The following is a 144,179-nucleotide window of genomic DNA, read 5'->3' on the forward strand; positions in this document are numbered from 1 at the left end:
ATCTTACAAAACACTTGAGTACACATTCTGTTGTTGAATTTACAATGTCTATCAATAGATTATACAACCCTAATAAAAAAAAAAAAAATACACATCCGAAAAGTTAATTAAAGAGTGATAAAAGATAAAAAGGCTAAGAGAGTCCAGATAGGGGTGAAACAGTCACAGAAATATATAGAGAAAAAAATAACTAATAAAAAGGAGCAAAGGAGTGATATTTGTTGGTTGACAATTGTAATTACCTGATGTGCTGCAGTGGCGCAGGCCAGGCGATTCTTCTGTCTTTAACGATGAGGCGGTTCTTCGGTGGAAGTTGTTTGGTGTACACTTTCTGTTTCATCTGTTTGTGTAGATGTTTTCCGAGGTTGGTACCCAAGCAGATTGGGAATGCATTGCAGCACTTTCTTGGACATTTATTCTCATCATATCATATACCAGGAATTGCAGACTGGTGGAAACTACAATGTTCGCTGCAGCCGCCTGCTGCTGTGCTATCCGCATTTCATTCACAGTTGCCCACATTTGATGCTGTGACATTTGGATGTTCCTAAGTGCTGTGGAATGTTTCATTTGATGCATTCCCTGGTTCAAAAGTGTTTGGGCAAAGAGATTCCGATTGGCCAAAATTTGTCTCTGATTGGCCAAAAGCATGTGAATCACCAAGGAACGAGTGGCTTGGTCCTGTGAAGTTGCATAGTCATGCCCTTCTTCCTCACGCTGTGTTGGTTCAGGTGAGATGTTAGGAACTTCAGCATGTGATGCAGGTGTATTCACCCGTTCTGCGGTTTCTTTTGTTGTGTCCGTGACCTCAATTGTAGCGTGGTTCACCTCTTCAGATTCCATGGTGTCCTGAAACTGAACTGTGGCTTGCTCAGATTTAGGTGGCGTGGCATCCTCTACCTCTATTGTTGCTTGATGGGCTTCCATTTCCACTGTACGTAAATCTTCTATTCGATGGACTTCAGTGGACACATTCTCCAAATCGATCACAGTGTCTTCATGACTTCCATGCTCAGGTAGTTCCTCAACAAACAGTTTTCTTCTCTTAGCTGATAACAGAGAGTAAAAATGGTTAACTATTCATTTATATTTTTGTGCAGGACATGTGAGAACATTACAGGTTTAACGGTAGTATGTACTAAATGTAAATACCTCGCACAGAGGAAACTGAGTAAGGTGACGATTCTTCATGGACAGACTTCTCAATTAACTCTGAAGTTTGAGTATCTGAAATTATAACTTATTTTAGTTTGGGGAGTATTTAATTTACACCTTAAAGTTGCATTACAAATAAGCTACAATTACCTGTTGACAGATGAGTGCTTTTTTTCCTCATGGTCCTGCTGAAATACCTTGCCTTGCCTTTTTTAACTGTGATAAATTAAAGAAGAAACAATTTACAAATTTTGGGAAAACTACTGTTAGTTAAAGGTTGGCAAACGTGGTGGGGTGAACAGTATGCCTAAATTAACCAGTCTAAATTATATTGTAAAAACCTTACCATGGAACTTTAATTTCCCTTTCGGAGTTTTCACAGAAGAAACATCCTCATCCATTGTGTTCAGGTCATCACGCAACTTCTCCTGCCATTTCTTCCAAGCGACCTTGTGCCGTGAGGTCTTCGCAATCTTCGCCTTGGTACTTTTCTGGCAATCACGAAACCGCTTCCTATAAGTCTCCTCGTTGCGAGGCATGCCACGGGCCGCTGACACAGGTTTGGCGATGGAACTCCAGATCTTCCTTCTGACATGGTAGCTGGTCTTCATACCCTCTTTGCCAAGGATCTTGTCCTTGAATCGCAAAACCTATAAAAATAAACCATATGAAATGCCATTATTTTTTAAAACTTTATTTGTCAAATGTAGCATTATACATTATTACACAACACTTATCCTCAGTGTTACATTGTGGATGACACTTAAAGTATTTTATGCCAGAGGCTGTGGATTTAAGTACATTTAAAAAGATAGTTGTCTTTACAAATGTACATGCATACAAACAGTCAAGATTAAATAGATAGACATGGGGTGAATTGACACTTGATTGAACAGATTAGATAGAAAATAGCCCTATTGTAAGCAGTGTAAACGCCATAAAATTAGTGTGCACAGCTCTAGTTTAGACAGAAAAAATACAAAAGACATAGGTCATCTCAAGAGCTTTTGTTTGAAGTAATTGTTCTTAATAAAAAATTCTATTAAATGTTAACCCCCACAAAACATATATATATATATATATATATATATATATATATGTGTGTGTGTATTTAAAATGTGTAAGGCCAATATTTAGTAGCAGTCAAATTAGTGATAACATACATTGGGGGAAATATTAGTATTTAAGGCTTATTTGGATGTGGCTCACAAGCCAGCCCTTGCTACATGTCAGCCTCTATTCCTTGGAGTTGAGTGCATCTGATTGTAACATTATTTTAATAGGGTTCTAAGCATATAGAAATATAATTTGCTTTTACAGTGTACATGGATGGAAAACTATAATTAAAGTAAACATTTGTGAGCATTAATACTGAAGTGATTTCAAGTGTTCATTTAGCAAAAAAATGATTACTATTACAGGTGACTGTTTATATAAAATTTACATTGGGGGTGAGGTTTAGCAGAATAAAGGAAAATATCACTTTGTTACCTGAGAGACATGGGACTAGATTTACTAAGCTACAGGTTTGAAAAAGTGGGTATGTTGCCTATAGCCACCAATCAGATTCTAGCTTTCATTTATTTAGTACCTTCTACAAAATGATAGCTAGAATCTGATTGGTTGCTATAGGCAACATCCCCACTTTTTCAAACCCGCAGCTTAGTAAATCTAGCCCCAAGACTTTATTTTCAGCCTCGCTAAAGTGTGGGGCGCGATTTGAAGTGCTGGGCCCAGGCGCGGGCTGACGGACGTCAGCCCGGGGGGCACACGCCGCACAGGCGGTCGCATCACATTGATATTACTTCCGGGGAGCGGGCGGCCCTAACAGCCGTGATTCTGAGCGGCCTGGGGGGCCGATGCCCCCCTGCCCCCCGGCCCAGCCCGCCCCTGGCTGGGCCCCTCATTACCTTCATCATCCTCACTCGATTCCTGGTCACCCATGTCCACGTTTTCTGCCTCTGGAATGGCGGATGTTGATGGAGCTGGAATGGGTTCGGTACTCTGAACCACTGCTTCCTCTTCACTTGAGTCTTGAAGTCGTCGCTCTTCCTCGGCCTTGTCCTGTGAAGAAACACAACTCCTACGATCCCTAGACATGCTGTAAGATTAGAGATGTACAGAATAAAAAATAATTTGTGCTTTTAAAAAAGCAATTTTGTTGTCCGCTATTCGGTGGCGAATTAACGGCTATACAAATTGTGCACCACTTGTTAAGGAATTCTGGAAGCATTAACCGGGTCAGCAAAGCCAAATCCACCACAACAAGTCATCAGAATCGTGGAAATGGCAGCGTGCATATTCGCGACCAACATTTTTATAGTAGGGGGTTCGAGGCGCGACTTGTATCAATTTTTTGCTAATATTTTTCATTTGATAGGATAGTATTAATATATTTATATTTTTGTGACATCATCAGTGTATTAGGAGTTTAATTACCTTTTTTTATTTTTTACAGCCGTGACTTTATTGATAAGACAATTGCATAAGCCTGTTTCTATACCTGTTCTTTTATTTGAACAACTATGACTCTATTAACAAGACAATATTATTGGGTTGTTGTGTTTAATGGACTGTTTCGTTGATAATTGTGCTTTGACACCAATAACTATAAATGAACATCAAATAAAACATATTGATATATGTAAATAATGGGTGCGTTTTTTGTTTTATAACTATCAGCATAGTGTTCAACCATTTACGTAGGTGGATATTTTAAATATTGATATATTATGTGTTTTTTAATTTATTTAATGTTTGGGTTGATTTTTAATGTATTTGTGTCCATATTTATGTATGTCGTTTTCATTAATATTTCTGTATTTATGTAGGAATCGTGATTAGGTAAATCGTGATTTCTATCAGTAGGTGTTATTCTGGATCGTTCATTAATTTGATCGTGTTCATACTGTATATATTTCGATATTTCTGTAGTTATTTGCCTCTAGTCGCGATTATTAGGTCGTAATTTCTTTTATTAGGTGTTTTAATATTATCGTTTTATTTTGTGTAGGTATGTTTGATATAGGTCTTTAGAATGTGTCGTGATTAAATATGTCGTGATTGTCATTTAGTAATTGTTTTAATGTCATTATTTTTGTAATGTCTTAATTTAGTTGGTCGGAAAAGGAGAAGAAGCCCTGTAGATACAGGGGAAAGCGGGGAGGACACAAGTATAAGACGATAACACATTAAAAAAGTGAAGGTATATATAACCTTAGTCAAACTGCACTCACGACTCCACAAATCAATATTTTAAGCAAAGGCCTTAAATTTGCACCAGCCAAAACAGTTAAACAAATTCAAGACCATCATTGATATCCATAAGTTCATAAGAAAGTTGACTAAAGAAGTTCTTTGCTCTTTCACATAACAGTATATCTACCAAAAGAATAATGAATGAGGAAGGCACATATAGAAACCGTTGTAATTCCTACACTGTTCACCTGATTTGGATGTAAATACCCTCAAATCTGAAAGCTGAAAGTCTGCAGTTAAAGTACATCTTGTTAGTTTCATTTCAAATCCATTGTGGTGGTGTATAGAGCCCAAAATATGAGAATTGTGTCGATGTCCCAATATTTATGGACTTGACTATATCTGCTTGGATTCACATCAAATAGTCTAGGTTAAAATTGTACCTAAATTCCCCATTTTTCAAAATTCTGGTTGTTGTGCAAGTTAATGATATTTTAGCGTTTTGGCAGCTGAACAATGTAATATATACTGTACTAGGTGCTATGACGAAATCTGTCTAAAAAGATGTGTTATCACTCTAAATGTCCACATTCTGCTTTACAGCACATGCCTGAAACTGAAAGTTCGGTTTCAGTTTCCAGTTTCACTAATATTACTATACCAAAAAAAATAAATAAAGTTTTTTTATTTCAGAAACAAAAAAACGTTTAGATATAAAACTATATTGGACGATATATTAAAAGTTATATAAACTGCCGGCTCTACGTTCAGTTCGACCTCTGGTGTAAACAATATTTTAGTGTGGCTCCCAAGAAATGTCATCAAGGAAATGTACTGTATTTTTACTCTATTTCCAAAGTCTGTTTCATTAAAAATGGTAAAAAAAAGTTGTAATGTATGTGATTTGCATGTAGTACGTTAGTCACTGTATACAATAATGCTAATCTATGAAGTCCTAAATTCCTGAAGCCTCCACTACAGTTTTGAAAGCACTCATTTTTAATATGTATATTGTCATTTACAAACAATGAATTAAAAATAATACAGATAGTAAAACAAGTTATATAAACTGCCATTTTAGCCAGCAATAGGGCAATGCACGCTTTAATAAATCGTCTCTCAGTAAATTAAGTTTTATAAAATATGAAAAATTAATACTTACCACCACAAACACATTTTGGATATGTTTTTAAAAATATTGTTTTTTTAACATTTCCACTGGTACTATGGATACTAGACCTTACTGAAGCAGTATGAGACCTCTGTTATGACTAAGAACTTGAGTACAGGTTAAGATTGGGGCTTGGAAATTGTTAGATCTACTGTTAAAGCAAGAGATAGATTAGGACTTGGGCTAATTAAATTAAAGGTTAGTATTTTCTCTTTGATTTTTTTCATTGACCAGGAAGCTTAGGCTTATCTTAATTAAGTAAGTGATCTTTTATCTGTGATTAGCTGAGCGGTGTACGAGACCGCTTCTGCTTAGCTGCCTGTCTAATAAGTGAATATTGTCACCGGAGATTATTTCAGATTTTGGAGAGTGGGCTATACTGTGCCATGATTTTTCAGAGTGGACAACCCTGTGCACTGAGGTTTCAGTGATGACTGCCCTGCACTATGAGGTAGATGAGGTTAAACAGAGGACAAACCTGAGATTGCTGAGAGAACTAATCTGTGTCATGATTTTCCAGAGGAATGCGTTGCTCTTTGAGAATCCTGAGAGGACTGATTTGCCTCCTGAGGTTTCAGAAAGAGCAGACCTGAGTCCTGAGCTTCTAGAGCATTTTAGTGGAGTTCCCATCCACTAAAGTAAGCATGCTACATTGACTGTTGTGCAACCTGTCAACGTTGTTAAAGTGAGGACTGCGTTGAGTCCTGAGGTTGAATAGGCAGTTCTCTTAGAGACATAGAAGAGAGCAGTCCTGAGGTTCGGTAGAGGACTGACATGTGTCTTGAGTTTGCAGGGATGACTTCCCTGTGACCTAAGTTTCCAGAGAAGAATGTCTTGTACCCTGAGAATCTAGAGAGAAATTATGTGCTTCCTGTGGTTAAAGAGAGGACTTCACAGCATCATGGCAGTCAAAATGTAGCTCACTCAGAGACCTAGAAAAGAGCAGTCCTGGGGTTCCAGAGAAGACTGCTTTATACCCTGAGGTTCCAATGAGTATTACCCTGTGCCCTGAGTCTCCAAAGTGGAATGTCTGCACCCTGATATTAAAGAGAGGCCCGGAGTGGGTCCCTGAGATTCCAGAGAGGACTAATGTGCATCCAAACTTTAAAGAGAAGACTGCCCTGAGGTTCAGGAGACAGTCCTCTCAGAGATATTGGTCAGATCAGTCCCTATGTTTAAGAGAGGACTGGCCTGTGTTTTTAGGATGCAGAGGGGACTAACGTGTGCCCTGAGTTTCCAGAGAGGAATGCCTTGTACCCTGAGAATCCAGAGAGGACTGATGTGCTTCCCGAGATTAAAGAGAAGAGTACCATACAAAATGAGGTTGAAGAGGCTTCGCTGAGACCGAGTAACAGCAGTTCTGAGCTTTCAGGGAGTACAAACTTATGTCTTGAGGTTCCAGAGGGGACTGTCCTGTGCCCTGAGTTTCCAGAGAGGAAAGGCTTCCACGCTGACAAACCAAAGAGGACTGATGTGCATCCTGAGGTTAAAGAGAGGACTTCCTAGCATCAGGTAAACATGGTAAACTTGCTACACTTTAATTTAAAACTGTTACTCACCGGACTGTGAGTGCCATTTCTCCTGTGTTCAGGAACCGTGGCCGTCCGCCATACTGAGGGTCTGCGCATGTGCAGCCCTTATGAAACCTTCAGTACCTGTTGCTTTTAATTGATTGGATGATCAAGCAACCCTCCCTATTTAAACCACCTGTGATCATTACCTGGTGGCCTGATCTTGGAGTCTCATTCCCCATGAGCCTCTGAAGGTGTTCCTGTGTTTCCTCGTGTATTCAGCTCCAGCTGATTCCTGTTTATTAAGTTTGTGGTTTCCAGACCACTTCAACTCTCCTGTGTTCATCGTGCCTGCACTCAGCTGATTCCTATCTGCTTCTGCTGCCGGATTCCTGTCCGCCTCAACTCTCCTGTGTTCAGCGTGTCTGCTCTCTGCTGCCTCCGTTACTACTGCCGGATTCCAGACCGTCTCTACTCTCCTGGGTTCAGCGTGTCTGCTCTCCGCTGCCTCCGTTACTACTGCCGGATTCCAGACCGCCTCTACTCTCCCGTGTTCAGCGTGCCTTCCCTCCGCTGCCTCCGCTACTACTGCCGGATACCAGACAGCCTCAACTCTCCCGTGTTCATCATGTTTCCAGTCTCACTTACTACTGCTTCCTGAGTATTGCTCCGTGGATTACCGGTTACCTTCCGTGCGCTGCACCAACCTGATTACCGCTTCCATCCTCCAGTGGTCTCTCCTCCTGCCGGCGTTCAGTCGTTCAGGTATCCCTGCACGTCTCCTTGACAGCCTGCTCTCCTGAACCGCGGTATGCATACTTTCCATTGACTTTGCTATTGTATTGCATATCCGTCTGGACTGTGTTGTGTTCATCTCCGGAGTCTTCTATCTACTGAAGCTATTGTTACTATTGACTTTGTTTCCTATTACCTGGATCTCTATAGTGACTTTGTATACTTCAAGCAGCGCTTGTCAGTTATTATTGTATTTTGGATATCATCGTGGGATCAAGTACCGTGTGCCCCGTGTATCCTCTGCATTACATTCATCTCCTCGTGCCCCTCCTCACATATATATAGCAGTGGTACAACTTGCTGATGCAGACCACTGATTCCTGTTTCCCATTGACACCTGTTTCAAGTATCCTCTCACATAAGCAGTGGTACAACTTGCTGTACGCAGACCACTGACTTCCCCGTTACCTACTTGCACCTGGAATCCATTCCTTCACTATAGACAGTGGTACAACTTGCTATACGCAGATCACTGACTTTCACTACCTCCTCTCTACTCCTGGACATTCCTCCTCACTATAGCAGTGGTACAACTTGCTGTACGCAGACCACTGACTCTCCTCACGTTTACTTGTCCATCCGGTTCCTCGTGTACATACATCTAAGTCATTACCAGTTGCTGCTAGTCATAGACTTTCCTTGAGCATTCTCTCACCATCTGCTGATTTTCCTGTTCCGTTGTCACCCTGCTACCAGAGGACCATAGTACCAGCTATATTACTCTGGTAAGAACATCATCTGGTGATATCCTGGGCAAAGACTCCTAGTGCCCGTGACAGTAAGATCAGGCCATGACAGACCCAGGAGTGGAACCTACAGCTAAAGAGATTCTGCAGTATCTGGTTACCCGTATTGAACAACAGGATGTTCGCCAACAACAATTGCTGCAATGTTGCCAGGCGTTAGCCACCCAAAGAACGTCTGCGCAAAATATCACAGCTACTGTTGATGCTCCTGTGCCTTCCTCTGTTTCCCCAGTGCCATCCCAGGTGTCTACTGCTTCCACGCTACACCTGCCTACTCCCTCAAAATATGATGGAGACCCCAAAACATGCAGGGGTTTTCTAAATCAATGCTCAGTTCATTTTGAGCTTCAACCTCACAATTTCTCTACTCATCGTTCCAGAGTGGCCTATCTCAATTCCTTGTTTTCCGGACAAGCTCTCGCATGGGCTTCCCCTCTGTGGGAAACAAATGATCCATTATTACAAGATAGTGCCAAATTTATTTCCACTTTTCGAAGTGTATTTGATGAACCTGGTCGTGTTGTTTCCGCTGCATCCAGCATCCTCCGTCTACGTCAGGGTTCTCGTACTGTAGCCCAGTACGTCATTCAATTTCGGATATTAGCCTCTGAACTTCAGTGGAACACTGAAGCTTTAATTGCCGCCTTCTGGCAGGGGCTTTCTGATAAAATTAAAGATGCACTGACTACTCAAGAATTACCTACTTCTCTAGAAGATTTGATTTCTCTTTGCCATCGTGTAGACTTGAGATTTCGTGAAAGAGAGTCTAAAAAAACAACTTCATTTAAAGCACCTCTTCGCTCAAGTCTTCAAGTTCGCCAAGTTTCATCTCCGGTGATACCTATGGAGATAGGTCGCTCCAAATTAACTTCAGAGGAGAGGGACCGAAGAGTTAAAAATAGACTTTGTATCTATTGTGCTGATTCTACTCATATGCTCAACTCATGCCCTAAAAAATCGGGAAATGCCAGGCCCTAACCAGTTCTGGAGAGGTGAAGTTAGGGTCCCTGGAGTCCTCTCCATGTTCTACGAAATTAAAAGTTTGTGCTTTTGATGTTACTGTTTCCTTTGCTACCAAATCTTTCATGTCCCAAGCACTTATTGACTCTGGAGCTGCAGGAAATTTTATTTCTAAATCCCTCGTAAATCAATGGTCCCTACCTGTGATTACCTTGAAAATACCTATTACTGTGACTGCTATCGATGGATCCCGCATTATTAATGGTCTCATCACCCAGAGTACATCTCCAGTAACCCTTCAAATTGGTGTATTACACCAGGAAGAAATTTCATTTTTAATTCTTCCTGTTACTACCAGTCCGATTGTATTAGGCCTTCCATGGCTTCAACGTCATTCTCCCCAGATTGACTGGCACACTCCTCAAGTTACGTCTTGGGGGCCTGAATGTCATCATCGTTGCCTCTCTCAAGTCGTTCCTCTCAAGATACAGCAATCCTCCATTTCACCTTGTTCATCGGGACTTCCTCCTCAGTATGCTTCTTTTGACGATGTATTTGATAAAATTCAGTCTGAACGTCTTCCTCCTCATCGTTCGTGGGACTGTCCGATTGACCTTCAACCTGGCAAGACTCCTCCCAGGGGTCGTGTGTATCCACTTTCGTTACCTGAAACTCAAGCCACATCTGAGTACATCAAAGAGAATCTCCAGTGAGGATTTATTCGACCTTCTACCTCTCCCGCTGGAGCAGGGTTTTTCTTCGTAAAAAAGAAGGATGGGTCATTACGTCCTTGCATAGATTTCCGTGGCCTTAACGCCATAACTATCAAAAATCAGTATCCCATTCCATTATATACTGAGTTATTTGATCGTATCAAGGGAGCCCGGATCTTTACCAAGTTGGATCTTCGTGGTGCCTATAATTTAATTCGAATCAGGTCCGGTGACGAATGGAAGACAGCTTTCAACACCAGAGACGGGCATTATGAATATTTAGTAATGCCCTTCGGGTTATGTAACGCCCCCCGCTGTTTTCCAGGGTTTCATTAATGAGATCTTCTGGGACTTGTTATATGTTTGTGTCGTCGTCTATCTGGACGACATATTAATATTTTCTCAGGACCTGCCTTCTCATCATCAACATGTGTCAGAGGTCCTTTCCAGACTCCGGAAAAATTTATTATTCTGCAAGTTAGAAAAATGTTCATTTGAGTTGCCCCAGATTCCATTTCTGGGATATATTGTCTCCGGAGTTGGTCTTCAGATGGATCCAGAAAAGGTGAATGCTGTATTACATTGGCCTCAGCCAACTACTTTTCGTGCAATTCAGCGTTTTTTAGGTTTTGCCAATTACTATAGACGCTTCATTCAAGATTTTTCCTCAATTGCATCTCCTATTGTGGCCCTAACTCGTAAAGGGGCCAATACTAAACAATGGTCCTCTGAGGCCCTTCAAGCCTTCCAGTTTTGTCAAAGAGTCCTTCTCCTCCGCTCCTGTTCTTCGACAGCCTGATGTGACGCTTCCCTTCTTCCTAGAGGTAGATGCCTCTAATGTTGGCTTAGGAGCCATTCTCTCCCAAAGATCGGAGCAACAAAAATTCCATCCTTGTGCCTTTTACTCTCGGGGTCTTCTGCCTGCGGAGAAGAATTATACCATCGGGGACAAGGAGTTGCTGGCTATAAAAGTAGCATTAGAGGAATGGAGATATTTGTTGGAAGGAGCTCGTCATCCTGTGACAATTTTTACTGATCATTAAAAAATTTGTCATATTTACAGTCTGCTCAATGTTTAAATCTTTGTCAAGCAAGATGGTCTCTTTTCTTTTCTCGTTTTGAACTAATCATAACCTTCAAACCAGCTGCGAAAAATAAAAAAGCAGATGCCCTATCTCGAGCTTTTGTGACGTCCTCAGACGTTGAAGATGGACCTAACCACTCTATATTAGACCCCAAATGTGTTTCTCTGGCTGCTTCTTCCACTAAGGTGCTACCATTTGGGAGAACCCTCATGCCTCCTGCTCTTAGGAAGAAAATCCTTTCGTGGTTTCACTCTTCTCGTTTTTCTGGACATTCTGGTGAACACAAGACTTTTGAAATTCTTTCCCGAAGTTACTGGTGGCCTTCTATGAGGAGAGATGTCAAAGATTTTGTGGCTGCTTGTGAATTGTGTTCCCAGTTTAAGACTCCCCGCAGAACTCCAGCGGGTTTGCTTCAACCACTACCCATTCCTTCCAAGCCGTGGACCCATATTAGTATGGACTTTGTTACTGATCTTCCTCCTTGTAAAAAGTGCAATACTATTTGGGTAGTGGTGGATAGATTTTCGAAGATGGCACATTTCGTTCCTTTGACCGGTTTACCTTCTTCATCTACTCTGGCTGATTATTTCATCAAAGAAATCTTCCGTATTCATGGATGTCCTTCCGAGATTGTTTCAGATAGAGGAGTGCAATTCGTTTCCAGATTCTGGCGGGCCCTCTGTAAGACCTTGGGTATCCGATTATCACTCTCATCCTCCTACCATCCTCAATCAAACGGACAAACCGAAAGGGTCAATCAAGATCTTGAGACTTTTATAAGGATGTTCTCTTCAGCCAACCAAGACAACTGGGTAGATTTGCTGCCATGGGCTGAATTCGCTCATAACAACATGTATTATGAATCATCTTTTAAAACTCCATTCTTTGTGGTTTACGGTCACCATCCGTCTTTTCCGGAATTTCCTGCCCTCCCTCCCACCCAAGTTCCTGCTGTAGAGACTGTGTGTCAGACCTTCAAAAATATTTGGTCTCAGGTCAGAACCTGTTTAAAGAAGACATCTGCCAGATATAAGTCTTTTGCAGATAAAAAGAGACGGGCTATTCCACCACTTAAAATCGGAGATCGTGTATGGTTATCAACCAAAAATATTCGTTTGAAGGTCCCATTTATGAAGTTCACTCCTCGTTTTATTGGTCCATATAGGATCATTCAAGTGATAAATCCAGTTTGTTTCAAACTTCTACTACCTAAGAACCTTCGTATTTCCAATGCATTCCATGTGTCTTTGCTCAAACCTCTTATCATCAACCGTTTCTCGGTCCCTCCTTCAGCACCGCGGCCAGTTCAAGTTCATCAAGAGGAGGACTTTGAGATTACTCACATATTGGATGCAAAAATTTTGCGAGGAGTGCTTCGCTTCCTCGTTCATTGGAAGGCCTTTGCTCCTGAAGAGCGTTCATGGATTAAAGCAGAAGATCTCAACGCTCCAGCTCTTCTGAGGAAGTTTTATTCCAAGTTTCCGGACAAACCCGGTTCCAGGTGTTCTGTGCCCACCTTTAAAAGGGGGGGTACTGTCACTCACCGGACTGTGAGTGCCATTTCTCCTGTGTTCAGGAACCGTGGCCGTCCGCCATACTGAGGGTCTGCGCATGTGCAGCCCTTATGAAACCTTCAGTACCTGTTGCTTTTAATTGATTGGATGATCAGGCAACCCTCCCTATTTAAACCACCTGTGATCATTACCTGGTGGCCTGATCTTGGAGTCTCATTCCCCATGAGCCACTGAAGGTGTTCCTGTGTTTCCTCGTGTATTCAGCTCCAGCTGATTCCTGTTCACTATGTTTGTGGTTTCCAGACCACTTCAACTCTCCTGTGTTCATCGTGCCTGCACTCAGCTGATTCCTATCTGCTTCTGCTGCCGGATTCCTGTCCGCCTCAACTCTCCTGTGTTCAGCGTGTCTGCTCTCTGCTGCCTCCGTTACTACTGCCGGATTCCAGACCGTCTCTACTCTCCTGGGTTCAGCGTGTCTGCTCTCCGCTGCCTCCGTTACTACTGCCGGATTCCAGACCGCCTCTACTCTCCCGTGTTCAGCGTGCCTTCCCTCCGCTGCCTCCGCTACTACTGCCGGATACCAGACAGCCTCAACTCTCCCGTGTTCATCATGTTTCCAGTCTCACTTACTACTGCTTCCTGAGTATTGCTCCGTGGATTACCGGTTACCTTCCGTGCGCTGCACCAACCTGATTACCGCTTCCATCCTCCAGTGGTCTCTCCTCCTGCCGGCGTTCAGTCGTTCAGGTATCCCTGCACGTCTCCTTGACAGCCTGCTCTCCTGAACCGCGGTATGCATACTTTCCATTGACTTTGCTATAGTATTGCATATCCGTCTGGACTGTGTTGTGTTCATCTCCGGAGTCTTCTATCTACTGAAGCTATTGTTACTATTGACTTTGTTTCCTATTACCTGGATCTCTATAGTGACTTTGTATACTTCAAGCAGCGCTTGTCAGTTATTATTGTATTGTGGATATCATCGTGGGATCAAGTACCTTGTGCCCCGTGTATCCTCTGCATTACATTCATCTCCTCGTGCCCCTCCTCACATATATATAGCAGTGGTACAACTTGCTGATGCAGACCACTGATTCCTGTTTCCCATTGACACCTGTTTCAAGTATCCTCTCACATAAGCAGTGGTACAACTTGCTGTACGCAGACCACTGACTTCCCCGTTACCTACTTGCACCTGGAATCCATTCCTTCACTATAGACAGTGGTACAACTTGCTATACGCAGACCACTGACTTTCACTACCTCCTCTCTACTCCTGGACATTCCTCCTCACTATAGCAGTGGTACAACTTGCTGTACTCAGACCACTGACTCTCCTCACATTTACTTGTCCATCCGGTTCCTCGTGTACATACATCTAAGTCATTACCAGTTGCTGCTAGTCATAGACTTTCCTTGAGCATTCTCTCACCATCTGCTGATTTTCCTGTTCCGTTGTCACCCATAGTACCAGCTATATTACTCTGGTAAGAACATCATCTGGTGATATCCTGGGCAAAGACTCCTAGTGCCCGTGACAAAAACATTGTATAAGCATTTGTTGAAATGTCAATACAACTATTTGCATGTTGATAGTCAACAGTTATATTTAAATGTATGTGTTTTTCATGTTTTAAAGCTTCCCCTGCTCCCATGAAGAGGTACAGAGAGCATTGGGATGGTGGAACCTCTTCTTCGGGGCATGGGTATGCCTATTACCATGGCTCTTCCAGAGAGGACAGTCCTGTACCCTAAGTTTCCAGGGAGGCATCGACTGCGTAATGAGATTCTTGAAAGGACTGTCCTGCATCTTGAATTTCCAGAGACAGTCCTCCCAGGGAGCTCTGGCATGGTAGTGCTTAGGATTCAGAGTGGACTGCACTACAGGCTCCCGAGAGGTCTGCCTTGCCTTCTTTGTTCTAAACAGAACAGGCCAGAGACCTGAGGTTCCAGATTCCATTAGTGCCTTTCTCATACACAAAGATAGGTGTGCAACATTTTAGATTAAAATATTGTATAAGCATGTTTGAATTGTTGATGCAACTATTTGAAGTTCATTATTCAATATTATATTTAATAGTGTTTTTTATTAAAAGCCTCCCTACCCCCCAAGAAGAGGTGCAGAGGGCATTAGCAGGGTGGAACCTCTTCTTGGGGTTATGGACATTCCCGTTACCATGGCCGTTTAGAGAGTCCATGCAGGGCAGCATCTTTAGGTTTCAGAGATAATGGCCCTGCACCCTGAGGTTACAGAAATGACTGCCCTGCATCCTGCGATTCCATGGAGGATTTCACTGCCTCATAAGGTTCAAGAGAGAGGTTGCCTGAGTCACAAAGTTGTATAGGTAGTCCTCTCAGAGACCTTGGGCAGACTAGTCCAGAGGTTCTAGAGAGGACTGCTCTGCACCCTGAGGTTTCAGAAATGACTGCCCTGCATCCAGAGTGTCAAGCCTGAGGATCTGTCTATACTCAGACAGGGTTGTGTCTATGGAGCTGGACTGGTGACTGCATGGACAAAGTTGGGTGGCCTGATAATTAGAGATGCTCACTGACCCCCGTGTTTTGGGCAGCACGGTGGCGAAGTGGTTAGCACTTCTGCCTCACAGCGCTGGGGTCATGAGTTCAATTCCCGCCCATGGCCTTATCTGTGTGTAGTTTGTGTGTTTGTGTGGGTTTCCTCCCACACTCCAAAAACATACTAATTGGCTAATTGGCTGCTATCAAAAAAAAGAAAAAAAATTGACCCTTGTCTCTCTGTCTGTGTGTGTGTATGTTAGGGAATTTAGACTGTAAGCTCCAATGGGGCAGGGACTGATGTGAATGAGTTCTATGTACAGCGTTGCGGAATCAGTGGCGCTATATAAATAAATGATGGTTTTGGATCTGGATTAGCTTTGTGTTTTGGTTTTTGTTTTGGCAAAATTTCACTCGTGTGTTTTGGTTTTGGTTTTGGATCTGTATTTTTTTTTGGGAAAAATTGCTAAAATATGCTAAAATCACATAATTTTGCTCTTTTTTTGATCTTACATTATCAATTTTGACCACCCCACAGGTCACAATATCATTTTCATACACTTTCAAACAAAGATTGCAGCAGTTCTTGACAGTGATAAGAAAAAGGACATTATCATGCTTGGGCATAAGACCAAAAGTCCACCTCTTATGTGTGGAATTATTTTTACACAAATCCTGACAACAGTTGTCTAGCCATTTGTAGTGTTTTTAAAGCCACACTCAGTAGAGGTTGGGACCTTAACCATCTAGGATCCTCATCTATGTTACGTCATTTGAAGCGAGTACATGGAAAGCTCTTGGGATAATCAGAAACTTATGTTAAAAAAATAACAACAAGCAGTCCAGCATCATCTACCTACCTTCTCTCATCTAGGTCCCAGCACCTGCAATCCACACCCCCAACAACTTCATCATCAATATCCCCAGAAGTGATGGGAGTTAGTCCTGCATCCAAGTTCCTAATTCTAGATGACTCCTCCATTAACCATGATTCATCTGAAGAATTATTGAGCGTTAGTCCGCTGCTGCTGCTGCTGCTGCTGTTGATGGGGGTGGAACTTCAACCCAGAAGAAGACTAGTAGTAGTTTACAACAATTGACTGTTAAACAATCCTATGCTAGAGGGAGAAAGTAAGAAAGCTGTCACCCAATCGCAAAGTGGATCACAGACGCCATGGGGACTATGCTAGTATTAGATCTGCATCCAATGTCCACTATTAATGCAGCTGGTTTTAGACAGTTACTTGAGGTCTTTTGTCCCTATTACCAAATTCCATCACAACACCATTTTACTAGAAAAGCTATTCCTCACCTTTAGCAGAAAGTTTGTAAAAATGTAATTATTGGGCTACAAAATGCCATTCTACCCACTGTACACTTAACCAAAGATATGGGGACAAGCGGAACTGGGCAAACTAAAGATTATATGACTGTGACAGTGCACTGGGTTGGTGATTCACCTTCACCAGCAGGAACAGCAGCATGTACCCAAGTATGTCACATTTTTCAGAAGTAGGCTACTCTGTGTATCAGCGGCTTCACTAAGAGGCATACAGCTGACAATCTGTTACAAAAATTAAGGGATGTCATTGCAACATGGCTATTCCTGCTTGGAATTTCCTGAGGATATGTGATTTCTGATAACGACACCAATATTGTTAGAACATTTTACAGCGGGGGGAATTCCGTCACATTTCCTGTTGTGCTCACACAATCAACTTGGTGTTACAGAACTTTTAAAAAATGACAATGAAATGCAGTAGGTGCTGCTTGTGTCCCGAAAACTTTAGGGTCATTATCGGGATTCTGCAACAGCATGTAGGAGAATGCAGCAGCTGCAAGAATACTAGAATTTGAGGGTAATGTACTTTAGTCCAGAAAAGTAGTCACCTGTGAAGAGAGTGCAGACACGGTCAGCTTGAGTCAAGTGATTGCCTTAATTATACTTTTTGAGAAGCAGCTAAAGAAATTGAAGGATGAAATAAAACTAAGCAAATCCGCTATCTATATTGTAATTGTAGATCTAGGACTTAATTCGCTTCACCAGGATCCAAGAGCTATCAACATCTTGTAATGACGTGTCCTCCTTCAGTTTCTGTGGCAACTGCTTCTTGGAAAAAACTTAGCTTTCATAAGACACCCAGTGGAGATGCAGATGAGTTAGCACAACATTTTGACATTTGCTCTGCTCTAAAATAACTGCCCAAAAATCGTGACAACTCTGCCATAAAATGAACTACAAATTCCATGAGGAAGGCCATTATCGGCAATTACATCAAACTACACAGACTTCTGTGATGGTGGATTCCAGCGGGGATGAATTTTTTTATTTTTTGAGGAAGATGTCCACAATGATGAGGGTAAATATGATGACAGTGTAGATTGCAGGGGCTATCTTGGCAATTTTATGTTTTTCTACAGTAAACTTTCAGCTATTTTTAGACAGGTTTTTTTTTTCTTTAAAAAGGTACAAGCTTTTTATTGTTTCCCTGACTTAAAACCACTATGCACTTGAACATAGGCTTTAGCACATGAGGTAGAGGGATTAGTATGATTATGACTGAGATTGCAGAGTGACAACAACAGTGTCACCCCTCCTGTTTCTGTATGAGCTATGGCACAGTAGAATGTCACTGGAGACTTTGAAGAACACTGACAGCCCTAATATTACAATTTCTGTATCAGCACTGAACCCTGCCACCTCTCCTGTTTATGAGTGAGCTATGGTACAATAAAATGTAACTGCAGATTTAGACCAAGCCAGCCAGGCCTATAATTTATCTTTCAGCAATTACAATTAGCAATGGAGCAATGGAGCTCTACTCTTTGTGTGTAACCTATATAACGCAGTAGAATTTGCCTGCAAATTCAGAAGACAAGCCTGCTTGCCTTCCTATTCATCAATGACTCTTAGCAATGGAGCACTCATCTTTGGGTGTATATTAGACCCTACACTTGGTAGTGCAAATTTAGAGAAAAAGCCTGCAAGGACTTGTATAGTAGTATTTCGGCAATGACAAAATTAGCATCGCAGTTCTTCTATTTTAGTGTATATTAGACCCTACACTTAGTAGTGCAAATTAAGAAAAAAAAGCCTGCAAGGACTTGTAGATTATTATTTCAGCAATGGAGCTCTCCTCTTTGCCACTCTATCCTACCTTTTCTGTATCCCTCTCTCAAAATGTGCAAGATCGCCGTGGAGGGCGGTATTTATAGATTAAAAATCGCGAGATCCGAGATCCGACAATGTCACAATGACGTTTTGCCTCATTTTGGAATCCGAATTAGTGCGAAAGTACCGAGCCGACTCGGCTCAGTACTCAGTTCCCCGAAGTTCGGGTGGGTTCGGTTTTCAAGAAACCGAGCCCGCCCATCTCTACTGATAATGTTCCTCTGCATGTAGTGAATGGACTGGTGCAGATAGTAATTACACTAGCAGAGGAGAGCAAACAGGAACTGTATTGCTGGACCAGATTGGAACTGGAATGCTGGACCGGACTGTAACCGGAATGCTGTAACCGAAATGTTGGAAGAGGATTGCTGTGGCCAGAATGGAACCAGAATACTGGAACCGGAATGATGGAAGAGAATTGCTGTAACCGGACTGGAACCGGAACAGTGTAACCGAAATGCTGGAAGAGGATTGCTGTAACTGGAAGCTTATGTGACCATGGGTTCAGCTTCAGAACAGTGGGTGGGAGTGGCTTCTTTCCACCCTATTTTTCACTCTTATCTATTGGAAAGTATGCAGTAGATTCTAAAAAACACATTCAAAAAGTTCTTCATTATGTATCAAAAGGGTAGTGGCTGAGTGGGTTTATAGCTAAACACGGTGTTAGTATTTCGCGGCTGAAACACAGGTTCAAATCCTCTTACAAGAGTATACAACACTGTTGCAACTGGTGTATTGCGAGCTACTTTTGAATACCTGCTGACTCTTTTGATTGGTTGACCTAAAAGGATGAAGAGCTTAAGTGACATGGATTTGGGTTCAGGTTCAGACAGGTAAACGGAAGTGGTTTATTTCCACCCTATTTGGCAAACTAATGTTTTGGGAGGTATGTAATTTGTTGCTGAAAGACATACAAAACTTTTTCTGTCTTGTGTCAAGAGAGCTTGTGGCTGAGTGGGTTATTAGCTGGACATGATGATAGTTGTTTATGACTGCAAGTAAGGTTCAAATCTTCTCGATGGCATCCTTTTTGCAACTGGTGTATAGCTTACTGCTTTTTAACACCTTCTGGCTCTCCTAATTGTTTGAGCTAACAAGGGGAGAAGCTTAAGTGACCATGGGTTCAGTTTATGACAGATGGATGGGAGTGACTTTTCTCCACCTTTTTTGGTCAGCTTATGCATTGGGAAGTACACAGTAGGTTGGCAATAAACATATAAAAAGTTCACAACTTTGAATTAAAAGAATGGATGTCTGAGTGGGCTTATTAGCTAAATCTCTGCACTGTTGCATTGTTTGCTGCTTTTGAAAACCTCCTGACTCTTTTGAATTGTTGACCTAAAAAGGCTAGGAGCCTGTGAAAGTTGAATAATTGGATGAAGTCATTCTAAATTAACAAATATCAATTGTAATAGTTTTTCGTGCGATTGCGATTTGTACGCTATGTTATAACAGGGTTAATAACGCAATCGAACAGGAAAACAACACACACACTTACATTTGTAAATAGTACACATTTAATAAAGTTCCAACTCACATTAGTTGATTAGTTAAACTAAAAGGTCATTTATGCAAAGATAAATTGACATTACAGGTATTTATGGTTCTGGTCCTAAATCTGGTCTTTGGTCTTAAATTATGCCTCATTTCACCAGTAAAAATCCGGTGTCAACAGAGTAGCGATCGCACCTGGAGATCGCTAGTTATGAATAAAATAAGATTGATTCTCTATAATACTGTAGGCAGCACATGTTTAAAGGTTGGTTTAAACTGGATTAGGTTGGTTCCCTCATGCACTACATGTACTCAGCTGTTGGAGTGAGTTGCCCTCATCTTTGAAGAGGAATACTTTGAACTGACCTATGATCTGCATTGTACTGGACTGACTTGACCCCTCGACCAATGAAGAAAGATCTTAGTTTATCTTTGTGTACATTGTGACATCATCACTGTTATTTTGTTAACTCAAACTGTATATAAGCAAGCCCCTGGCCAGTATTAAATCTCTTTTTGACTGCAGACTACCAGACTGAATCTGGATCTGGGTCCAGGGGGCGCTTGCGTAATGTATCCGGTTATATTTTCATGTATTTTGTTCTACCTTGTTATACATCATCATGAATTGCTGTAATTTTGCTATATTTTGCTTTAAATATCTTTGTGTGTTGGAACCACATTAGTCACATCGGACAATATTTATTGGTAGCGATAGCACGGACATAACAAGCTTAAATGACCATGGGTTCAGATTCAGATCAGTGGGTGGGAGTGTCTTACTTCCACCCTGCTTTGCAAGCTTATGTATTAGGAAGCATGCAGTAGGTTGGTGATAGACATAAAAAATGTAAATACACACTAAATGCTATTCCTTTCTTCCAACTGGATGTTGCAGTCGTTACTGTGTGGTCTTTTGTCCAGAGTGTTCAAACCTTTCTGAAGATTGTAAACAGCTGTGATGCAGGAAATAACAGCAAGTTATAGGATATCACAGATAAGTGTAAATGTTGTTAGCTTTGAATTGCATGTAAATCCATGTTTGGATAAACAAATTGCATCCTGATTCTAAAAATAACTCAGACCTCAAGGTGGCTGGCTTACACAGTGATGCTGTGTTCAAATGTGTATCAAAACAGCACTGTTTTGTATTAAAAGTTGTTCTTCTGATTTTATCTGACCTTAGCACTGGTACCTCCAATCAGTGTGACTGCAAATAAACATCACTTGCTTCAAAGAACTGCTTGAAAATATCTTCCATGCTGATAATCTGGTGACCTACAGATTAGACCCAAAATCTAATCCAGTTCGCGACTGTTTCTGAGGTTTGGACCCAGCTTTTCTGGTACCACCGATCTGCCTGCTACCCTGCAGCTCTGGTTAGTGTGATAGGCCAGGGGAGATCCATCCACAGCAATCCTGATTCATAGTAAGAGGTCAGGAGTACCAGCCCAGGTACATTAGTAATGGGGTGCACTCGCAGCGTCAGTTGCCCAGAGGAAGTCCGCTACTGGATGCCGGTAAGAAGTCCAGTGGTGACAGAATTTGTAAGCCCCTCCTACTGCAGCAAGAGGGTGCATTTGGGATAGTGAAAGGGAATGGTGGCAAAGTAAGCCCAGCTGGTTCCCAGCAGCAACAGACAGGGTGGCATAGGCGGTCCATCCTGTCACAGATTTCTGATGTCAAGCAGTGGGATAACCGCAGATGACTTTTCGTGCACCAGTCAGGAGTACCAGCCCAAGTACACCAGTAACGGTGTATATTCACAGCGTCAGTTACCCAGAAGAAACCCGGTACTGGATGCCGGTAAGGAGTCCAGTGGAGGCAGCATTGTAAGCCCCTCCTACTGCGGCAAGAGGACGCATTTGTGAAAATGAAAGGGAACGGTGGTAAGTAAGTAAGCCCAGCTGGTTTCCAGCAGCAACAGACAGGGTGGCATAGGTGGTCCATCCTATCACAGATTTCTGGTGGTAAGCGGTGGGATAACCAGAGGAGGATTTTCGTGCACCAGTCAGGAGAGGAATAACTACAGCCAGGAGAATGCACAAGATGTCGAAGTACAATAAATGTCCAAGTCAGACCATGAGATACTGTACCCAACAAAGAAGTTAGAGATGCCTTATACAGCGACAAGGAGCGAAAAGGAGTGAAAAAGGCGCTGAGAGCCTGAGATGCGCAGTACGGGTCAGCAGATGAGGAAGCTGACAGTGACCTGGAGGAGACGTTAACTTCACACCTAGAGGTACCTAGTAACATCCCAGAACACCGCATCTGTTTCCAACAACAGTCCCTTCCCACAGAGTGAACCAGTGACGCAAGTTCAACAGCGTGATAAGGGTAACTTTTCTGTACTAATGCAGCAGCTGGAGTCCCTAGAAGACAAAACAACTGAGGTGGAGCGGTTCCTTATTATCCAATTGTGGGGCAATCGGTGGGCACGGCCTCCTGCAGCGGCCCGTGAACCGACATATTTGGATCTCTTCACTTTACTAAATTTGTGGGTACTGGACCATAGCCCAGCAACCCTGGAAAAAGCGGCCCAGTTGGCCCTCCGCCAGGGAGACTCCCTGAAATAGGGGTGATCTCCCTCACTCCCTGAAGAATCTTCTCCTTGATGCTGAGCCAGTACAAGACGTGGTTGGCTTCGCCATCTGTGGCATGATGACACAGTTCAGAAATTGTGTCTTATGTCCATGTATTGATGCTTATGGAGGTGGCTTTTACATGGAGACAAAGAATTAATCAAAGACTGACAGGTAAGACAACATGACTTCAGTAATGGAGACAGAAATATAAAAGACACTTCAGTCTCTAGAGAGACATTAGCTGCTTTTCTTTAACGCATAGTTACCTTCTCTCCCGAAATGTCCGGGAGACTCCCGCATTTCGTCATTATTTGCGTCATTAAGCCCTGCCCCCACCACTTATCTATTGCGGGCGAGAACCACAATAGATAAGTGGTAGGGGTGGGCATAATGATGCAAATATTGCATTCTCTTATCCCCGCCCCCTGCTGTAATTGGCCTATTGTATTGTCTGATTGTTGGGATTTATATATTAGGTACTTGTCCCTTTTCCTAACAGGGACCCAACATTCCAGGATCAAGACAAGCAACAACTGAGCTTAGGAGATGAGCAGCAGCAACAAGTAGTAAAAGCAGCAAGAACAGGTAGGAGTGAGCAGGACAGTATGCCAACTGTTTTGACACACTCATTCAGGACTTTGTCCAGACTCTAGGGACAGTTTGGAGGTATGTCCCACTTCACATGGATCTGCTAGAACACGGAGAGCTGCGTGCTACTAACAGTGGTGCATGCAGCATTGCCCATGTATATTATGGGGATAGGAAAAGTTGGAGAGCAGCCAAGCACTGTCTAAAATTATAGCCACACCACTGCGTTTGCCCGTGGTATTAGTGGATGATACTTCTAACTGAGGCTTGTCCTACTAAGTTTTATTTAAGCACTGCTATGTGGCCCTAGAGGTCCCAGTGGCTCGTGGATTCAAATGCATGCTGGTGCTTGTAGTTCTATACGTGCCAGTATGCTCTAGCAGCCATGGATATGCTGAAATTTGTAGATCTACATTAGTGAGCATACCTAAGCAGAGGCTGAGTCCCACTATGATAGGGAGACCTCCTTCTTCAAGTTCCTTTGTTATAGTGGGACCAGCCCAGCCTGTCATAGCATGGTGCTAGTAGTAGTTCTTATGGGGAGGACCCCATGCCATCACTCCTCTCTAATAACTAGGGATGTGCACCGGCCACTTTTGGTGTCTCGTGTTTTGTGTTTTGGATTCGGATTTGCTTGAGGTTTTGGGTTCGGATTTGTTTCGCAAAACACCTGACGAAAGGTTTTGGTTCGGATTTAAGGTTTTGGATTCGGATTTATTTTGAAAAAAACATAAAAAGTGTTAAAAACAAGTTTTATTGGTTTATTTTCACTCCTATGCTATTATTAACCTCAATAACATTCAATCATTTCCACTAATTCCCAGTCTATTCTGAACACCTCACACCTCACAATATTGTTTTTAGTCCAAAACGTTTCACCGAGGAAGCTTTCTGGACTGCATAGTGCAGTGGTTCCGGTACACAATTTGGTACTGGGGCCACAATACCTCCGCCTTCAAATGGTCTGAATTCCACTGCACAGCTGCCTGCAGTAATATAGCAGTACCACTGGACTTATACTGCTGAATCAGTGAACTTTGTAATATAGCAGTACCACTGGAATTATACTGCTGAATCAGCGAACTTTGTAATATAGCAGTAACAATGGACTTATACTGCAGAATCAGTGAACTTTGTAATATAGCAGTACCAATGGACTTATACTGCTGAATCAGCGAACTTTGTAATATAGCAGTACCACTGGACTTATACTGCAGAATCAGTGAACTTTGTAATATAGCAGTACCAATGGACTTATACTTCAGAATCAGTGAACTTTGTAATATTGCAGTACCACTGGACTTATACTGCAGAATCAGTGAACTTTGTAATATTGCAGTACCACTGGACTTATACTGCAGAATCAGTGAACTTTGTAATATAGCAGTACCAATGGACTTATACTGCACAATCTGTGAACTTTGTAATATTGCAGTACCAATGGACTTATACTGCAGGATTGTTTTTGGATATTTTTTTTTAATTTCTTTTTTTTATAATTATTTATTTTTTATTTTTTTTATAACTTTTTTTAAAAAATTTTATAACTTGGGAATGGGGAAATAACAATGCCCTTAGAAGGACAGAGCACAGGACACAGCACCACTGGACTGAACAGGACACAGCACAGGACCCAGCAGCACCACTGAACTCAGAAGGACAGAGCACAGGACACAGCACCACTGGACTGAGCAGAACACAGCACAGCACAGCACAGCACGAGATATAGCAGGACAGAGGACCACCTAACACAACCTCTCTCTACCCTGATCAATGCCCGAGAGAAGATGGCGGCGGCTAGCGGGGAATTTATAGAATACGAGTATCGCGAGATCCGACAGCGGGATTATGACTCAGAGCCTCGGTTTCAGTTTTGCAATTGGCGGGAATACCCGGATCTGTCTTGGATCTGGCTCAGATTGGCAACGTTTGGGTGGGCTCGGATTTCAGATATCCGAGCCCGCTCATCTCTAATAATTACTGGTGAGAAGCCCAAGATATGAAGGCTGGTGCACGTTTCACATTGGGGTGGGGGAAGAGGGCCACAATAGTTTTATTTATTTTTGTATTTTCTTTCACACTTCAAATTTCCATATAGATGCTGATCAGCAGTAGCACATATGTTTGCGCCAGGGGTCTAAATACCCATTAGTGCTTTGGCATCTTTTATGTTAAAAAGCCTGTGAGCATGCTCTGTCCATTTTTCTGTAAGGCATACCTGCCAGAAATGTGGAACATAATACCAACCCAAATTATGCACTTCAGGGAAGCTGTCCCATTACGGCCAGCATAAATTGGGACTGTTGCATTTGGACATGTGCACTTCATTTTGTGAATGGTATTAAACAACTAATAATCAGAAAATAATGCATAAGTAATAATTATTTGTGAGATAATGCACCCCTACTGTAAATTATGTTGAAATTAAAAGTTACTGAAGAGTTCTATGACCATATAAAAGCACAACCCTGTAGCAGTTTACAGCAGGGGTGCAATACTGCTTATAATACACAAGTTTCCTAATGAACAGAATTCGCCAATTAGAGGTGATGACATCAGAACTCCCCATTTATACTGAGAGTATGTAATGGAGCTTATAGACTGATAAACAAAACTTGTTTATTATTTATCTTCTTATAATTACTATTATTTTAAAATACCAGCTAGTGTAAATAATAGTATATACAGAAATATAGCTTTTGTTGATTATTATAAGTGATAAGGTTCAATGTGCCATTTATAAAGCTATTGTTTACAGGATGTTTATATAACATTTAATATAACCTTTGAATTATGTCATTATGTCATATGACTTCAGATTGTTTGTTATCAGTTATAATAGGGGATAATTTCTTTAGCACTCATTATTAATACTAATAGATTTGTGGATCCCATCGAATAGTAAACCTTGCAATACATAGCTTTATTTTAAAAAGACAAAAATACCTGAATTCTTACATATTTTTTATAATTCTTACAAACATGGTAATATCCATTTATAAGCATATAATAGCTGTATATTGCTGCAGGAAATAGTTATTGTACATAAATTCATTTGACATTATAAGCTTTATTAAGTTCCCTAATTGCAGGGGAACCCACACTTCTAAAGGTTTGTCCCCGAAGCTTTTTTTTTATTAGCATTTGTTCCTATTCTTAAGTATGTACCAATCAAGTTGTTAGATTTAAAAGAAAATGGAACAATATTTATGATAAAATGCACCTGGCATGATTTGCATCTTCCCAGCAGCATGTGATATTATAATGGAAAAACTGGGAGACAGTTGACAGGAATAAAAACAATCTAATTTAATTAGTTATATTAATCTATGTGTGTTGTAACATGATAGTTTTTGTGTGGTACACGGTTTTTGTGTTACTTGCTTAATCTCAGAGCAGCCAAACTTTGTATATTGTTCCACTTCTGCCTACACAAACATTTTATAAGAGACCTAATCCGGGTTAGCCAAGTTTAAGGAGACAAGTGTTACCAACCATGTAACCCTGGAGTTTCTCAAACATTTTTTTCACTAACTACTCTTACTCATTATGCAAACAGCTTGAGTCAGACATTCTAACTGTAACAGCCAAAAAATAGGGTTTGGTTGGTTTTAGATAAGCTTTAAATCTTGTAATGGAGATTTTGTCAGCTCACACAGTTACATTAATCACAAAAAGAATGCAAATTAAGTCAACCTAAATGCTCCATGTTGAGGCTGTTTGTGTGTCAGTCACAGCACAATATGTGCCGGACTAGGTCCCTCCTTCTTGCCTGTGATAGGTTGCTAAGAATAGTTGCAGCTTGTGTCACTGAAGGGCAAAGTATTTTGAAATAGAAACAAAGTTGTTCGCACCAGCACTTTAAAAAACCCGCAGCCCCTATGAATTCATGCTGTGCAAGGTAAACTCACTGTCTGCTGCTGGCAAGGGGAGAGCATCATTCCCATAGAGATACATGTGTGTCCTGGGGAAAAAAAACACTCCAGAAAAATGCTTCCAGAGAGCACCACAGAGGACCTTATACTGCAGCAGCAGAGCCTCGGTGTTGGCAGCCACCTTCCAATCCCTAGACAAACAGGTAACAACATCCTGAGTGACAATGGAAAGTCAGAACGTTCTCATTTTTCATGTTCCTATCCTACTAGGTGTCTCTGGAGACGTTTTTTCAAAGTGGCAAACAGTAATATTGTCATGGGATTTTTACTAGAGGGAGTCAGAATATTATTTTACTTAGATATATATATATATATATATACAGTAATATTCCATGTATATGCCTAAACTATAAACTGTAAACATAGTGTATGTATAGCAAACATTATATGTGTGTGTGTGTGTGTGTGTGTGTGTGTATATATATATATAGCACACGAGCACAGCAGGTTTCATTCATATTTTATACAGTTTGTATGGCTTAGATAGGGGATTCTGGGCACATGTAATTTCCCTATGTGCTTACCTATGATATCCCTTGTAATAGCACAGTTTGAATATACTGATTAGCAGTAATGGAAAAAACCACGTACACAGTTCTTGTAAGACAATATTTTCACGTACGGAAAGGAAATTTTGACCTGTATAAATGTCAGATTTTTGGCAGGATTCAGTCTATATTTCTGGAGTTCATGTATCTCAATGTTCTACAAATCGGTTAACTACTAGTATGATAGTTGCGGTACATTCACGTAAGCAGTTTTGCCCACTGTACATTGTGTCTTAGTACTGCTCATGATACGGTGAAATGAGCATGGACAGGAAACATCAGGATCACTGATCACTATGGAGGCCCACAATATACATAAGCATTCACAGGGGATGGACTATAGATTCATCATTTGTTATTTTGATACGCTATAAAGGTTTGTGTATATTGTGGGCCAGACCTCCAAAGGGATTACATTCACCATAAATGTGCCATTCTCCATATTTTAAGTAAATTGCTAGTATGTTCATACCCTTAGAGATGAGTAAAACAATGTTTAGAACTTTTGTTGTTCAAAACAGCAGACACTTTTGAGTGTGGTTCACAGTAATTCTGTCTTTAGTATATTTTTTTATGTGTATTCACATTTAAATACTGTAAGGGATTTAACCTCAGGTGACATAATTTTATAGGCCTCCAGCTGGAGTTTGGAACATATGTCATCATCATTAACATTTATTTGTATAGCGCCAGCAAATTCCATAGCGCTTTACAATTGGGAACGAACATAGTAATAAAACAGTACTGAGTAAATCAGACAGAGAGGTAAGAAGACCCTGCTCACAAGCTTACAAACATATGGACAAAACTATTCGGACACTTGACCATTACACCAACAGGGATTGTAATGACATTTTATTCAAATACACAGAGGCGGGCTGGGCCGGGGGTCAGGGGGGCTCAGTCCAACCGCTGTTAGGGCCGCTCCACCCCCCTCCGATGCAATATTTATATTTATTTACCTTCGGCCGCATCACATAACATGTGATGTCACGTGATGCGGCCGCCTGTGCGCCTGTGCCCCCCCCCCCGGGATACACTTGGCAGCCCGCGCCTGCAAATACATATACTTTAATATGGAGTTGGTCCCCGTTTTACAGCGATAACAGCTTCCACTCTTCTTGGAAGGCTTTCCACAAGATGTTGGAGTGTTTCTGTGGGAATTTGTGCAAATTCATTATGTAGAGCATTTATGAGGTCAGGCACTGATATTGGATAAGAAGGCCTGGCTCGCAATCTCCGTTCCAGTTCATCCCACAGGTGTTTGATGGGGTTGAGGTTAGGGCTCTGTGTGGGCCTGTCAAGTTGTTCCACAACAAACTCATCAAACCATGTCTTTGTAATCTTTGCTTTGTCCACTGGGGCACAGTCATGTTGGAATAGAAAAGGGCCTTCCCCAAACTATTGCCACAAAGTTGGAAGCATAGCATTGTCCAAAATGACTGGGTATGCTGAAGCATTAAGATTGCTCTACACTGGAAATAAGGAACCAAATTCACATTTGGCATAATGCAGTCAGACAGTTAACAGTCTCCCAGCATCTGCCAAACCCAGACTCGCCCATCTGACTGCCAAACAGAGAAAAGTGATTTGTCATGCCACAAAACACGTTTCCACTACCCCGCAGTCCAGTATTGGTGTGCTTTACACCACTCCATCCGACCCTTGGCATTGGTCTTTGTGATGTAAGGCTTGCATGCAGTTGCTCGGCCATAGAAACCCATTCCAGTAAGCTCCCGCTGCACAGTCTTTGTACTTGCATTAATGCCAGTGGAAGTTCGGAGCTCTTCAGCTATGGAATCAGCAGAGCATTTGTGACTTTTACACACCATTCACCTAAGCAGTCGTTGACCATGATTTGTGATTTTATGTTGTCTTCCACTTCGTGGCTGAGTTGCTGTTGTTCCTAAACGCTTCCACTTTCTAATAATATCACTTACAGTTGATCGTTGAATATCCGGCAGAGATGAAATTTCACGAACGGTCTTATTGCAAAGGTGGCATTCTACCACAGTACCACACTTGAAGTCATTGAGCTCTTCAGAACAACCCATTTTGTGTCACAAATATTTGCAAATGGAGACTGCATGGCTAGGTGCTTGATTGTATACACCTCTGGCAAGGGGTCTGATTGAAATGCCTCAATTCAATAATTAACAGGTATGGCCAAATACTTTTGTGCATATAGTGTATATAAGCTATAATTATCAGCACTGGTAAAGTAAAATAAATTTGGCATTGTGAAAACCTAGCCCCCATAAGGAGTACTTACTCACTTCTTAAGCCCCTCTCTATGAAATGGACAGCTAGGCCACTCAACACTTTCAGTAGTGACACAAAATACTCAGTACTTGCATTGCTGTAGGTCTGTTCTCAGCCAGTCACTGTAGTGACTTAATGTGATACTGACTTTTTATAGACAGGACATCATCTTGTCTCAAATTGGCACTGTAGCAGACTTGGATCCCTCTAAAATATAGGATTCCACTGAACTCCATTCTGGTGGAAACCTGCTCTCTAACTGGTCCCAAGTATGGGCCTGCAACTTCTCTCTCCTGCCGCCAGAACACTACATCTCAACATGGACCTTTCTATTGATCTCTGTAAGGGTGAGGTCAAACACTTTTCATTGCTATTGGAGAATATCCCAAAATCTTGAGTATGGACAGGTTGCAAACTAGCACTACCTAGCCTGCAGTTGTCATCATCAGACAATAACTGGGGAGAATTGTTTTAAGTCTGAGTATACTGATAGGAAATAATTTTCTAAAATTGGAGCAAATGTGCACAAGTAACACAAAGCAGCCATTTACTTTTAATCAGTCTAACTTGAACTATACTTACCAAAGATAATTTGGGTTCTCTGGTTTCTGCAACTTTATTAAATAATCTCCACAACGATTACTTCCACTCTGACTTCGCATATTTTTAAATAATTCAGAGTAAAGGAAACATGACAATGTATAATACCATCTGTGACCGGATGGGATTAATTCGCCAGCTGGTCTGTTGGGGGAGGAAGAATGAATGGAGAGAGGGATGTTCTTCCTGCATAGTTAATAGCCCCCAAACCACCCAATCTTAAATTAATAGTCCTCACTATAAAATTAAATTGCCCCACCTTCACCATACAAACAAAATAGCACCCATTATTTAGCCACCACCTACCACACACACATTTCATTTCCACAAGCCCGCTGTGCCATCACACACACATTACTGTGCAACTTAATCACCATGCTGTGCCTCCTTATGATCACACTGTGCCCACCATGCTGCTTTTGCTCCCTCCTTCTCCTGGCCCCCCTTCATCACCCTGTTCCATGCTGCTTTTGCTCACCCCTTTTCCTGGCCCCCTTTCATCACCCTGTTCCATGCTGCTTTTGCGCCCCCCTTCTCCTAGCCCCCCATCATCACCCTGTGCTATGCTGCTTTTGCTCCCCCCTTCTCCTGGCCCCCCTTCATCACTCGCCTTGCTGCTTTGGCCCCCCTTCACACTCTGCCATGCTGACTTGGCCCCCCTTCACACTCTGCCATGCTGACTTGGCCCCCCTTCACACTCTGCCATGCTGACTTGGCCCCCCTTCACACTCTGCCATGCTGACCTGGCCCCTCCATGCCTCTCTTCATGTCCCTCAGGCTGGCTGGGTTCTCACTTACCTGTGCAAAGCTCTGGCGTCCTTCCATCTTGATCCTCTGAGCAGCTGGATAACAGGAACTCCTCCTCCATGGCTGGGTTTCGCCGTCTCTGCATTTCCCTGCTCAAACTGAAAAACACACTACCGCGCAAGTGCAGAGAGCCCAGACATGGCTCTTTGAATTTGCGTGATAGTGTGTTAAACCGAAGTGTCGCCGTCGGAAGTGTCGGTAATCAGCCGCATTGAAGCTCCGCAATAACAACAAAGGGGGTGGAGCTTCAATGCAGCGGGGCCTACCGTGGTTAGCCCGACTCCCCGGCAGGCCAGTCCGAGGCTGACCACTCCTACTGGTGTCACCTTGCCACCAGACACTCGCCGACTGCGAATTCCAACTGCACAATAGTTGTAGGAGACTCTTGCCACCATTAGGCTCCTTTGCAGTGCCTAGAACTGTTTATTTCTGGGTAGTTGGTATAGCTGCTACAATGCCTCTTTGCTGTGGGTGGCTTGTACCTCCTGACTGCTTACTATGGTTCAGGACTGCTGGGTAGTGGGCAAAGCATTGACACAGAGATGCTGGGTTCAACACAGTACAGTCGGGGAATGGATTAGAGTGTGAGCTCTTCTCTGTTGGTTCACAGGATACAGCAGGTATTAGTCTCAGGCAGAATATTCAAGCAGTGATGTTTTATTGCTCAAGAGTCCTGACAAGTACTTTTACACACCAGTTAGTGGTACTGGTGATCATCCTAAATCACTAGCTGTTCCATTATTCACACAGATTTCCTATCTCTCCAAGACACAGGATGAAGTATAACGGCCCCCTGCTGTGCTTTCAAGACAAAAAAGACCTGTTGGTCACTTAGGGGGTGACCGCGTGTCCTGTGTATAGTCCTTGGGGTAAAAAGTTCCCATGAAATTTCTCTGTATTGACCCTTAATGTATTTGTACATAATAATCATATCTCCTCTTAGATGGCTCTTTTCTAAAGTAAACATGCCTAAACTGGCTAACCTTTCCTCATAACTTAATGACTCCATACCCTTAGTAATCAGTACATTTCTAATACACTAATGTAACACAATATAAAAAAAATCAGTACATTCGTAATGATATACAATGGCGCACTGCAACCCTAATTAAAATAAATATCTAAATATCTACAATAAGTTATTTCTACTTGATCCAGCCACACCATCTATGCTAAATTGTTTTATATTATGTGCAAGAATATTTAAACTTTATCTTAAATGAAGATTTGCATCTTTCCTGATGTAAGTATCATTGTCCCTATGATGTGTTCTATGTGTATCTAAGGGCATATGGTATTCTATACAATATGTCAAGAGCAGGTTTGAGAAGAACTCAACTACACCATATAGTACAACTAGGCAGTAACTCATAACACACAAGCTAAACAAATGAATGCTCCTTTTAATTTAATCCACCCGGAGATGCCCTTCTGATGCCTGCTGCCTCTCGCTGCTGTGGCTTGGGGGCCCTACATTCCTCTTTCAGCCCCCTGAACCAGCCTTCCACCTGGGTACACCTCTACAGCATTTCTGCTGTCTCTTACCCTGATCGTCTGTAATGCCTCCGTTCCCAGCTCTGCTGATCCTGACGCCATCCGCTGCTACTTTCTCCGCCTGAAGTTCTTCCTGTGTTCTCCGCTGTTCTGCTCTGAGGACCCTGATGCCGACCGCTGCTGATCTCTCCGCTGATCTCCACGTGTGGCGCTGATTCCGGCTCCACGTGCTGCTCCGTCTTCCTGATGCTGTCTTCGGTCACCGGCCTCCTCGCTGCCACGTCTGGTCTCCGACCTCCACGCCACCATCCCTTACCAACGGTGTGCTGCTCTTTCTCCTCCACCTGCACTGGTCCCGCTGCTGTCTCTAACTGCCCCGGTCCGGACGCCTGCTGCTCCAGTTCCAGCCCCTGATCATGCTCCTCCAGTTCCTGATGCTGTCTCCAGCTGCCCTTGTAGCTGCCCTCCACGCGGCACTGCTCCGGTCCTGATGCTCTCTCCTGCTGCCGAACTGAAGCCTCTCAACGCTGCCTTACTCTCCACAACCATCTCACCGTCTCCCCGGGCCTGTGACTCTGCCTCACCGCCTCAGCGTGGCTCTTATCCTCACCGTGACTCTCCTGATTCTCTGGTCTCCCTGGACTTTCCTGCCTTGGACCTTGTACCTCCCTGGACTCCCGGTCTCCCTGGACTTTCCTGCCCTGGACCCGGTACCGGCTCTCTGCAGCCCTACATCATTTTCGCCACCTTGTTTTCATTTTTAACTTACCTTAAGCTTATTTTATCCTTAGTTTAACCTTATTTTACTGCTATTTAATTTTTGTGTTTTCATTTCTATTTAATTAATTTTTTGTGTTTTCATTTCTAACTTACCGTTAGCTCATTTTAACCTTAGTTTAACCTTATTTTACTGCAATTTATTTTATTGTATTGTACTGTATTTTATATTATTCTTTCTTAATTATTGTACTTTATCTTAGTTATTGTATTTTATTTGCATTTTTAACTTTCTCCATTTTATTTTACTTCTTTACGGCACTTTATATTGCTTCTGCGACTGCCTTTTGTTCTTGCTCCATTCCTTTGTCTCTTACAGTCTTATCTTTGTCTTTGTCCTACTTTGTTCTGTCAATCCCTAATCTAATTTAGCTTAATCTAACTAGTTTTATTTTACTAAATCTTTGTTTTACTTTACTCCGTCTATCCTTAATCTAACTAAGCCTCTTATCTGCTCTGGTCCATTTCTGTCTCCCTTTGCTGCCCTCACCTCTGTGTTAATTACCCTTGCCCCTTCTATTATTCCCCATCCATCCCTGTCCCTCACCATGCCACCCCGCTCCTTTCCTATACCCATCCTCTCCCCCAGCCCCCTTCTCTCACCCATCTCTCGCTGCCCCACCCCTCACCCTCCCCCTAACTCTATCAACCCTGACAATCTCATCCGCATCTCCCCTCTTCTGTTAATGTGCGTATCGTCGCTAACCAATAACGATTGTCGAACCTCGATTTGTGTTTCCAAAGCACAAAGGTTTATTCGCAATAAGTGGAAAAATATGCTCAAGCGAAGTAATAGTAAATACAGCCGTTACTTATCGCAGGCGCTCTGGATCCAGTGCAGTCATTCAATCCTGAAGTCTGGGGACAAGATGTCTGCACTCTGGATCACAAGCTGCTGCTTATATACACAATCAAATACAGTAATACAATGAAGATGGTATAGCTTGCATCTATTGGTCCGGGTCTCAGGAATGTCCAAGGGGTCGTCAATCATTGGCTGGTTCATCCTAAGGAATCCAAAGGAGGGGGTCATCTCTGCAGGGGGTATGCTCTGCTCTTCCCGCCCGGATTCCTTAGTCTTAAGTAGTTCATAATTCCCTATCATTCATAACTTGCGTATGCACTCTGCGATTCCCTCGCAGAGTGAACCAAACAGTAGGATATGTAATAAGGTTCATTATGATACCACTCATGATGTTATTCCTTTAACCCATTCCGTGTATTTCACTAATATGCATGTAACTCGGATATAACATATAAATACTACTATATTTCGACATAACTGACTATGTGTTGCAATTACCATTAATGTGTACTATTTTATAAGTATGCGTGTTTGTGCGAATGTATGGTAAAAGACCGATTACTGTTGTTGCCACGTGTAGTGGATGCGTACGCCCTTTCACGCCGTAGCGTGCCCTTGTACGTCATAGCGTACGCATCTTTTCAGACAAAGACAACCAAGTTTGCTAGACTTTAATTGAAATGACTTTATCCAATTTGCTGACTTCGACAGTTCCACCCTTTGATAGTGTAATAAACTATCACCCAATCACCGTTTCAAGTTCAGGATTATACAATACTTCTTCACAGACCATGATCTCAGTATCTGGTACCACCCTTTCAGTCTCTTTCTCAGTGTTACTCCCATGAGACCGTTTTCCACACTTCAACACAGTAGGAACACATTTGACAACTAAACCAATTGCTAAGGTGACACCCAGTATAAGGAGAAGGAGCTTACCTACACTCGCAATCATTTCCTGTACCCACTCCCCCAGACCGGAGAACCATTTTGCTGGGTTCAACCATGAGAACCAACCCGCCACCTTTTCCCCGACCTCATATAACGAAGAATTATGGCTCTTTCGAAATTCCCATTTCAGCTGCAAAATTTCATCCATCTTCCGGTCTATAACCTCTTTAGGGTCTTCAGTATTATTAGTAATGTACGTGCAACATTTGACACGGAACTGGGTGGCCAGTGTCACACAGTACCCACCAGTAATAGAGGTGAGATAATTTAGTACCAGTCTATGTTGCACCAACTCCTTTTTGTACGCTTGTAGCTCCCTTCCAGTATACCTGAAAGTGTCATCATACATCTCGGTGATATTATCTATTAATTTAGCTAGGTCTTGGATATATTTAAAGTTTAATGTTCCCCGAGCGGTCCTGGTGAGATCTAGAGCAACCATAACTTGGAAACCAGCAGTTTCACTAATCAATTTTGTAGCTATGGGTTCCTCACCAGGAATCATATTTCTCTTGCCACGGTGTTCATACTGTGTGTGTATGTATGGTGGTGATGTAGTCTTGTGAATATCTACCATTTCTTCATGAGTAATAGTCATGATTTCAGGAACCAGTTTAGCTAGGAAACACAAGCCCTTGGAACTCGGAGTCACCCAGGAATAAGCTTTCCTTCCACAAACAAAATACACATCATCAGGGAGAACATAAGGAACAGTATGCCCATGAATTATATCACACAGAGTTTTGATAAAACTACCCATGCCTAGTGTCTCCATCTGCTCTAGACATGTGTCGGCATTAATGATATTTTCGCATTTATCTGTAGAGACTTTACCAATAGATACCTTCTTATGTTTGGTTATACGCCCTAACTTGTGACTTCCATCAGCATTCCTGCCTAGTAGTGACCTTGTGAGTCTCTCTCTAAAATGAGTGTGGCGAGCCATTGTCTGATCTGATAGGTCAGCCTCCCAATTCTCCAGGCGCTTTGCATGAGATATGGTTAGGCACAGCAAAGATCTGCCTATGGAGTATTGTCGAAGCGTCAGACTAGGGGACCTTGTGTTATTGTACCTCCCTTCTATGGGCCTCCCACCCCTTAATTCGAGTACTTCGGATATGTTTAAAGGGAATGGCACTAGTCCTATGTTATGCTGCCCTTGAGGCACGTGAGAGCACACCCAACACTGAGTTTGGTTTAGCACCTTACCCACCAGGGAGTGATAATCCTCCAAAGGATGCCCGCCTATATTCAGAGTACTGGGGGACTGGCATCGTTGGATGCATCTCTCGTCAACTAGGGAGTTGCAGAACTTGCAGATACAATACTCATCAGACAATAGCCCCTCACACTGCCTCCGAGTTCCTGAGCTAGCAGACCTTTTCATAACCCCTGGACCAAGTTTGATAATGGGCTGCTCAGGATATCCTATTAACTTTTCTTCGGCCTCCATTTCATCCGTATCACTCCCAGAACTCTCCTCCATCCTCCATTCTCCTTCACAAAAATAGAATGTCCTAGAAAAAGTAAAAACAAGGAAAATCCTGGAACAAAAGAAAAACAAAAACCGCCACTCCATCGCTGGAAAGATAGTTCTGAGGCAACGTCTCTGGTTCAGGTGTCTCAACTGCAGGCTTTAGGTCTCCCGGAACAGGCTCACAAGTGACAGCTCTATGTCGTCGGTCTGAGTCTTGTCTTGCACTTTCTCCGGATTATGGACTCTCCTGCAGTGGGTGGAATGGACCCAAGTGTCTCTCTCTGCAACCTTCAGTGATGTAGTACTGGTCAGCAGCACTTGGTACGGGCCTTCCCAACGGTCTGTTAAACAACCTGAACGTAAGAAATTGCGGATCATAACATAGTCTCCAGGTTCAACATCATGACAGTTCGTTTCTGGCATACCAGGTGACAGCATTTTTAGTTTTTGTTGTTGTTGTTTCAGCTGTCTACTCATTCTTATAAGATATTGTACAGTCACTTCATTATTACACTTTAAGTCGTCTTGTGGACTCACGATCAAATGAGGTTGTCGTCCGAACAGTATCTCAAAGGGGGACAGATTAAGAGGAGGTCTAGGAGTGGTTCGAATGCTGTGGAGGACCAACGGCAAAGCCTCAGGCCATGCCAACCCAGTTTCAGCCATTATCTTACCTAGTTTGTTCTTGATAGTACCGTTTACTCTCTCCACCTTACCACTGGCTTGTGGTCGGTAAGGGGTGTGAAGTCTGCTACTGATTCCCATGAGTTTACACATATTTTGGAAGATATCACCAGTAAAATGGGTACCCCTATCACTTTCAATGATTCTAGGGATACCGAACCTACACACAAAGTCTTGTACGATTTTCTTTGCAGTGAACACAGCAGTATTAGTGGCTGCCGGATATGCTTCTACCCAACCGGAAAACACATCAATACACACTAACACATACTTTAGATTCCTGCACGGTGGTAATTGGATATAGTCAATTTGTATTACCTGAAAAGGTCCGTCTGTAGGAGGGATGTGGGATGGCTCAGTGTGAATAGTTTTCCCAACATTTTTCCTCAAACAAGTAAGACATGACATTGCTTTCTTACCAGCCTGAGAGGAAAATCCGGGAGCACACCAGTATGCTCTCACCAGTTTGCACATACCTTCTTTACCCAGGTGAGTCAGGCCGTGTGCTGCTTCAGCCAGGCTTGGATAGTATGTTCGGGGAGCTACAGGCTTACCTTGTCCATCCCTCCAGAGTCCTGAGGACTCTTGACCACATCCCTTCGCCTTCCAGACCGCCTTCTCCTGCAGGGAACACAAATCTTGCATTTCAATTAATTTCTAGGTGTCTAATGTCTGAAAAACCATCATAGTCTCGGTCGATAGAGTCATAGGTTGCCCTGCTGCCCATTTAGCAGCTTCGTCTGCCCTGTTGTTGCCCAATGACACTGGGTCTTCTTCAAAGGTATGGGCTTTGCACTTTATGACGGCTACTGTTCTGGGTAACTGTATCGCTGTCAGAAGTCCTTTTATGTGTTGTGAGTGTGCCACTGGTGTACCTGCTGCTGTCGTAAAGTTTCTAAGACGCCAAAGGGCCCCAAAATCGTGCACTACCCCGAAGGCGTACCTAGAGTCAGTATATATATTGGCTGATTTACCCTCTGCCAGTTCACACGCTCTCTTTAGTGCTACTAGTTCCGCCACCTGGGCTGAGTGAGGTGGACCAAGTGGTTCAGCTTCTACCACATCCTGATCGTCTACAACAGCGTAACCAGTACATAGCTCTCCTGTCTCTGTCTGTCTATGGCAACTTCCGTCTGTATAAAACGTAAAATCTACATTTTCTAAGGGGGTGTCACGTATGTCGGGCCTTGCAGTAAAGGTCTGATTCAGGTGTTCCATACAGTCATGCGTGTCAGTATTCTTGCCTAACTCATCATCAACCAGGGTCTCCTCACCTCCCACCCTTTGTGTCTCTTGAGACACATACGGAAGGTATGTAGCTGGATTTAGGGTGCTACATCGTTTGATGGTGATGTTTGAGGGTGCCATCAGGGCTAATTCCCACTTTGTGAATCTAGCTGAAGAAACATGTCTGGTTTGTGCTGAATTTAACAGAGCTGATACAGCATGGGGTGTATAGATGGTTGAATTATGTCCTAATACTACATCCTCGCTCTTACTTACTAGAAGGGCCGTTGCTGCTACACTTCTGAGACATGTTGGGAGTGACCTTGCCACATTGTCTAATTGTGCACTGTAGTATGCTACCGGTCTGCTAGCGTCACCATGTTTCTGTGCGAGGACACCTGCTGCACAGCCATCAGCTTCTGTACATTATAGCTCAAAAGGCTTTTCATAATCAGGTATTCCCAATGCAGGTGCTCTTGTCAGACTATCTTTAAGATTAAAGAACGCTTGCTCTGACTCTTCTGTGTGTACGACACGTTCTGGTTTTGAGGAAGAGACTAGCTCCTGCAATGGTAATGCCAGAATAGAAAAACCTGGGATCCAGGACCTAGAGTATCCACACATCCCCAAGAAAGTACGAATCTGCTTCTGGCTCTGCGGCAGGGTCATGTGTTGTATAGCCTCAATTCTGTCGGTTGTCAGGTGTCTTAGCCCCTTAGTGAGGCAGTGTCCTAAGTATTTGACCTTAGTCTGACATGGCTGTAATTTATCCTTTGCCACCTTGTGCCCTGTTTGTGAAAGATGAAGCAACAACAATTTAGTATCATGTAAACATGACGTAAAAGAATCAGAGCACAACAACAAATCGTCCACATATTGAATTAGAACAGACCCATTGTGGGGTTGAAAGGATTGCAAACAGTCATGTAAGGCTTGGGAGAAAATACTGGGGCTGTCAATGAACCCCTGGGGTAGTCTGGTCCATGTGTATTGCACTCCCCTGTAGGAGAATGCAAAAAGGTATTGGCAGTCAGGGTGAAGAGGGACTGAAAAGAAAGCAGAACATAGATCAATGACAGTAAAATGACTGGCAGACGGTGGAATCTGCATGAGGATGACAGCTGGATTCGGCACTACGGGGAATTGGCTCTCAACAACTTTGTTAATTCCCCTTAAGTCCTGGACTAATCTATAGCCCCTCCCCCCATTCTTCTTCACAGGGAAAATGGGACTATTTGCTGTACTGGCTGTACGAATTAAAATCCCTTGTTGTAACAGCCTCTCAATAACAGGATATACCCCTAGTTCCACCTCCGGTTTTAATGGATACTGTGGGATTTTTGGAGCTATCCTACCACTTTTTAGATTGACCATGACAGGGGCTACGTTTGCCATCAGTCCAGTGTCCTGTCCATCTCTGGTCCATAGGGAACCTGGTATTTCCAGCAACATCCCCTTTACTTGAGATGGACTTTGTTCTATAACAGGAGAGTGTAACATTAACCTTTGAGGGGTGTCCAATATGTCCTGTACCTCATGTGCAACCTTCTCGGGTATATCTAGGAACACACCATCTGAAGTACAGTATATGACACATCCCATTTTACATAACAAGTCTCTCCCTAGCAAGTTAGTAGGAGCCGCTGCAGCCAAGAGAAACGAATGCTTAGTATGCAGAGGCCCGATAGTAACTTCGGCGGGTTTAGTTAAAGGATAATGTAACACTTTTCCCGTCACCCCCATAGCTGGAATAGTTTTGCTGGTCACCTGTAGATTGAAAGGAGAGGTTATCACAGATCGGGCCGCCCCTGTATCTACAAGAAAAGTTTGTTTCCTGCCAGCTATGTCAACTATCATTGTTGGTTCTTCACTCTGACTCTCAGTTAACCTCACTGGCTGTAGACTACAGGTATGACCTGACCCCTAGCGCTGACTATGGATTTCCCGCGCAGCATTTGCTGCCGTAATATGCGCGGGTAGATGTGAGTCTCCTAGTCTATGTGAATCCTTTCTTGGAGGATACTTATGTGACCCACCCCTATGTGTATTGAGTCTTTCTTTATTACACTCTCTAGCGTAATGTCCTTCCTCGTTACAGTTGAAACACCTGATCACTTTAGGTTTCCTGTTATATGGGTTGTATGCTGGTGGTCGTGTGTGCACCCCTTCTAGAGCCTGTATACTTACCGTCAATAACTTATCACTTTTCTCTTTCCTTTTTCTAAAAAGGTTCTTGTCATGCTCCACAGCAGACTCCCTAAGGAAGTCTACCGTGACGCCTCTCCAATTAGGTAATGTGGTTTGTACTCTCGTCTTTAAATTTTCCCTAAGGCCATCCATCAGTACCCCTACAGCTACCTCTCTGTGATGTGGGTCCTCACTTATGTTGGATATCCCAGTAAATCGTGCGATCGCTGTTATAGCTCTAGCAAAGTAATCTGAGGCAGTTTCACTATCCTTTTGTTTAATGGTGAAAATCTTACTCCAATTTACCACTACTGGAAAACAGATGGCTAAGTGTTTGACAATTTGTTCTATATTCCGTTGGTTAATCTCATCAGTCAAGGTGTCATCTTCCTCCAACAAACAATCTCCAATAAATTTTTGTATGTTAGTATTGGGAGGAAGACACGCCCTCAACACTACCCGCCAATCCTTACTGGTTGGTTCGTGAGCATTTCCTAAGTCTTTAACAAATTTCTGACATTTAGCTAACTCTTTTCTAGGATCTGGGAATTCAGTCATAATGGAACGTAATTCTGATCTAGTCCAGGGACAATGCATTGTAACATTTCTTAAAGGAACTACACCATCCTTATCCGGTTTCCCATTGGGAACTGATATTGTGCGAACCGGGAACACACCCTCTGGTACACTAACTTCAGGGGACGCTACAGGATTTACAGGCCCTAGATTTAGAACACTTTCACTCCTAGTGATCACGCTACTCTCACCTATCTCAGCCATTTTCTCATACTTGCGCTGAGCCTCTAGTACATTAACAGCATGGGCAATGGCCGAAATCACAGTGGGTTCATCTTCGTTTTCAGATACACTTGATTGAAACTGATTTAAAACAGGGTACAACTTAGTAATTTTTCTATTTTCAGTTTTAACAGCGGCTGTACTTACCCCTCCCGCCACATAAGGTGGCGGGGGCGCGCTTGCCCATCATCCGCCTTGCGCGCGCTTTTCGCCACGCCTATTTCCGGTTTGCATTCGCTGCTCTGCCACGTGTTACCTTCCATTTGCCACAATTTTAAACAATCATTATGTCTATTTCTCTTTTTCGTTGACTTGATCAACCATATTTTATCTTTTACAGTATTCAGTACCTCTGCATTAAAACTCCCTATTGTTGGGAAAGGCCTATCACAATCTTTGGTCATCCTGACCCACGTGTCACAATACACAGTTGCATATGCACCATATTTCTTACACATGAGAAACCTCGCTGAACCAATAGGGCCTTCCTTAGGCAGTACACTGACCATCTCTAGCGTATGCTTAGCACCCATGTTGAACAATATACCTTCTACCCGGAACACAGACACACCGCAATGCTCTGTTCCTTCCGGCCAAATGTGAAATACAGACACACCGCAATGCTCTGTTCTTTCCACCTAATAATTTCAACTCTGTTGCTATACTCACCGCTAGAGATCTATAATACTCGGTGAACGTATTTCCTTTAGCCGCGCTCACTCGCTTTTCTCGCCCCTGGCGAGGGTCCCTAATACAGAAATATCACTGTGGGCCCCAAGGGCTATCAGCTCCTCGATGCCCTGGCTCAACCACAAAAATCTGCTGAGTTTATTATCGCTGGGAGCGCAAAGTCGATACAATCAACCTGCCTTTCCAGTATAATTCCTCCTAGCTGCTTCACCAATTCGCACTAACGGTGCGACCGGTTCGCACTGCCTACCAATACTAATTATTAGCAAACCTTGCGATCTATTGGTAGCGCTTTGCGAAAACCCAGTTTTCGCATTCGGTATACCTGCCCTGTATACCGTCCTTCAGTTGGGCAATCCGCCTCGTCAGACAGCAACTGAGCACTTCAACAATAAAACAGTGTATCTACGTTACAACATCACACACTATACACCTTTTCTGCGCAGAAAATCAAAAGTTCCCAACAATAGTAATAATGTCTCAGAGGCTTTCACAAGTAATTATACTATGCATGTATAATAACTATCAACACGATTGTTTAACCACGTGGCAAGTTTACCGGAAGTTCGCGTACGCACAGCAGGAAGTACACATACGCTAAACAATGCAATACAGTTAAAACGCACAATGACAGAAAAAAAAGAAACAGTTTTCTCTTTTGTCCCTAGGTTCTAGTTAGCGTGCCCTAGATAATGCAAAACGGACATTCGGTTTCGCAACACAGAGTAAAATTCAGGTTTTGAACACCGTGCGTTCTTACCCGTTTATGACGCGTCTCCACCCTTTGTTGAGGAACCGAAATCCGTTGGTCTTGCGTATCATCGGCAACGAAACCTCCAAAGCTCACGAGCCCCCAAATTGTTAATGTGCGTATCGTCGCTAACCAATAACGATTGTCGAACCTCTATTTGTGTTTCCAAAGCACAAAGGTTTATTCGCAATAAGTGGAAAAATATGCTCAAGCGAAGTAATAGTAAATACAGCCGTTACTTATCGCAGGCGCTCTGGATCCAGTGCAGTCATTCAATCCTGAAGTCTGGGGACAAGATGTCTGCACTCTGGATCACAAGCTGCTGCTTATATACACAATCAAATACAGTAATACAATGAAGATGGTATAGCTTGCATCTATTGGTCCGGGTCTCAGGAATGTCCAAGGGGTCGTCAATCATTGGCTGGTTCATCCTAAGGAATCCAAAGGAGGGGGTCATCTCTGCAGGGGGTATGCTCTGCTCTTCCCGCCCGGATTCCTTAGTCTTAAGTAGTTCATAATTCCCTATCATTCATAACTTGCGTATGCACTCTGCGATTCCCTCGCAGAGTGAACCAAACAGTAGGATATGTAATAAGGTTCATTATGATACCACTCATGATGTTATTCCTTTAACCCATTCCGTGTATTTCACTAATATGCATGTAACTCTGATATAACATATAAATACTACTATATTTCGACATAACTGACTATGTGTTGCAATTACCATTAATGTGTACTATTTTATAAGTATGCGTGTTTGTGCGAATGTATGGTAAAAGACCGATTACTGTTGTTGCCACGTGTAGTGGATGCGTACGCCCTTTCACGCCGGAGCGTGCCCTTGTACGTCATAGCGTACCGTACGCATCTTTTCAGACAAAGACAACCAAGTTTGCTAGACTTTAATTGAAATGACTTTATCCAATTTGCTGACTTCGACACTTCCCTCCCTCCCCTTCTCATGTGCCCTCTGGAACTCCAGGTCCATCCGTAACAAACTGGCCTCCGTCCATGACCTCTTCATCTCCAACTCTCTAAATCTTCTTGTCATCACTGAAACCTGGCTTACTTCTTCTGACACTGCCTCACCTGCCTATGGGGGCCTCTCCTTCACCCACTCCACCAGAGCGGATGAGCGTCCAGGAGGTGGAGTGGGTCTCCTCCTTTCCCCCAACTGCACTTTTCGGGTCATTCCCACTTTACCTTCCCTCTCCTTCTCTTCCTTTGAAGTACACTCCATCCGGCTCTTCTCCCCCATCCACCTCCGTGTCTCAGTCATCTACCGTCCCCCAGGCCCCTCCTCCCTTTTCCTTGACAACTTCGCTTCATGGCTCCCCCACTACCTTTCCTCTGACCTTCCCTCCATCATACTTGGTGATTTTAATATTCCTATTGACAACTGTTCTGACCCCGCCACCATCAAACTTCTCGCCCTCTCCTCCTCCCTAGGCCTCATTCAGTGGACTTCTTCCCCCACCCACTGTCTTGGTCACTCCCTTGACCTTGTCTTCTCTCACCTCTGTGATCTATCTGACTTCTCCAACTCTCCCTTCCCACTCTCTGACCATCATCTCCTCTCCTTCACTCTGTCCTCCTCCCCTGCTCCTGCCTCGCCCAAAGCCACCCACACCAGGCGCAACCTTGACGCTATTGACCATACCTCCTTGTCCTCCTCTCTTGAAACTCTCCTATCACCCCTTCCCTCCCTGGTCTGTCCTGACCAGGCGTCCTCCCTCTACAATCTCTCCCTCTCTACTGCCCTGGACGCTGTCGCCCCGGCCTCTACTGTCAGCAGAAGCCACATTATTCCCCAGCCCTGGCACTCGAAACTCACCCGCTTCCTCCAAAAGTGCTCTCGCACTGCTGAACGCCTCTGGAGGAAATCTCGTTCCCTGGCCGACTTCCTTCACTTTAAATTCATCCTCTCTTCTTTCTGCTTCGCCCTCTCCCTTGCCAAACAATCCTTCTTTAAGTCCCTCATTTCTTCTCAGTCCTCCAATCCCCGCCGCCTCTTTGCCACCTTCAACTCCCTATTGTCCCCCCCACCCCCTTCTGTCCCGTCTTCCCTGTCCGCTTCTGACTTTGCCACCTTTTTCTCTTCCAAAATTGAGGCCATCAGACTGAACATCTCCTCCTCCCCTTCTCCCGCCTCCCTCTTCGCTTCACCTCCCACCAACACCCAACTCTGGTGCTCCTTCGGCCCTACAACAGGTGAAGAAGTTCGCTCTCTCATTTTTTCCTCTCCACCCTCTACCTGCCCTCTCGATCCCATCCCCTCTCACCTCCTTCGCTCTCTTTCTCCCACTGCCTGCTCTTACCTCGCACACCTTTTCAACCTATCACTCTCCTTTGGTGTAGTACCCCTCTCATTTAAACATGCTCTCATCTCTCCTATCCTCAAGAAACCCAATCTCGACCCCACATCTCTTGCCAACTATCGCCCTATCTCTCTTCTCCCCTATGCCTCTAAATTACTTGAGCGAATTGCCGCCTAACCAGGCACCTCTCGGACAATTCCCTCTTTGACCCTCTCCAATCCGGCTACCGCCTCCTCCACTCTACCGAAACTGCCCTGGCCAAGGTTACTAATGATCTCCTATCGGCCAAATCCAAGGGTCATTTCTCCCTACTCATCCTCCTTGACCTTTCCGCAGCCTTTGACACTGTGGATCACCCCCTCCTGCTGCAAACTCTTCTCTCTCTCGGCCTCTCTGGTTCTGTCCACGCCTGGTTCACCTCATACCTCGCTAACCGCTCCTTCTCTGTATCCATGTCTGGTTCTTCCTCCTCCCCCTACCCTCTTGCTGTAGGAGTCCCACAGGGCTCCGTTCTCGGCCCTCTACTCTTTTCGCTCTATACTTCCTCCCTTGGTGCTCTCATCTCCTCCTTTGGCCTTCAGTATCACCTTTATGCTGATGACATTCAACTTTACATCTCTTCACCTGTTCTTTCCTCCACCCTCCTCACTCAGGTATCTGACTGCCTCTCCGCCATCTCCTCCTGGATGTCGGAGCGCTTTCTCAAAATCAACATTTCCAAAACTGAACCAATTGTCTTTCCTCCTCCCAGCCTCCCATCCCACCATGACCTCTCCATTGTCGTTAACAACACTACCATCTCCTCTGTCACCCAACTCCGCTGCTTGGGTGTCACCCTTGACTCCTCTCTCTCTTTTGCCCCCCACATTCATTCTCTTGCCAAAGCCTGTCGATTCCAACTACGCAACATCACCCGCATCCGTCCCTTTCTCTCTCAGGAGGCCACCAAAACCATCATACACGCACTCATCATCTCCCACCTGGATTACTGCAACCTCCTCCTCACCGGCCTTACCCACTCCCGTCTCTCCCCCCTCCGCTCTATACTCAATGCGGCCGCAAGACTCATCTACCTCTCACGCTGCTCCTGCTCTGCCTCCCCTCTCTGCCTTGCCCTACACTGGCTCCCCTTCCCCTACAGAATTATTTTCAAACTCCTCACCACCACTTACAAGGCTCTCTCCCACTCTACTGCCCCTTATATCTCTTACCTCCTCTCCATTCACACTCCCACCCGCTCCCTGCGCTCGGCCAATGACCGCCGCCTCTCCTCCACTCTGATCACCTCTTCCCATTCCAGAATCCAGGACTTTTCCCGTGCAGCCCCCCTTCACTGGAATAACCTCCCTTGCTCCATCCGCCTCTCTCCTACTCTGTGCTCCTTCAAACGTGCACTCAAAACTCACCTCTTTCTCAAAGCCTACCAACCATCCACTTAACCCCCATCTCCTCCACTCATTCTCCCCTCTCTCCCATTCCCTCAACTGGCTCCTCTTGTGCCTGGTCTGTTTAACCCTCCCTTAGGATGTAAGCTCGCTTGAACAGGGCCCTCTTCCCTCCTGTCTCCTTACCCGTTCTTCTGCTTCGTGTCTATTGCATCTGCCTGCCTGGAGTTTCTGAAGTATTGGTACTTTTGTTTATTGTTCTGTACTGTTATACCCTGTATAGTCTACTGTTTGTACTATGTGCGGCGCTGCGGAAACCTTGTGGCGCCTAACAAATAAATGATAATAATAATAATAATAATAATAATATTCAGTCTGTCTGAATGTATAGCAGAATCTGTGTGTAAGTTGTGGCAAGGAAATTAATATATGACATGAATATGATTGTTATTCCTATGTCTAGGGTGCCTGCAATGATATGTGTGTGAATACTTAAGTAATGTATTAACACATTACCCAAACCCCCACCACATGCTATAGGTCTCACTGCTATAATGTGAGCAGTCCTGCAAAGTATAGCCTGGTGCTGGTTAGTGCTATTTATTTAAACTTTTGTTCAGTAATCATCATCATAATCATCATCATCATCATCATCACATATCTTTAATCCATGACTCATGGAGCTGCTAGTTTTAGAGGCATATCTTGAGCAGTGGTCTATTGTAAATAGGCTGCATAACCGAAGGTTGTACTACACCTGCTTGTGCACGCGCTTACTGTAAATAAGTTGCACTTGTGCGCCCCTGATCTGTCTCTCCAGGAATAGGGGGCAACATACAATATACTGAAAATTCCACAGTGTTTCCTTGCATATGCATAGTAAATCAATCATTTTTGCTTGTGAAAGTTGGATCTAACTCTAAGTCAAGCCCAATGAGTACACATAGTCCAAGAATAATCTAAACAAGAATCAACATTTTAAATGTCAATCAAAACAGTGAATGTAGTGATAAATTCCTTTCAATATGGGCAGCACGGTGGCTAAGTGGCTAGCACTTCTGCCCCACAGCGCTGGGGTCATGAGTTCAATTCCCGACCATGGCCTTATCTGTGTGGAGTTTGCATGTTCTCCCCGTGTTTGCGCGGGTTTTCTCCGGGTGCTCCGGTTTCCTCCCACACTCCAAAAACATACTAATAGGTTAATTGGCTGCTATCAAAATTGACACTAGTCAGTCTGTGTGTATGTTAGGGAATTTAGACTGTAAGCTCCAAAGGGGCAGGGACTGATGTGAATGAGTTCTCTGTACAGCGCTGCGGAATCAGTGGCGATATATAAATAAATGGTGATGATGATGATGAATATGTAGTCTCAAACTTTACTTTACCATGCCTTGCCAAGCCTAGTACTTCATGTGCATTTAATGTGCATCAACAAAGCTGAGGCCGAAAAAATAAATTTAAGCTGTGTGCTTTGTGCCATTCATGATCTCTGATGCTCAGCACAATATAATGGAGGTTTATTTGCGCACTTATTAAGTACATATTATACTATACTGCATGGAATCTTTGAGATCTTTTAATGCACTTTGAATACTCTGTTAAAAGCAAAGACAAAGTACAATGCTTTATCTACATTTTAACAGCTGTTGTTTTTCAATGCCCGAGTGTATGAGTCCAAATGCAAATTGTTTGATGATCTTTTTGCATCTGCAGCTCCTTTTACAAGGTGTTGGCTAAAGTAGGAGGTTTCTCACAGACACCAACCTCCTGCTTTCGGTTTTCTCTTCCACTTTCTCACACTCTGTAAGATTTAAGTGTAATAACAGTGCCCTTGCACACGCAAGTTTCATAACCAGTTTAATACTTTTAGTACATGTGTAGTTGGCTAGTTGTAGACTAGTACAAATATAAACGGTGAAAGAATGGGCGCCATCATTGATACATTCTATCCATTATTTCATTGTTACAATGTAGTTCATTGCGGTTAGTGTAAGACCCCACGTGGGATTTCACCACAACTAACCAGCACGCTCTGACCAATGAGGACAAACATTCTCTGTATTGCTTACCGATGATTTGGTAGCGCCATCACAATATTTGGCACAAATGATCGCCAACATATTGTCGCTTTGGCCTTTTTCACCACACCCCGTGGTAGCGCCATCACAATATTCGGCACAAATGATCGCCAACATATTGTCGCTTTGGCCTTTTTCACCACACCCCGTGACTCTAGGAAGCTGACCCATTCCTGCCAGACTGCTCGATAAGCTCTCCTGGTGGGTGGGGCCAAGGAAGTCTCCACTAGTCCTTGTATGCCGGCTCGATGATCTGCCAAACATAAGGTGGACAAAGGGTACCTGTAAGCTGAGTGGCAGGTTCTAATTCAATGTTATCATTGGCATTGGGAAAGCACATCCTCTAACTTGTTGTCAATGCCAGGGACATGGCGAGCCTTAAAGGAAATATCCTGCTCTAACAATGAAGGACTAAGTGGTAAATGTTTTAAAGTGTGGATTTTGGAAAACGACGATATTCGGCATCTTTGCAGGGGAAATTTAAAATGGCAATGGCTTTAAAAGCAAAACTACAATGGAGAATAGTTCCAGAATCAACAGATTTGTCCCTAGACCACTGTTGAACCATGACTCGTGCCATGCACCTTGGAAATAAGCACCGAACCTACAGGACCCAGAAGCATAGGTATGCAGGTCTAAAGTTTTACTGGAGACAGGTGCTGTCAGATACATACCCCATTAAATGAGGCCAAGAACTTGGACCAAACTAACAGGTCTTCTCTGATCTCATCCAACAATGGATTGCGACTATGAGGTCGTATGAAGCTGGCTGCTGCTAACTACAGCTTTCTGCAGAAGACCTTGTCCATGGGAATTACCCTGCATGCAAAATTAAATTACACATAGCATTGTTTGTACCTGACACAAAAGAATCTTGTGAGAGGCCTGAGTACAACCTACCAAACACTGTAACTTAGCTAGTTTATCTTCGGGCAACCGGCAACTGTATCTATTTCTATGCCCAGAAAGGAAATGCCTTATCCTGCGCTACTGGGATGCCTAAACCGCAAAGAGAGCCTGAGCTGACCGCACATACCAAAGAGTTACCTGGGCCTATAAACAAGAACTCATCGAGGTAATGGGCAATACCTTCGTGACCCGTTCCTGCCTGTACACATCTGTGCAGGTAGGAGCTAAACTTCTCGAAAAAGGCAGACGAAACCGAACAACCCATGGGAAGACATCTATCAATGTAATATGGTCAGGTAGAAGGAATCCCATGAATCAAAAAGACTCCGGATGCAGGGGCAGGAGACGAAAGGCAGATTCTATGTCTAGCTTAGCAAGTAGAGCACCTTTCCCAAATGATCTTCCAATACTAAGGGCCGCTTTGAACGACTGGTATGAAACTGAAATAAAACTGGAATCGAAGGAGTCGTTGACCGAGCTGCCCAGGATGTGCAACAGCTGTTTTATTAATCTAAACTTTCTGGCTGCTTTCTTGGGCACAACTCTTACCAGAGATATAACTAAATCTGTAATAGGGGGAAGGGGGAAAGGACCTACTGTGCGGCCTAATAGTAGTTCTTTAAGCATTTTATCTGCTACGATATCAGACGACTCGTACACTGATCGTAAATTTCTTGCTGCAATAAATTTAACTTCTGAAACTGAACTGGAAGCCCTGCCGCAAAAAAGAAACTAACTCAGCATCCGGGGAGAGCCAAAACCAATGATTCAGCTCCCCCAGGTGAATCGGGGAGTGTACTTTAAGAAGGGGCGGGTGGGTCTTTGTGCCATCTACCAGATCTGGCAGAGGGATGTGGGCAATCCTTCGCTGGATGGGGGCCGCAACAGTGGGAGCATGTGTGTTTTTACCGTCAGGTCGCTCCACGGGTGCACACTCCACTATTGCAAGTGAGGCATCTATCTATTTCTCGTATTTTGCGGAGTACCCAGGGGCAAGCTGGGCTGCTGGGCAGGGGGGCATCTGCCCCCCCAGGCCAGTCCATTAAAGGGCTATATTGGGCTGAGTCACTCGGCCACCTGCATATTTTTCCTTTAAAATTGGCTGCTGAGACGAGACTTGCCCCCCGGGCTGAAATTTGTCAGCCCTCCCCTGGGAGTACCATGCCTCCCCTTGGATGCAAACCTCGAGCTAGGGACCTGGGAGGCTGCCGTGATGCCTGGGTGAACCATTTTTAGCCATATCTCGAACATATCCGTAATACGGTTAAGTATCGCCATCAGGGTCGGATTAAGGGAATGGAGGCCCCTGGGCTAAGGGGGTCTCCATTCCCCGTGAGGCCCCCCCCTCCCGTGATCCGAGCGGCCCGCGCCCCCCACCCGGCACTTACATCCTTCTCCGGCGCGCTGTACGCTCTTTACTGAGGAGATCTTGTGAGAGTGAGACTCACGAGATCTCCTCAGTAAGGAGACTACAGCACGCCGGAGAAGGACCGCAGTGAAAGTGCTCAGCAGCACTGATCGCACCGGGGGCGCCCCGACCGATCAATACTGCTGCTGAGCACTTTCAAGGGCCCCCTGGATGCCATAGGCCCCTGGGCTGTAGCCCAGTTAGCCCCATGGTTAATCCGGCCCTGATCGCCATACATCGGTGACCGCAAGTTTAGAAGAACAGATGAAGACATCTGATAGTAAAACATATGTGGCTTTAAAGAGGGAGTTGTGTTTTATTTTAGGGGTTTATTAAAGTAATGTGATGTCAACAAGGGTGTTGTGTTTTATTTAACATTTTACTTTGTGGTACCACATGGCTCAGCAAGCCTTCGGTGTCAGGGCATGGTGGCTCTTTTTTTTTTTCATATTTTATTTTAGATGTCTTTACCTAATTTATTTATTTTAACATATGTCAGTGCTCCGATGTGATTCCCCATTTTACCCCATATCTATAGTTCTATAGGTTTATCATTGTTCAAAACTCTTGTTTTATACCAATCCGTAAAATTTAAGCATTTATAAATCTGAACTTTAGTATCCATCAGAAGTGAATTTATATAACTCTCCCATACATCAAATAATTTCTTTACCTGTTTCTCTCTATACATAGAGGCTTCAACCCATTCCATTTTAAACACTTATGCCAGTTTCATGTTGAAGATGGGGGTTTGGACTGTATCCAAAACTGTAGGATACACTTTTTTGCAACATCCAAGCACATGTAATTTATTAAAAAAAAATAAAAAATGGATACTTAACAAATTAAAGGGGTTTCCATTTTAAATCTGAACTTCAGAAAACTCCCTCGTTTTAGTACTTTGGTTGCAATCTCACCAAGGGTTGTACTTATCATGTTCCTGGCACTGACATCCAGCTGGGATATCTGCTAAGGAGGCGGAGCGATCTGATGCAGTGACTGTAAATAAAAAACATTTGATGATTGAAGGATGATTAAAAAGCAGTGAAATGACAGAACTTTGTTGGTTTAATGTGTAGGCTGGATCATGGACACTCGAGTAAGCAGTGCTTAGCATTTTTTTGCAACTTGAGTGTGTGGCTGCCTTTGCAGGCATGGATCAGATTGGTAGCAGAATGGCCTGTACATCTTTTACTTACAGTATCATAACTTTGGTGATAGGGATCTTCATTTTTCACTTTGTGTTTGTATTCTTTTGAAACTTGAAAAACAAGTATTACATTTACCTAGGATGTGTAGAAAGGCTTTTTATCGTATCATCATCATCATCATCATCTTAATTTATATGGCACTGAGAATCTACAGCGCTGCACAATCAACAAAAATAAAGAGAAAAAAATACAGATAAGTAAGGGATAAGAGCATCAATAGAATCAGTAAAAAAAATAAATTCCAGAGACTATAGAGAAAACAACTACATAAGAAGACACAACCAGAACAAAGGAAACATCACGAACATGATGACGATATAGGAGAATGAGAGGGCCAAACTTGCGATAATTAACATTAAGGAGATTAGGTTAGTGAATGGAGATGATAGAGGTGGAGTGAAATGGTCAGGTGGAGCATGAGAAGAGAATTGTCTTAGGATGGGTCGAATAGGGAAGTGCTAAAAGGTGAGTTTTGAGGGAGTATTTGAAACAGTCGAGGTTGGGGCGAGTCTGATTGGATGGGGCAGGGAATTCCAAATGTGGGCAACAGATTGGGCAAAGTCCTGAAGGCGGGAGTGTGACGTGGTGATAGGTGATGAGGAAAGGCGAAAGTCATTGACACAATGCAGTGGGCGAGTAGGTGCATATTTCTTGACAAGGTTGGCAATGTAGGAAGGAGAGGCATTAAAGAGTGCTTTATAAATGTGGGTAAGCCACTTGAATTATTTTCTGGGGGGAATGGGGAGCTAATGAAAGGTTTTGCAGAAGAGAAACTTTGGAAGAGGAAATTAACTACAACGCAGTGTTCAGCACATATTTCAGGGGGAACAAACATTTGTCAGGCAAGTCAGAGAGGAGAAGATTGCAATAATTAAGGCGGGAGATGAAAAGAGCATGGATGATGGTTATGGTGGTATCCAGGGAGAAGAAAATGCAAATCTTGGCAATGCTGCGAAGATGGAGGTGACTGGTATGGGCAAGTGACTGGATGTTGTTTGTGAAATTGAGGGTGGGAACAATGATGACCCTAGGGATCATGCGTTGGGAACAGAGGAGAAGGCGACACCATCAAAGGAGGCAATGTGATGCTAGGTGGTGGAAAGATGATAAGCTCAGTTTTAGATATTTTGAGCTTGAGGTAGCACCCAGCCATCCAGGTGGAGATGACAGGGAGGAAGTCAGACAAACAGGAGAGGAGAGAGAGCGAGATTAGGGGATGAAAGGTAGATCTGTACAGCGCTGCGGAATTAGTGGCGCTATATAAATAAATGGTGATGATGATGATGATGATTACAGTGTCATCGGCATCAAGGTGATATTGAAAGTCAAAGGAGCGGATGAGTTGACCAAGAGAAGAGGTGTAAATAGAGAAAAGTAATGGGCCAAGAACAGAGACTTGGGGAATCCCAACAGATAGAGGGACAGGAGGGAAGCAGGTACCAGAGGAAGAGATACTGCAAGAAGAGAAGGAAGTTGATGGTGGAAAAATAGGCAATAGGGTATTTTGGACTGGGAGAAGATAAGAGTTTTGATTTAGGACTGTTTGGCAAGAGAGAGGTCATGTAATAGGATGAAAGGATGATTTTGAAATAAATAAATAAATAAAGTCTACGTAAGAGTGAGACTCTAGTGGCGCTCAGCGTAACGGGAGCATTTTTGAAAATAGGGAGTGAGCTTGGTGTGCTAAGGTAGGAGATTTAGAATGATGGAGGTGAAGTGTGGTGGCTAGGACATTCTTCTAGGTTATGTTAGGAGATAAAAGAATGCCTATGTGTGTGTGTAATGTTTAGACCGCTAAAGGAGAAAGCAGCAGCTCTATGGGATTTGTAGTTCCACAGCAGGTACAATGCAGACCCCAGATTTCTGCTGACTTTATAAAGCAGACCCTGCCCCTCTCATATTGTTTTTTGGTGATATCATTTTATGACCAACACAGCTGGAAATTCACCAGTCTGAGTAGTAAGAGGCCTCCACACACTGATTGGTGAATGGCTGGAACTATCCACCAATCAGAATGAAGGAAGCTGTCACACTTCTTCTCCAGTGAGCTGAGGGACAGCATAGGACTGCAGGAGGGTTAAGCAATTAATTTGAGTCACCAACACAATCAAAGCGACTGGAGCATCCTCTGCCTCCCTCTCAGCCACCAGGCATGGCCATACACTGTGGCTGCAAACAGCCAGTATCAGAAAATGGAAAAATAGGCAGCACAATGTATGAAGACAGCAGAGACGACAAACTATAAGTTGACCAATATACCAGAAACACAATGTACCAAGACAGTGTAGTAAAATGTAGGTTGTCATATAGAGTAATAACAGTCCAGCCATAGAAGTGCAATTGATGATAGATGCTCCCAGGCCCAGGTCGCCAATGTATAGCCACAGTATTAATGAATGAAGTATTATGAGCTGTAGGAGTCAGTATGTAAGCAGCCATCCAGAAACTGCTAGATAGTGCTGTGAATACTCCCAAGTCTCATTAGAATGCATCTCTAGGGGGTGTGCTACACTTAAGTGAACATGCCTTTACTGTACTAAATTTAGGCTTACCTGCTCCCATTTAATCTGTAAAGGTTGAAAATCTAAGAGAAGCAGTAATCTGGATACGAATGCATTTTAGTACACATTCTTAGTATGAAAATGCAGTTTACACCGCAAAAAGTGACTGCTTAAACTACAGTAGTTTAAGTAGTTAAATATCTAGTTGGTAGAGCACGCCTTCTAACTAAATTAAGTAGCTTTGTACACTAATAGAGGATAGTATTTATCTAGTGAGGACTTAATCTTTTTCCTTGAACCACAAAAATTGACATAAGGCGAACCCTAAATGTGCAATAAACCACCTGGGCAGTGTCGACCTTATTTGAATTGAGTTCATTTACTTGACGTGGTTTCACCACATATTCTATTTTATGCTGACTCTTCCTGTATTCAGGGCCAGCTAAAGCTCCTTGGATGCTCTAGGCCAGGGGTTGGCAACCTTTTTCTATCGGAGTGCCGGCTAAAATCTAGTCAAGCCCAGGTGTGCCAGTTGTGTGTGTATATATATATATATATATATATATATATATATATATATAACACACATACATACATACATACAGATCTGCCTAGAGAAATTCATGGCCCCATTACAGCAACTCCATGGGTCCTCCCTTATAGTTAAGCATGGTTAAAAAAATGTTGTGCCGCCGCAAACCATGCAAGTGGTCGTACATTTGGGGGTGTGGCAGTACATCATTGGGGGCATGTCTAGCAGGTGAAAAGCACCAGGCCACCCTCTTACAGAAAAGTGCATTACTCACACATGCCCCCTTGCTCAGCAGCTTTGCTCACATATGTCCCCTCTGCCCACATGCTTTAATCACACGTGCCTCCCTCTGCCCAGCACCTTTAGTGACACATGCCCCCTCTCCAGCACACCTTCTTCTTACCTTATTCTCCACTGCACAGCATGGGAAGTTGCCCCCAGAAACACATAATATGCCACAGTTGCCCTCAGAAACACATAATATGCCACAGTTGCCCCCAGAAACACATAATATGCCACAGTTGCCCCAGAAACACATAGTATGCCACAGTTGCCCCCAATATCTTTTATGCCACAGTAATGCCCCCAATGACTCTTATGGCCTCAGAATTGCATCAAATTTTTTTTTAGGACACTAATAAATGAATAAAAAATGATATAATTTTATACTTACCTCTTCCAGGCGTGAAGCGGTCCGCAAAGGTGTTTGGGAGGAACTGTTAGCCGGCACTGAACTGCTGCGCAAGCGCAGCAGTTCAGTGTGGGGAAGAAATGACAGCCATTGTCATTTAGATAGCTGACGGCGTGCCAGGACTCAGGGGTCTGCGTGCAACTCCCGGCACGCGTGCCGGGGGTTGCCGACCCCTGCTCTAAGCTGTATTCCATCCCACCCCACCCCCCTGCTTACCATAACAAGCAAGAGGTGGGGTGCAGCATCTAGTGCTCCTTAGACTGAACGTGTAGCAATGAACTATGACATCTTAGCAGCTCATAACTTTATATGTAAGAAGCTCCTGGCTTCTTCTCCTCCTTGTCACAGGCTGACGCTCGGTATGGAGGCGCCACAGGAACATCGAAAACAAAGAATGTATGATATTATGTCACTCATTCAGTGTTTCAGGTGTCCCCTAAACCTTGCCACCCTAGGCATCGTGGTAGCACTGGCCCTGCCTGTACACTTTGTCTAGTTTTTAAATCATCAGTGTGGTGACAATATTATATTAAGTTTTAGCCAGCTACTCGCATTAATTAATTGATATAGTAATTTCACCTCTGCTATTAGCCCCAGAGAACAATAACAAATCTTGGAAGTGCTTAGGTGATGTGTTTTCTTCAGTCTTACTAGCTGCTCGTAGGAGTGGGTAGTAGCATGAAAATGTATGTTTGCATAATTTTACCCCTTCATGCAACATGGCCAGCACGTCCAAAGCAATATCCTTGTGCACCCTCTCCGTATCCTTAGTAATGTGCAGTTTCTTAATACAATTTTGCAAATATTTGTTCAGAATTGTAATAATGAGCTCATTTTTACAAGCAGATTTAAAAAATAGAAAGAGAACAAATGTTTAAGATAACAAAATGTAATTACAAATGCACATAACATCGTATGCGCATAACAACAAATAAGTTACCATAAGATAACAAAATGTGAGCACAAATCCACGTAACATCGTATGTGCATAATAACAAATAAGTGACCATTTCCTAATCATGTGTAATATAGCCTTCATATGTTAATGTTTTACTGCAGCTGTCCTTAACATATACAAATAGAAAATAAATTAAATGCATAAATATGTGGTTTTCCCCTTTAAAAATCAAATGAGATTTTTTTTCCCTGCAGTAGTCGAAAGAGAAATATTAATTACATAATGTGAATAAACGGCAGCAACTTCATATAATAATATAGCAAATCTTTTAAGTATTATCAGCTGGAGAGGTCAATCCAAAATCAGCCACTCAGGAATGGCTAGCTAGTGCTGGTGGTCCTCATCATCAGCACTGCATATTGTTGCACTTGTCCTTCAGCACCAGCAAGAGATTCAACTCCTGACTTATCTCCATCCAAGTCTACCAGAGTTGTAATTACGTGAAATTGCTTTTACTGTACTTATCCTCCCTTTTCTTCCACCATTCTGTCGTTGTAGGCATAAGGGGTTGTAAGTGTAAGATGTTCCAAAATCTGGATATGGACTTATTCGTACATTGTATAGTGCACATTCAACTTTACATGAGCCTCATAATGTCCAATAATTGGCATTTCAACAAAATACACCTTTTTGGTTCACTAAGCCCAGAGCAATTATGATGCAAGGCCTAGCAGAATAACATAATAACAGGTGCAGTATTTCACAACAGAGACAACTGAATAGTATATCTCAAATTACTTATTTCACAAAGTGGCCTTGAATTATTTGAGTGAGACACAGCAAGGATTTGATATCAAAGTATTTATTTACTCTTGATGAGCTGTGTTTGATGTCTTCATTGCAGATTTGGGAAGTGTGGTGGCTGGTGCTTTTACCCAGCAATGATTGGCTGCCTTTTGAAAGTGGCCAATTTACCAGTAATATTAAGGATTTTGGGCTGTATGCACTATCATAGTCATAGTCATTAGTAATGTACATAGAGCTGCAGTGCACATTGTTGCAGAGCTGCACCATATTTCCAAATTTAGGTATTATGTATAACACATACATGGCAACTTTTAAGATTTCTCCCCCTGGAGATCCAGGGAAGAAGTCATGTGACAGGGGGTAGGAGGGGGCGTGGTAACATTGTCGTGTCACCATAGCCCCGCTCCCACTATAAAATGCCAAAATTGATGGCATTGAATAGCAGGGACGGGGCTTAATGGCGCATTTAAACACCGCCCCCTCCATTCAATGCCGTGAATTTTGGCGAATGCGGGAGCTTTGCCTACTCTTCCGGGAAGACTCCCCAAAATTCGGGAGCCTCCCGGTAATTCGGGAGTCCTCCCGGGAGAGTAGGCAAGTATGATATAACACAGCTCTGCGCAAAAACAGAGGAGAGGTGATGGGGTATTTTGGTGCAGGGAGGACAGGAGTGAGCATTGCAACAGGCCACATGTTAAAGTTTAAATTTATTACCATATATGTGTACCATCAATTCACACCGACTCCTCCTCTGACTATACCCCCTGACGGATTGCCCTGCAAAGCGGCAGTCCAAAGGTAAATATTGAGGATAGACTTAGAATGCGCTGCTCCTTTCTCTATATTTGCCTTAATATATAAACCGCTTTTTACTTACTGACATGCTTGTCATAGTGTGTGGTATGTTATGGACAGAGCTCTTTGAGTTGTGAGAGGATGTCTCTTGAGGCTGGTCAGATGTGATCTAGGTAGTTTTGGAGTATGGCCTAAAGTGTTTGGACTTTCCCATTTGGAACATTAAAAGCTATGCCTAAAGATAAATTACATGACTAGTAAAATGTTAATGTCCGGTCAACGCCTATGCACAGTAAATATTACTATTACAGTAACTTTGTGGGGGAGTATAGTAGTATTCAGTAGTTTAAAATGAATCAAAAATCACCTTAATGTACCATATTAAATTGTCAATTTAAAGACCAAACTCTCTAATCAAGTAAATAATAATTTTATTCCTAAATCAAGTGAATTGTGGCAAATTTGATTGACTTAAAAAAGGGATTTCACCAGAGAGGTTTTAAAAATTCCACAACTTTTCTAATTCATTTTTAATGACCATTCATTTCAATGAGGTTTCCAACGTGTGCGCTACTTGCAGAAACCACAGTGAAATGAATGGGCCATTGAAATGAACCAGAAAGTTCTGTGCCTAAATAACTAAATAAATGAAAATGAGAGGCTTGTCCTCATCCCAATATCCTTAACCAACCCCACCACTAAACAGCCTATACATTGGGATATAATTTGTAAGATCTAATATGGAAAAAGACTTGGGTAGACAATAAGTTGAGTACTAACTGAGCTCAGTTGAGGCAACATTTCAAGTGAATCATGAATTGCCACAAGCCATTTTGCAGTGTTGCGAAGTTCCAGAGGTACAATCTTCACCATTATGGAATCATACAGCAGCGATACAAAAAGTACTGTTCCTTGTATTTACCATGCCAGGGCTCAACAGCTGTTTTCTACAGATTTTTGGCTCATCGCAGCTTAGTAAGTAGATCCCTATGCCTGAAATGTTTTCAATAAGTACAGTTTAGCAGGGATTATACATTTACACAGTATATTTTTGTTTTTTTAAAACTGCTACCGATACTCAATGTAGATAAAATAAAGTTTAACAAAGGTTCAATTAATAAATAAGAGCATTGGCCTTGTTTCATTATTTAATTTTATGCTACCCACTGAATATTCATTACTTATCAAATATAAACATTCCAAAGTAATCAAACATGGGTCACTGGTTTCAAGTTAGCCATTAAGTATTTTACACATTAATGAATTCAAAGTTTTGTTTATTTCTTTTAATTAACGACGAACAAATAAAATTTCACTAGTGATATTTGAAAGTGGAAATATTTTGCATCCCCATGGCATTCCTGGTTATTAATATCTATCTGTCTATCTATCTAGTCTGTCTATTTACACACCCTTGGATTGACATGCCAACATTGAATATTGAAAGGATATATAAAGTCCCTATGGGCTTCCACATCTTGTATGTGGTCATGGAACATCTTCTGGAACTTATATTGTTTAAATTAAGGTTTACATTATATATATTTTACACTAGATGTTTATGAAAAAGTCATGTGATATATTTATTAGGAACCATTGTGTATTACATTATAAAACTTTTAAAACTACAGTTTTCAGTAGTCAAAATTAATGTGATCACTTCATTTAATTGAATGTTTTTTTTTTCTTCAGGATGTGGATATTTTATTGTCCTGTCATCGGTCATAGCCGCCATAAGTGGACTACTCGTGGGCTATGAGTTGGGCATTATCTCTGGAGCACTTCTGCATCTGCACAGCTTATTAGAACTGACTTGTCAGCAACAAGAAATAGTAGTGAGTGCACTACTGATTGGAGCACTTTTAGCCTCACTTGTTGGGGGATTCCTTATAGACTACTATGGGAGAAGAATTGCAATCATGGTTACATCGTGTTTACTTGTTCTTGCCAATCTGCTTCTTATCACCATTGCATCCTATGGAAGTCTCATTGCAGGTCGTATTGTCATTGGCATTTCCATATCCTTATCTGCCATTGCAACCTGTGTTTATATTGCAGAGATTGCACCACAGCATAAGAGGGGCATGCTGGTGTCTCTAAATGAACTAATGATTGTCGTTGGCATTCTGCTGGCCTATATTTCTAACTATGTGTTTGCAACTGTTACCAATGGCTGGCAGTATATGTTTGGACTCATAATCCCTCTAGCTGCCTTACAAGCCTTCGCTATGTATTTTCTTCCTCCAAGTCCTCGCTTTTTGATCATGAAGGGTCATGATGAGGCTGCAGGCAAAGTTCTTCAAAAACTCAGAGCATCTTCACAAACCAATGAGGAACTTACAGCCATCAGATCTTCTATTAAAGCTGAATATCAGTATAACTTTTGGGATTTATTTTGCTCAAGGGACAATATGAGAGCCCGTCTGTTAATAGGATTAGCTCTTAGCTTCTTTGTTCAAGTTACAGGGCAACCTAATATCTTGTTTTATGCTTCTACTGTGCTAAAGTCAGTTGGTTACCAGAGCAATGAAGCTGCTAGTTTAGCTTCCACAGGAATTGGAGTTGTCAAGGTAGTCAGTACAATTCCAGCAACATTTTTTGTAGACAGAGTTGGAAGCAAGACATTTCTTTGTATTGGGTCAGCTGTTATGGCAACATCTTTGGTTACAATGGGATTAATAAGTCTTAAAATTGATATCAACTTCAATCATATTTGTAAAATCAGCTCCCAAAGAAATCAGTCCTTTGAGGATACCTTATTTGATAAACTGGTGACAATGACCAAAAACAATGAGTCTTTCATAAAAGAGGTCATCCAGCTAGCGTCAACCAGGACACCTTTTCTCAATGTTTCTGCTAATGAGACGAAATTGAGACATTGGAATATTCAGTTAAGTCCCAGCTCTTCTGAAGAATCCCAAGTGACTCCACAAGTAGAATATGTTCCAGTATTTATGAAGTGGTTGTATTTAGCCAGCCTACTTTCTTATGTAGCTGCATTTTCCATAGGTTTGGGACCAAGTAAGTATCTTTTTCTTCTTTCAACATTTTTATATTGGTCACAAGCAAACGCTGATCTTAATCCACTAAGCAACTAAATTGATATACAGTATGTTCTAATGAGGATAATATTTCAAAATATTGCTAGTGTTTATTTATAACACAATTTAAATTAACCAACATGAGCACAGGTATGTGGTATATTATCTGGTTTGTTTGAAATGAAAGGTTTTACAAAGAAGGAGTTTTTGTGGAATTTGGGGCACCATGTCTAAAGTATACTAAATTACATATAAAAATTACTCCTGTAATCGCCACACTACTTTTAACCTTTCCATCCTCTTAAAATCATTTCTCCTCAGAGAAAGGCTCATTTATGAACGCTGCAAAATGCAAAACTGCCCTGCTTTTTTATTTGCTATTTGCATGCCCACATTATAGCCAGCACTCGCTCTTAAAAAAATAAATTTAAAAATGGTGAGCATAACCACCCCCAAAAAAATACAGATCAGCTCTAGTACTGCCAGCCTTAACTCTGCCAGCCAGAGCTTGTGGCACTCAAGCAGGGAAACCCACAGCATTGGGTCACCACTAACAGGCCCCATGGCGCAGTTAGTGTGGGGTAAAATAGTGAAGCAAAAATAGTAAAATCAACATTTTTTTCATGGTGCCTTAAATGTTTCAGCATACCCAGACCTCCATTAAGTGCTTGGACTTGTTGACACAAGTACCACAAGCAGCAGCATACCCATGGCTGGCAGGGCATGCTGGTACTTGAGGAACCACAATTCCCATATTGGGACCTATTGTGCACCAGAAAAAATGTAAATAACAACACACACTAATTTTAAAATACATTTTATTGAAATGAAACACCGCCACACAATCCTCACTGACCCTGTTTATTTTCTCACTTAAAGAGAATGTTGGCATTGGGACAGTTGGCACCTTTTTCTTTAAACAATCTTTCTCGTCAAAATAAAAACTCTTGTAAGCCACCGTACTATTAGCTCCGTTTCCCTCTGCGGTCAGGGCATGGGAAATTCTCTGGTTATAAATATTACGACACAGGTGCTAAGAGCTCATTTGCGGCACAGCTCTTAATGCAGCTAAAAGTGTGGCGACTTATGACGTTTTTTTTATTTTGTCAAGACTGGATTATTTAAATAAGAAAATCACAACTGTCAGTACTAATTTTCTGTTTAGGTGGGGAAATAAACAGGATCAACGAAGGTTGTGTGGAGATGTTTATATTTAAAGAAATGTATTTTAAAATCGGTGTGTGTGTTTTGTTATTTACATTTTAAGGACCCTGGATATCAGGGCATGCTGGCAGCTATGGGTATAATGGTTCTTGAAGTACTACAAGGGCCAGCCACTCAATGGCAGCCTGGGCATGCTGGTACCTTTAGTGCACCATGGACAAAATGCTGATGTGAGTGTGAGAAAAGCTCAATTACTATTAGCATGGGACACATTTCTTTCCTTATATTTAATGTATAGTTTCCTCAACTTGCTGACAAATTATTAATTGCAGCCGAGATATTGTTAGCACCAAAAGGGAAAACTAAGCAAACAGTCTATGAAATACCAAATATATACTTCCCAAATTTTTAGTGTAAACCACTCTGGTTTAGAACATGTACCCCAAGATAGTAAACACATCATCACATTACATTTCCAAAGGCTGCTATCTGCTGGCAGACGGATATGTAATTACAAGTTACCCACGCACAAAATCCCCAATATAATAACATTAAAGTATTTGTATGTAAGTGTCAATTGAAGAACAACATCTATATATTTACTATGCATAGTTTGCAGTAATATAGGACACTTATACAACTGCTAAATTTGTTTTGTCATTTTATGAAATAATAAGCTTTTTATCTCCAATATAATGTGATTTAAAATGTTGTTCATTGCCAGCTATACATGCTGCTTCCAGTTTTACTACTATCTTGATTTTGATAGTGTTTTCTGAAGTACATGAATGGATAGAGCAACCTGTCAGTGACCTTTCATGTATTTCTGTGTTTCAGTGGCTTGGCTAGTGCAAAGTGAAATCTTTCCTGCTGGGATAAAAGGACGGGCCTTTGCAATAACAAGTAGCATGAACTGGGGTATGAATCTCCTAATATCGCTGACCTTTCTCACACTTACAGGTAAGCGTGGCAATCTTATAATGTTTTAAAAGAATAATATTGTACATGGTTAAATCATACTTGCCAACTCTCCCGGAATGTCCGGGAGACTCCCGCATTTTGTGAGAGTCTCCCGGACTCCCGGGCGAGTGTGGCAATCTCCCGAATTCTGCCCACTTCACTAGGAAGTGCCCCACTTCCTAGTGAAGTGGGCAGAATTAGATCCCAAACGCCGCGATTCCCGGTGAATCGCGGCGTTTGGCCCCGCCCCCGCTGTCAAATGACGCATTTTGCGTCATGACGTCACAGGGGGCGGGGCCGAAATGACGCGATTTCGGCCACCCCGCCCCTTCACGCCCCCCTCCACTGGCTGGCTCCCGGAAGGGAGCTGAAGAAAGTAGGTAAGTATGGGTTAAATTGGTACTAGAATATTTTATGTCTCTTTATTTTGTCAGTATATTAAACCCACTAGAGACAGATGTAATGATAAATGATATCATAACCTACTATGCAGCTGAAATTATTTTAAATAATTAATATATGATTTTCTTTTATAATATTGCACATTCTTGAGATTGCACTTTGTCTGTGCTCTCAAAATACAACTCAATAAACATTTTCTTCCCATAAATCAGTATGCAAAACCAAGGGTGGAGCACGACATCACTGGGTCCCTTGTGGTAGTGCCCGGCAATACTGAACCACCCACCTGAGGCCCCCCGCTCTGCCGTGCATGCCCAATGTGTTGTAAGTGCAAAGGCCAAGGGAGGGTGGACCGCAATTGCCAGATTCCACTCACCTTCAGGTCTCGTAGAGGCCACAACCCTTGCAGTAGCTAAGCTATAGTTTCACCACTGTGAAAAACCACAGAGCCACACCTTGACCACAAAATATGAGAGTGCATTTAAGATTATATTTAACAAAATTCGCTCATACAGTCTATACTACAACTTAAATATATTTAATTTTCATTGTCATTGTTTTGTAATTGCGGTTGTTAAATTAAAAATTTTGTACAGCTTATGAAGTTGGTGCTACTATTTAACACACACACTAAAGTCGAGTTTGTTTATGCAACAATATTGATGGAAGATGGACAGTAACTGCTAATAGTCCACAATTTGTACTGTACTGAATCATTTCCCAGCTCTGAACTAGTCCAAAAGTATGTAGGTGAGTTCAAAGCAGTTTCAAGACAAAATTGTCTCCCAGGGTGAAGCCTGAATATTGCCCTTCCCCAGTGGTTTTTGAACTGGGTGTGGCTATGTAATCAGTGACAAACACAGTTACTCAGGGCTTATAACAAACGACAACAGCACTGTTAATACTGACTAGCTTATAATTATAATACATATATATTTATTATTTAATTATATTACTTTATTATCTAAAGTACCCTGAATATAATACAGTCTCATTAAATAAAATATAATATACAGTGACTCCCAATAGTCCAGAATATGTTAATAGCTCAGTTTTAAACATTTTATGCAGCCACCGGTGTCCACACACACAGCCTCAAGGGGCAGACTTTCTCACCCCTTTAACCCCACTGTTGGTGCCACTGTTTACCACTATCACCCTGGATTGATCCAGACGCTGTATACTACTATTTGCGCTCTTAGAGGCAAATAATCATGCAATATCTGCTTCTCTTGGAGCAGAACTCACTAAGGGCCTATTTTTCAAGCCTTATACCATGCTGAAATGGCTTTTCCGCATGGTTTAGGCATTTTTAAATATACTGGCTATTTATATCAGAGATATCTTCTGCATTAGGCAAAGTACAGGCACAATACAGCAGTCCCCATAATACTCAATGAGGACTGCGGTCTGGGCAAATTTATGAAGCCCTGAAAAGCTGAGCTTGACCTTGATGGCTATTGCTATCTAAAGATGGCGTTAGCTATTCATTCCTATGTGGAGAGCATAACAGAAAACGGATCCCTCTCTGGCACTCTGCATTGTTTAACGGAACTATCAACTGCCCAAGGTCGCTCATGGACAGTAAAGACTCCAGGTTGAAACCTGGAGTTGTTAATGAAATGGAGTCATCGACGGGACAGTCTCTTATCAGATGCACTGTCCCATTGTGACTTGTTTATAAATGGACACCTTCTTCACCTGGTGGCAAAGTACTGTCATGGAAGCATTGCACCACTTTATTAGTGAGTGAAAGGCTGTACAGTGGTCAGTACAGAGGTAATTGTTATTTAAAGAACATTATGCTATAAAGGTTGGGATAGGTTAAATATATTTTAAGTGGACAACTCCTTTAAGTGTACTCTATCGGGCTCATTCAGAGCTGGGCTGGACATACATTCATTTTTCTTGAGTAAGATAAGCATTTCCATTTTGCAAATGTGCACCAAAAATGCATACTGATACATTCATATATAGTTTTTTGCATATCATTGACTTATGTCTGGAGATCAGCAGCGGTAGGCAAGATTAGACTAAGCACATTAAGGACATACTTGCATATTTGTGACAAAATTAGATGTGAATGCATCAGCAGATGCACCTTCAAGAAGATCTCCTGTGGATTCTGTAGGGATGGTGCAGTGAGATGCAATGATGATCATTATAGTACTATATATCCTCTTCTGATTGGCTCATTGTGCATTGACCCCTCCAACTTACTCTACTTAAATCATTAGCATTGTGACCCATTCCCTCAAAAATTGGTATGTCCCTGTCTCCTGTGCTCATTCCCCCTCTAACTAAAATCTGTAATCTATCTCTTTCTACTGGTATTTTTCCATCACTATTCAGCATGCAGTGATTACTCCCATTTTAAAAAAAACAGAATTCTGACCCTAAATCTCTCGTAAATTACCGCCCCATCTCCCAGCTCCCATGCCCCTCCAAGCTTCTCGAGAGAATTGCCTACACTCGCCTCACACACTTTCTTACAGCAAACAACCTGTTGGATCCTCTTCAGTCAGGCTTTCGCTCTCAACACTCCACAGAGACTGCGCTGACCAAAGTTGTCAATGATTTGATCACAGCAAAAACTAATAACTATTACTCTCTTCTAAGTTCTCCTGGATCTCTCTGCTGCATTTGACATTGTTGACCACTCTCTCCTCATACAAACGCTACAATCCCTAGGTGTTGAAGGCACTGTCCTATCCTGGTTCTCATCCTTAATTTCTCTGGATCCACCTCTGCTCCGCTTCCTTTATCAGTTGGAGTACCACAAGGCTCAGTCCTAGGTCCTCTGCTATTCTCTATCTACACCACTTCTCTTGGAAAACTAATAAGCTCCTTTGGATTTAAGTATCATCTCTATGCGGATGATACACAAATTTATCTATCATCTCCTGATCTTTCACCATCTGTGTTGTCTCGCGTTACTGACTGTCTTTCTGCCATTTCATCTTGGATGTCTTCTCGCCAACTCAAACTCAATTCAACTCAGCTCAAACTGCAATTTTATTTCTAATGGTAATTACTACAGCCTTATTGCAAGTTGTCCTTTCACTGTTTGTTTGTTTAAACCTTTTACTGCTAAGGTTTGTTGGGGGGGGGGGGGGGGGGTTATTGAGGGCTTGATTAAAGAACTCTGATCACATGTGTCTGTTAAGCAGATATATTCATAGTAGAATGGCTGCTTAGTTAGTGTGTATAGCTCTAAGTGTGTATAGATACAAGTGTGAAACAAAAAATTTAAACAGCATAATTCGGAGTTATACCGGAGTTAAACAGGAGGAAACAGGAGAAGAACATTCTGCCTATTAACACAGCTTCACAAGGACAACTGTAAGTATTCACCTGAAACTCCATATTCTACCTCTGATGTTTTCAACTCACCCTGGCTACAAGCTACATGCAACATGAAGACTGTTTTGGACTCTGATCTTATTTTCTTCTCATCTCATGAAAGTTTGTTTTATTTATCAGTTTGTTTTCAATGCAAAATCCACTCTGTTTAAACAGACTGCTGTACTACTTGCTCAACCACTCCCTACCCATGCTACAGTTATTTCAGTCCCCTATCTCAGCACTGTACTTCAATTCTATTTAAGCTCTGTCTCCCATCACAAGTAGGAAGAAATTATACTGTCTTTCAGTTTCAACCACCCTCCTCTCTCATGACTCTGCAAAAATTCAGCTATTCAATTGCCTGCTCTTTATTACTCCCCATTCAACACTTCCACCCACTTCCCCACATGGCTCCCCACATCATTACTTTATACTATCCAGACATCCAGGAATACACTACATTTGCTGCATCCTAGCTCTGCACTACTTATCTGATTACACTGGACATTGCAATTAGGCATTTCCTTTAATTCCTCTTTTTTGCTATTTGACTAATAGTCCCAATGCTTGCCAAAATATTTTTCTTTACCTCTTTTCATGGCATTATTTTTAGGACTATATCATCCCTCATCCATCCTGCAACACACACCTCTGTCCACATTGCCCCTTCATTACTTCACTCACCTCTAGTGAACACTCATGGATTCTTTTGCTATTTAAATTCAATAACTTTAACAGTCTCACCCTGCTGCCAGAAACTAAAAGGACACACATCTTACAATCATCTTTCCTACCTTTCTTCCTCCCTGCTTCTTTTAGCTGGTGATATATCACCTAATCCAGGTCCCCCTCACTTCTCCCACACACATATATCTGAACACTACAGAAATCTAGCAAACCTCAAACACATAACCTGTCTCCCCTCTCTTCCAAAGTCCTTTAAATGTGCCCTTTGGAGTGCATGCTCTGTTTCTAACAAACTTACCTCCGTACATGATCTCTTCCTCTCATACAACCTCAACCTTCTAGCAATAACAGAAACATGGCTCACGCATTCAGACACTGCCTCACCTGCAGCCCTCTCACATGGTGGTCTCCATTTCACCCACACCCCCTAGACCAGGAGGCAGACAAGGAGGGGGGGTTGGACTACTTCTCTCCCCACAGTGCACATTCACAGTTCTACCAAGTGTCCCATCACTCACATTCACATCTTTTGAAGTACATGCTGTTAGGATTTTTAACCCATTCTCTATGCGTGTTGCTGTCATCTATCGCCCCCCTGGTCCACACCAACAATTTCTTGAACACTTCTCTGCATGGTTCCCTCACTTCTTATCTACTGATATCCCCACCATCATCATGGGTGATTTCAACATCCCTATTTCTAATCCACGTTCCAATGCTGCTTCCAAACTACTCTCTCTAACCTCCTCACTTGACCTCTCCCAGTGGATTGAATCCACTACTCATCAGGATGGCCACTGTCTTGATCTTGTTTTCTCTAGACTATGCTCAGTTTTTGATTTCCTTAACACTCTTTCCCCTTCTCGGATCATCACCTTATTAGATACTCGCTCACCCCCAGTTCTTTACCCTCCCTAGTGTCAAACTCTTCCAAGCCTCCTCGTACCCGCAGGAATATCAACGCTATTGATTTTCAACAGTTTTCCATCTCTCTCCAACACCTTCTCTCCCCAATTTATACATTTTCCTTCCCTGATCGGGCAGTACCCCATTTTCATCAAACCCTAGCAACTGCCCTGGATCAAGTGGCTCCAGTGACACTACATACTTCGCGTAGAATTCGTTGCCAACCGTGGCACACTACAGTAACACGAACTCTACAAAAACTTTCTCGTAAAGCAGAACGTCACTGGCGTAAATCTTGTGCCTCTAATGATTTCATCACATATACTAATATCTATCACTCCTACAGAAATGCTCTGGACACTGCTAAACAAGCATACAACCAATCTCTCATCTATGCTCAGGCTTCTAACCCCAAACGCCCCTAACACATTTAACTCTCTTCTGAATCCTCCTGCCCCAAATCCTCCAACTAACATCAAGGCACAGGATCTTGCTTCCTATTTCAAGGACAAAATTGATAAGATCAGGCTTGAAATGATATCATCTCCCTTGACAAGCAATCTGCTCAATTCCTTTGTAGCACCCTCTGACACTCTCTCTTGATTTGATCCCACAAATTAAGAGGAAGTTTCTACTCTCTTCTCATCTTCCTACTCTACCTCCTGTCCTCTTGATCCCATTCCCTCACAAATTGGTATGTCCCTGTCTCCTGTGCTCATTCCCCCTCTAACTAAAATCTGTAATCTATCTCTTTCTACTGGTATTTTTCCATCACTATTCAAGCATGCAGTGATTACTCCCATTTTAAAAAAACAGAATTCTGACCCTAACTCTCTCATAAATTACCGCCCCAGCTCCCATGCCCCTCCAAGCTTCTCGAGAGAATTGCCTACACCCGCTTCACCCACTTTCTTACAGCAAACAACCTATTGGATCCTCTTCAGTCAGGCTTTCGCTCTCAACACTCCACAGAGACTGTGCTGACCAAAGTTGTCAATGATTTGATCACAGCAAAAAATAATAACCAATACTCTCTTCTAATTCTCCTGGATCTCTCTGCTGCATTTGACACTATTGACCACTCTCTCCTCATACAAACGCTACAATCCCTAGGTCTTGAAGGCACTGTCCTATCCTGGTTCTCATCCTACCTATCTAATCGCTCTTTCAGTGTTATTTTCTCTGGATCCACCTCTGCTCCGCTTCCTTTATCAGTTGGAGTTCCACAAGGCTCAGTCCTAGGTCCTCTGCTATTCTCTATCTACACCACTTCTCATGGAAAACTAATAAGCTCCTTTGGATTTCAGTATCATCTCTATGCGGATGATACACAAATTTATCTATCCTCTCCTGATCTTTCACCATCTGTGTTGTCTCGCGTTACTGACTGTCTTTCTGCCATTTCATCTTGGATGTCTTCTTGCCAACTCAAACTTAATCTTTCAAAAACTGAATTAATAATATTCCCACCCAAAAACAGAAGCTTTCTGCCTGACATTTCTATTTCTGTTGATAACATGACCATAAATCTGACCCGCAAGCTCGTTGCCTAGGTGTAATCCTTGATTCACAACTTTCGTTTATTCCCCACATCAACTCTATATCTAAATCATGTTACATACACCTAAAGAACATTTCCAGAATACGCACATATCTGACACAAGACACTGCAAAAACATTAATTCATGCACTCATCATCTCCCGCATCGACTATTGCAATTCCCTCCTTACTGGTCTTCCCAAAGTCAGACTTTTACCCCTACAATCTATTTTGCACGCAGCGGCTAGATTGATTTTCCTTACAAACCGTTACTCCTCTGCTGAGCCACTCTGTCAGTCTCTACATTGGCTGCCTGTATTTCAACGAATCCAATATAAAATTCTTCTACTAACATACAAGGCCATCAACAAAATTGCACCGACATACATTTCCTCACTTGTCTCGAAATATCTCCCTACTCGACACCTCCATTCTGCACAAGATCTACGTCTCTCCTCCACTCTCATCACATCCTCCCATTCTCGGTTACAGGATTTTTTCCGGGCTGCACCCACTTTGTGGAATTCCCTCCCACGCACATTAAGACTTTCCTCTAGTCTTCAAACCCTCAAGCGTTCACTGAAAACCCACCTCTTCAGACAAGGTTATGATATTCCTCAACCATCAACTTAATTTCCCTAGATTACCCAATTACCATCCTCTACACTGCTAACGTAGGACAACAACCCTCTGACCAACATTGCAACACACATAGCCCACTCAGTACTTTTACTTTTGCAGTCCTGCTGGTCCATTGTGCAATATGATGTAGCACATGCCCTTGTGTTTCTAACTCCCATTGTCCTATAGATTGTAAGCTTTCGAGCAGGGTTCTCTTACCTCTCTGTCTGTATGTATTACCCAGTATTGTCTTATCAATGTTTGTTCCCAATTATAAAGCGCTACGGAATTTGCTGGCGCTATATAAATAAATGTTGATGATGATGATGATTGTGGCTATATTAAATGAAGTTGCGCGTTACTTAACTGGTATTTTCATTTGGACTACTTCAGGAAAGAAGATTTCCACTGAATCAGTGGTAAACAACAAAGTGAGGGTGTTTGTATTTCGTTACATTTTATATGGAAAATGCAACGTTCACATTTAAAATAACACTGTCACTGACACTATTCTGCAGGAAAGAATTTTCAAATTTGATTTTCAAAAGTGATAACAACAGGTGTTTTTATATAATTTAATTTGTATTTGTTTTTCATTATATTATTATGTGTTGTACAAATAGGGTTTTGCAAATTTTTACGTCTGCATTTTCTGCTATCAAGCCATATCTCTACGATATCTCTATGCTATTGCGGGGCATAAGTGTATACACTTGTTATACCTGATGTACACCTCGCACAAATGCTACTGTTTCTGAGCTGGATGCATATAGAGATGTGTCCAACATAACATATTCACGCACATACTCTTTGTTATGTGCATCTATTCCTGTGTATGTTTGGAATGCAAATGAGCCCCTATTTCTACAAATCATGTATAAGATTGATATACACTACATGTGTTGGTCATAATTCTGATCATTTGCATATTAAAAACATTATTTTAGTAAATGCTTCACAAAGCATGCACAATAGTAATATATAGTAAGAATTATGTTAAGATTACAGAGGAAGACAAGTAATACTAATTGTACATCCATACAGAATAAGTAAAGGTGTTGTGAATGAAATCCAGACTACAAAACATCACTAATGGTACTGTACAGTTTTCCTTATATAAATTCTAAAAATAGTTTTAGAATTGCACCCAATTTCCAAAATAAAAAGTTGTATTATGTAGGTGCTCATAATACAAAATAATATATATATATATTATATACAGGGCCGCCATCAGATATCATGGGGCCCGGTACATATTACGCGGGCCGGGCCCCCCCGATGAGTGCCCCTTCCCGATGAGCGCCCCCTCTTCCCCAAACAGAAAAACCTGGAAAAAAAAAAAGGGTAAAATATACTTACAGTTACAAAGATGTTGCAGCTGCTCCCTCTTCTTCTGCGGCGGCGGGATCATTGTGAAGGAAACATCACATGATCGCAGGGGCGGAGCAATGATTCCCCTGCGATAATGATTGGCAGCTGCCTGGCTGTCACAGGCAGATCACATGATCACAGGGGAATGATTCCTCCACCCCTGCGATCGCATTCTGCTGCCTGGCTGTCACGCTGACAGCCAGGCAGAAGACAGCAACAGACGGCAGCGCAGACCAGCGGAGACTGGAAGACAGCGGGCCCCCTGGTAAGTATGTGTTGCACCGCCGCCGGGGCCCCTGGTGAGCCCGGGCCCGGTACAACAGTACCCCCCGTACCCCCCTGATGGTGGCCCTGATTATATTTACTAACCTCTATAGTCAGAGGAAGGGGTACAATACCATGGCCATTCTAAAAAGAAGAAGAAAATGGTGAAGACAGGAGACACCATACAGCTATAGGTTAGGGATATTTCTTTGGATTTCATATTCAAGCTAAATTCACAAAAAGCAAAAGCACTTTAAAGGCTTTTCACTTCCTGGGTATTTGCACTCTTTGTATTCCCCTTGCCTTGTAGTAAATAGGAGGATTCCCTGCACTGGGACCCTTGTTGTTCCCAGAGCTGCAGTGCATAGCTTATCTTAAGAATGCTGCTACATATTACAGTGAAAAAGAACTCAATCTGTTCAGCCCTATTCAGTATAGCAAAATAAGTGCTCTATACTGAACTAATGACTGGGTGTATTGGGTACTGCACTGTAAGCTGCAGTCCTGGCTTTCAGCTCGGTACAGCTTAAGGTATTTGCTACAGGGGAGAGGCAGGGCAAAATATTGGCTGGAGGTTGAATAACAAACCTGACACAAAATACAAACACTTAAATCCTTCCAAACCAGTATATTCACATACCTCTTTTAATTAAACTTATCTTGCTGGGGGTACTGCTGGGAGGGTGGTAAGTTCCAGGACCCACACTAAGTACTAACAATATTAGATATGCAGTCTGCACACAGTTATTTTTCTAAGCATTTATTGTTACTTCACATTAACATTTCGATGGTGATCCCACCTTCATCAGAAAATGATTGCAACAAGATCAAATAATGCAATTTATGAGTTCAAACCCCAGTCAGATTGAAGATGTGAAGTGTGTCATTATTAGGAATCATTGCAGCGCCTAGACCTTAAAGGAGCATTACCGCCTGGAGCTAATTAGCCCCTCCCCCTCCCCAGAGCCTGTGGCTCTGTGGTCCTTCTCACAGAAGGGCAGAAAAGGGGGGGATGTGAGTGGGAGGACCAATTAGAAGCCTCAATGTCTATATTAAAGTTTTGAACAAAAATGTTTACCAATTTAGGTAGTAATGCAGCTTTGATTCATGAGAACTACTATAAATTAGTTACTATATACATATTAATTAATAAAAAAAAACAGAAGATATACCGTGAAACAGCTTTTGAAAGGTCTAACGCAAATATCAATATAAATATCAAACCAATGTAACAAAATGACAGTACGTCACCAAGAAACATAATGCTGAGAGCTGTATCCTAATACTATTGAATTAATGTTATTATAATTCAAAATATATTACTACTAACAATTAATATAGACAATATTAATATAATGTATCAAATTACAGTATTGTCATCAGCAATTTCAGACACAATTATTTTCCTAGTCAGGTACAACTAAACAACATTTACTTAATAACACATTAGAAATATATTTTCAATTTTGGCAGTGGTAATTTAGCTTGATTTTCTTTCTTTTATTACGAACAGAGTCTCTTGGACTGCCCTGGATGATTTTTAGTTATGCTGTGATGAGCATAGGGTCCTTGGTGTTTGTTATAATGTTTGTCCCAAACACAAAGGGAAGGCCACTGGAAGAAATATCTATGGAATTGGCAACCAGGTAGGTGCATTTGTCTACTCTTTAAAATTATGGTCAACTGAAATGCTCTGAAGGGCTTGGCATGTCTCCATGTGGTGTGTCCTTCCCTCAGCACAGCATGGGGTATAATAGTCCAGCTTTCTATTTCAGGCACAGTTGTGAGCAGAAATATTGGCATCGTTGCACTTTTTTCAAGTAACTCACAATTCTCTATAAACATCAGCTGAAATTAACAGTATTTGGTCTCCACAATTCTTTCTCTTTCATATTACATATCCTTTGTTTTTGATTCTAAATTTATTAATGTATATCCTTTTAAATAAAAAAAAAAAAAAAAAAAAAGAAATGGCATTGACACCTAAGACTTAATATTTGGTAGCACAGCCTGTGGTCAATCATCCGCTTCCTATAGCCATGGATGAGCTGCACCTCCGTACTGTCGGTTTACTTCACTCTTCTGCTCCAGTTCTCCCAGATTTGAAGGGTTCCTTCTGCCAACTACTATTTTCAGATTTCTCTACAGATGTTATATGGGATGCAGATCTGAGTGTAAATGTATCAAAGTGCGATTTTGCAACTCAAGCGATTTTCTCGGGAGAGTTGAAACTCGCCGATGTATGAAGCTGAGATTTCATGGAAAATCGCCAGAGATCAAACTCACCACTGTTTGCCACTGCAGCTATACAAGTCTCCAATGTATGAAGCTGCGAGTAAGCAAACTCAGGAGAGTTTGCTTCAAAGCACGCCAGATACAACACGCTGCTTGATAGCAGCGTGTTGTACAAACACATCACTGTTACACTGCCCTGGCAGTGTTAAAATGTTAAAGAATAAATAAAAGTTGAAAAAAAAAAGCGTGGGGTCCCCCCTCTATTCATGCTAAACCCTAGTGCTGCCTGACTAGTGCTGGTCCCGTGAAAATCGGGGAAACATTTTGCGTGGGGTCCCCCCGATTTTCACTTTTACTAGGGTTAAGCAGGAATAGAGGGGGGACCTTACGCTTTTTTTTTTTTTCACTTTGATCTATTCTTTACAGTTTTTACAGCTGCCGGCTCCGGCAGCTGTATGACAGGGCAGTGTAACAGTGATGTGTTTACAACTCACTGTTACAACACAGGATAGTTTGCCAAACACAGGAGAATTAGCTAAACTCGGGAGTGTTTACATCGCACAAAATTGCCAGAGATGACCAGTGATTTTGAACATCAGTGTCAAAATTGCAGCTTGATACATTTCATTTTTTTTTTTTTTCAAAACTCGCACGTAAACACCCGTGATTTGTAGCGATTTAAACACGCTGTCAAACTCGCACTTACCCCCTGGACTCATTGCAGTCTAGTGTCTTGTCTTGAACCATTCCTGGGTGATTTTTGAAGTGTGTTTAGAGTTATTATCCTGCTTGAAGACCCATGACCTTTGATGGAGATCAAGTTTTCTGACTCTGGGTTCACTCTAAAATGACCTGGTAATCTTCAGATAACATGATGCCAATCACACGTTCAAGGCACCCATTGCCAGATGCAGCACAACAGCCCCAAAACATCACCAAGCTTTTCCATGTTTGACTGTAGCTTCATTTGCTTTCTGTAATCATAGGGATGATGTCCAGAAGACATTCTCCCAGAAGGAATTTTGCTTGTTCAAGTGTATTTTTGGCACACTCCAGTCAGGCTTTCTTATGTCTCTCTCTTAGCAGTGGGTCGATCCTGTGTGAGTTGAAACTGTTGATCTTTGTGTCTGAAGGTAATCTTGAATCTGACAGTTGCTTTCTTTACTTTTGGAACAATCCTCCACTGCAATCTTCAATCTTCAATTCTCTTGTGGCCTGTTTCAGGGAGTATGGCTAAAGTGCCATAAACCTTGAATTTCCAGATAACATTACATACAGTAGAAACAGGAACATCTAGGTTTCTGGAGATTGATTTGGAGCCTTGAAAATGTCCATGTTTGGCTACAATCTTCTGTCTGACCTCCTGAGACAATTCTCCTGCTTTTTTTTCTCCCATGCCTATTGCAGTACAAACAGTGACACAAAACACAAGAATGAGTCATTTCTCTATTCAAGCTTGTTTAATGAGTAATTTTTTAAATGCAGACACCACAGATGAGTTCAGTTAAATAGTAAAGGAGAATCACCTGCTTGAAATCTAATTATTTCTAACTGCTTCTAAAGGATGCAAATAATTTTTTCAGACCCATTTAAGGATTTCTGTCAGGTATAAGCTAAGACTTGTTATCCTATAGTTTAGTGCAGAATTACACCTTTTATCAATATTGGGCGAAATGTCAGTGTTCCAAGGGTAGGGGTATATCCAAACGTTGTCAAACCACTGTAGTGCGAAGAAGTATGTTGATCAGACGAGCGTTCCAGCCTGGAACGCACGCGCCTGGACCAGAAGTTCGGTCCCTGAAGTGAGTGCTATTGACCGACGCGTTTCGTCACCTAGGTGACTTTCTCAAGGCTATTGTGTAGTACACAATAGGGTGACTTTCTCAAGACTATTTTGTAGTACACAATAACCTTGAGAATGGCGTTGGCCAATAGCACAATGGTCTTTTGCATTGTTTGGCCGTGCTAAGTAGTGAGGCTGTCTCCTACTCTGCCTCATTCTTCACCATAGCAGCAGGCCCTCAGCTTTGATGTTCTCTAAGAAGTCTGCTGGGCTGAGATGTTAGACACCGGGATCCCTCTTATCCACATAATGGAGCATGATTACCCCTGTATCTGGGGATTTAAACTGTCCTCCTGATATAACTCTTTCCAGCCTTGAACACTCAGGAATAAATCCAGCGACCGGTGCTTACAGTCTCTGTGGTGCCGTTGGGCTGTGGACCCTAATGTCTCCAAGTGACAATAGTTCCTTTAGGGAGGGACATGTTACAGAATCTAGCATTGCTTAGAGAACCCAACATTTAAAGACTGTGTAACACTAAACATTTCAAACACATAAAGCAGCATGTACATTTATATAACCATAATAATGAGTACTAGATGATGCTAAGCGTTCTTTACCTTTATTGTCAGGTGGCATCCTCTTCTTGCCACTGTTCCGAATTAGAAAGATTTTTTGAAGAGGACTGAACATATTGTAGTATTCTCAGAGCTGCAGTGAAAATTATGAGCAAGCTGCACTGTTATCCACCTCCCAACCTCAGGCAACAGAGGGCTGAGACAGTTGTTTTTTGTTTGTTTTTTGCGACTTTGCTTGTCCACAGTTTAAAACAATCTTGTAGTTATTTCTCAACTTGTAACTAACCATGTGAAACATTGGTAATGACCTTGATACTTACCACAGTAATAAATCATTGTCCTTTAATTAAAGTCATAGCCAGTTAGCTTTACAACACCCAATGAGGTCACTGTCATGTGTAAATCAAAAGAGGAAAGAGCAAGTTGAGTACTCAATAAAGCTCTTATGTTCCAGTAACAAAATGTCAACAAGTTGCATTATATAAACACAGACTTTTACCTGTAAGTAAATGACAATTAGCATGATTATGGTGATTATTTTATTGGGACACTTTTCAAATATAAACAAACAAGTATTAAATGAATCACTTAGTGTTATTCTATTTTCAGTAATGAGCAGAGAGGAGTGATTTTCATACAGGTCGGTACTACACCCTAAAAGTGTCCCAAGAGCTCTATTTTTGCTGAATTGAATTGCAGCTTGTTATTCCTTTTTATATAATTTTGCTATGTTGGCTTTGTTAAATAGGATGTGTTGCTCAGAACCAACACTTTAAATTCTAACTTTTAGCAATTTTGTTTAAAGTATAATTCCGCATGGAAACATTCAACGATATAGAGCACAAGTTGGTTTCAGATCCTCCAAGGGACCAAATCCAAGAAATTCGGAATCTTAAAAATTTGTTTCACTTGCAAGTTAAGTAATGTTGTGGGATTTTCACAAATACTACATTCAGATCACACTCACCCTTTTAGTTTCCATGCCTCTATCCAGGATGCACAGTGCTTTTTTTTGTCAGGTTGCCCCATCAAGATTAAGGGTATCATTTAGACTGTATATTAATCATTATAAGAGGAAAGACTTATGCACTGACACTGGCTGCTGTAAAGCGAGTCAAGTAGATAAAGCCACTATATATAACAAATACTTTATCTCTCTATCTAATACATACTTAATAAATTTAATAAAGTGCCCACTTTACAACATCTGCCTGGCTGGTGCTCTATAGCAGCAAAATCTGGACATGTTATATGTGGATACAGACAGATGACAGTGCTTACTTAATATATTATATTAATTTTATTAAATGCATTACTAAACTTGTAGAAAATATCAATCACACTACATTTACTACTTTCCTACATATTTTATATGTATATATTTTTATAAGTTGTATTTCTACTTGTATCTACTGTATGGATAATGTTCTTGAACAGTAACTCTCCAATTATTTTCCAGGAGTAATATGTGCCATTCGTTCTGCTCCAGGAGTAGAAGCAGACAGAAGCTGGTGCCAATGGAACTCACTCCGAACACTACATAGAGGTCATTTTTGAGTGATAAATGAGAATTAGACCTTCTAGTTGTAGTTTTTTGCCCTCTGAATCATTTGCAATATAAGTGCAGTTTAATTTTAAAATATGACTTTATTCACTACATACAGTCTGCTGTTAAGAAACACAGTGAATATACAAAGTCTACGTGATTATTGAAATTGTGTGAAGCCTGAAATCAGGTCACCGTTAATGTGACTTTGCAACCAACAAAATGCAAGTGAAAAACAAATTTCTAGGAAAAAGAAGTGAAAATAAAAAAATCTACAATTCCCTTATTGCATAATTGTGCACACTGCATATGCCAATACTTTGTGGGATCAACTTTTGCTTTTATTACAACAGTGAGACTTTTTGAATAAGTTTAAATCAACTTCGCACACCTGGGGGTAAATGTATTAAACTGCGGATTTTGTAAGTCGTCAATATTCTGCAACTTTGCAGGGGAAATTTAAAATGGCAGTGTCTTTAAAGGCAAAACTTGCCTTTAAAAACATTACCATTTTAAATTTCTGAAGTAAAGTCGCCGAATATCGTCAACTTGTAACATCCACAGTTTAATACATTTACCACTGGACTTTGCAATTCTATCCTATTTTCTTCCCTACAGAAACGATCAAAATCCATCAAATTCTGAGGGTGTCTCCTGTGCATAGCCCTTTTTATACCATTTCACAGGTTTTCGATGGGGTTGTGGTTTGGGCTTGGACTGGTCCATTCCAAGACTTTGAGCTTCCTTTTCTGAAGCCATCCCTTGCCTGACTCGGATGTGTGCTTTGGATTATTATTATATTGGCAGGTTTTGTGACAAAATATTTTGATATTTGGAGGTATTCATTATGCCTTCTTTTCTGACTAGAGTCCCTGCCGCAGCTTAAGAGAAGTAGCCCCAAAGCATGATGCTGCCACCACCATCCTTCACAATTGGTATGGTGTTCTTTGGGTGATGAGTAGTATTGTCTTTGCACCAAACATATGTTTTTGAATTAAGACCAAATAGTCACACTACAGGTTTTTCAACCAATTATGGTGCAAATCACACGATAAAAGACAGATTCGTCCGATATCGCATTAGTGTGTACGCCACCTAGATCATGTATTATCTAACCAAAGTGCATCATATCGTTTGATTTGATTTTATAAACTGACTAAAACTCACAATGATGGAACGTTGTCTGGCAGATGTGGAAATTACAATAATTTTTCGGTATTTCTGTAAATTATCTGTACAACAAGGGTGTGCAGAATAGCATTAGTGTTCTTTTTTGGTCAAACTCTAGGCAATTTAGTTTGGATCTTGTTTATTTCACATCAGTATTTGAATACTTTCTTATAATGTTGTGGATATTGGACTATATTATATGGTCCTTTCTCACATCACATTTTACATGACACTTTACTTACACTTGATTTTTTTATAGGACTTTATTGTTTTTTGTCTGCATAATTCATCACATATGAGCACAAGCTCTTTTCCATTTCAATTGCCTTCAGCATCCTCATTTCTTTTGCACCATATACATTTTTTGATGTATATTTATATGGAATTTCCTGGCACTTTGTGTACTAATTTGGAATTCTTATAAATTGAAACACTCACATTCTAGTCAGTGTCCAACAAGACTATTGTTTTCCCTTTTTATGTCTTTGGATCCTAAGATTCATCATATTGATTATAAAATGTCCTTCTTTATTTATCATTTGTCTTTTAACTTTAATCTGCTCATTACGTCCTATTAACATCGGCTGATATTTATAAATACTATCCTTTAGGTTTATTTTTACCTTAAATTTTTTTATTTTATTTTTTCTTATTATTATTTTTATTTTCATTTTGTCTTATTTTTATTCATGTGTATGATTGCATCATTGATAATATCAATGGTAGAGATCATAATAATAAATTAGGATCTGTGGACGTACTGACATTTTTTGCTATCTGAACTATTGTCCTCTATGCTCTCCGTTTCCTCTGTTTCACACTAATCTTGTTCATTTTATTCTTACCTTTTCAATGACGATATACCTCTTAAAATGTTATCAATAACGGGCGGTCAATGTTGCTATGGTAACTGTTTATCATGATGCACGATTGGAGGCGGTCCTTCAATGCCATAAATACTGAATGTTTCGTTTTACCATGGTAACCGCCGCACACTAATGGGCGGCTCTTATACTATAAATAACCTATCATAACGCCGGGTCGGGTTGCCTTGAAAAAGCTTAGCAGAGTGAAACGCGCGTCGGCATTACACGCGCTGTTTCTCCTCTGCCCAATATATTTTCATATTATCATAGTTTTGGGATGCTTTAGGACATGCATGTCCAACCTGCAGCCCTCCAGCTGTTGTAAAACTACAAGTCCCAGCATGCCCTTCCAGCTATCAACTGGTTGTCTACCAGCAAAGCATGCTGGGGCTTGTAGTTTCACAACACCTGGAGGGCCGCAGGTTGGACAGGCCTGCTTTAGGAGTTATTGGAATCACTCCCTATATCAGTTATATACTAGGGCTTCTAGATACAGATTTATTAGCCTCTGCAGCATTAGAGATACGATAGCTGCCTCTATATATCACCTATCAAGATTTTTTTCTGATAGACTAGGAATCTTGTCCCTTTATAAGGGGAATGTCTATCAGTTATACAGTGTACTTTATACTGAGACTCTGATATAAGGTAGAAAGAGACTACTATATAGAGCAGGAAGATACTAATCAATTTTGTATCCATTATTAACAATAATATAACTAATCTTTGAATGAGATACCTGTCTACATATATTATAGGATTATTAGATCCAATTTAGCCCACAATATTTTTTGGGGGGCGAACAATCTAGGATAGCCCTCTATTCCATCTAGCATCCGTTATATAATGAATGTATAAATATTGGAGAAACAGCACGTTCCGATAATGAACCTATCGATCTTAACAGTTTTATTTTTGGTCAATCATGTCATATAGTTGTTTTTAATATTTCACTACTTCTAATTTGCATATTAGTGCTACTATTTTAAATAATTCCACTATCCTCTCAGTGCCCCAAAGACACATAAGGTGTTTTCCTGTTGTCCTCATTAACTCTATGAGATGTGGAAGTGTGTATGCACTCACCACCAGCAGTGTAGGCAGATCTTTATAGAGTGTGCAATTTTTTCAGCAGATGGTTATGAGAGATAAAGAGCACAGATCTGAAAGTAAATTATGTAGGTGTGTACACATAAATCTGCATGCTCATCAGGACTTTCAGTCACTGGTGAAATCATTATAGAAATTGCATCTGCAGTCATTTTCTGTAGTATGTGCCCAGCTTAAGTCTCATTGGACCATACAATATTTTCCCACATGGTTTGGGGTGATTGAATGTATTTTTATTTATTTTTTCTTGATTTAGACAGGCTTTGATGTTTTTTTTGTGTGAGAAATAGATTCTGTCTTGCCTCCCTACCCCATTACCCAGACATGTGCTATGTTCTCAGATGCAGACCTAACCAGTTCCTGAAGAAGATCCTGCAGCTCCTTTGAGCCTCTTGGTAGCCTTCCTGATGAGTTTTCTCCTTGACCTTTCATCACCTTTGGAGGAATATCATGATCTTGGCAATGTCCCTTTTGTACCACATTTTCTCCACTTATTGATGATAATCTTCTCAGTGTTCCATGGTACATGCAATATACCATGGAATGCCTTTAGAATTCACCTGATTGGTACCTTTCAAAAATGACATCCCATAGATGTTTTGAAAGCTCCTTGAGCACTATGGCTATCCAACTAGAATGCATCCATGAAAATTGCAAGGAACTCCTATGGGAACACCTAGGGGTAAATGTATCAAACTGCGAGTTTGCAACTCCAGCGATTTTCTCGGGAGAGTTGAAACTCCCCGATGTATGAAGCTGAGTTTTGATACAAAATCGCCAGAGTTCTGCTTCTGTCAAAATCGCTACTTGCAAAATCGCCAGAGATCAAACTCACCACTGTTTGGCACTGCAGCAATACAAGTCTCCAATGTATGAAGCTGCGAGTTAGCAAACTCAGGAGAGTTTGCTTCTAAACACGCCAGATACAACACGCTGCTTGATAGCAGCGTGTTATATAAACACATCACTGTTACACTGCCCTGGCAGTGTTAAAAAGTGAAAGAACAGATAAAAGTTAAAAAAAAAAAAAGCGTGGGGTCCCCCCGCTATTTATGCTTAATCCTAGTGCTGCCTGACTAGTGCTGGTCCCGTGAAAATCGGGGAAAAATTTTGCGTGGGGTCCCCCCGATTTTCACTTTACCAGCACTAGGCAAACCAGCCAGGGTTGGCGGCACTATAGCAGGGGAACGCGCGGCAGGGGTCCCCCTGCCATAATGACTAACCAACCCTAGACTGTTCAGCGCTGGGCTGGATTCCCTAGGGAGTGGGGTCCGCTAAAAAAAACGAGCGGGCCCCCCCTAGAAAGAACCAGCCCAGTGCTGATAGCACTAGAGCTCTTCCTACTACCCCTGGGCTGTGGGTAGTAGGGTAATACGGCGCTAAATGGTAGAAAAAAATAAACTGACACCAATTTTGTTTGTGGAACTACAAGTCCCAGCCAGCCAGGTTGCCCTAAAAACTGTGGCCATGCTGGTGCTTGTATAACTACAAGCGATTTGCCGCGATTTCAACACGCTGGCAAACTCGCAGTTTGATACATTTACCCCCTAATCTCTATTTGGGGTTGATAAGAATCAATTGAATTGCTTTCAGGTGTATGCTAATTACCTTTGAACATGATTCTCAATGTGATTGCTTTGCTCTGAACATAGCTACAGCCCAATTATGAAAGAGTGTGCACACATATGCAACCAGTTTGTTTTAGGTATTTTATTTTCACCTCTTTATCCCAAAAAAAGGCTCTGTGTTTTTCACTTGAGTTTTGTTGGTTGCAAGGTGGAAAAAGCCTGAACTGATTTATCGTGATTTCAGACTTTGCATCCCCAACACCTGTGATTTCAATAAGGGTGTGCAGACTTTTTATATCCACTGTAAATCTTGGTTTGGTAATTAAATAAAGGTATCCTTGATTTTTTTTTTTTTAAAAAAGTATTTCATTTTTCTTTAAAGGATAAAAATTCATTATGTAAATAATATATTCTCAGGAAGCAACAAACACAAAGGATGTGCTTGGCAAACAGTTTAAGGAAAAATATTCCTGAATAACCACAAAACATCACTCACAAGTTGCACATCAGCAAATTGAACCAATAGCTACAGACATGATTCACACTGACTAGTTCCACATTTACAGTTTCCACTCATGTCACATAATCATTTGTAATAATATAATGATAATATTGTTGCCAACATTGATCCGTTTGTGTATTTCCAGTACTGTTACATATATATGCTGCTAGTATTAGTAAATTGACTTTATCTATAATCAATTTATTTTATCTACAGATGTATTATAATAGTGACTTCAAATGATCATGTGTTAATTGTTCTTATGAATAAAGATGGAAAATAGTATTGTATTTTTACAATAAAACAAGCCTAATTGTATGTTTTATAGCAATTCATCACATATGTCATCTCCTCATCTACAAAATATTATTTAAAAGAATCTGCTCTTCAAAATAATTATAATTAGCAATATTCAGTATTTAATGATTATTAATAGATAAACTGGGATATGGGGCATGAAATGTAAAGTGATCAAAATATAGTTACTATTGTTAGTTATAGTTAGGCTGTATTTTTACATATGGGAACATAACTAGCAATCATCTACTCTGGACCATATTTATGGGAATTGGGAATTTAACCATAGCTTCTTCAAATTGAATTATTTTTTTGTTGAATAAATAGACTGGATGATTAATAATAAAGTCCTGCTTTTGTAAACTCACAGATTTGAAAAAGGGTGTACTAGTTTATGAGAGAGAGAGAGGGGGGAGAGAGAAAAAACAATGCAAACACTCCATTCTACCATAAGTCAAGACAAACAAATGTTTTAAGTTCACAAGTTACAAACAGGACAACCAGTCAACAGAAAAAGACCAAGGAGACGTGTCACCAACACATCCTCCTGAGTGCACAGGTCCTCTGAACTTTTATTGAGAATTAGATTGGAAGGGGATAACTGCAGTCAAATCATCTGTCAAATAAAACATTTCCATTGCAGGTGTGCACTTTTGTGGTATTTTTACCTAGATGCTTCTATTAAAGTGCACTCTTTTGTTTCTGTCTTTTGACAAAAAAGGTTGAATCAGTAAATATGTGTAGGTCATCACAGAATCTTTATTTAAAAAAATTTGAGTACTGCATTCTTAGGCATCTGATCACAGCTCAGGCTGGAAATGAAATAGAACAAATTGTGTTCTATGAAGAAGAAGTACACACATTATACAATGCTATATAATGGTGTTATTTTTCTTTTTACAATGACTTTGATCTCTAATTTTTGTTCTGTTGTAATGATAATATTTTACACATCATTGACTCAATTTTTCACATTTTTGCTATATGCTACTCTTGGAATAACACAATAAGATTAATTTATTTACCATTTTGCCCATGCTTACTTTCTTGCAATTATTTCAACCCATGAAAAATAACTTAATATTTTCTAAACAACTATACATTTTATTTTAGCACAAACAGGATTTCAATTTGCGGAGGAAAATTATTAAATTGAGTAAGTGACGGACTGGACAAATGTTTAAAGAATTTCCCTGCTTAGCAGAAGGTTGCACAATCATTTTCACTCCACAAAAGACCTTCATTTTTGCAACTGCTCAGATCTAGCAGAGATTGGGCAATGTAAAAAGATCTTCAAATACACAAAGTGCCAAAAATATGTAGTAAAGGCCATTCCATTGTTTTCTAATTTTCTGCGTCCGCTCAAGCCTAGTGGCATGTCTTGATTTTTAGTTTGTAGGGGCATCTCTGGATGGAGAATGGAAAGTGGAGGGAATGGAAAATTGGGTTTTCTGGAAATGTCCTGACTTTGAATTCAGCTGTAACATTATGACTGACAATTGCTATTAAAACTTAAGTGACAGATTAAAAATTCCTAAGTGGTCTCTATGAGCTTCTTGAGTAATTTGTATAATTATTGTATTTATATGATTTTTGGTGCTTGGGATAATCATAGACACAATGGGTTAAATGTACTAAAGGACGTTTTTTTGTCTGATTTCCAAACCAAAATATATTGGGTGCATTTCAGCTCAAGCCCACAGTATTTCTAAATCTACAGGTTTGAGCCTAAAAACTCAAACTGCATCCGTTTTGAAAAAGGTTTATTGAAACATCCGGTTTTACCTTATATTGTATAAAATTCTTGCATGCTATTGCTTGTAGAACTACAAATAATAAAATAATTGTACTTCTTAGATATAATAAAAAAAAAATGATGCCCACACTCTTAGAAATAATAAAATAAGCAAGCATATTTGATAGAAATAATGTTTTAATATTGTTATATTAATAAAAAAATTTGTGCAACATAATTTTTTCTGTAGTACAGTTTCCTTAATAAAGACTTACCTGGAATCTTCTTCTATTTTTGATCTTATGTAATCCATATAGAAATAAAAAAACAAAAAACACATAGACAAGACAGGTGTGGGGGCCGGATCGGTTGCGATTCCCCCTAGAGGATGAACCTAGAGGTTGTGATTCCCCCTAGGGCCCTGATGCTGAGTAGCCTACCTTTTAGTAAAGTGGAGCGGATATTTTTTTTTCCGCTGCTTAATCATTGTTACCCAATTTTTACAGGCATGATAGCTGCAACAGCTTGTGGTTTAAGCTATATTGTTAATCAGAGCCAGGTATAAAAATACCTGCCATTTTTTTGGGCGGTTTGATGTGTATTTAGGAAAATGTACGTTTATAAATCACATGGTTTCTATATTTACAAAAATTGGTTAATAGACGTGTGATTTTATGTGCAGTGTGGCCTTTAGTAAATTTCATGTTTTCAAGCAATGGGTTTGGCAAAACCGCTCTTTTGCATATTTGCCCCAATGACTTGTCCAAGGTTACAAGAAGCTGGCAGTGGGACTTTACCGAGATTCTTCACTATATTTCTCAATCAATGTCCTTAACCACTGAGCCATTCATTTCTCTAAACATCAGTTAGGGATATGTGTAATATTGCTGCAATTAGATCACATCACCAACTATATTTAGTTAGAAAAGAAAGTTATCTCGAATAAGTCGAACTTGTAACACTTTCCCACAAACTGCTGCTAACATGCACTAACAAAAGATTACAAATATTTAGAAGGAATGTGATTGTACAGGCTGTGGCTTGTTAATTATTTTTCAGTGATTATTAAAGTATAAGTCTATTTTAGTGGCTGTGTTGGGGTGGTAAGATATGAAAAATAGAATCCAAGGGTCTCCCATCCAACAAAATAGCAGGCCTGGCATATGCAACTCTCTGTCTATGCCTGGCAATCAGCATTATATTATCAGGCTGACATCGAAATTAACCACTAAGTATAAAAAAAAGTCCACAAAGTTGGATTTTCCCTTTAAGCAATGTTTGATTTCCAATTTCCTTAATAGTAAAATTAAAAGTATTTTCACAATCCAGTTGACAGAATGTTATATCATTTTGACATTATCACTATTTGTGCAACGTATATTTTTGTATTGTTTAAATTTTATTTTCTATTTTATCATGTTATCAAAATGGATTTTATTTATTTTTTGCACTGATCAAAAAAAATGTTCTCTAATTTAAAATAAAAAAAACTAAAGCTTAAAACTCTAATAAAAACTAAACTAAAAGCTTATTATTTATTTTTTTAAACAAAATGTCATTGGAAGTTTTGTTTAACACAATAAAAGAATAGGGGATGAATACATAATAAACAAAAAAAGGAGTAAACAATTCTGGAGACATAAGTCACACAACACTATAAGATAGTTTCCATAGACAATCAGAAACAGCAAGATAATTGCACTGACAAATTCAATGCAAAGTCGGTGCTATAAGTGTCTAAATTTATTTTTAATTGCTGAGGCTTTTTATAAAGAGAAATATGTTTAATACACTGTGTTCAAAGCACCAATAGGTGTGGTACAGAAAAGGCCATATAGAGGTGGGGATGCTCTAAAGAATGAGGTCCATAGGGCCCATATTCTGAAGAAATTGGCAAAGTGGTAATTTAATATACATGTAATATGCTCCATTTTATATATGTACCAAATTCTGTTTAATTTGTTCCATTTCAAATTTGACATATTAAGTGTGTACTGACAGCGAGCATGGCAAGAGAGAGCAAGATAGTGAGTCTGTGATCACTGCTTTTATAATCCTATGGATTAGTGCGGGAATCTCAACAGACGGTACTTTTCTGACAATCCCACCCATATCATTATCATCATCACCATTTATTATATAGTGCCACTGATTCCCATATGTGGGATAGAGTGTCCTTCTGCCCACTTAATCTCCAACACAGGTTAGAAGTGCCAGGTTACATTGCACCAAGTCTTGCAGAGAAAAGGTACCATCTATAGAACTTGCATTTACGTTTTGCTTTGACGCATATTGAACTTTTCAATATGTTCATTCTTATTAAAACAATGTGTTTTGACAGTTCTGGGGACCAACCAGTTAGTCTTTTTTTATTTGATGTAATGAAAACAAAGCATAATGTTTTTGGGGAGGTTGCTCTACAGCTGGTTTGGGCCATAATGCTCTGGGCAGCACGGTGGCTAACTGGTTAGCACTTCTGCCTTACAGCACTGGGGTCATGAGTCCAATTCCTAACCATGGCCTTGTCTGTGAGGAGTTTGTATGTTCTCCCCATGTTTGCGTGGGTTTCCTCCGGGTGCTTCGGTTTCCTCCCACACTCCTAAAACATACTGGTAGGTTAATTGGCTGCTAACATATTGACCCTAGTCTGTGTGTCTGTCTGTCCGTCTCTCTCCGTCTGTCTGTGTGTGTGTTAGGGAATTTAGACTGTAAGCCCCAATGGGGCAGGGACTGATGTGAGTAAGTTCTCTGTACAGCGCTGCGGAATTAGTGGTGCTATATAAATAAGTGGTAATAATAATAATAAATAATGCTCGGTGAGGATGGTCCAACACAATTTAGGGACTACTGAAAAGGATTGCTTAAAGAAGCTCTTGAGGTAGGTAAGAAGGGATGCTGTTGCTACAGTATCTGGGACATTTTAAGTCCACAGATTTTTCTGCCTGGATCTGCTCTAGAGCAGTGATTCCCAACTTTTTCAGTTCGCGGCACCCTTAAGGGCATATTCAATTGTTGAATATCCCCGCCGCGTTAAAACTACTACCGTTATTACGGTAATAGCTGGATTTCAGCTTGCGGCTCAGGGAGCTGCGAGCTGAAATCCAGCGAGAAAACTACCGTAATAACGTTTTTTATGCACACTATCACCGTAATAACGGTAATAGTGCACGGAGCACGAGATTTTCGGTGTTTCCGCCGACAATTGAATAAGCCCCTTAGAGTCTCCATAATTTTTTCAAGGCACCACTCCAAAATAATTACCGAGCAGTCCCATTTTATAAGTAGTTGGGTCAAAATAACGTAATAAGTATTTAGGTTAGGACAGAAATACTTAGTAAGTTGTTTGCAAAAATAATACACATAAATCCAAGGGAAAAGAATGTTTTTATATATTTTTTCAATTATATTTCTGTCAAATAATAATTTACAGCTAATATTAAGAAGAATAAGATCAAACAAAATAAAACAACATGTACAAAAATCATCACACTGTGCCCCTTCACATTTACACTGTGCCCCTTCCTCCTCACACTCTGTGCCCCCTTCATCCTAACACTCTGAGCGCCCCTTCAGCCTCACACTCTGTGCGCCTCTTCATCCACACACTCTGTGCCCCCTTCATCCACACACTCTGTGCCCCCTTCATCCACACACTCTGTGCCCCCTTCATCCTTACACTCTGTGCCCCCTTCATCCACACACTCTGTGCCCCCTTCATCCACACACTCTGTGCCCCCTTCATCCACACACTCTGTGCCCCCTTCATCCTTACACTCTGTGCCCCCTTCATCCACACACTGTGTGACCCCTTCATCCACACACTCTGTGCCCCCTTCATCCACACACTCTCTGCCCCCTTCATCCACACACTCTGTGCACCCCTTCATCCACACAATCTGTGCGCCTCTTCATCCACACACTCTGTGCCCCCTTCATCCACAATCTGCCCCTCTTCATCCTCACTCTGCCCCTCTTCATCCTACCTGCCCCTCTTCATCCTCAATCTGCCCCTCTTCATCCTCACTCTACCCCCTCCTTCATTCTTTTGTCCCTCCATTGCTGTTTCCTAACACCATTTCCCCTCCCCTTTCTTTACTTACCATACTTGGCCTTCTTTCTTCTATTTCTTCTGTCTTCTTAACAATCCAGGGGCGCCTGGGACCCAGCATCCTCCTCTCTCCTGCCGCTTTTCACTGAATATGTCGACGTGATGATGTCACACCCGACATTCAGTGATAAGTGAGGAGGGAGGAGGATGCCGGTTCCCAGACGCCGCCGGATTGGTAGGTTTTGTTTTGTTTTTTTCTTCCCGGCCATGGCCCCCCTGTGACAGCGCCACGGCGCATACTTTGGGAACCGCTGCTCTAGAGGGTATATTAATTGAGCTGCGGGTTTGAAAAAGTGGAGATGTTGCCAAAAGTGGAGATGTAGCTGTCATTTATTTAGTACATTCTACAAAATGACAGCTAGAATCTGATTGGTTGCTATAGGCAACATCTCCACTTTTTCAAACTCACAGTTTAGTAAATATACCCCTAGGTCTTCTACATGATCGTTAAGTAATGCTACATAAAATCGGAGGTTTGTTACTTTTCGATCTATTTCTTCTTTAAATTTGCCTTCTAAATTTAACAAGCACTTACTGAGGCTAATTTTGTCTCCTGTGTGCTTACTGATGCTCCCAATTTAACTTGATGAATTGAAACTGAAGACTGTGGTACAATGGGGCTGACTCAATTATCTTCGAGGTTTCGTAGTATCCTCGTGGCTATGTTTCAGCACAATGTAGCATAGAGATGCAATTCCGCCAGCAGCTTGGGTTGGAGTTAGGAAACATTTTAGAGAGTTTATCTGGGGTATAATGCCACCTCTAGTAAAGCTTGTACACCTTTTCCTTAATTTGTGTCCAGATAGTTGCAAGTCCTTCTCCCATTCCTTCCCAACAAGATTTGTCTGGAGGAGGTCCCAAGTCCCTTTCCCTAGCATTTCATGGCTGCCATGAAAATCAAGTGTAATATCATTTAACAGATTATTGAAGTCAAATAGAGGAAATTATGCACTTGCAGATTGGTGACATGAAAACAGTTTTTAGAACCGAGTAAGACCTCTCAGAGTATCAGCAGGGGAAGGAGACATGATGAAGTGTTTCACCTGGAAGAGCAGAGGAAAACTTTTGTTTTATATCGCTCAGGGAACTATTTCTGTTGTTAAGGTTATGCGCTACTCTAATTCCAGCTTGGATCCAAAGTTTGAAGCAAAGGGAAATCTGGATTGGCCCAGCGTTGGGCTAAAGGGGATTTAGTGGAAAACAATTTAAATTGGGACCAGCAATAATCCCATATGGTCATGCAAAATTTGAAAGAGGGGAAGGAGCTATGCAAGACCGGTCTGTTGGTGTTGGATATATATGGGGGATAAGGAGTTTACCTGGATTTGTTCAGTTTCTAAGGCTACCCAAGCAATAGTATTATAGGAGATAAATGTAGCTGCTATTTGACTTAAATGGGATGCCATATAATAAAATTTCATATCTGGGAAACTTCTCCCTCCTCTGATCCTAGGCTTCGTAAGAATAAATAAAGAGTGTCTGGTGAATGAGGGTTGGCTTGTCTAGGCTGGGATGATGGCAGTGTGTAGTGCTAGTATAGGTTTTTTATTAATATGCACAGTGACTTTGATCCTCTTGATGCAATCTCAAGAAACAAGTTCTAAACTGATGAATTTGCCGGTGGAGATTTCAGTCAATGAGGCCAACTTCTCAGGTGAGGCTCAGGGTAAAATCTGTGCAAAGTTGAGATGATGCCCTTTAAACCTACTATTGTGGAATTAGTCTGGAGCCCACTGTAGAGGATGAAACCCAGGCATTGGAGCAGTCAGTTAGTGTGTGCAAATCAGATGGCAGGTGTAAGACCACCCAGAAGGGCTTTCTGGTCTTCTTTGGGGTTGGACTTTTCCACTATTGCCAGAGACCTTCGATGACCACCTGGAGTGCCTGAGGTTGTTACCCACAAGCAGCACAGGAGGTGCCAGGCCTCTTGAGATGGCTCTGTGAGATGAGATGGGGGATCATACGGAGACCAATGCTCTATGTGGGGAAAATAAAAATGATGATGGAGCTATGTTAGGCTTCCCATGGGTCATATTAGTAAAAAGGTCTGAGGCGTGGGTTGGTGGGAGTTAGGCTACCCTTAGTTGTTCAATTGAATCTGTGTCTCGGTCCGATGCAGCTCTAGAAGTTCTTGGTGAATGAGAATTCTTGATTTAGTATGTTGACTCTTCCCTGGCTACTTGTTGCGTGAGTGTTGTAGGGCCCATGGACAAAAAGTGGCAAATAGGTATGTAATCAATAACTGTCTGTTTTCTATTTGCTATTAATTAAGGAAAAGCTTTTATTTTTATTTTTGACATTATAAAGTGTTATTTGTTGATAATTGGTGAGATTTCCTAACAAAATACATTTTGATTAAAACAAAAATGCCAAAGAAGGTAGATGTTTTTAAAGCCACTGTTCATGGGTTTTATGTAAGCAACATTAAAATATATATTTAACCAAAAAAATAATACCCTAGATAATTTATAAAATTAAATGTTTGCTGATTATTTTCAGAAGTATCTCCTTTTAATATGTTAAAGATGATTCCCCTCCAGTTTAATTTTTTTAATTGTCTCAGCATGCCCGTTGGAAAAGAGTGAGCTTATTTCCATTCACCACAGTTCCTGAGAAGCAGTGCTTTAAACATTACTTGACCATGCTGGGTAAACTATGGAGCTAACATTGAAATACATATTTGCCAATCACAGAACACATATAAGGTTGCAACTTGAAACAAATGAACAATCCCATACTTCATCATGTCATGGACAAACATTTTCATGTCTGAGCATTATAGATGAAAATCCTCTCTAACATATAGGGCTACAACTTATATTAAACATATTTACTGTTAAAAACACAAGGAAAAATGGACGTATTACTTGCTAGTAGTTGACGCTACTGACAAGGAGGCGCAGAGTCTAACACACCCCTGGTGTTCACCAGGAGCCCCTGCAAGTCGGTTTAGTTTTAGCTGTGTGGGATGTGCAGGTTCTGGCCCTCAGAGACAGCTGCTAATGAGGTAGCTGGAGTCACCAGTAGAGCGTAGTTGACAAGACAGATCAGTACCACAGCAAGCAATGGAAGTACCTAGAGATATTCAGAAGAGTAGTCGGGGTACCCAAGGTCAAACCAGGAGATCCAAACAGAACCAATATGTGTGGCATAAGGAGTAGTCAGGAACAGACAGGACACAGAATCGGGATATCTTAGACTAGAACCAGAGGAGTACTGTAGAGTGGATAACACACAGGAACCAGAACCAGACCGCAGGTATGTGTTCCAAGCCAGGCTAATACTATTCCAATGTTCAGTGATATCATGCACAGTTATAAAGTTGACACTTTGATGCCGAAATGAGACCCAACACCCAACAGGGCAGTTCACAGGATGAATGTTGTATTTTCCTTCCATTGTGTCCTGCATATAGAAGGGCACCAAATGTAAAATTATGCAGGCATAAGTATCACTGATCTCTATTATGTACCAAATGATGTTTCAAATGTATTATTTATGTATCCAGATACATAAAACAGATTATGGAATGGATTACTGAACAAAACAAATAAGTCAGTAGGGCTCAGCATGGGTGCACAATTTGCACAACCACATAGTAATTGGCTTTCAACTTTTGTGCAAGTTATACAATGAGAAGACAAGAGTCTAAGGACTCAGGTAGTAGAAAGTCCAGGGATTAGCCTGGGTTCCAGAGCCGAAGAACATAGTCGTCTGAGACCAGGGGATAAAGTCTGAGAGCATAGTTGTCCAAAAGCTATGGATCAAATCTAGGGAATGTAGTCATCTGAGAGCAAGGGATTAAAGCTGGAGATGGTAGTTAACCAAAAGCCAAGGGTCAAAAACAGGAAGGCAGTCAAGTAACAACAGGATCCGGTGTGCTGGTTCATAGAAAAAAGCTCAATAAACTAGCAGTATGTTGTTGCCACAAAGATACTTATATAGGCCTGACATAAGTCTCAGGTGCTGGCAACTAATTACCAGCAACAGGTCATCATGTCATTCAGTCCTGATTGAGGTTGTTAATTGAGCCTGTTCACTGCATAGAGGCTGCAACTGAAACCCAAAGTTGACCTTCTAAGTCCAGCAATGGTGTCAGGTGGTGTGAGAAATTCTGTGTCTAGAACAGCTGTGCCATGAGGTGCGCTTCAAAATGGCCAGCCCTGCATGCAGTGGAGATCTCAGAGTATATGAGACTTGTGGATCAACTGTCAGGTACTGGACTAGCACAAGATCTGACAGTGGCGCAAATGTGTCTAACTGTATATGAGCCCCTTAGTGTTATTATACATTTCTACTCTACACACCTGTTTTTCCATGTGCCAGTTTGTGTTAAAATTAGTGCTTTTAATTATTTAAATAAGATTTTAATTAATTAAACATTATTTTAATATTACTTTAAAATCATAGTGTATAAATTTAGCTGGAAAGTGTTTGAGCTGGTTCAGTTGTGTGTGAACCAACGGGAAAATTTCACTCAAATTGAACTTGATTGTTTTTTTTAATTGGTCAAAAAATTTCAGCAAACTTTCGAATTTTAGAACAGATTTGTTAAAAAGGTTCAATAATTAATGGGCACCCAACCTCTTTTTTTTATGTATGGAATATTAAAACTTCTTTTTTCTGCCGATTTTGAGATTATTTTAACTCCATCTGCTTTCATATTGAAAAAACTTACAAAGTCAGGTATCTCTATCTCTTTATTACATGTTAATTCATGATACATAGCTGAGATGGTCATGATAACAAGTCTACATCCTGTGGATGCTATCTATAAGTTTTTGTTTTACACTACTCAGGGTGCAAAACCACCAGATTTTTTGTGATTTTTTAGTATTTGCATTTTGTTATGTACCCCAAACTTATTCTTCTCAGATGTGTGTGGCTCTTTTTTCAATGTTATGATGATTAGCAATGCTTAATAATATGTTTAAGAATGTTTAATATGCTTAAGAATGTACAGAAAATTAAATGATTAATCTACTCTCAACCAGCTTACAAAAGCTAGGGGAAATTACAAGCTTGCACACTGAAACACAAACAATAATTATCTTTAAATAAACCATAGAGGGGGATGTCGATAAAAGCCTCTTCATAGTGAAATGCAAAACACCAAAATATTATTTATTACAAAAAAACAAATACACAAAAATAGAAATATTTTGTGTGTATTTTTCTCTTATTTGTAACAAAAATTGTTTGGTTGTTTTTGTATTTCACTGTGTACTTAGCACTAACTAAAGGTTTGTGCACATGGGTGACTTTAAAAGGGTAATTCAATTGCCCGCAATGTGCACTGGACTTCACAGCGGTGTCCAGCTGTGCCCATTTCCATGTACCTGAATATCATTGATTTTCCTGCACATCGATACTGGGTGCGAGGAAAGTTCCGGTACATTGAAGGTACATTGCTGCGGAGTGCCTTCACGACCTTTGACAGATCTGGAGCTGGTTGTATTTGATTACATGTTATATGAGAATTGTTACTTTTGCATTTATTAATAAAACTGTAATGACAATATTCTCACTTACGTATATGACACTTCATTACGTTATATTGTGTATGAATAAGGCAATGCTACTTTTGCATTTACTATTAACACTGTCAAGTTGCATATCTATGCTATTGTGGAACATAAGTGTATGCATTTGTATGCCAGAAGCAGAAATATGCAAATTATATTTACCTGTTCCTTTTGTTTCCTTGAAGGTCTCCATGGCAGCCCAAACCACAGCGTTAACACAGACAGGAAAGAAGCACACCCCAGGCTATTTAATGTAACTCCACCTCATCCTCACTGCCTTTGAGAAACTTGCCAAGCTGCTTCTGAAACACAAGTGTGGAAATTTTAGGGCTGCCATAGAGTCCTTCGATGAAATGAAATTAACAGGTAAATATAATTTGATTATTTCCTCTTCGGACTCCCTGACAGCCCTAACCAATGAGATGTACCCAGGCAGTCGCAACAGAGGGTGGTCAAATAAATAGTGACAACATAATAAGTGAAAAAAAGAAAATATTTATTGAGCTCCAGTTTTAAGAATACTTCTTCCACACTGGGTTTCAGTTACTGGTTTCACGTCCAGTAAGTAATGTCTTATAAAGGTGTGGATTGTGAACCATCCTGCAGCTGTACAAATTTCTGTAGGTGATACTTGTGCTCTTCGAGCTCAAGAAGTTGCCACTGCTCTTGTTGAGTGTTGGGCAGCACCAGACCTTTCCTCTTATAAGCCTGCATGATAACCTCAAATATCCTTCTTGCAAAGGTATCTTTTAATGAGGCTTGTCCTTGTCGAGCGTCTGGATGTAATACAAAAGAGATAATCAGTTTTTCTCAGCTTCTTTGTTCTCTGCAGATAAATGGAGACCGCTCTTATACCATCTAATGAATGAAGATGCCTCTCCTCTTCAGTCTCTGCTTGTGAGTAAAATGCTAGCAATGAAATCTCTTGGTTTACATGAAAGTCAGATACTTTTTTAGGCAAAAAGCTAGGATTTGTCCTTAGTATCACTCTTATCAGGAAAACTATTTAGAAATAGTTCCTTGCACCATAATGCATGTAATTATCCAATTCGCCTTGCAGAAGTACATGCCACTAAAAATAATACTTTCAGCATCAGTCAATTAAGATCAATCTCTTGTAGAGGTTTGTAGGATCAATAAGGTGTCCTTATCAATAGTACCAGATTAAGATTCCTTGGTGTACAAGTGGTCTCAGACATGGCCAAATCATTTTGACTGATCTAAAAAATAATTTTATTAGTTCCTCCAATGCTATTTCTGTATCAAGAAGAATACTAAATGCTGAAACTTAGGGGTATATTTATTAAACTGCGGGTTTGAAAAAGTGGAGATGTTGCCTATAGCAACCAATCAGATTCTAGCTGTTATTTTGTAGAATGTACTAAATAAATGATAAATAGAATCTGATTGGTTGTTATAGGCAACATCTCCACTTTTTCAAACCTGCAGTTTAGTAAATATATCCCTTAGACTTTCCAGAGTTTTCAGAGCCAGGTTCTTATTTAGGCCCACAAATAAAAAAATCTAATATCTGTGGAATACATGGAGCCATAGGGTTAATTGAACTTTGCTTGCACCACATTTTTTCAAAACTTTATAGTAACTGATTGAAAAATGTTTTTTCCTGGCTTGTAACAGAACTTTAATTACTTCATTTGATATTTCTTTGTTTCGCTCCTTTAGTCCGCTCAATTTCCACCCCATCAAGGAGAATGTACCTGGGTTTGGATGTAACACTGGTCCTTGGTACAGGAGACAATGGTAGAGGTCATGGTCATTCTAGAAGCATTCCACAAGATGACAAACCATGGTTGTCAAGGCCAGAATGGGAGAATCGCTATCACTTCTACTTGTTTCTATCTTATTTTAATCAGGACTCTTCAAATTATAGAAAATGGAGGAAATATGTATCCTAGATGAACGTTCCACGATCTTGTTAAAGAATCTACTCCTTCTGTGTTTGGATCTTTGTGGCGAGAGAAAAGCAGACCTAATTTGGTGTCCTGAATTGCTGCCGCTAGGTCTATTTGTAGTAGGCCAAACCTTTGTACCATAATATAATAAGGGCAGCACAGTGGCCTAGTGGTTAGCACGTCTGCCTCACAGCACTGGGGTCATGAGTTCGATTCCCGACCATGGCCTTATCTGTGTGGAGTTTGTATGTTCTCCCTGTGTTTGCGTGGGTTTCCTCCGGGTGCTCCGGTTTCCTCCCACACTCCAAAAAAACATACTGGTAGGTTAATTGGCTGCAATCAAAAATTGACCCTAGTCTCTGTCTGTCTCCCTCTCTGTCTGTCTTTGTGTGAGTGTGTGTATATATTAGGGAATTTAGACTGTAAGCTCCAATGGGGCAGGGACTGATGTGAATGAGTTCTCTGTACAGCGCTGCGGAATTAGTGGCGCTATATAAATAAATGATGATGATGATGATGATGATGATGATAATATCTCTTCTCCTGGATGTATTTGATGTCGGCTGAGATAATCTGCCAGTATATTTTCCTTGCCGGCTACATGAATAGCTGATAGAGTACGAAGGTTGCTTTTTGCCCATTTCATTATTGGTGTCAACTCCTTCATGATCAATGTACTCCTGGTGCCACCTTGTTTGTTTAGTAATGCCACCACTGTTGGATTGTCTGAAAACACATCTCTGTTGCAGGAAAGACTGAAAATATAGAATTGCTTTCCAGACCGCCCTCATTTATTTAGGGCTTGTATGAAGTTTATTTTTCTCTTTGTCCCAGGTTTACCATCTGTGAATTCACATGCATCTCCAGCCTGTAATGCTGGAGTCTGTTGTTAATATCAGTCACTCTGGTTCTGAAAGAGAAGTTCTCTGAATTCTTATTATATGTTCCTTTTACCAAATAAGAGATTGTCTGACTTTTGTTAGTTTGAGTCTGTAATTCAGAGATTCCTGCCTGTGATCTCATCTTCTAAGCAACTCTAACTATAACATTCTCATGTGCCATCTTGCCCATGCTATGACTCCTTTTGTAATTGTGAACATCCCTAGGAGATTGAGGTAACTTGGAATGTAGGGATGTTGTTGTTTGGGGACATAGAATATCAAATCTTCCAACTTGTCTTTCGATATGCTTACCTTGTCCTTTGATGTTTCTACGTATAGAGTTAGTAATTGTAACTGTTGCAATAGTATTAGATGACTTTTTTGTACATTGATAATCCAGCCGTGTTCTTTCAAAAACCCAATTACCTTGTCTGTACTTTCTTGACATTGAAACATTACTATTACTATCGTTACTATTGAATCTCCTACCACTAGAATTTTGCTCCAGGTAAAGCCAAACCATCACTTCTTGTTTTCTTAATGCCTCCATTATCACGATTTGTACTTTGGTGAATGTTCTAGGGGACTTTGAGAAAGTTAAGCATGTGAATTGAAAATGGTGACCTTGTAGAAAAAAAATCTAAGAAAATTGTGATGATCAGATGCTATTGTGATATGAAGATATGCATCCTGTAGATTTATTGAAGTAAAAAAAACAGTCCTACTTCTACTGCTTCCGTAATAGAATTTACTGTCTCCGTATGGAACCACTTCACTTAAATAGATTTATTCAGTCTCCTTAGGTCTAAGACTGTTGTGAAGTCCATTGAGTGTTTTTGCATCAAAAAGAGTTTAGAGTAAAAACAGGGTCTGTATCTTACAAAGACATCTACTTTTGGAGTCTGTTTAAATGGTAATTTGAATCCTGTGGTTACAATTTCTCTAACCCACTGATCCTTGGTTGTTAGGATGCAAGACTGTAAAAAAAATAGATATCCTGCTTCCTACTACTGACTCTTGACATGTGAGTCATTTTTGAACTACTGGGGATAGTCTTCTATCCAAACCTCTCGAGCCACGAAAGGACTGACTGGGTTCATCTGATTCCATTTGTCGGATATATTGTCTACCAGGTCTATATTTTCTTATCTCTCTACACGGTTGATGCTGTGTCAATGGTCTCATTAGATCCTGTGGAAAGCGTTGCAGCTTTCCTCCCAACACCCTCTGGACCATCAAGTCCATTCCGTCTCCAAACAGCAAGGATCCATCATATGTCAGCCCTATCAGCCTGCTCTTGGAAGAAGGATCCGCCGCTAAATGCTGTATAAAAAGCAGACATCTAGCCATCACGGTAGAAGCCATGGTCCATGCTGAGTCACCATGTTTAGCAAAGCTTAACAAAAAAAATCAATTCCTTTTTTTCTATTGTCTCCATACTTTTCAGCAATATCTTTACTCATTTTTTCCTGTGTCTCTTTTCATAACACTTCCATTCAGATCCTTAAAGCTGTGGACAGAGGCTGCTGCTCCTGATTTAACCACTGTACCTGCAGAAATATGCAACCCTTTAAAACATTTTTATAATTTTCAACTTGCCTCCATTGCATTAACTTTGGGCACGGTATCCTATTTTTCAGCCTCACTATCTAAAAATAGGCTCATCTTCTCCGTTCTTTTAGGATTTATTTGACAGCTTTCAGGTTGTACCCATTCCTTCTTGATAAGATCCTTTATCACTTTATGCACAAAAAACACCCTATGCTTGCGCTGACTCTCCTGAAAGAAAGTATCTTGTAGCCTTGTTGTGCCTGGAATGTCCTGAATATGTCCTGAGGGCACACAGAGTTTCAGAATAATCGCTAGGCAATTTCTTATCACATGCTCTACAAGTTCTATGTTGGGTCTTGCTGGACGCGTCTACAGTGCAGGCTGATGCCCCACTGCTCAGCACTCAATAGAGGCATGAAGCGTTCCCAGGAAGCAGCCCTTTGTGGTGGGAAATAACCACCGGTGATGCATCACCAAGTCCTTCTGGATCCTGTTCCAGGTGAAAAGGTAAGTCCCACATTTAAAATAAATAAATACTAGATACACCATACTACCAGGGGAGGGCTGGCAAATTTTAGCCTAGGGGGCAAGACTCAACTCAGCAGCCTATTTTAAAGGGAAACAAATGCAGGTGACCCAGCCCAAGGTAGCCCACTATGGGACCGGCCCGGGGGTCAGATGCCCCACTGCCCACCATCCCAGCCTGCCCCTGCATGCTACACACTTCACTGCTTCCTCAGCTGGAAAAGACAGGAAAAAAGACACTGAAGACGCTGAGGAAGAGGAGGAAATACATTATATAGGTTCAGGTGTGCTTCTGTCCTGTCTGTGCTCGGCTGAGTAGGATGATAACCCATTGGTTAGGGCTGCCAGGATGTTTAAAGAGGAAATACTGCCATTTTTGAGTTTGGTGTATATTAGGGGTGTGCACCGGGCACTTTTAGTGTTTTGTGTTTTGTGTTTTGGGTTCTGATTAGCTTGAGGTTTTGGGTTCTGATTTGTTTTGCCAAAACACCTGACGAAAGGTTTTGGTTCTGATTTAGGGTTTTGGGTTCTGATTTATTTTTAAAAAAGCATAAAAAGTGCTAAAATCCAGTTTTGTTTTGTTTTTTTCACTCCTACGCTATTATTAACCTCAATAACATTCAATAACAATCATTTCCACTAATTTCCAGTCTATTCAGAACACCTCACATCTCACAATATTGTTTTTAGTCCAAAACGTTGCACCGAGGTAGCTGGATGTCTAAGCTAAGCGACACAAGTGGGCGGCACAAATACGTGGCCCATCGTAGGTGGCTGTGTAGGCTTGAATGGCCTTTTTTCTGCTCCTCCATCCTCTGCAGCATATAGAGGGTGGAGTTCTAACGCGTCATTACCTCTTGTTTTCGAAGATGACAGGGCATTTTAATTATTTTTTTATTTCACAACAATACTGAACGTAGTTTAATATCTGATACGCAGCTATCTGGACTGCGTAGTGGAGTGGCCCCGGTACCCAATTTGGTACCGGGGCCACAATACCTCCTTTAACTAGTCTAAATTCCACTGCACAGATGGCGGACACCGAACGCACGTCTAACACCAACATAGCTGTGCCGGTGACATGGCCTGCAGGACTATCTCTGATGGAGATCGTGGAGGAAGTTGACGAGGATGGCGTTGGTGGTGTGTATCCAACAGGACCAAGGGATTTAGGTGTCCCTAGACTGATGACGGTCCTAGCCCCAGTTCCTGAACTAATCACTGAACTATGAAGGTTATTCAGGTGACGTATAAGGGAGGATGTCCCTAGGTGGCCAAGATCCTTACCCCTGCTTATTTGAGCTTTACATAAGCTACATATGGCCATACATTTGTTGTCCGGATTGGGATAAAAATAACTCCAGACCGAAGAGGTGCATTTCTTGGTCTTCTGTCCAGGCATGACGATGGGCTTTTTCATCCCATAGACAACAACTGCTTCCCCCCCTGGTGCCTCATTTAAGATAACCACATCAGCATCCTCCTCGTCAAGTTCCTCCACAGCGCCAGCTACATCAATATCCTCCTCCCGGGGTACAACATTGACACCTTGATTATCCAAATCTGGATCTACACTGTGGGTGATCCTTCCAGCATATGCAGAGTGTTGTGCTGCAAATGGTGGAAGGAGCCACCTCTTCCCGTACAGTGAGAGGAAGGTCAGGCTTCGCAACCACCAACACCCTTGGACTCGCCTTGGGGATTTGTGATGACATCTCTTTAGAAGGCAGAGTTGTTTGCTGTGTTGTTGCTGACAGCATAACTCTTTTAAATTTTTTGGAGGGGGGGGGGAGGAGGGTTTAGATCCTTGGGTGAAGCTGAACCACTAGTCCTGAACACGGGCCAGGGCCTAAGCCGTTCCTTGCCACTCCGTGTCGTAAATGGCATATTGACAAGTTTTCGTTTCTCCTCAGATGTTTTTAATTTCCTTTTTTTGGTAATTTTTTTGACCTTTGGGTTTTTGGATTTTACATGCCCTCTACTAAGAGATTGGGCATCGGCCTTGACAGATGACGTTGATGGCATTTCATTGTCTATGTAATGACTAGTGGCAGCAGGTTCAGCATTAGAAGGAAGTGGGTCTTGATCTTTCCCTACTTTATCCTCCAAATTTTGGTACTCCATTATATGCAGCACACGTTGTATTACAGTACTATTTTTTAAATACTGCTGGAACAGTGAACAATTTTTTATAGATTGCAGTACTAATGTTTCTGGACTGCAAGAACAGTGAACAATTTTTAATAGATTGCAGTATATTAATGTTTCTGGACTGCAAGAAAGAACAGTGAACAATTTTTAATAGATTGCAGTATATTAATGTTTCTGGACTGCAAGAAAGAACAGTGAACAATTTTTAATATATTGCAGTATTAATGTTTCTGGACTGCAAGAATTTTTTTTTTACTTTTTTGAATTTTTTTTTTATATTTTTTAAAAATGATTTTTGTATAATTTTTTATTTATTTTTTGGAAGATTTTTTAATAGTTTTAAAATAACTATGCACTTAGCAGAACTAAGCACAGGACAAAAGCACCACTGTACTCAGCAAGGACAGAGCACTGGACTGATGCACCACTGGACTCAGCAAGGACAGAGCACTGGACTGATGCACCACTGGACTCAGCAAGGACAGAGCACTGGACTGATGCACCACTGGACTCAGCAAGGACAGAGCACTGGACTGATGCACCACTGGACTCAGCAAGGACAGAGCAATGGACTGATGCACCACTGGACTCAGCAAGGACAGAGCACTGGACTGATGCACCACTGGACTCAGCAAGGACAGAGCACTGGACTGATGCACCACTGGACTCAGCAAGGACAGAGCACTAGACACAAGTAAAGAGCACCACTACACTATACACCCTCCCTCTTCCCTGATGTCAAGCGAAATGAAGATGGCGGCCGCAAGGTGAGTATTTATGGCATCCGAGTCTCGCGAGATCCGACACGAGACTTGGATGTCATAGCCTCGTTTTGGATTGATTTGGCGGCCGGAAGTACCCGAACAGTGCTCGGATCCCGTCAGATCCGCACTGTTCGGGTGGGCTCGGATTAGCGGAATCCGAGCCCGCTCATCCTTAGTGTATATTAAGATGCATTTTATCCAACCTACATACATAAGTACTCTTTTTTTGCTGCATAAATTTCACATGAACATTCAGAGCACAAAATCCGTCCAACTTGAAATAAGGCCCATAGTTGTAAATGCTATCAGTAGCATTTTTGCAAGACATCTTCTATTCAATGTTTAATGATGTTTTAAAGCATTTTAAATAACAGTAGAAATAATAAGGAGAATTTACAAACTTATCTTGCTAAAGAATGTTTTAAATATCTTAACATTTTCTTATTACCATAATATTCACTAAGCTGTTTACTCTGCTTGGTGAATTAAAGATTATTACTACTGTTATGTTAAAACATTTATTTTATTGTTATCATTAAGTACATTTTAATTACTAGAATATAAGCCTCATTATTTCAAAGGCTTACTTCACAATGACTTTCAAAGAACCATCATAAATCTTATTGAAAGAAACAATTAGGGAAACAATATATTAATAGAATATTTTACATAAACATTTGTGGCTCTGTCAACTTTTACAAGTAGCATTAAAAACTGATATTGTTCCCAAGGATATCCCCCTTCTGGGATAAAGTGAAGAATGTTCTGTCCTCTCTCCTCCAGTGTCCTTTCCAGAAGGACTTCTGGTCCTTCCTCCAACACTCACCAGATCTGGGCTATTTGGTTATATATGTAGCATCCATCACCCCGTCCTCTCAAAGACTCTTGAATGAGACCCCCACCTTCTTCACTGCCTAACTATGCCCACCTCCGCCTATTGCCGCTAAAATTTGTGATTGTCACTACTCTTTATATGTGACGACACCCCCATCTCCCTGCATCCCCTTACTCTTTTAACATGCAAAATCTCTATCATTACATACCTCAGTTTGTTTATCTGTTTACTTGTTACACTGACAATCATGTCGGTAATGCATTAATTGTTTGCAAAATTAAACTTTAAGAAGCAATCATTAAAACATGTTAAAGTAAATGTAAAAGCCTTGAATTACTTTTATGAATTTCAAATTAATTAAAAAAAGAAAAGAAAATCTGTCAAACTTCATTATTTGCAAAGTACATTCAGAGACGCATGTAATATCTGTTTATCAGCTGTGTCTTGGTCACTCTTGAACTGGGGTTCTTAACCTTTTTTGTGCCATGAAGCCTTTTGGCAGTCTGGTGAAACCTCTGGGCCCTTGCCCACATGCCTATCCTTGCCAAATATTATATGATTTAATGAAATTAATACATTTCACTTAAGGTTAGTGAAAATTAGGGATGAGCGCACTCGGATTTATGAAATCCGAGCCCACCCGAACGTTGCGGATCCGAGTCGGATCCGAGACAGATCCGGGTATTGGCGCCAAATTCAAAAGTGAAACTGAGGCTCTGACTCATAATCCCGTTGTCGGATCTCGCGATACTCGGATGCTATAAATTCCCCGCTAGTCGCCGCCATCTTCACTCGGGCATTGATCAGGGTAGAGGGAGGGTGTGTTAGGTGGTCCTCTGTGCTGTTTAGTTCTGTGCTGTTTAGTTCTGTGCTGTTTAGTTCTGTGCTGTTTAGTTCTGTGCTGTTTAGTTCTGTGCTGTGCTGTGCTGTGCTGTGCTGTGTTCTGCAGTATCAGTCCAGTGGTGCTGTGTGCTGTGCTCTGTCCTTCTGAGGTCAGTGGTGCTGCTGGGTCCTGTGCTGTGTCCTGTTCAGTCCAGTGGTGCTGTGTCCTGTGCTCTGTGCTTCTAAGGGCATAGTTATTTCCCCAATATTCCCCTGTGTTTAAAAAAATAAAAAAAAGTTTTTTTAAAAAATACCAAAAACTACGTTAATTTTTTTTAATTACCACAAAATTTGCACAACCAATCCTGCAGTATAAGCCCATTGGTACTGCAATATTACCAAGTTCACACATTCAGCAGTAAAAGTCCAGTGGTACTGCAATATTACAAAGTTTACACATTCTGCAGTATCAGTCCAGTGGTGCTGTGTCCTGTGCTCTGTCCTGCTGAGTTCCGTAGTGCTGCTGGGTCCTGTGCCGTGTCCTGTTCAGTCCAGTGGTGCTGTGTCCTGTGCTCTGTGCTTCTAAGGGCATAGTTATTTCCCCATTATTCCCAAGTTTTTAAAAAATAAAAAAAAAGTAAAAAAAAATAAAAAAATTTAAAAAAAAAAAAAATATATAATAATTATAACCAAATTTGCAAAACCAATCCAGCAGTATAAGTCCATTGGTACTGCAATATTACCAAGTTCACACATTCTGCAGTATCAGTCCAGTGGTGCTGTGTCCTGTGCTCTGTCCTGCTGAGTTCCGTAGTGCTGCTGGGTCCTGTGCCGTGTCCTGTTCAGTCCAGTGGTGCAGTGTCCTGTGCTCTGTGCTTCTAAGGGCATAGTTATTTCCCCATTATTCCCAAGTTTTTAGAAAATAAAAAAAAAGTAAAAAAAAATAAAAAATTTTTTAAAAAAAAAAATATATAATAATTATAACCAAATTTGCAAAACCAATCCAGCAGTATAAGTCCATTGGTACTGCAATATTACCAAGTTCACACATTCTGCAGTATCAGTCCAGTGGTGCTGTGTCCTGTGCTCTGTCCTGCTGAGTTCCGTAGTGCTGCTGGGTCCTGTGCCGTGTCATGTTCAGTCCAGTGGTGCTGTGTCCTGTGCTCTGTGCTTCTAAGGGCATAGTTATTTCCCCATTATTCCCAAGTTTTTAAAAAATAAAAAAAAAGTAAAAAAAAATAAAAAAATTTTTAAAAAAAATAAATATATAATAATTATAACCAAATTTGCAAAACCAATCCAGCAGTATAAGTCCATTGGTACTGCAATATTACCAAGTTCACACATTCTGCAGTATCAGTCCAGTGGTGCTGTGTCCTGTGCTCTGTCCTGCTGAGTTCCGTAGTGCTGCTGGGTCCTGTGCCGTGTCCTGTTCAGTCCAGTGGTGCTGTGTCCTGTGCTCTGTGCTTCTAAGGGCATAGTTATTTCCCCATTATTCCCAAGTTTTTAAAAAATAAAAAAAAAGTAAAAAAAAATAAAAAATTTTTTTTAAAAAAAATATATATAATAATTATAACCAAATTTGCAAAACCAATCCAGCAGTATAAGTCCATTGGTACTGCAATATTACCAAGTTCACACATTCTGCAGTATCTTGTGCTACATATAATGGAGACCAAAAATTTGGAGGATAAAGTAGGGAAAGATCAAGACCCACTTCCTCCTAATGCTGAAGCTGCTGCCACTAGTCATGACATAGACGATGAAATGCCATCAACGTCGTCTTCCAAGCCCGATGCCCAATCTCGTAGTACCGGGCATGTAAAATCCAAAAAGCCCAAGTTAAGAAAATGTAGCAAAAAGAGAAACTTTAAATCATCTGAGGAGAAACGTAAAGTTGCCAATATGCCATTTACGACACGGAGTGGCAAGGAACGGCTTAGGCCCTGGCCCGTGTTCATGACTAGTGGTTCAGCTTCACCCACGGATCTTAGTCCTCCTCCTCCTCCCCCCCCTACAAAAAATTGAAGAGAGTTATGCTGTCAGCAACAAAACAGCAAACAACTCTGCCTTCTAAAGAGAAATTATCACAAATCCCCAAGGCGAGTCCAAGGGTGTTGGTGGTTGTCAAGCCTGACCTTCCCATCACTGTACGGGAAGAGGTGGCTCGGGAGGAGGCTATTGATGATGTAGCTGGCGCTGTGGAGGAACTTGATGATGAGGATGGTGATGTGGTTATTGTAAATGAGGCACCAGGGGGGGAAACAGCTGATGTCCATGGGATGAAAAAGCCCATCGTCATGCCTGGTCAGAAGACCAAAAAATGCACCTCTTCGGTCTGGAGTTATTTTTATCCAAATCCAGACAACCAATGTATGGCCATATGTAGCTTATGTAAAGCTCAAATAAGCAGGGGTAAGGATCTTGCCCACCTAGGAACATCCTCCCTTATACGTCACCTGAATAACCTTCATAGTTCAGTGGTTAGTTCAGGAACTGGGGCTAGGACCCTCATCGGTACAGGGACACCTAAATCCCGTGGTCCAGTTGGATACACACCAGCAACACCCTCCTCGTCAACTTCCTCCACAATCTCCATCAGATTCAGTCCTGCAGCCCAAGTCAGCAGCCAGACTGAGTCCTCCTCAATACGGGATTCATCCGAGGAATCCTGCAGCGGTACGCCTACTACTGCCACTGCTGCTGTTGCTGCTGTTAGTCGGTCATCTTCCCAGAGGGGAAGTCGTAAGACCGCTAAGTCTTTCACAAAACAATTGACCGTCAAACAGTCGTTTGCCATGACCACAAAATACGATAGTAGTCACCCTATTGCAAAGCGTATAACTGCGGCTGTAACTGCAATGTTGGTGTTAGACGTGCGCCCGGTGTCCGCCATCAGTGGAGTGGGATTTAGAGGGTTGATGGAGGTATTGTGTCCCCGGTACCAAATCCCCTCGAGATTCCACTTCACTAGGCAGGCGATACCAAAAATGTACAGAGAAGTACGATCAAGTGTCCTCAGTGCTCTTAAAAATGCGGTTGTACCCACTGTCCACTTAACCACGGACATGTGGACAAGTGGTTCTGGGCAAACGAAGGACTATATGACTGTGACAGCCCACTGGGTAGATGCATCCCCTTCCGCAGCAACAGCAACAGCTGCATCAGTAGCAGCATCTACAAAATGGCTGCTCATGCAAAGGCAGGCAACATTGTGCATTACAGGCTTTAATAAGAGGCACAACGCTGACAACATATTAGAGAAAATGAGGGAAATTATCTCCCAGTGGCTTACCCCACTTAGACTCTCATGGGGATTTGTGGTGTCAGACAATGCCAGTAACATTGTGCGGGCATTAAATATGGGCAATTTCCAGCACGTCCCATGTTTTGCCCACACCATTAATTTGGTGGTGCAGCATTACCTCAAGAGTGACAGGGGTGTGCAGGAGATGCTTGCGGTGGCGCGCAAAATTGCTGGACACTTTCGGCATTCAGCCAGTGCCTACCGCAGACTAGAGGCACATCAAAAAAGCATGAACCTGTCCTGCCATCACCTCAAACAAGAGGTTGTGACGTGCTGGAACTCCACCCTCTATATGCTGCAGTAGATGGAGGAGCAGCAAAAGGCCATTCAGGCCTACACAGCCACCTACGACATAGGCAAAGGAGTGGGGATGCGCCTCAGTCAAGCGCAGTGGAGACTGATTTCCGTGTTGTGCAAGGTTCTGCAGCCATTTGAACTTGCCACACGAGAAGTCAGTTCCGACACTGCCAGCTTGAGTCAGGTCATTCCCCTGATCAGGCTGTTGCAGAAGCAGCTGGAGAAAGTGAGGGAGGAGCTGGTAAGCCATTGCGATTACACCAAGCATGTAGCTCTTGTGGATGTAGCCCTTCGTACGCTTTGCCAGGATCCGAGGGTGGTCACTCTTTTAAAGTCAGAGGAATACATTCTGGCCACCGTGCTCGATCCTCGGTTTAAAGCGTATGTTGTGTCTCTGTTTCCGGCGGACACAAGTCTACAGCGGTGCAAAGACCTGCTGGTCAGGAGATTGTCCTCTGAAGAGGACCGTGACATGCCAACAGCTCCACCCTCATTTTCTTCCACATCTATGGCTGCGAGGAAAAAGCTCAGTTTTCCCAAAAGAGGCACTGGCGGGGATGCTCATAACATCTGGTCCGGACTGAAGGACCTGCCAACCATTGCAGACATGTCTACTCTCGCTGCATTGGATGCTGTCACAATAGAAAAAATTGTGGATGATTACTTTGCTGACACCATCCAAGTAGACATGTCAGACAGTCCATATTGTTACTGGCAGGAAAAAAAGGCAGTTTGGAAGCCCCTGTACAAACTGGCTCTATTTTACCTGAGTTGTCCCCCCTCCAGTGTGTACTCGGAAAGAGTTTTTAGTGCAGCGGGGAACCTGGTCAGTGAGCGGCGAAGGAGGTTGCTTCCTCACAACGTTGAAAAAATGATGTTTATAAAAATGAATAATCAATTCCTCAATGAAGTACAGCACTGCCCTCCAGATACTACAGAGGGACCTGTGGTTGTGGAGTCCAGCGGGGACGAATTGATAATGTGTGATGAGGAGGAAGTACACACTGTAGGGGGAGAGGAATCAGAGGTTGAGGATGAGGACGACATCTTGCCTCAGTAGAGCCTGTTTAGTCTGTACAGGGAGAGATGAATAGCTTTTTTGGTGTGGGGGCCCAAACAAACCAATCATTTCAGCCAAAGTTGTTTGGTAGGCCCTGTCGCTGAAATGATTGGTTTGTTAAAGTGTGCATGTCCTATTTCAACAACATAAGGGTGGGTGTGAGGGCCCAAGGACAATTCCATCTTGGACCTTTTTTTTTTGCATTATATGACCAATCAACAGTCGTTTGCCATGTTCAAAAAGTAAAACCAAATTTAAAAAAATTCAAGAAATTAAACCAAAAGTAAAATGCCGTGTCATAATTTAAAACAAGAGGTATTGACGTGCTCTAAAACTACTGTATTGTTGTTTATATTTTATAAACACTACACTTGAAAGCTTGAGTCTTTCAATAGAAAAGTAACTGTCCATTGCACGAATATTTGCAACAGGGACAATTTTAGGGTTAAGAAAGTCAACTAATAACACTTCGACGCTGTCTGTCTTTATAAACACTACACTTGGAAGTTGGAGGAGGTATTGTGGCCCCGGCACCAAATTTACTACCGGGGCCACTCCACTGTGCAGTCCATATTTAGGTGTATCAGATATTAAACAACGGTGACAGTTGATGCCCAATTTTTTAATTATATTGTGGCCTCGGTACCAAATTGTGTACCGGGGCCACCACACTACGCAGTCCAGATACTTGTTTGGTGGAATTCAGACCAGTTGAGGGTTTTATTATTATATTGTGTGGACCACTCTATCTATACCACACTACAACTCTATACCACTCTATTTCATACTTTAATTCTATTTCATACTTTAATTCTATTTCATACTTTAATTCTATTACTAATTAATTACCATAAAGAGGAACAAAATAAACCAATTTTACCAAAAGTATAATATGACTTAGACTTACAAACACTACACTTGAAAGATCGTGCCTTTAAATGAAAAAGTCAGTCTTCATTGCACGACTATGTGCAACAGGGACAGTTTTTTGGGTTTACAAAGTCAAACAATAACACTTTGACCCTGTCTGTCTGGGATCTCAATGACGAATTGTCTGTACCATGTTTGGAGGAGGTATTGTGGCCCCGGTATCAAATTGGGTACCGGGGCCACCCCACTATGCAGTCCAGATACTTGTTTGGTGGAATTCTGACACGTGGAGGGTTTTATTATTATTATATTGTGTGGACCACTCTATCTATACCACACTACAACTCTATACCACTCTATTTCATACTTTAATTCTATTTCATACTTTAATTCTATTTCATACTTTAATTCTATTTCATACTTTAATTCTATTTCATACTTTAATTCTATTACTAATTAATTACCATAAAGAGGAACAAAATAAACCAATTTTACCAAAAGTATAATATGACTTAGACTTACAAACACTACACTTGAAAGATCGTGCCTTTAAATGAAAAAGTCAGTCTTCATTGCACGACTATGTGCAACAGGGACAGTTTTTTGGGTTTACAAAGTCAAACAATAACACTTTGACCCTGTCTGTCTGGGATCTCAATGACGAATTGTCTGTACCATGTTTGGAGGAGGTATTGTGGCCCCGGTATCAAATTGGGTACCGGGGCCACCCCACTATGCAGTCCAGATACTTGTTTGGTGGAATTCAGACACGTGGAGGGTTTTTTAATTATATTGTGGCCTCGGTACCAAATTGTGTACCGGGGCCACCACACTACGCAGTCAAGATAGATAGATGCGTATTGCGTATCATAGATAAAGTACATTCAGTGGTGTGGGGCAAATTGAAAAATATTCAAAATGCACTGACATTATCAAAAACAAGAGGTTGTCACACGCTAAAACTCCAACATGTATATGATGGAGAGGATGGAGGAGCAGCCGTATGTGTAGTGTAATGCAGATCTGTTGAAGGTTTTTTATATATTTTATTGTGGTGCCCAGTGCCCACTCCTCTACGCAGTCCAGGTACAATTATTGGTGCGAATCATAAAAGTTCAGGGTTTTTAATATATTGTGGTGACCCACTCCTCTACGCAGTCCAGGTACAATTATTGGTGCGAATCATAAAAGTTCAGGGTTTTTAATATATTGTGGTGACCCACTCCTCTACGCAGTCCAGGTACAATTATTGGTGCGAATCATAAAAGTTCAGGGTTTTTAATATATTGTGGTGACCCACTCCTCTACGCAGTCCAGGTACAATTATTGGTGCGAATCATAAAAGTTCAGGGTTTTTAATATATTGTGGTGACCCACTCCTCTACGCAGTCCAGGTACAATTATTGGTGCGAATCATAAAAGTTCAGGGTTTTTAATATATTGTGGTGACCCACTCCTCTACGCAGTCCAGGTACAATTATTGGTGCGATTCATAAAAGTTCAGGGTTTTTAATATATTGTGGTGACCCACTCCTCTACGCAGTCCAGGTACAATTATTGGTGCGAATCATAAAAGTTCAGGGTTTTTAATATATTGTGGTGACCCACTCCTCTACGCAGTCCAGGTACAATTATTGGTGCGAATCATAAAAGTTCAGGGTTTTTAAGATATTGTGGTGACCCACTCCTCTACGCAGTCCAGGTACAATTATTGGTGCGAATCATAAAAGTTCAGGGTTTTTAAGATATTGTGGTGACCCACTCCTCTACGCAGTCCAGGTACAATTATTGGTGCGAATCATAAAAGTTCGGGATTTTTAAGATATTGTGGTGACCCACTCCTCTATGCAGTCCAGGTACAATTATTGGTGCGAATCATAAAAGTTCAGGGTTTTTAATATATATTGTGGTGACCCACTCCTCTACGCAGTCCAGGTACAATTATTGGTGCGAATCATAAAAGTTCAGGGTTTATAATATATTGTGGTGACCCACTCCTCTACGCAGTCCAGAAAGATACCTTGTTGCAACGTTTTGGACTAATAACTATATTGTGAGGTGTTCAGAATACACTGTAAATTAGTGGAAATGCTTGTTATTGAATGTTATTGAGGTTAATAATAGCCTAGGAGTGAAAATAAGCCCAAAAACTTGATTTTTAAACTTTTTATGTTTTTTTCAAAAAAAATCCGAATCCAATACCTTAAATCCGAACCGAGACCTTTCGTCAAGTGTTTTGCGAGACAAATCCGAACCTCAAAAATAACGAAAATCCGGATCCAAAACACAAAACACGAGACCTCAAAAGTCGCCGGTGCACATCCCTAGTGAAAATAACAATGTCATTTTTTCCCATCCAAGTTCTTGGACCCCTTGAAATATACTCAAGGTTAAAAATCCCTGCTCTAGAAGAAAAAAAAATTAATAAATAAGCTTGTACCTTATCAACTTATTGTGGTAATATATGCTATAAAAAAGGTATGCAGGCTTGAAAAACTAGTAATTGCAAACTAGAGATCAGTCACAGCTAGGAAGCATATCTATATAGAGAGCATACCATTGCCCTCTACTGGAAAGAAGCTAACATAGCTTACATTTTCATTTTCATAACAGAACTTCAAGTTTCTCCAGTTTTTGTATAGTCCATATAGGATTTATTTTTACATATGTTTTATTTACTTAAACTTTGCTAAATTGCAATAATGCAGCTGAGAACATATAGCATAAATGATGTTCTTGAAATTGCACAGCAATCTTTATAATAATGATTATCATTCATTTATAATGCTCTTCAGAATTCTGCAGTGCCAGACATGAGACAGATAGGGCTCTGCTTGTGAGAGTTTATAATCTAGAGGGAGAGGGTAATGCAAAGACAATCAGAGCTTGATGGACTGGATGATAGCTGGTAGTGCTCAGAGGGTATGGTAGGATAAGCTATAGTAGTCAGTAGTCAAGGTGGGAGATAATGAAAGAAAGGATAAGGGTTCGGTAATGTCCTGAATGATAAAAGTGTGCATTGTGGCAATGTTTTGAAGGTGACAAGAGCAAGGGACTGGATTTGTGGAGTGAGGCCATGGTCAAGGATGACACCAAGGAAGTGGTCATAGTCGACTAGGGAGAGCTTGATTTTGTCAGAAGTGAGGGGAGACTAGAGGGGATATAGTGACACAGGTAGGAGGGAAGATGATAAGCTCAGTTTTGGACATTTTGAGATTTAAGTAGCATTTAAACATCCAAGTGGAGAAGACAGAGAGGTCAGGGAAGGAAAGATAGATTAGGGTGTCATCTTCATAGAGGTGCTAGTGGAGGACAAAGGGTGTATGGCCAAGAACAAAGCCTTGAGAGACATTAACAAATAGTAGGAGTTGAGGGGAGGATGTGCCAGAAGAAGAGATAGAGGGCCTGATTCATTAAGGAACATAATTGGAAATATGTGTCGTATTTTGCATAAAATCACTCGACGCATTTGAAGAACTATATGCCAGTGAGCACAGCAACATCCAATTCAGCTTCAAAGTAGAGATGGGCGGGCTCGGTTCCTCGAGATCCGAACCCACCCGAACTTTGCCTATCCGAGTACCGAGCCGAGCAGGCTCGGTACTCTCCCGCCCGTTCGGAAACAAAATTGAGGCAAAACGTTATTGTGACGTCGTCGGATCTCGGGGCTCGGTTCTCGCAATATTTGAAATGCATAAATACCCGCCTCCACAGCAATCCATCGCCATTTTACAGAGGGAGAGAGCAGGGTTAGGTCACAGGCTGTATTAGAGCAGGGACAGAGCAATCATTGTACACCTTATTCTTTCTATTATTATTTCAATTCTATTCTATTCAATTCTATTATTATTATTACCAATTCTGGGATAGAGGAGGCATTTTGTTCAATATTTTGCACTACAAGTGCTTTGGGGTATCCTATATTCCCCAGTGTGAAACAATATTTTTTCTGGCTGCCAAAAGTCATATTTAGCAGCAGTATCTATCTATATAATATTTTGCACTACAAGTGCTTTGGGGTGTCCCATATTCCCCAGTGTGAAACAATAATTTTTCTGGCTGCCAAAAGTCATATTTAGCAGCAGTATCTATCATCATCATCATCATCAACATTTATTTATATAGTGCCAGCAAATTCCGTAGCGCTTTACAATTGGGAACAAACATTAATAAGACAATACTGGGTAATACATACAGACAGAGCGGTAAGAGAACCCTGCTCGCAAGCTTACAATCTATAGGACAATGAGAGTTTGAAACACAAGGGCATTTGCTACATAATATTGCACAATGGACCAGCTAGAATGCAAAGGTAAAAGTATTGAGTGGGCTGTGTGTGTGGCAGTGTTGGTCAGAGGGTTGTTGTCTTGCGTTAGCTGTGTAGAGGATGGTAATAGGGTAATCTAGGGAATTAAGATGGTGGTTGAGGAATAGCATAACCTTGTCTGAAGAGGTGGGTTTTCAGTGAACACTTGAAGGTTTGAAGACTAGAGGAAAATCTTACTCTGCACTACAAGTGCTTTGGGGTTTCCCATATTCCCCAGTGTGAAACACTAATTTTTCTGGCTGCAAAAAGTCATATTTAACAGCAATATCTATTGAATATTTTGCACTACAAGTGGTTTGGGCTCATTAAAATGGATTCAAAGCAGTCCACATATGAGCAGAATCAGCAAGCAAGTGCTGGCACCAATCCTGATGGTAGTGTTCCTAGTACGTCATGTTATGTGCGTATTGTCGCTAACCAATAACGATTGTCGAACCTCGATTTGTGTTTCCAACGCACAAAGATTTATTCACAAATAGTAGAATAATATGCTCAAGCGAAGTGATAATAAATACAGCCGTTACTTATCGCAGGCGCTCTGGATCCAGTGTGCAGTCATTCAATCCTGAAGTCTGGGGACAAGATGTCTGCACACTAGATGTGAAGCTGCTGCTTATATACACACAGAAATACAGTAACACAATGAAGATGGTATAGCTTGCATCTATTGGTCCAGGTCTCAGGAAGGTCCAAGGGGTTGTCAATCATTGGCTAGTTCATCCTAAGGAATCCAAAGGAGGGGGTCACCTCTCCAGGGGGTATGCTCAGCTCTTCCCGCCAAGATTCCTTAGTCTTAAGTAGTTCATAATTCCCTATCATTCATAACTTGTGTATGCACTCTGCGATTCCTTCGCAGAGTGAACCAAACAGTAGGAAATGTAAGGAGGTTTATTATGATACCACTCATGATATGATTCCTTCAACCTGTTCCGTATATTTCACTAATATGCATGTAACTCTAATATAACATATAAATACTACTATATTTCAACATAACTGACTATGTGTTGCAACTACCCTTAATGTGTACTATTTTATAAGTATGCGTGTTTGTGCGAATGTATGGTAAAAGACCAATTACTGTTGCTGCCACGTGTAGTGGATGCGTACGCCCTTTCACGCCGTAGCGTGACCTTGTACGTCGTAGCGTACCGTACGCATCTTTTCAGACCAAAACAACCAAGTTTGCTCGACTTTAATTGAAATGACTTTATCCAATTTGCTGACTTCGACAGCTCCACCCTTTGATAGTGTAATAAACTATCACCCAATCACCGTTTCAAGTTCAGGATTATACAATACTTCTTCACAGACCATGATCTCGGTATCTGGTACCACCCTTTCAGTCTCTTTCTCAGTGTTACTCCTATGAGACCATTTTCCACACTTCAACACAGTAGGAACACAGTAGGAACACATTTGACAACTAAACCTATTCCATGATTAAGCAATAGCGAAACGTACGTCGGGGTGACGTCACGTCGAGTGACGTCAGACCCGGAAGTAGGTGGAGCCGACCGCGGCGTTCTGCCGCTAACACAGACTAACAAACTGATACTCAGATTCCTCTATAAACATTCCATCAGCGCTACTATACTCGCCATCCCAGTACAACAGATCAATGAAATACTATATGGGAACATATTACTAGCGACTTAGCGCTTTGATGAGGAGACCGATGGTATAGAGATTACCTATTAAACACGAGTTACCTAGTAACTCTTAGAGCTACTATTCATTAGCCTCAGTAGGTGTATACATATGCAAATTAGCCATTAAACACTTGGCAACCTCTTGATATATTAAATAGGTTGGCCTTATGACTCTTTAACATTTTGTTAAGCTATATGGTAATCTGATAAAATCTCTACATGTGGGGAACATATTAGGCAAATACTGCCATCTACAGTTTATACTATATACAATACTAAACATTGAGACACGCTGTCACTAGGCAGAACGTGTTTAACTCAGATTCCTCCATAAACACTCCACTAGCGCTATCATATTCGCCATCCCAGCATAGCAGATTAATGAAATACTATATGGGAACAGACTATTAGCGACCTAGCGCTTTGATTAGGAGATCGATGGTATAAAGATTACCTATTAAACACGAGTTACCTAGTTACTCTTAGAGCTACTACTCATTAGCCTAAGTAGGTGCATATTAATGTAAATTAGCCATTAGACACTTGGCAACCTCTTGATACATTAGATAGGGCTCGTGCTCTATGAATCTCTAATACCTGTTAAGATATATGGTGTGACAAAACGAGTATGATATGTGAATTATAGCAAATACTTTGTATAGCCCTTCTTTTGTTTCCCCAGCTCATCAGACTACAACTGCATTGTCCAATTACATGTGGTTAAGGGGACATTGTAATTCAATTTAAATATGTATATTTTGTATTATATATTGATGACTTGAAGTAATGTTATTCATTGTCCTTAAACTGAAGCCAGGAGGGTTATGGGTAAAGATCAGGTGGTGTCTAGGATACAGGTGAGAGGGCTTGAGCTGCATTCATTCTCCCCCCTCCTTCCTCTACAGGAAGCATGGAACAGCTGGGGACCCTGTGACATCACAAAGTAGTGTAAGGGGTTAATTTTAGGAGGGGCTCACTGCTACCTTATCCTTGGAAGTAGGGGAAGCTAATTAAGCATCAATTGTTCTCCTTAGGACTAGTCCAGACGTTCTGTCTGCATCCCAGCAGGGTGCTTCTGTGAAAGGACATCTCATCTCCACTGCCCTGTCCAAACCCCCTAGTCCTGCACTGGCCAATGGGGAAGTAGAATAGATGCAGGGGTTTGTCCAGGGAGGGGAAAGACTGTGGAAATTAGACCTGTGATATATAAGGAACAACTCCAGGGGGGAGGGGGTTCATGCTTGGATTTCATTCAGGAAGGTGCAAGATGGAGTTTTGAATTGTCGTTTTCTAACTCGAGTCTATATATGCAGCTGAGAGGGATCCATGGGTCATGAAGTCTGGACAGCAGGTGACTATATCTCCTTAAGTTATTGGGGTAAGGGATAGATGATGTGGTAAATCTGCCTGGCATTTATTTACTGTGTGTATATAATATTCTAGTGTTGTTTGTATGACAATAAATATACTGTTGTATTTTTATAACTGCATTTTGCCTGAGTGACCATACGAATCCTAGAAGGTACTGGGTAGCACTGGGCCAGATAAACCCGGTATCTTCACATTTTTGGTGGCAAGCAGTGGGGTCACTCAGTCCCAGGTCCTATCTGGGTAGAGCTGCAGGGGAACTGTATCGTGATACATTCCAGGGCTCTGCAAAGCAGTTAGCACTAGAAACCAGTTACCACATTATCCTGAACTTACTCCTAAAGGCTTTAAGGTAGAAAGTGTCACGAAAAGCGTTGTGGGCTTTAGGCGAGGGAAGATGCCGTCTAAGTGCCGATTTGATAAGGGGAAGCGCACCCCGCCAGAGGAGAGCGGAAGATGGAACCGTGTCTCAAAGAGAGGAAATCACAGTGAGGTGATCCCTGGAAGTAAAATGGGTGTGAGCTCTAGGAACAAGAGAGCAGGTCACAGCCCAGTGTTGCAAAAGTTCCCAAAGGAAGGGATGAAGCAGTCCAGTACACCCAGGAGAAAGGCGTACTGGGATGAAGGACTGTGGCAGTGTCTGCAGGATGGGGATATGGATGTGTTGCACCACCCCACCACAATGCAGCACATTTTGGATTATTGGGATGAGGAGTGCCCAAAGATTATTATGTGGGAAGGAGCCAGTCTACAGGAGAAATTGGAGAACCTGTTGGATGTGTTCCTAATGTTGAAAGAGGAGGCAAGTGCCTGTAATTTTCGGGATGAACCAGCATGGGATGATTTTACACATGAAGTTATTTGTATTATGCAGAATCTGGCCAAGGGAGAATCCAGATACAACAATAATCAGCAATACAAACAATACGTAAATGGACTATTACAGCACAGGGACATGCCTGATGAATCCCCTGCAAATGTATTAATAGAATCTGTCCCATTAGCAGATTCTACAGATCCACTAGAGACAATGAGTATGGAGGAGCTGATAGTGGAATGCCAGATCCGGGGTGTACCTTACCTGTACTGCACGCACATGGATATCCTGAAACGTTTGTTAAAAGATCAGGAGAATCCCATCAATGCCTTTAGTGTTTATAGAAAATGGATGCTCACTTTAGGTCCCCACATACCTCTCTGGGAACAAATGCAATGTCTGCAACAGAGTTTTGAAGAAGCAGAGGATGAGGTATGGCGGCAAGGATTTACAGACACTGAAATGTGGCAGGATCAGTGTTATCGAGTGAATACTGAAAAATGCCAATTGGAATATCTTTTGTCACACTCTAAAAAGATGGCTGCTCAGTCTGTTAATCAGGGGGAGGTCCATCCCAGTGGATTAAATACAGTTGCCCAAGCTACTATCTTGGGGGAGACTGGAGAAGAACTGCTTGGTGAGGATGTTGTACCTCCGACTACTCAGAAAGGATTAGGAGAAATTCTCCCATTTGGTGACTTGGATCGAAAAGAGCTACCAAGTAAGTACCATGTAGCAGCATCTTCTGATAATTTGCCAGTGTTATTGGAACCTGAGACTGTGTCTGAGTTAGAACAGAATTACAGAAAAGATCAGTTATCCATCCCTGTTGTGCCTGAAAAGAATTTGTTTAATGAAGTAACGCAGGATACCGCATGTGTGCTCTCCGGGGCAAGTGATGTACAGCTGTACCCAATTGTGACAGAAGAGAATCATAAACTTGCACAACATATGATCTCAGCAGAAATCATGTTTACAGACTGTAGGACAGAATTAATGGGAGAGGATAAAGGAATTGTCATGTCAGAGGCCACTACCATGGGGCCCTGGAAAAATTACACTTATGCCTTCCCCTATGCAGAATTGGCAGATGAGGAGATGTTGACTGAGTGGGTGTCTGAGAGGGCACCAGTACAGCAAGATTCACCAGCCCCACCAGCTTTGATGCATCGCACTCCAGCTCCAAATCTGGGAATCCAGGACCCAATACCAGAGGCCTGCACTGGACCATCCACTTTGCTTTGCTGCCAGGAGGACAAGTCTGTGTCCAATGAGGATTCACACTACCCCGATGCGCCAGAGGCGAGGGAAGTAGTGCAACAGTTGGATGTGGTAGCAGGGGAGGGGAGATGCACACAAACATACTTACAGGGGCACCCACATGTGGTTTGGGAGGGGGACAGAGGATTCCCCATAAGCAAAGAATTAATGGAGCCCCCACGCTTGCCTGCCACTGGGCAGTTGTCCCTTGAGTGTTTGGGGGAGGGGGGATTGGATCTCTGCCAGAAACAAACAGACAAGGAGCCAGAAAGTTTGCCTGCCACTTGGCAGTTTTCACTTGAATATGTGGGGGAGGGGAGCATGGTCTCCAGAAACAGAGGACACGCCAAGGGACTATTTGCAGTTGGGCAATTAAGGGTGGATAAGGCACACAAGGGATGTTGGACTACAACTCTCCTACCATGGATGTGTGCACAGGAGTGGCCCAGTTTTATTGTTGTCTCATCTTATGACACAGGGCAGCATAAACCCCCACTCCAGCTGAGTGGGAAGATATGCCTGCAGCCATGGGACCCTGGTGGGAGATTGAGGAACTGTGTACTGCTGTCTACCTTGCCATCAGACCCAGGAGAAACCACAGCAGGCCAGAAACTTTGGACTTGGAAGAAATGATTACTTGGGGCTAGGGAGCCACTGGGAAACAAGGGCTAAAAAAGTAGGGGAGGAATGTGACAAAACGAGTATGATATGTGAATTATAGCAAATACTTTGTATAGCCCTTCTTTTGTTTCCCCAGCTCATCAGACTACAACTGCATTGTCCAATTACATGTGGTTAAGGGGACATTGTAATTCAATTTAAATATGTATATTTTGTATTATATATTGATGACTTGAAGTAATGTTATTCATTGTCCTTAAACTGAAGCCAGGAGGGTTATGGGTAAAGATCAGGTGGTGTCTAGGATACAGGTGAGAGGGCTTGAGCTGCATTCATTCTCCCCCCTCCTTCCTCTACAGGAAGCATGGAACAGCTGGGGACCCTGTGACATCACAAAGTAGTGTAAGGGGTTAATTTTAGGAGGGGCTCACTGCTACCTTATCCTTGGAAGTAGGGGAAGCTAATTAAGCATCAATTGTTCTCCTTAGGACTAGTCCAGACGTTCTGTCTGCATCCCAGCAGGGTGCTTCTGTGAAAGGACATCTCATCTCCACTGCCCTGTCCAAACCCCCTAGTCCTGCACTGGCCAATGGGGAAGTAGAATAGATGCAGGGGTTTGTCCAGGGAGGGGAAAGACTGTGGAAATTAGACCTGTGATATATAAGGAACAACTCCAGGGGGGAGGGGGTTCATGCTTGGATTTCATTCAGGAAGGTGCAAGATGGAGTTTTGAATTGTCGTTTTCTAACTCGAGTCTATATATGCAGCTGAGAGGGATCCATGGGTCATGAAGTCTGGACAGCAGGTGACTATATCTCCTTAAGTTATTGGGGTAAGGGATAGATGATGTGGTAAATCTGCCTGGCATTTATTTACTGTGTGTATATAATATTCTAGTGTTGTTTGTATGACAATAAATATACTGTTGTATTTTTATAACTGCATTTTGCCTGAGTGACCATACGAATCCTAGAAGGTACTGGGTAGCACTGGGCCAGATAAACCCGGTATCTTCACATATGGTAATCCGATAGAATCTCTATATGTGGGAAAATACTAGGCAAATATTGCCATCTATAGCTTATACTGTACACAACACTAAATATTGAGGGTTGTATAAGTGACACGCTGTTACTAGGCAGAATATGTTCAACCTCTGCCACTCTATCTTGATACTTATGGACTAATTTATATTGTATATTCCCACAAGAGATCTTATATCAGTGATTTTCCTCTTGGAAATATTATAAACTCTGATCGGCTCCACCACAGGGTCAACTTATTTTTAAATTCTATACTTTTCAACACTACAATCCTTTTTTTATATTTCGCTTTTTTATCTGTGTGGTGTATCTATACGTACCATTTTTTATGCATTCCAATAAAAATAATATGTATTAATTTACTACTCATATGTACCTGGACTGCTTATTTAGGTCATTATTCTCTTTTTTCCTCCTTTGGATTGTATTGTATGTTCATATACATGACCTTAGCACCCCCCCCCCCCCCCCCACACAATAGTATATCTATTAGTGAGGTAGGGTACTATCTTGTGTGGAGCGGTTTCCCCATTACCCTTTCTCCATTTCTCTCCATGATATAACTAAACCAATTGCTAAGATGACACCCAGTATAAGGAGAAGGAGCTTACCTACACTAGCAACCATTTCCTGTACCCACTCCCCCAGACCGGAGAACCATTTCACAGGGTTAAACTACGAGAACCAACCCGCCACCTTTTCCCCGACCTCATATAACGAAGAATTATGGCTCTTTCGAAATTCCCATTTCAGCTGCAAAATTTCATCCATCTTCCGGTCTATAACCTCTTTAGGGTCATCCGTATTATTAGTGATGGACGTGCAACATTTGACACCGAACTGGGTGGCCAGTGTCACGCAGTACCCACCAGTAATAGAGGTGAGATAATTTAGTACCAGTCTATGTTGCACCAACTCCTTCTTGTACGCTTGTAGCTCCCTTCCAGTATACCTGAAAGTGTCATCATACATCTCGGTGATATTATCTATTAATTTAGCTAGGTCTTGGATATATTTAAAGTTTAATGTTCCCCGAGCGGTCCTGGTGAGGTCTAGAGCAACCATAACTTGAAAACCACCAGTTTCACTAATCAATTTTGTAGCTATGGGTTCCTCACCAGGAATCATATTTCTCTTGCCACGGTGTTCATACTGTGTGTGTATGTATGGTGGTGATGTAGTCTTGTGAATACCAACCATTTCTTCATGAGTAATAGTCATGATTTCAGGAACCAGTTTAGCTAAGAATCACAAGCCCTTGGAACTCGGAGTCACCCAGGAATAAGCTTTCCTTCCACAAACAAAATACACATCATCAGGGAGAACATAAGGAACAGTATGCCCATGAATTATATCACACAGAGTTTTGATAAAACTACCCATGCCTAGTGTCTCCATTTGCTCTAGACACGTGTCGGCATTAATGACATTTTTACATTTATCTGTAGAGACTTTTCCAATGGATACCTTCTTATGTTTGGTTATACGCCCTAATTTGTGACTTCCATCAAAATTCCTGCCTATTAGTGACCTTGTGAGTCTCCCTCTAAAATGAGTGTGGCGAGCCATTGTCTGATCTGATGGGTCAGCCTCCCAATTCTCCAGGCGCTTTGCATGAGATATATTTAGGCACAGCAAAGATCTGCCTATGGAGTATTGTCGAAGCGTCAGACTAGGGGACCTAGTGTTATTGTACCTCCCGTCTATGGGCCTCCCACCCCTCAATTCGAGTACTTCCGATATGTTTAGAGGGAATGGCACTAGTCCTATATTATGCTGCCCTTGCGGCACGTGAGAGCACACCCAACACTCGGTTTGGTTTAGTACCTTACCCACCAGGGAGTGATAATCCTCCAAAAGATGCCCGCCTATATTCAGAGTACTGGGGGACTGGCATCGTTGGATGCATCTCTCTTCAACTAGGGAGTCGCAGAACTTGCAGATACAATACTCACTCATCAGACAATAGCCCCTCACACTGCCTCCGAGTACCTGAGCTAGCAGACCTTTTCATAACCCCCCTGGACCAAGTTTGATAATGGGCTGCTCTGAGTATCCTAATAACTTTTCTTCTGCCTCCATCTCATCCGTATCACTCCCAGAACCTTTCTCCGTCCTCCATCCTCCTTCACAAAAATAGAATGTCCTAGAAAGAGTAAAAACAAGGAAAATCCTGGAACAAAAGAAAAACAAAAACCGCCACTCCATCGCTGGAAAGATAGTTCTGGGGCAATGTCTCTGGTTCAGGTGTCTCGACTGCAGGCTTTAGGTCTCCCGGAACAGACTCACGAGTGACAGATCTATGTCGTTGGTCTTAGTTTTATCTTGCACTTTCTCCGGATTATGGACTCTCCTGCAGTGAGTGGAATGGACCCAAGTGTCTCTCTCTGCAACCTTCAGTGATGTAGTACTGGTCAGCAGCACTTGGTACGGGCCTTCCCAACGGTCTGTTAAACAACCTGAACGTAAGAAATTGCGGATCATAACATAGTCTCCAGGTTCAACATCATGACAGTTCGTGTCTGGCATACCAGGTGACAGAATTTTTAGTTTTTGTTGTTGTTGTTTTAGCTGTCTACTCATTCTTATAAGATATTGTACAGTCACTTCATTATTACACTTCAAGTCGTCTTGTGGACTCACGATCAAATGAGGTTGTCGTCCGAACAGTATCTCAAAGGGGGACAGATTAAGAGGAGGTCTAGGAGTGGTCCAAATGCTATGGAGGACCAATGGCAAAGCCTCAGGCCATGCCAACCCAGTTTCAGCCATTATCTTACCAAGCTTGTTCTTTATAGTACCGTTTACTCTCTCCACCTTACCACTGGCTTGTGGTCGGTAAGGGGTGTGAAGTCTGCTACCGATTCCCATGAGTTTACACATATTTTGGAAGATATCACCAGTAAAATGGGTACCCCTATCACTTTCAATGATTCTAGGGATACCGAACCTACACACAAAGTCTTGTACAATTTTCTTTGCAGTGAACACAGCAGTATTAGTCAATAGGATGGTCCTACTCTAAACAATGAGAGTCCCATATACAGGCCCGGCGCTCCCATTAGGCAACGTTAGGCAGTTGCCTAGGGCGCCGGGCTCTGAAGGGCGCCACAGGATTAAAAAGCAGATATACTTTATATTGTAAAGCTGTGCGGCGACCGCGGGCATACCTTCCACGGCCGCCGCAAAGCTATAGATCACCATCACCGCAACGGCCCCCTCCAACAGCTGATGGGGCGGGCACACCTCCGTCTCCTTCACTCCCCCTCACTCCCCCTCCCCTCACTGACTGTCGGGCGTGACATAATCAGGGCCCGACTGTCAGTCAGTGAGGGACGGGACCCTGCAGAGAGGAGCAGCGTTATGGAGTTTAAGGTAAGGAAAGTCCTAGGGGCAGATATTTTGGGGGGGGGTGGTGGATTTATTTTTGGGGGGGGCGGATATTTTGGGGGTGGGTGGCAGTTTTATTTGGGGGGGGTGGGTTTCAAAATTGCGCCTAGGGCGCCGGGGATCCTAGCACCGGGCCTGCCCATATATTTGGGCCATACATATGTGTTTTTAAATTGAGAGCCAACTTACCAAAGAGGTACCCCAGAAGCCTCCAAACAGCAATTCAGTGCCAGTACCCCCTCTCAGCTACTGACACCAACATGCCTCTCAGACAAATACAAAAGTGGAAGCTGCTCAAATCAATTTATAGGCCATAACATGTGCTTGAAAGGGTGGGGTTATCCTGCAAGGAACATACACACAACATTTTTTCCCCCAGCACACTGCTATAGCCAGCAACAGATCCGCCATTTCTACTGTAGATAAAAATGCAAAAGTCTTTGTTACACACATTTGCAGATGTATGTTTAAGCCATCCGCCACGCCAAGGCGCTTTTGCCAATAGGATGGTCCTACTCTAAACATTTTTTATATACAGTAGAAATGGCGGATCTGTTGCTGGCTATAGCAGTGTGCTGGGGGAAAAAATGTTGTGTGTATGTTCCTTGCAGGATAACCCCACCCTTTCAAGCACCTGTTATGGCCTATAAATTGATTTGAGCAGCTTCCACTTTTGTATACAGCAGTATTAGTGGCTGCCGGATATGCTTCTACCCAACCGGAAAACACATCAATACACACTAACACATACTTTAGATTCCTGCACGGTGGTAATTAGATATAGTCAATTTTTAATACCTGAAAAGGTCCGTCTGTAGGAGGGATGTGGGATGGCTCAGTTGGAATAGTTTTCCCAACATTTTTCCTCAAACAAGTAAGACATGACATTGCTTTCTTACCAGCCTGAGAGGAAAATCCGGGAGCACACCAGTATGCTCTCACCAGTTTGCGCATACCTTCTTTACCCAGGTGAGTCAGACCGTGTGCTGCTTCAGCCAGGCTTGGATAGTATGTTCGGGGAGCTACAGGCTTACCTTGTCCATCCCTCCAGAGTCCTGAGGACTCTTGACCACATCCCTTCGCTTTCCAGACCGCCTTTTCCTGCAGGGAACACAAATATTGCATTTCAATTAATTTCTGCATGTCTAATGTCTGAAAAACCATCAAAGTCTCGGTCGATACAGTCATAGGTTGCCCTGCTGCCCATTTAGCAGCTTCGTCTGCCCTGTTGTTGCCCAATGACACTGGGTCTTCTTCAAAGGTATGGGCTTTGCACTTTATGACGGCTACTGTTCTGGGTAACTGTATCGCTGTCAGAAGTCCTTTTATGTGTTGTGAGTGTGCCACTGGCGTACCTGCTGCTGTCATAAAGTTTCTAAGACGCCAAAGGGCCCCAAAATCGTGCACTACCCCGAAGGCGTACCTAGAGTCAGTATATATATTGGCTGATTTACCCTCTGCCAACTCACACGCTCTCCTTAATGCTACTAGCTCCGCCACCTAGGCTGAGTGAGGTGGACCAAGTGGTTCAGCTTCTACCACATCCTGATCGTCTACAACAGTGTAACCAGTACATAGCTCTCCCATCTCTGTCTGTCTATGACAACTTCCGTCTGTATAAAACGTAAAATCTACATTTTCTAAGGGGGTGTCACGTATGTCGGGCCTTGCAGTAAAGGTCTGATTCAGGTGTTCCATACAGTCATGCGTGTCAGTATTCTTGCCTAACTCATCACAACCAGGGTCTCCTCACCTCCCACCCTTTGTGTCTCTAGAGACACATATGGAAGGTATGTAGCTGGATTTAAGGGGCTACATCGTTTGATGGTGATGTTTGAGGGTGCCATCAGGGCTAGTTCCTACTTGGTGAATCTAGCTGAAGAAACATGTCTGGTTTGGGCTGAATTTAACAGAGCTGATACAGCATGGGGTGTATAGATAGTTGAATTATGTCCTAATACTACGTCCTCGCTCTTACTTACCAGAAGAGCCGTTGCTGCTACACTTCTGAGACATGTTGGGAGTGATCTTGCCACATTGTCTAATTGTGCACTGTAGTATGCTACCGGTCTGCTAGCGTCACCATGTTTCTGTGCAAGGACACCTGCTGCACAACCATCAGCTTCTGTACAAAATAGCTCAAAAGGCTTTTCATAATCAGGTATTCCCAATGCAGGTGCTCTAGTCAGACTATCTTTAAGATTAAAGAACGCTTGCTCTGACTCTTCTGTGTATACAACACGTTCTGGTTTTGAGGAAGAGACTAGCTCCTGCAATGGTAATGCCAGAATAGAAAAACCTGGGATCCAGGATCTACAGTATCCACACATCCCCAGGAAAGTACGAATCTGCTTCTGGCTCTGCGGCAGAGTCATGTGTTGTATGGCCTCAATCCTGTCGGTTGTCCGGTGTCTTAGCCCCTTAGTGAGGCAGTGTCCTAAGTATTTGACCTTAGTCTGACATGGCTGTAATTTATCCTTTGCCACCTTGTGCCCTGTTTGTGAAAGATGAAGCAACAACAATTTAGTATCATGTAAACATGACATAAAAGAATCAGAGCACAGCAACAAATCATCCACATATTGAATTAGAACAGACCCATTGTGGGGTTGAAAGGATTGCAAACAGTCATGTAAGGCTTGGGAGAAAATACTGGGGCTGTCAATGAACCCCTGGGGTAGTCTGGTCCATGTGTATTGCACTCCCCGGTAGGAGAATGCAAAAAGGTATTGGCAGTCAGGGTGAAGAGGGACTGAGAAGAAAGCAGAACATAGATCAATGACAGTAAAATGACTGGCAGAAGGTGGAATCTGCATGAGGATGACAGCTGGATTCGGCACTATGGGGAATTGGCTCTCAACAACTTTGTTAATTCCCCTTAAGTCCTGGACTAATCTATAGCCCCTCCCCCCACTCTTCTTCACAGGGAAAATGGGACTATTTTCTGTACTGGCAGCACGAATTAAAATCCCGTTGTAACAGCCTTTCAATAACAGGATATACCCCTAGTTCCACCTCCAGTTTTAATGGATACTGTGGGATTTTTGAAGCTATCCTACCACTTTTTAGATTGACCATGACAGGGGCTACGTTTGCCATCAGTCCAGTGTCCTGTCCATCTCTGGTCCATAGGGAACCTGGTATTTCCAGCAACATCCCCTTTACTTGAGATGGACTTTGTTCTATAACAGGAGAGTGTAACATCAACCTTTGAGGGGTGTCCAATATATCCTGTACCTCATGGGCGACCTTCTCCGGTATATCTAAGAACACACCATCAGAAGTACAGTATATGACACATCCCATTTTACATAACAAGTCTCTTCCCAGCAAGTTAGTAGGAGCCGCTGCAGCCAAGAGAAACGAATGCTTGGTATGCAGGGGCCCGATAGTAACCTCAGCCGGTTTAGTTAGAGGATAATGTAACACTTTTCCCGTTACCCCCATAGCTGGAATAGTTTTACTGGTCACCTGTAGATTGAAAGGAGAGGTTATCACAGATCTGGCCGCCCCTGTATCTACAAGAAAGGTTTGTTTCCTACCAGCTATGTCAACTATCATTTTTGGTTCTTCACTCTGACTCTCAGTTAACCTCACTGGCTGTAGACTACAGGTATGACCTGACCCCTAGCGCTGACTATCATTTTCCCGCGCAGCATTTGCTGCTATAATATGCGCGGGTAGCTGTGTGTTCTCTTGCCTATGTGTGTTTCTCCGTGGAGGATACCTATATGATTCCCCCCTTGATGTTTCTTTCCTTGCTTCTGGACAGAAGCTCATTATGTGTCCCTCTTTCTTACAGCGAAAACATACCATTACCTTTTTACTTGAGTTGTATGCTTGGTATGTTTGTGGTTGTGTGTGTATTCCTTCTAAAGCCTGAATACTCACCGTCATCAACCTATCACCTTTCTCTTCTTTCTTTCTAAAGATATTTTTGTCATGTTCCACAGCAGACTCCCTAAGAGAGTCTACTGTGATACCTCTCCAATTAGGTAATGCGGTTTGTACTCTGGTTTTTAAATTTTCCCTAAGACCATCCATTAACACTCCTACAGCTACTTCCCTGTGATGTGGATCCTCTCTTATGTCAGTTACTCAGGTAAAGTGTGTCATTGATGCTAGTGCCCTAGAAGAATAGTCTGCTGCTGTTTCACTATCCTTTTGCTTAATGGTGAAAATCTTACTCCATTTTACCACTACTGGAAAATAGATGGCTAAGTGTTTGACAATTTGTTCTATATTTTTTTGGTTAATCTCATCAGTCAAGGTGTCATCTTCCTCCAACAAACAATCTTTAATAAATTTTTGTATGTCAGTATTGGGAGGAAGACACGCCCTCAACACTACACGTCAATCCTTATTGGTTGGTTCGTGGGCATTTCCTAAGTCTTTAACAAATTTCTGACACTTTGCCAACTCTTTTCTAGGATCTGGGAATTCAGTCATAATGGAACGTAATTCTGATCTAGTCCAGGGACAATGCATTGTAACATTTCTTAAAGGAACTACACCATCTTTATCCGGTTTCCCATTGGGAACTGATATTGTGCGGACTGGGTACGCACCCTCTGGTTCACTTACTTCAGGGGACACTACAGGATTTGCTGGTTCAAGATTTAGAACGCTTTCACTCCTAGTGATCACACTACTCTCACCTATCTCAGCCATTTTCTCATACTTGCGCTGAGCCTCTAGTACACTAACAGCATGGGCAGTGGCCGAAATCACAGTGGGTTCATCTTCATCTTCTGATACACTTGTTTTAAACTGGCTTAAAACAGGATACAACTTAGCAATTTTTCTTTTTTCAGTTTTAACAACGGCTGTACTTACCGCTCCCGCCACATAAGGTGGTGGGGGCGCGCTTCTCAACGGCTACTTCCGCCGTGCACGCGCTTTTCGCCACGCCTACTTCCGCTGTGCATTCGCTGCTCTGCCACGTGTTACCTTCCATTTGCCACAATTTTAAACAATCATTATGTCTTTTTCTCACTTTTGTTGATTGAATCAACCACACTTTATCTTTTACATTATTTAGTACCTCTGAATAAAAACTTCCTATTGTTGGGAAAGGCCTATCACAATCTTTGGTCATCTTGACCCACGTGTCGCAATACGCAGTTGCGTATGCACCATATTTCTTAAACATAAGGTACCTAGCTGACCCCAGCGGTCCTTCCTTAAGCAGCACAACATCAACCATCTCTGTGTTTGCTTCGCACCCATTGTGAAAACAACCTATTTCTCAACGCTGCGCAAAAAGACTTTTTACCTGTTCTCCTTTCAAACAGAACTTACTAGAGATTTTTTTATCCGTGGACGGTTTCACAGGCTACGCCCACACACCTCCTAACACAGAAATATCACTATGGACAACAGAAATATCAGCTCCTCGATATCCTGGCTCTTCACAAAATTCTGTTGAGTATTACTGAACTGGTAGTACCGGAGTTTACCCGTTTGTACCAGCGTAATTCCTCCAGCCGTTCAACCCAAGTCACAAGCACGGTTGTAAAACCATGCGGTCCGATCGCACCGCTTAGCAATACTAACTATCGCTAAACCTTGCGATTGCCCTTGGGGAGAAAGTTTCCAAAAGTTTTTTAACTGTTCTCTTTTCAAACAAGGCTTTTGTTGCCAGTATACCTGCCTTGTATACTACCTCGGTTGCAAGCCCGCCTCGTCAAACGGCAACCGATATCCCTGTCTTTTTGACAGTAAATCAACTTTCACTTCAAAATCATACAATGACCAAACACATACACCTTAGTTTTCTGCGCAGAAAATGAACAATGTTCCCAACAATATGACTTTCACAAGTGATTTATACTATGCATATATAACTATCAAATCGATTGTTTAACCACGTGGCAAATCTACCGGAAGTTCGCGTACGCACAGCAGGAAATACACATACGCTAAGCAATGTAATACAGTTAAAACGCACAATGACAGTAAAAAGAAACAGTTTTCTCTTTTGTCCCTAGGTTCTAGTTAGCGTGCCCTAGACAATGCAAAACGGACATTCGGTTTCACAACACAGAGTAAAATTCAGGTTTTGAACACATTGCGTTCTTACCCGTATATATGACGCGTCTCCACCCTTTGTTGCGCAACCGAAATCCGTTGGTCTTGCGTATCATCGGCAACGAAACCTCCAAAGCTCACGAGCCCCCAAATTGTTATGTGCGTATTGTCGCTAACCAATAACGATTGTCGAACCTCGATTTGTGTTTCCAACGCACAAAGATTTATTCGCAAATAGTAGAATAATATGCTCAAGCGAAGTGATAATAAATACAGCCGTTACTTATCGCAGGCGCTCTGGATCCAGTGTGCAGTCAATCAATCCTGAAGTCTGGGGACAAGATGTCTGCACACTAGATGTGAAGCTGCTGCTTATATACACACAGAAATACAGTAACACAATGAAGATGGTATAGCTTGCATCTATTGGTCCAGGTCTCAGGAAGGTCCAAGGGGTTGTCAATCATTGGCTAGTTCATCCTAAGGAATCCAAAGGAGGGGGTCACCTCTCCAGGGGGTATGCTCAGCTCTTCCCGCCAAGATTCCTTAGTCTTAAATAGTTCATAATTCCCTATCATTCATAACTTGTGTATGCACTCTGCAATTCCTTCGCAGAGTGAACCAAACAGTAGGAAATATAAGGAGGTTTATTATGATACCACTCATGATATGATTCCTTCAACCTGTTCCGTATATTTCACTAATATGCATGTAACTCTAATATAACATATAAATACTACTATATTTCGACATAACTGACTATGTGTTGCAACTACCCTTAATGTGTACTATTTTATAAGTATGCGTGTTTGTGCGAATGTATGGTAAAAGGTATGGTAAAAGACCAATTACTGTTGCTGCCACGTGTAGTGGATGCGTATGCCCTTTCACTCCGTAGCGTGACCTTGTACGTCGTAGCGTACCGTACGCATCTTTTCAGACCAAGACAACCAAGTTTGCTCGACTTTAATTGAAATGACTTTATCCAATTTGCTGACTTCGACAGTCATCTGGGAAAGGTGATGTAAAAGTACATAGTCTTTTTAAATCAGGGAAAAAAACACACACACACGAAAAAATTTTACCGTGTTGAAGCAAAAAAGAAGTGTAACTGAGGAAAAGTTAACTGCCGATAAAAAAAAAAATTGCCAACATGCCATTCTATACACGAAGTGCCAAAGAAAGAATGAGGCCTTCGCCTTTCTCTATTAGTGGCAGATCAAAAAAAATTACTGAGCCTTCTTCTTGTATGGTCACTCATGACCAAGCAAGACCAAGTAATTTGGAGTCTAAAAGTGGTGCACAACTACTGTTAGTGTACCCATAAAGAAGAGCCCTTTCAGCAGTTCTGCTGATGTGTGCCTGAACAGCCTGAGTGTAGCCGGTGATACACAAATTGAGGATGCCACTTTGGAATTAGAAGAGGATGAGGGGGAGATTTGTGTAGGCGATGAGGGCGCTAATGATGATGTTGATGAGGATGATGCAGACAGATACCAAATTGCCTATCTCAATTTCTTTTATATTCTACAGTCTACAATGGCTGAATAGTTTTCTATTTTACTCCTAGTGGAGAAGGGGTCTGATGCTGACAGATACCAGCTTTTTGATTTTGAGAGTGGAAAGGAATGGGAATGGTCATATGCATATAGTAAATGTACCAAACCTAGACTTATATTCAAAAACAGACGTATATTTACATTCGTTCTGTGTTGAATACGGACGTGCATATTCCCAATTTTAAAGTGTTTTTTAAAAAAAACAAAAACATGTTTGTTTTGTGTGCCTTAATGAATCAGGCCCAGAGTGTTCAGATAGGTATGAGGTGAACTAGCAGAGCTCCATGCCAAGAGTAAAATTGTGTAGGAGAGTTTGATCGACTGCTTCGAAAGTGGCCGAGTGATGAATTACAGCTAATCATTTAAGCTTATTGGCTCTCAAACAGGAAAGGTTGCTTTTTCTTTAATTAATTGTTGGAGTGATCTTTTACATGGAGATATTACAAGTGGTTTTAATCTGTGTGAAAATAGCACTGATGAATGTTCTCAGATATCAGGAGGGTTTATTATGCCCATAAGAAATGTTACGAGATAAAATGCCGTCTGTGAACGAGACTTGTTTAAGTGAATATATTTGTACTTTCGACACGGAAATCACAGAATCTGGAAATATGTGTGAATATTTGGTGACGAGAGATTCTGTTGAGAAAATGCTGAGTGATTTGCAGACACAATGTGAAGTGTCTAACGAGAGTACTCTGATTTATGAGAGGAGCAGTGTTGCTTTCAAAATGGCTGAATGCTTACAAAGTTTTCCAGGGGGTTGTTGTTGAATGAATGATTGCTTCTTCCTGGATTTCAATGGAGTCATTCAAGGAGGCTGTACTAAGTGATGATGAGAAAGGAGTGGCCTTGAACACTCACCCAGGTCACGTCACTTTGACATTCCCTGTTTTTGAGATTAGGGACTGCCCCTTTGAGGAAATCCTATTTTCATGGTATGGAACGCATAGCGTCACAGTTAAGCTACACAGAGAAACATTTAAACAAGTGTCTTATTAGCAGCTGTTCACTGTACAAAAATGTTTACTGGTTACCTGATAACGGTGTCCTGATACTGACAAGCATGTTACAGTTACTGTAATTCCTAGTGAATAAATGTTAATCACTATGCAAAAGTTTTTTTTTTCTTCACAGAAGGTCTCCGGCTACAAAGACCCTTTAGGCAATCCAGATTGAATTTTTTCAACTTCCAATGAATAGAAGTTTGCAATATGTTTTGGTTCACAGCCACAACAAACATAAGTAGAAACTAATGAAGGATTTAAATAATGTAGACTCTGCTGAGTAATGATTACTGTGTTTTGGAAAGAGATATTAGACTTTATGGGCTATTCACATAGCAAATGCATGAACTAGGTAGTTTATCTGCATGTTGTAGAAGGTCAGAAGGTATGTTTTTAAAGAGAAAATGAGAAATGGACTAACATAGTTTAATATGAAATAGTGTTTGGGTTTGTTTTGGGTTTTTTTTAACCAAATTTTATTTTAGATGGTTTGAAAGAAAGTAATGCAATGTAATGTCAAATTATAGCAGATAACAAAAGGTTTTTATTTTTATCCTCATAATAGTTTTGAGTCAGTCAAGTGTTGTAAACACATTCATTGCCCTTATTTACTGTGCTATAATCGTCATATACTGTAAATACTTCTGTGTATCGTGGGTATGGTAATGCATTGATGGGAATTAAATGTTTGAAAATAAATGAAAACGACTTAAGACTTTATGAGTTATTATCCCTGCTCCTACATTCTCACTTCTGGATGATAGCAAGCCATTTATACTCTCCTCTGAGCAGAACCAAATGTTTAACCAATTTTAAGCTGAAGTAACTTCAGCGCCAGCATTGGCTTCGCCAGATTATGACAAGCCTTTCACGTTATTTTGTCATGAAGTCAGTGCACATGTACAAGAGATACTGACACAAATACATGGTCGAAAGCTAAGATCACCAGCATATTACTCTGCACGATTAGACCCAGTTATACCAGCAGCACCCACCTGCGTAAAAGCAATAAGCTGCAGTTGTTTAGTGCTTGAAAAGAGTATAGATATTGTGCTAGGACACCAAGTTACCTTAATGGTACCTCACGCTGTAACATAAATTTTAAACCAAACACAAACAAAACATTTGTTACCGGCCAGACTTGCTAAATATGAATATATACAGCACAATGGACAATCTTTCCTATTGTAAAATAAGTGACATATTACACTTGCCACTGTGTATTTTCTTCCTCCCTTTCCTTTTTTTCTTACCCATGAAATCCATAGTTAGGAGACAAAAAGGAAGCCTCAGTACTACTGCCAACTGTGATCAGTGCAGAAACCAAGGACTTTTTTTACTTGGATTCCACATGCTCCTTACTGAAGCCTATCCTTATGAAGTAGCACTACTAACTCCCAGTAATGTTGCACAATGTTTGTACATTATTTTTGCATGTTTCAAAAGATGGGAGGACACATCAGGGTTCCCCAAGGGATCTGGGGAAAACCCAGTTTGACCAAGAAGAAAAAACACACACAAATTTTTTCTGAACATGATTGTATAGAACTAATGAGACAAGAATCTCTGGTTTTATCTGACATTAAAGATAAACTATTACCAGATGCAGACATCACTCTTTTTGTAGATGGTTCACGCTATTACATAGATGGTGTCCCTTATACAGGGTGTGTTGTATCCACATATACAGAAATAGTAATTCAACAGTCACGTCAGCACAAGAAGCTGAACTGAAGGCCCTGACATTTGCATGCATATATGCAGAAGGACAGTCAGAAAGAGTAAATATTTAGACTGATTCAAGTTATGCGGTTGGAATTGTGCATGACTTTATGGGTTCAGCAAGCAAGCCAGTCAACATGCTGAACATATCAGGGCACTATTCACTGCATTCCCGCTGCCCTCCAAACGGTCAGGGGTGAAGGTGAAGGCATACACAGATACTACCCCCGAAGCTAAGGGAAATAGACTAGCAGACCAGGCTGCACGAGAAGCTGCCATAGCCCCAGTACCCCAAGGGGAGTCTATTTACATGGAGACCCCCTGACCCAAAGTTTGATAATACCACACTCCAACTTATGCAGAGACAAGCAACAGAGTATGAAAAAAAGACTTGGGCAAAACATGGATCACTAGAAGTGCAAGAAGTGTGGTGTATAGGTCAGCGTTTGTGTCTGCCAAAAGCACTTTATCCCATTATGGCCAATATAGCACATGGGAAAGTGCATCTGGGGACAGGTGCTATGGTTGTACTCACTAGCAGGGTATGGATAGCATCAGGGTTTGCCCAAGCAGCACAGGCACTAGTGGCAGGATGCCTAATCTGTGCACAGAATAAGCCATAAGTCTCTCCCAACTCCACAGCCCAGACACAGTATCCCTATAAGAGGATACAGATAGACTTTATACAACTTCCCAAATGCCCGGGCTTTGAGAATGTGCTTGCCTGTGTCGACCTCTTTAGTCACTGGCTGGAGGCATGGCTGCATAGGAAAGCAAATGCTAAAGCAGTAGCCAAGAAAATTATGAGTGAGGTAATCTGCAGAGGGACACACTTTACAGGGCAAAAATTCCAGAAACTAATAAAAGACATGGGAATCATATCTGCCCTTCACACCCCCTACAGACCCCAAAGTTTGTAGAGATGTGCACCGACGACTTTTGGTGTCTCGTGTTTTGTGTTTTGGATTCGGATTTCCGCGATGTTTTGGGTTCGGATTTGTTTCGCAAAACACCTGCCGAAAGGTTTTGGTTCGGATTTAAGGTTTTGGATTCAGATTTTTTTTGAAAAAAGCATAAAAAGTGCAAAAATCAAGTTTTTGGGCTAATTTTCACTCCTACGCTATTATTAACCTCAATAACATTTAATAACAAGCATTTCCACTAATTTACCGTGTATTCTGAACACCTCACAATATAGTTATTAGTCCAATACGTTGCAACGAGGTATCTTTCTGGACTGCGTTGTGGAGTGGTCCCCACAATATAATAAGAAAACCATCAACTGGTCTTAATCGCACCAAAAAATGTACCTGGACTGCGTAGAGGAGTGGGTCACCACAATATAAATTAAAAACCCTGAACTTGTATGATTCGCACCAATAATGTACCTGGACTGCGTAGAGGGGTGGGTCACCACAATATAAATTAAAAACCCTGAACTTGTATGATTCGCACCAATAATGTACCTGGACTGCGTAGAGGAGTGGGTCACCACAATATATATAATAAGAAAACCATCAACTGGTATGAAGAATCGCACCGAATAATGTACCTGGACTGCGTAGAGGAGTGGGTCACCACAATATAAATTAAAAACCCTGAACTTGTATGATTCGCACCAATAATGTACCTAGACTGCGTAGAGGAGTGGGTCACCACAATATATATAATAAGAAAACCATCAACTGGTATGAAGAATCGCACCGAATAATGTACCTGGACTGCGTAGAGGAGTGGGTCACCACAATATAAATTAAAAACCCTGAACTTGTATGATTCACATCAATAATGTACCTGGACTGCGTAGAGGAGTGGGTCACCACAATATATATAATAAGAAAACCATCAACTGGTATGAAGAATCGCACCGAATAATGTACCTGGACTGCGTAGAGGAGTGGGTCACCACAATATAAATTAAAAACCCTGAACTTGTATGATTCGCACCAATAATGTACCTGGACTGCGTAGAGGAGTGGGTCACCACAATATAAATTAAAAACCCTGAACTTGCATGATTCGCACCAATAATGTACCTGGACTGCGTAGAGGAGTGGGTCACCACAATATAAATTAAAAACACTGAACTTGTATGATTCGCACCAATAAATGTATCTGGACTGTGTAGAGGAGTGGTCACCACAATATAATTAAAAAACCCTCCACGGGTCTGAATTCCCAAAAAAAAGGTTGTGGACTGCGTAGTGGGGTGGCCCCGGTACACAATTTTTTACCGGGGCCACAATATTATTAAAAAACCCTCCACGGGTCTGAATTCCACCCAAAAAGTTTATGGACTGCGTAGTGTAGTGTTCCCCACAATTATATTTAAAAATTTTGCAGCAACAGTCAACGTTGTTTAATATCTGATACACCTCTATCTGGACTGCATAGTGGAGTGGCCCCGGTACCCAATTTGGTATCGGGGCCACAATACCACCTCCAACCATGGTACAGAGCATTCATCATTGTCCCATCAAGTATGTTAAAGACGGACAGGGTCGAAGTGTTATTGGTTGACTTTGTAAACCAAAAAACTGTCCCTGTTGCACATAGTCGTGCAATGAAGACTGACTTTTTCATTTAAAGGCACCATCTTTCAAGTGTAGTGTTTGTAAGTCATATTATACTTTTGGTAAAATTTGTTTCATTTGTTCCTCTTTATGGTAACTACTAATAGAATTAAAGTATTAAATAGAAGCGGCAGTTCCTCTTTATGGGAATTAGTAATAGAATTAAAGTATTAAATAGAATTAAAGTATTAAATAGAGTGGTATAGAGTAATAGTGTGGTATAGAGTGGTCCCCACAATATAATAATAAAACCCTCAACTGGTCAGAATTCCACCAAACAAGTATCTGGACTGCGTAGTGGGGTGGCCCCGGTACCCAATTTGATACCGGGGCCACAATACCTCCTCCAAGTTCCAAGTGTAGTGTTTATAACATCTTAACACTACACTAATTCTAGCACGTCAAAACCTCTTGTTTTAAATAATGACAGGGCATTTAACTTTTGATTTAATTTATTGAATTTGTTGTTATTTTCTTTTACTTTTTGAACATGGCAAACGACAGTTGAATGGTCACATAATGCCAAAAAAATAGTTGCAAGATGGAATTGTCCTTGGGCCCTCCCACCCACCCTTATGTTGTTGAAATAGGACATGCACACTTTAACAAACCAATCATTTCAGCGACAGGGCCTACCAAACAACTGTGGCTGAAATGATTGGTTTGTTTGGGCCCCCACACCAAAAAAACAATTCATCTCTCCCTGTACAAACTAAACAGGCTCTACTGAGGAAAGATGTCGTCCTCATCCTCAACCTCTGATTCCTCTCCCCCTACAGTGTGTACTTCCTCCTCCTCACACATTATCAATTCGTCCCCGCTGGACTCCACAACCACAGGTCCCTCTGTACTATCTGGAGGGCAGTGCTGTACTTCATTGAGGAATTGATTATTCATTTTTATTAACATAATTTTTTCAACGTTGTGAGGAAGCAACCTCCTTCGCCGCTCACTGACCAGGTTCCCCGCTGCACTAAAAACTCTTTCCGAGTACACACTGGAGGGGGGACAACTCAGTTAAAAAATAGAGCCAGTTTGTACAGGGGCTTCCAAACTGCCTTTTGGAGTTCTACCACGTCACTACCTCTAGTTAATTTAGATTGCAAGCCTTGTAAATATAAATACTTTGAAGATAAAAAAATAAGGCTGCACAGACTGTGGAGCTAGAAAGTGAAATTAAATGGACCACGTTACTTTGGTGGCTATCTATGCCCCCCCCTTCACCCCCCCCCCCCCCGCCCTACACTTGTAGTTGAATATAAATAAAGCAGCCTGCATAGACTGTAGAACTAGAAATTCAAATATACAAAGAAATGGACAAAGGCAGTTTGGTATCTGTCTGCACCAGATCCCCTCTCCACTAGGAGTAAAATAGAAAACTATTCAGCCGTTATATAATCTAGAATATAAATAGAAATTGAGAAAGGCAATTTGGTATCTGTCTGCATCATAATCATCAACATCCTCCTCAGCGCCAGCTACATCAATATCCTCCTTCAGGTGTGCAACATTCACACCTTCATTAGCCAAATCTGTAAATGGACTGTGGGTGATCCTTCCAGCATATGCAGAGGGCGTGCTGCAAATGCTGGATGGAGTCACCTCTTCCCGTACAGTGATGGGAAGGTCAGGGTTCACAACCAACAACACCCTTGGACTCGCCTTGGGGATTTGTGATGTCATCTGTTTAGAAGGCAGAGTTCTTTGCTGTTTTGTTGTTGTTGCTGACAGCATAACTCTCTTAAATTTTTTGTAGGGGGGGAGGAGGAGGGCTTAGATCCTTGGGTGAAGCTGGACCACTAGTCATGAACACGGGCCAGGGCCTAAGCCGATCCTTGCCACTACGTGTTGTGAATGGCATATTGCCAACTTTACGTTTCTCCTCAGATGATTTTAAGTTTCTCTTTTTGCTATTTATTGAGAACTTGGGCTTTTTGGATTTTACATGCCCTGTACTAGGAGATTGGGCATCGGGCTTGCCAGAGGACGTTGATGGCATTTCATCGTCTATGTCATGACTAGTGGCAGCAGCTTCAGCATTAGGAGGAAGTGGGTCTTGATCTTTCCCTACTTTATCCTCCAAATTTTTGTTTTCCATTATATGTAGCACAAGAGAGCGTACCCCTAAGCCACACACACTTGGCAAAGCCTTTAAAAATTATATGCGGAACAGGAGAGTAGCACTGGACTTATACTGCTGAATCAGTGAACTTTGTAATAGCAGTACCACTGGACTTATACTGCTGAATCAGTGAACTTTGTAATAGCAGTACCACTGGACTTATACACTGCTGAATCAGTGAACTTTGTAATAGCAGTACCACTGGACTTATACTGCTGAATCAGTGAACTTTGTAATAGCAGTACCACTGGACTTATACTGCTGAATCAGTGAACTTTGTAATAGCAGTACCACTGGACTTATACACTGCTGAATCAGTGAACTTTTTAATAGCAGTACCACTGGACTTATACTGCTGAATCAGTGAACTTTGTAATATATCAGTACCACTGGACTTATACGGCTGAATCAGTGAACTTTGTAATATCAGTACCACTGGACTTATACTGCTGAATCAGTGAACTTTGTAATAGCAGTACCACTGGACTTATACTGCTGAATCAGTGAACTTTGTAATAGCAGTACCACTGGACTTATAGTACACTGCTGAATCAGTGAACTTTGTAATAGCAGTACCACTGGACTTATACTGCTGAATCAGTGAACTTTGTAATATATCAGTACCACTGGACTTATACTACTGAATCAGTGAACTTTGTAATATCAGTACCACTGGACTTATACTGCTGAATCAGTGAACTTTGTAATAGCAGTACCACTGGACTTATACTGCTGAATCAGTGAACTTGGTAATATAATATTGCAGTACCAATGGGCTTATATACTGCAGGATTGGTTTTGCAAATTTTGTTGTAATTTTTTTTTTTTTACATTTTTTTTTTGTATTTTTTTTTATAACTTTTTTTTTATTTTTTAAACACTTGGGAATAATGGGGAAATAACTATGCCCTTAGAAGCACAGAGCACAGGACACAGGACAACTGGACCACTGGACTGAACAGGGCACAGCACAGGATCCAGCAGCACCACTGAACTCAAAATTGACAGAGCACAGCACACAGCACCACTGGACTTTTACTGCTGAATATGTGAACTTGGTAATATTGCAGTACCAATGGGCTTATACTGCAGGATTGGGTTTGCAAATTTTGTTGTAATTAATTTTTTTTAAAATTATTTCTTTTTTGGTATTTTTTTTAATAACTTTTTTTTTATTTTTTAAAACACTTGGGAATAATGGGGAAATAACTATGCCCTTAGAAGCACAGAGCACAGGACACAGCACCACTGGACTGAACAGGACACAGCACAGGACCCAGCAGCACCACTGAACTCAAAATTGACAGAGCACAGCACACAGCACCACTGGACTGATACTGCAGAACACAGCACAGCACAGCACAGCACAGAACTAAACAGCACAGCACAGAACTAAACAGCACAGCACGAGATCTACCAGGACAGAGGACCACCTAACACACCCTCCCTCTACCCTGATCAATGCCCGAGTGAAGATGGCGGCGACTAGCGGGGAATTTATAGGATCCGAGTATCGCGAGATCCGACAGCGGGATTATGACTCAGAGCCTCGGTTTCAAGTTCTTATTTGGCGCCAATACCCGGGTCTGTCTCGGATCCGACTCGGATCGGAAAGGTTCAGGTGGGCTCGGATTCACAAAATCCGAGTGCGCTCATCTCTAAAAGTTTGGGATGTGTGGAGCGCCTTAATGGTACTCAGAAATTGAAAATGCAGAAAATAATGGCTGAAACAGGCCTGCCATGAATCTCATGTTTACCTATGGCCTTACACTCAGTAAGAAACACTCCTAGGAAAGATACAGGTTTAACACCATGAGATCCTGTTTGGCAAAGCAAACAGAACAGGCTGTTATTTTCCACAGCAACTGCAGCATGTACATGGTGATTTGTTGAACTATGTTGCCTTATTACAGAAACTACTAACTGAAATCTCTTCTATTCCAGACCCTAATTTTGATGCAGGTACCCATAAACTGCAACCTGGAGACTGGGTGGTCATGAGAAAGCACGTCAGGAGAAGTTTTGAACCCAGATACAAGGGTCCTTATCAAGTCCTGTTGATGACTCCCATGGCAGTGAAAGTACAGGGAAATGACACCTAAATTCACTCATCACACTACAAAGTCTTCAAATCAGGGGAGTCTTGTCTGTTAAATAGAAATGACTGTCTTATGGTATTGATATGTCTTGCCAGAATAGTTGTGACTGAAGTAGGGATCAAAGCCTCCCTAATCCAGTGTGAAACAGACAAATAAGTGACAAATTGACATACCACTGTGAGAAATAGAAGGGGAAGGAGGGCTCAACAATTTGCACTCATAGGAGAGTAAATACTGAAAATGCCTTTGCGCGGATGCATAGCCTCTGTTTGGAACCCTCCAGCCGGCACAACACAACCCGGAGTCTACTCTGCCAATCAGGTGTTCACTGGAGCCCCTGATGGTGGGGACAGACTGGGCTGCAGACTGACAGAGGGTCGTGAAGTGTGTACCGGCTGGGGAGAACCCAGGCAAACGGAGCGAAGTCTAAGCAGAGGTCAAGGGCCGGCAGCAGATAGCAATTCCAATTAACAAGCCGAGGTCAAGGGTCACGAGCAGACAGGAAGATTCGTAAACAGGCCAGAGGTCAGGGTCACGAGATACACTAGCAAAGTCCAAATCCAGGCAAAGGGTCATACACGGGTAGTCAGCAGAAGGTTCAATAGGCAGGAACAGGGCACAGAGCAGGTCAGCAGACTGGGAACAGAAGCTATAACCGGCAGTGAGGCAGCAGACCTCACTGCCTTAAGTACCCAGATGGACCAATCATAGCTTGCCCCCAGATAGAGCACACTTGCAGGCTAATTGCCTGCTCCACTAAACACCAATCAGGGCTTAGCCCTGGAATCCACACTTACAGGCTAATGCCTGCTAATTCAGCCACAGGCTGAATCTGATTGCTTGCTCCCTATGTGCGTGCGTGCCCAGCTGCCGGGACGCGGCGCTGAAGAGGCGCCCGACCGTTGCCTTGTCTTGGAGTTGGGAGGAAGTGACGTCCCGGTCGTCATGGTGACGGCTGGGACGCCGGAGAGGACAGGAAGCGAGCCGCGGCGGCTGTGAGTATCGCCACGGCTCGTGACAGTTTCCCCCCCCTTGAGGAGGGGTTAAGGAACCCCGACCCCCAGGTTTCTTAGGAATTTTTTAAAAAAATTCCTTCAAATGTCTTGAAGCTTATAGTCGTCTACGCGGGACCCAGGACCGCTCCTCTAGCCCACGATTCTTCCACTGTACTAGGAAGTGCACCTGCCCCTGCACTCTTTTAGAGTCGAGAATCTTCTGGACAACAAATTTTTGTGGTATGTTCCTATTCCTCACAGAAAGACTTAAAGGCTGTGATTGATTTAGGTATAATACTGGCTTAAATAGCGAACAATGAAACGTGTTGGGGATCTTTAGTGAGCCAGGAATCTTCAATCTGAAGGCTACCAGATTAATCTGCTTGGTAATCATGAACGGACCAATAAATTTAGGCCCCAGCTTCTTACAAGGCTGTCTGAGCCTAACATTTCGAGTTGAATGCCACACTTTCTGGCCCACTTTGAATGAGCAGGTGGTACGGTGGCGATCCGAATTTTTTTTTCCGACAATGAGGACCTTTTTAAGGAGGACTGAACTTT

The 144,179-nt window shown here is 41.7% G+C and overlaps 1 protein-coding gene across 1 annotated transcript; it reads left to right on the top strand.

The window, feature by feature from the left end:
• The first annotated feature begins 27,062 nt into the window (after window positions 1-27,062).
• On the top strand, window positions 27,063-82,202 carry SLC2A12 (solute carrier family 2 member 12). The gene is made up of 5 exons (XM_075203194.1): window positions 27,063-27,279; window positions 60,426-61,754; window positions 63,776-63,898; window positions 74,548-74,680; window positions 79,090-82,202. Exons 1-5 carry the CDS (start codon window positions 27,192-27,194, stop codon window positions 79,172-79,174), a joined length of 1,758 nt encoding a protein of 585 aa, XP_075059295.1. The 5' UTR covers window positions 27,063-27,191; the 3' UTR covers window positions 79,175-82,202.
• The last annotated feature ends 61,977 nt before the right edge of the window (window positions 82,203-144,179 follow it).

This window comes from Mixophyes fleayi, chromosome 3 (genome assembly GCF_038048845.1).
Source record: "Mixophyes fleayi isolate aMixFle1 chromosome 3, aMixFle1.hap1, whole genome shotgun sequence".
Taxonomy (NCBI): domain Eukaryota; kingdom Metazoa; phylum Chordata; class Amphibia; order Anura; family Limnodynastidae; genus Mixophyes; species Mixophyes fleayi.

Bases quoted from the DNA above. Each gene is read 5' to 3' on its own strand.
- SLC2A12 (XM_075203194.1), top strand. From the start codon at position 27,192: ATGCTTCCAGAGAGCACCACAGAGGACCTTATACTGCAGCAGCAGAGC. The intron at 63,899-74,547 runs GTAAGCGTGGCA...TATTACGAACAG, and splicing joins GACCTTTCTCACACTTACAG to AGTCTCTTGGACTGCCCTGG. The intron at 74,681-79,089 runs GTAGGTGCATTT...ATTATTTTCCAG, and splicing joins TCTATGGAATTGGCAACCAG to GAGTAATATGTGCCATTCGT.